General features: G+C 45.2%; 1 protein-coding gene across 1 annotated transcript; it reads right to left on the bottom strand.

Moving 5' to 3' along the window:
- Positions 1–9,692: 9,692 nt before the first annotated feature.
- On the bottom strand, positions 9,693–108,930 carry PARM1 (prostate androgen-regulated mucin-like protein 1). Its single transcript, XM_059385244.1, has 4 exons — positions 108,796–108,930; positions 45,365–46,156; positions 25,400–25,478; positions 9,693–13,569 (listed from the first exon to the last, which is right to left on the bottom strand). Exons 1-4 carry the CDS (start codon positions 108,836–108,838, stop codon positions 13,485–13,487), a joined length of 999 nt encoding a protein of 332 aa, XP_059241227.1. The 5' UTR covers positions 108,839–108,930; the 3' UTR covers positions 9,693–13,484.
- Between the last annotated feature and the right edge of the window lie 11,603 nt (positions 108,931–120,533).

Here is a 120,533-nt window from a genome sequence, read left to right as displayed (position 1 = left end):
TTTTTTTTTTTTTTTTTTTTTTTTTTTTTTTTTTTTTTTTTTTACGTGACTCATGGCAGAAGATTTTGAAGTATGCTGGTCTTGTTTACTATCAAATAAGATACTAGTCTGCCCTTCAATCTCCCAGATTCCTAGAAGGGCCAATTAATAAAACTGGGTTGGAAATGGGCTAGTTATAAATAGGTATTTTATTAGAGGACTGTAAACATGCTTCATGACTTCCCTTTGTTTGTTTAAGCTTTTCAAGCTTGTGACTTCAAATTTTCCAAGGCTGGGCTATTTTCTCTGGATGCAGGGGTACATATTTTGGGACAAAATGTGCAGACAGAGCACTTAGCATCCATGGCCATGAACTGGGATCACACTTCAGACTGACAAGAACTTCAGCTTTTATCTGACTTCATTAGGAAAGATTAAACACAGTGAAGGATATTTGGAAACCTTTTCAGAAACCAGAAATGCTTTAATAACACTCCAAACTGCTACTGACATTTAAAAACTTGATTATGCAAAGAACTTCATCTCTGGGACATGGAATTACCTACTGCCAAAAATAACTCATCTTTTTCCAGCTCAGAGAGAGGCAATGTTAGTAGGATTAGTTAACAGACCAGAATCCCCATTTTGAGCAAAGACATCATATGTACTTAACAGAATATTTGTAAACAGACACCACCTGACTTGGGATAGCTTAAGTTGAGATGTGCAATCTTTGTAGGCTTATCGTAAATAACACTTTAACCATGCTGAATAGGCTTTGTGTTTATGTGTACCCACCAGCTGAACCTGATGTGTTTTTAGAGTAGACTTTAGTCAATGCAGATTATTAGTATTGACCACGTGGTGTGCTGGTTTGAAAGGTGAAAAAAAAGCACTGAAAGGTGTGAATTCCTGGTTGGCTAAGGAGCAAGTTCCTCAACTAAGCTATGAATTCTTGGTTTATTAATAGGTACTGGTTGTCACCTTTTGAAACTCTTATGGACAGAGCTTGGGAAACCATCAAAAAAGATAATTAATGCTATAAAGAATGGTTTAATCTCAGGGCACCTGGGTGGCTCAGTGGTTAAGCCTCTGCCTTCGGCTCAGGTCACGATCTCAGGGTCCTGGGATCGAGCCCCGCATCAGGCTCTCTGCTCAGTGGGGAGCCTGTTTCCCCTCTCTCTCTGCCTGCCTCTCTGCCTACTTGTGATCTCTGTCTGTCAAATAAATAAATGAAATCTTAAAAAAAAAAAAAGAATGGTTTAATCATTAGGAAGAGGACAACTGGCTGGTAAATTAGAGATTTCAGGGGAAGCTGAAGGGGCTGGTCTAAAGACATGGATGGCTTTTCTGGAGAAGTTGGCTGATGTCTTCAATGATGAAGGTTACTGTTCAAGATCTGTGTTTCATGTTTTTGAAAAGGGAACAGGAGATATTGTAAGAGAGGCTACCTTTGATGCTCCTCCCTGAGAAGTGACCATTTACGCTCAGTAACTCATCCGTGGAAAATTTTTCCTGAGGTGAACCAAATATTGAACATATGTAGGGTCCCTAGAGCAATGACAACTGTTGATTCTGATTATAAAGAAACCTACTGGGAAAGGAGACCCTTTCAGTCCACATTTTGCTTGAATCAAATTTTCAGGAACAAAAGTTAGTTTATGCCAATCAAGATATTTTCAAATATAGATTTATACGTTGTGTTTGGTTGTATTTTAAATATATGTTTGTCAATGTGTGCATCTAAAGTGAGAGGTTTTTCTTTTCATGATTAGTATTTGGCATTTTATTATTATTTTTTGTTTTTAGTTTTTAGAGATAAAGAGAGAGCATGCAAGCCATGGGGGAGGGGCAGAGGGAGAGGGAGAGAAAGACTCTTAAGCAGGCTCCATGCTCAGTGTGCAGCCCAATGTGGGGTTCGATCTCACAACCCGGAAATCATGACCTGAGTGGAAACCAAGAGTCAGACACTTAACTGACTGAGCCACCCAGGTGCTCCTTGGTGAATAGTAGTTTTTTTTATTATGATTGGTCAGTTTGTATCACATTGTAGCTATGTGATCTTGAGTAAGTTACAGTTTCCCCATCCTTAAAATCTGTAAAAATAAATTATCTTACATGGTGGTTCTATTTAGCAAGCGTATGCTTTTATAATCTTTGATCTGTGCTCTGTGTTCTTCAGGTATTAATTCCTCAAACTTTTGTAATAGGCTAATGAAGCAGATACCATTCTGATCCCCATTTTATAGATAAAGTAACTGAGAGAATGAGAGATTAAATATTGTTTTCAAGGTGACACAACTGGTAAGTAGCTGAGGTGAGATTCAAATCCAGATCCTTGAGCTCCAGAGTCTGAGTGTGTAATGTCTATTCCATGCCACAAAGCACCCTTCCTGTTTGCGGTACACAGCAAAGGCCAAGTAGAAGTCAGTTCCTTTCCCATCTTCTCAAGAAATAGCTTTGGAAATTGTCGTGGGAGGCAAAATGTGAATTTATCAGTCGGCCAACATGCTTTACTAAAATGTCCATGTTTGGACATTTTTGGCACCCCTGTGGTCTTTGGGGGTGCCAAGAAATATATGAACATACCTCTCTCTGATGAGACTCCTCTTGGATCATCTTTTCTGTTGAAATGCTGGATTTCCAGGAAGCAAGACAACCACCTGCACTCGTGTGCAGTGATATGCTGTAGAGCAGCTGTCAGTGATGACAGTTTGGAGCTGAGCAGCTGGAGGGCAGAGCTGATGTTTCCAATGACCAAGAACAAGGTAAGGCAGCCAAAGGGATTGCATCTGACAGTAGTGTGCCCCTCTCCCCGGGCCAGCTGCTGCTCAGGGTTCCTTGATGATGATGCTTTAGGAATTTCAGGTGAGACAGTCTGTACTGTGTAAGACTGTCCCAAGAAAATCAACTCGGTATTATTTCATGCACTGAAGGATTTGAGGCATCTTTAACTCCCAGATATGAAACGCTGGTAACTCTGCCGGTCATAGCAACAACTAAGACCCCAAACCAAAATATGCCGCCACACCTTGCTGCCCTTGGGTAAGAGGTGTGTTATCAGTCTTACTGAGGAGGGCTCGCTAGGGCATACCTGGAGTTATGCGTAGAAAGCTCCCTTACTTCTCAAAATCAAGAGGGCAGCGGGGAACCCCTGGCATCAGCACCAGCTGGGAGCTTGTTACAAAGGCAGATTCTCATCCCTGATCCCCCATCTGTGAATCAGAACCTGCATTTTAATGAGATTCCCCAATGATTTGTGTGCGCATTAAAGTTTGCGAAGCATCATCATTCTAGATAGAATACGGGCTTTGGAGTAAGAGAGTCTAGTGTTGAAATCAAGACTTCGTCTCTTACTGGCTCTGTAGCAATGGGAAGGCCACCTAACTTTCCTGAGCCTGTTTTCTGGTCTCTAAAAAGACCTAACAATCTTCCTCCTGGGGTAGTGGGCACGGCACAAGCCTTCAACAAATGTCATTTCCTTTCTCCCTGTCTCTCTTCCATCAGAGGACACAGCGAGGAAAACCAGTTAAACTTCCTGGTGATCCTTAGGGAATTATGATCATAGAAAATGTGGCAAGATGAAGAGAGGATGATATTCTCTCTCCCTGGTCCCTCCTCACTCCTCCTTCCTTTCTGTGCTGAGAGACACAATACTTACCACGTTCCAGCTGAGGCATCCTGGGCCATGACAAACCCTGGGAGCAAGGGCTGACCTGGCTGTGACCAGGGTAGCGAGAAGCCAGGACCCTTGGCTCAAATGTCAGTCAGGAGGAACAAATTAAATTTCTAAGATAAAATCTGGGACTGATGGCAAAGGACAGATCTTCAAAGGCATAGCTAGCCTAGAGGGCAAGTTCAGTTCCAGGAAATTGATCAGGCAGGTGGTGGGGGAATGAGCATCAGCGAGACATCTGGGAATAAAGAAGATGAAACTCAGCTTGTCAGGACACTGTCCGCTCTTTTTACTACATCCTATCCTGTGCTCTCGGTGTCTCTACACATTACCTAGCGACCCGTGATTCTGTGCGGAGTCCCTGTTTTATTTTTAGACTGTTCTATTCTTAGACTGTAAGCATTTTGAGGATGAATATTCTCTTGAGGATTATGTTTTGTTTCACTTGTTTATATATCTAGAATACGTAAATCAGTACTGTTTGTTGAGTGGTGAATAAATGAAAATTTTGCTTCCAGTGGTACATTCCACCACAGTGTACTCCTGACTGGAATCCATGGGGCCTTTAATGGAGCAGTGAGCTCTCCAAGAACAAGTGCCTCCCAGTTGGCTCCTAGTCCTATAATGCCTCTGGCAGGTAGCACCCTGGCTTTCCCGCTGCCCCCTCCCTTCCTATAGCTAGTGCCCTAAGCATTGAGAAGACACAGAGAGGGAAGGATACGAAGCAGGACAGAATCCCTAGCCCACCACTTCTTCTCTGTCCATGGTTTTGACTATGGTTGGACTGAGAGCCCGTTACTCCCCTGGGGACCAGCTGCCTCAGTTTCCCGGAGATTGTGGGGGCTAGGAAAGAAGGACTTGCCTTTTTTTTTTTTTTAAAAAGATTTTATTTATTTATTTGACAGACAGAGATCACAAGTAGGCAGAGAGGCAGGCAGAGAGAGAGAGAGAGAGAGAAGCATGCTTCCTGCGGAGCAGAGAACCCGATGCGGGGCTCGATCCCAGGACCCTGAGATCATGACCTGAGCCGAAGGCAGCAGCCCAAACCACTGAGCCACCCAGGCGCCCCTGCCTTTTTTTTTTTTTTTTTTAAAGAGTATATTTGTTTGTTTATTTATTTATGAGTGAGAAAGAGCATAAGCAGGGAGAGCAACAGGCAGATGGAGAAGCAGGCTCCTTGTAGCCTGATGCAGGACTTGATCCCAGGACCCTGAGATAGTGACCTGAGCTGAGGACAGATGCTTAAGCTACTGTGCCACCCAGGTGTCCTTAATGACTTGCCTTTTTTTAAGCTGAAGAGTCACCTGTCAGCTCCCTGGATAGCTCAGGATGTCAGTCCCTGAGGCGCAAGTTCAGGCTTTACCTGAACTCATGGGTGCATTGAAATTGGCCTGCGGGAGACAGACGTGGAAGCCAGCCTCTCCACTCTAGAGGAGAAGAGTCCAGCAGCCAGGTATTGCCAGGAACCCTTGGCCGGGGCCAGGCAAAGGCTTCAATGCTGTGCCCCCATGGTTAGGGCTGCTTAGTGAGTTTGGCTGCTTTCCAGAAATGGCTGTTCAGAAGGACAGAGCACAGTCCCTCAAGCAGGCCTGGGGTCTCAGGACTTGAGATGAATTGCCATTGGGGGTCACTCATCCTGTAAGTTAAGAGTATTTCAATTCATTGCATATAAGCTCCAGAGCTTAGATCCTGAAAGGATCTAAACTTTGGCAAGTGTAGAAGAGACTCCATTTACTGCACTAAAGCAGCATTAGCAGGATTAGGGGTGCTGGAGGGCAGAGTGGCCATGGAACAACTATGTTGTAAGTGAATGCATGAAAGGAAACCTTCGCTGTTACTGCCCCCTGGCCCCCCCAACCCTTCCCAGCTGGCCTTTTATCAAGTTCTGGCTTTCTGAACCATGCACCATTGTCCTTAGAAGGCCCCAAGCAGAGATGAGGGGCCGGGAGGAGTGGGTGGGTGGGGGTGGGGCGTGGAATGACCCAGGGCTCTGCACGCAGCAAGGTAAGTGCTGAGAATGGTTTTGAACCTCTTCTCTACCCTATTTTTTTTTTTTTTTCCTGTTTCATGGGGCTGGATGAGGTGGGCTGGAGGGTTGGGGTGGAGAGAGGAAAGAGCAATGAAAGTGGGGAAGGAGAGTACTGGGCACTTGGGGACCATGTGGGCCTCTCTCTCTCTCTCTCTCATGTTCATTTGTTTGTAGTATCCAGTTCAGGAGCTCCTTTGCTTTTCCAGTCCCCAGGTTTTCCTCACATTTCAGCAGAAGGTCTGAGTCCCCCTGCCACGAAGAGAACCACGTCCAGATGAGATGTGGCTCCGGACAAAAGAACACGAAAAGGCTGTCGGAAGAAGGAAGTTCTCCATACCAGCGCTGTCTGTCTCGTGACCAGTTGCGCAAGGAAGTCCTTTTGTAGCTATGCATATTCTCTTCCTTGATTTTACACGTGTGTGTGTGTGTATTCATCAGTTCCTCTTCTCTTTCTTCATCCTCCCCACCTGTATCCAGTGTAAGGTGGCTAACCTTATAACTGGGCATTTAAGTTATTGGATATCAAAGGAAGATCGCATCTTGACTAGGAGTGAATGTTCCCAGAGCTCAAGTCACACATGGCATATTCTATGTCTTTCTCTTTCTTTTTGGGGGGCAGGTGAGTGTACCCTTAGTTGTATAAGTGACAATTGCATCACCTTTAGGATCAAATGATGTTGTTTAATTTTCCTTTTGGGGAAGTTCTAATCTTGGAGGAGAGAAGGTGGACTGTGCTCACCTATTCACTGCTCAGCATCCTTCCCACATTGTTTAAGGTCTCCTTGGCAGGCCAGGGGGAAAGCCAGAATTGCATTTCTTCCAATTCCCTTTCCTGTAGGGTTTGGCTGGAGGTTGTCCATGAGAGGTTCTCAGGGGAGATAAGAAAGATGGAAAAAAGGGAAAGCCGTTCCCTGGAAACCATCGCAGTCAGGTGTGGGGGCAGCTGGGGCTCCCCAGTTAGCTCTTGAGGACCCCATCTCTTCCCTACCCCCACTACCTCCCTGCTGGAGCCAGAGATGGGGGCAGCCTCCCAGACACCCAAGAATTTCAGCCACTACCCACTTCTCTTCCCGCTCTCGAAAAGTCTGGGTGAGACTGATTTCTATGTGAAATCCTTAGCTTTGTGTTAAGATTTTAATATTCCAGGAATCCATGGACGATTGTTTTTTGATTTTTCTGATGACTGCCTGTTCCCAGCCTCAGTGTCCTGGTGTGGGGGCACTCATCTGTCTCTCCTATCACCTGCCCACCCCTGCTTCTGACGGGCTTGAATTTCTCAGCACTTTGCCCAGCCGTGTTTGCTGTGGTGAATTCCATCCCCATGCCCAGGCAGGCACGGCGAGTGGGAAAACACGAGAGTGTTCTGTACTGTCTCACCACAGCCACCGTGTGGGTCTGGTGACAAGGGAAGGGTCAGCCTGGAGTCAGTCACCTGCTGTCGAGCTGGGGGTTGTCAGGTGGGCGACCTTGCCCAGAAGCACCAGAATCTGGACAGAGGCGGCCCAGAGTCTGTGAGGCCAGAGCCCTTCTGATGGAAGGGATCTCGCTTCTGCCGTAGGTGTCCAGCCTTGACCACACCAGGTCCAGACGCAGACAAGCATGTTGATGGTGAGTGACGCGGCTACGCGGGAACCCCTGGCACTGAGTGGGGGCTTCCGTGGAAGCGATGGAGAGCACGGACTCCAGAGTCCCACTGCTGGCAATTAGGAGCTGCGGGACCATGGTTAAGTTTCTACACCCTTGGCCCTTACTTTTCTCATCTGTACAGTGGGCGCACTGCATTTATGATATCTGCCTCCTAGGGATGTGAACCCAGGTAATGTACTTGGAACAGGATCTCTCTCATTGAGTGTTAGGTGAGAATAAGCTATTATTACGATACCAAGGAAAGACAAGTTCTGGAAATAACGGAACCTTAGGGCAAGGGGGGAGGAGAGTCTGAGGATGGAATCTCTAGTCCAGGCTGCTGTGGACTCATGCCAGTTTCTGTCGGGGAGCGGGGAGGCTGCAGGTAGAAACAGAGGGGGGGTTTCTCACTCAACTCTGGGAGGCAACGGGGCCTGTGGTGGCGCTCGAACAGAGTTGGGGCGGCGGAGGCAGCCTCTTCCTTAGCAGAGAACACAGCCCAGTAGGACAGCGTGAACCAGCAGGGAGGTGACAGAGCTGGCAGCTGACCGGGCTTGCTCTGGGCCACATGCCAGACCCCCCTTGAGATCACCTAAAATAGCTGAGGGGAGACTTGGCAAGAGGTGGAAGGTCCCATTTTAGTAGAAGGTGTGAGCGCTGGGTTATACTTAGATCAGAAACCAGTCCCTTGAGTGGAAAATAACCTCGGGCTTCGGTGACCGACCTGGTTGGAATCCCAGCCCTGCCATCGACTAAACTGTAAATATGTGGTGAGCAGGGGCCCTCTGACCCGATACAGAGTCCATAGAAGGAGTCAGTACTTGCAGGATTGCATGCTGTGTCCTGGAACCTCAGTTTCCCCATTTGTAACATGGAGAGTGCAGTGACCATGACCTTGATGCAGGATGGCATCAGACAATGCCCACAGGCACCCAAAGTTCCTACTGGAAACTGTTCCTTCTGTTTTATAGTTAATATTCAGTATCTTGCTTAAAATAGAAACACAATATGTTTCTTGAGTCAAACTGATAAATGCTGCTTTAGTGCAGTAAATGGAGTCAGTTCTACACTTGCCAAAGTTTAGACCCTTTCAGAGAAGAGATCATACCTCTTTCAGGCTTTTTTCCTCAATCTGATCGTTACTTTTCAAGCTCCATGCTTTCTGACGAAAATAAAAATATAGCCAGCTATTGGTAAGTACCGCTGACCTTTAGAAGAGTTATAGGTGGCAGACAGGTTACTAAATAGTCGAAGGGTACTATGATCTGACTTGGAAAAGCTATAATGTAGGAAAACATATCGTTTGGACTCAATAATTTGTAATAGGTCAACACTACACATTACCATTAGGCCTTTCCTTTCCATGCACATTTAAAGTGCTTTCTGAGCGACGGTGTTCAGGCAAGCTTGGAATAATGGAGTTGGTACTTGCTTTTGTGCTCACGCAGGGCCTCCAGAGATGGCTGATTTACCACCAGGAAAGGGTCTGTTTCGTGTTGGGTCCTCTCTCTTCCTCCTGACTCTATCCAGTCAATCCTCCATGCTATGCCACTGGACACCGGGCACCTAAACTTACTAAATCTGACCCCAAGTTTTCAAACCGTCAGATCACCTCGCTCTAGCTTGCAGGTGCTTCCATTCCTCTCTTATGTTGCAAAATGCATGGGTTTTATTGTTGCTCTTTTCTTCTGAGTCAGGAGAATCTTTGCTTAGCTCCCGAGGGTTGATACTATATTCTGAATGATTGAAATTACTTGCTATTTTAACTGTCAGGATGCGTAAGATGAACTTAATTTTTTTGAAGGAGGATGAAACAAGCAGGTATCAAATGTACTGCTAATGCCGATTTGCTTTAATCGGACTTGATTTTGTATCGCTGCCTACTTATTCAATCGACGTGTTTATTTTTACATCGATTTTAGAAGACATGGTGTATTGTTAAAAGCAAAATCACTGCTTGGAGAGTTTCTTCATTTCTGACACCCTTCAATTCTGTTTCAAGATCAGAGAGACCTTCCTGCTGTGCAGAAAATACTATTTATTGATGTGGGATAATTTTTTTTTAAGAACAAGTCAAGGCTACTTAATATGAGCATATCAGGGGCGCCTGGGTGGCTCAGTGGTTTAAGCCTCTGCCTTCAGCTCAGGTCATGATCTCAGGGTCCTGGGATCGAGCCTCACGTCGGGCTCTCTGCTCAGCGGGGAGCCTGCTTCCCCCTCTCTCTCTCTGCCTGCCTCTCTGCCTACTTGTGATCTCTCTCTGTCTATCAAATAAATAAATAAATAAAAATCTTTAATAAAATTAAAAAAAAAATATGAGCATATCAGCTGAATGGCCGGAATAACAAAACATATCAAAATGTGAATCACCACTGTCAGATGCAGGCTTTTAACAACTTTAATTGATATAATTATAATTAGTATGCAAGATGTCTTACAACAAATGTAGATACAATTACATCAAATATCAAAGAAGTTGCACATCCATCTTTAAATGATGTTGGCTAACTCACCCCAAGAAAGCAATCTGGCATTGGTCTCTTGGTTAGCACTATTACCAGTACCAACCAGCACTTTAAAAATCAAAGTTGAAATGGTACATTCATTTGCCAAAAAGAGGTTAAAGGCAAAGAAGGTGAATCAACGTGCAGATCAACATGGCCCAGTTGCAAAATTCATTTCCCACACACGAGGGATCGAACCATGCATCCTTGCAAGCAAGATGAAGGGCAAACGGAGGACATCAAACCAAAACCAACTCCACCAAGAACGCAGAAGGCTTCAGGATGGTGAAGGCCAGAGGCCCACTGCTCTCAGCACTCAGGTGTCCATCTTCTGTTCCCCTAACCTCCTGGATCCTAACTCAAGAGTCTGTGAGACCCAGTTCTGGGGCTGCCTTTCCATTTGGAGACAGGAACCATTCTCCTGGTCCCGGGCACAGTTCCCCCACAGTCAGCCGAACTGAGGGGTCGCTCAGAGCTGGGCCAGCTGCCTGCTGTGGCCAAGATACAGCTGTCATTTTATAGATTTAAGTCGAAACAATACACCAGTGTAACAGCAAATAAGAAACTGAAACTGAGATCACTTATATATCTAGGTAATACTTAAGATGCCTATAAATATTTTTCTCCAGAAACCGAAAACACTGTAGACGTCACTTCGTGAATCCTCACAACACATCTGTGAGGTAGCGTGGAGTGAGGTCAATAGGGAAGCATCCCCCTCATTTCAGAAATGAAGACAGACATCCAGGGAGGGCAGGAGACCTCACGGGGGCCAAAAGCAAAGAAAACAAAGTCGAATCCCACTCTTCATCATTTGCAGTCTACGGTCTAGAAGCATCCGCTTGCCTCCTTCCTGCTCTGACAGTCTATCACTTTATGACTAGTCCTATTCCTGGATGAAATATGATGGTTTTAGACCTCCTGGAGCAATTTCCTTTGGACAGACCTGGACAGAATCTCTCCCCGATGTAGAGGACATTAACTATCAGCGTGTATTTCTGGGGTGCGTGTGTGTGTGTTTCAAGCAACATGTGTTGAATACAGTTCAAATTCTTTGGCCAACTCAGAAAAAAAGGACTTGGCAAAAAAAGGTTCAACCTATAGGTATTTTATACTGACATAACAAGGAAAGTTAGAGTTTTTTATGGGGAGCTGTCACCTTGCTGAATATATTTGCTTTAGGTCCAGATCCCTCTCTTTGCCATAAGGATTTGGAAGTTAATAGGCACAACAAACCCATCAAATGCTCTTGCACAATAGAAGACTCTGGTAAGGGGAGATGCTTACTGAGTCTGTGGTCATAATCGGTCAGTGTACCCCGTGAAGACGCCGGTCCCTCTGACCCAGTACTTAGGACTAGAACAGCATCTAGGAGAGAACCACTCTGAAGGTGTTTCATGGACATTTTGTCAAAATGTTTGTGGCAGAGGGAGGAATAAAAGGGATGTCCTGTTTTTATTGAATTGTCCTTTGCTAAACTGAAGGCCTACAGGCTTTATAAAGGGAGTGAGGGTAGAGAAGAGAGACAATTATTCAGGCCCAGCATGGCCACAGGGGGCACAATGGGTCATCCCTGGGCATTTTTCTGGGAATGCCCTTTTTTTTTTTTTTTTTTTTTTTTAAATAATCAGAGCTAGCAGAATTCCTGGCGGCCTGCTTCTTATTATGTAGTCCTATTGTAAAATACCTCCGGGGCTTGCTCATTCTCCTCTGATATGTAAGGAATTGAGGGATAAATTCAGAGTGTGGGAAGGCAGACTGTGGAGAGTGGCACAGCTCTGGGCATCTCGGAATAGCGTGGCCACAGCGATTTTCCTGTTGGCACTTTGCTGGACCACAGTAAGTGACAGGTCGAGCTGAGGGTCAAATTTCTGGAAACAGCAAGGCAGCAGGTTCAAGTTTAGAAATAGAAATTGATCAGTTTTAAGTTCTTTATGGCACTAGGTCACTGTAGGACAATAGGACGCATTCTGAATCAGGACCTCATGGATGCTTCCTAATCCATGAAGTTTCCTCCCGCAGTCAGGACACAAGATGGCTGGTCACTGACATCAGGTGCTTCTGGAGGACAGAGTCCTCACCATGACATAAAGCTATCTAGAGAACACACGGAAATAAAAAGGCAACCACACATGCCAAAACAATCCATCTGCCCACAAACTGAATACTTTTTAGGGAACAATTTAACAAATCATTTCATTTAGTTAAAAGTAAAAAATGTTACTAATCTGGGAGTGTCTTGTTTTATCCACCACGGGCATTTCAGTAAACCAGGGTTTCTCGAACTCAGCACTCCCGACATTTTGGGCCGGGTGATTGTTGGCTGCGGCGGGCTGTCTTGTGCCTTGCATGGATGTTTAGAGCATCTGTGACATCTACCTCCTTGTGGCACCCCCAAGTCGAGACTCTCAAAAATGTCACGAGACATTTGTAAAAGGTTCACGCGGGGGGAGCAAAATTGTCTGCTTTTTGGTAACCACGGTTGTATCTGGACATCTGCAAACCATACCAGTTCTTCGAAATTTGAGGTTGAGGAGCGTAAGGCCATGTACCCAGGAGTGTTCATTAATTTGAGGGCAGAATTAGGAAGGTAAGTGTATGGGAAGAAGAAACGGATTAATCGGGGTGTCTGTTTCCTGTGGAAACGCCTCACTGAGCTACTGCAGATAGACGAATCCTTTACAGTTTTTTACAAAACGGTCTGCAGCCGTTTCCCAACAGACAGAAGGCAGTGAGCCAGCTGTTTTGTGCCTATAAAGCAAGGGTTCTTTCTAGAGGTTCCTTCGAGCAGTGGATGTCTCTGTGAGTTATTGGGGCCTGATTCCTTGTTCCCCCCAGGCGGTCGTCTGTGAGGGTCGCCCCTTCCCTCCTGACCCATCCCCCTCCACTGCCCACCGCAGGCTACCCCCCGCCCCCTTTCTCTTCTCTAACTCATCTCCTCTCCTGGGGACAGCCTGCTGCGGCCGACCACGATGGGCATCTCGGGCAGAGCTGGGCGGCCTGGAGGGCGGAGCAGGTAGAGGGCACGCTGCGATCTGACAGCAACATGCCACGCTGTCCCTCGGCCTGCTGGCCTCCTCCGGGGCACCTTCTAGTTTCCTCCTCCACTAATTAGGCCGTTAAGAAGCCGGGATCCAGCTCACAGAGCCAAGCAGGCAACCTGTCCGATACACCAGGTAGAAAGAGAGATTAAAAAGGAATCGGAGCAGCCCCCTGCTTCCTCACCTGCAGGGTAAAACACTCCCGGGGTGCATTTCCTTTCCCCGCACCGAGATCTCATGCAATTTCCTAACTCAAAAGTTTGAGAAGTACCACCAGCTAAAAGTTCCCCTAAAAGTAACCCCCGATGCAAGGACTCACTCCCTGGCCCTCGGTCCCTCTTAACAGTGGATCCCGCGGCAGGCACGGAGGCTTCCACCACAGCGGTCTGGCTCGGGGTCTGCCTCCCTCAGCTGCAGAGAAGCCTCCACTCACCTTTAAACAAGGATTCTTTTTGTACCAGAAAGGGGAAGTGATAGCAGCCAGAGGAGAGGGAGGAAAACAAAACAACCAAACCAACGAAACAGGGCTTAAGAGATTGTCGCTCGATGCGTGTCAGGAACTTGTATTAATTCTACTGGGAAAGCGCTTATAAATAAACAGTTCCTCCTCGTCCAGCCTCGCTCCTTCGTTAGGAGTCGTCGTACAGAGGGTTGTTGTAGTTTCCCCAGGATCCGTAGTCATGATCGTCCAGAAGCCTCCCGTAGGAGGAATGCCTGGTCGGGGGAGGAGAGAGCTGCGGTTATTTGGAGCAGTTGCCTGTCTTAGGGGAGCCGAATGCCCAGCAGCCTGCATGGAGGAGGCTTTCAGGGCCCACAGGAGGGGACACGTGTTTTCTCCACCCACCAGCTCTGGAGGCCTCAGTCTACAAACTCCTGGAAGTTAGGACTGCTCACGTGGGAGCCCGGCTGGCACCTCCCATTGAGATCACCCAGGTCCTGGTCTCTGTACACGATCTCTAGTGCTGGAGAAGGACGAGGACCCATTCCTCTGGCTCTGGCTACCGAGTAAGAAGTAGTAGCAAAGGGAAGGTTGCGTTCCTGGGATTTGACTTCGGTCCTGGACCGAATTTTCCCAGGAGTCATGAGGACGCCACCACAACCACTACTGCTCTCACCGTATCATGTTCTACAATTTACACCATGTTTCTGTGTGCCATTTTCACTTGATCCTCAAAATAAGGCCACAGGGCCAGTATTGCTTGTTTCTCTGAGAGGGCAAGATTTCTCTCTCCGAGCTCTTGATTGATGGGCACGAAGTTACCCAACTGAGCTATGAGTCAGATTCTCACCTCCTGGGTCTAGATCCCATGCTCTGAGCTTCCTCGAGTGTGATTAACATCATTAGTTCAATGGCACCTTGGGTTTAACAGGCTTTGATTGGTCATTTTGGGAAACTGTCTCACAATATTATTTCTGTAAGAAACTGAAATCAGATAGTTCTCACTCCTCTGTTTAAAACCTCAGAGTGGCCCCTTATCTCACAGAGTGAAAGCCAAAGTCATTAGCTTGGTTTGCAAAACCCTCTGGGATCCGGCCCCTGTTATTTTTCTGAGCGCATCAGCTGCCATTCCAGTCCCTCTTGTTCCCTCTGCTCCAACCATGCCTCCTTGCTCCTCCCTATCACGTCTGGCACACTCTTGCCTCGGGGTCTTTGCACACAGCGTTCCCTCCGCTTGCAGCAGCTGGCCTCCGGATCTCCTTCCTTCACCTCTGTCAAGTCTTTGCACAAGTGTCCCCTTCTCAGTGAGGCCTTTCTTAAGAACCCGAACTTGCAACTCCCACTCCCCTCTCCCAGCTTTCCTGGCTTAATTTCCTCAAAGTTCTCATCACCTCCTAACATACTATGTAATTTACTCATTTATTTAGTTATTGTCACCTTCCCTGACGAAACTGCATGTACGGATGATCTGCCCGCTTTGTTTGTGCTTGGCACTATCTCCAGTGCCCAGAAAAATATCCAGCGCATAGGAAGTCCTTAATGAATGTTTGCAGAAGAAACAGTGATTGGAAAAAAAAAAAAAAATCTCTGAAAGCCAATCTGTTCACAAGAAGGGAGCTTCCCAGTCATTGTATGGCTAAAAGTGCGGTCAGGATTAGAACATCACAAAATGAGCATAGACTGGCTCTCAGGTTCATGTTCGTGCGTGGATGATTACACCCGGCCACTGGAAATCACATTGGCTGTATAGAGTACCGACACACAGGCCGCTCCCCCTAATTTTTTTCTCAGCTCGACAGGAAAACTGAACAAAATGAAAATACAATCTGAAAGGCACAAGAGGCATTTGTTATACTTCTATCTGTTGCTAAAATCACTGCTGTCGCTCTTCTGAAGTTATTTACGTATGCCAGACATCTGAAAAGAGACGATCTGTTGCAAAGCACCAGGCCCCTGCAGACTTGGTTTCAGATTCTTAGTCCTCTGGATTCTGCAGACTTGCTCAGCTGACCCAGCCTGGGCACCTGCAAATTTGAGGATGTTCCACAAGACCCTTTCTTCACCCTAAAGGCCCACCCTAAAGGACAGAGACCGCAGATAACACACCAGTGATTTTCTGATCCCCGGGAAGAGGGGAGGCCAGTTTTGGTACACAAGGTCGCTGGCCACACATTGCCACCCCCTCCCCCACATTTAACACCTCCGGCCTCGACCAAATCCTTCAACAGGATGGGATGATTGAGAAATGGCAGCTCAGTGAACAAGTAAAAACCCGGGGATTGCTCGACTGCAGCCAAGCCTAAATTTTAGTATGACTTACTGTTGCAAGCCTGGCCAACATCTACCTAAGAAACCTGCTCCTTTATTGATAGGATACTCCTGCCTCACCTTTGTATGGTAATATAACTTCTCACAGCGTTTTATATCTATCATATAATTTTATTCCCACGAAGTATCAGTTAGGTCAACAGATGTATGTCCTCAGCTATTTTTTTAATCCCGTGTTTCTTCACCTATAAATTGGAGAAACTTAAAATGTGTTATTGCTGGCAGGAGGGTGGAATGAGGTAATGCATATAAAGCCCTGGCACATAGTAAATGCACAGTAAGTGTTGGCCAGTACCGCTTTGTGATGTTTATTATAATGAAACTTACAAAAGCACATGGCAAACCTGCAAACAGTGGAAAAGGGCACGGAGGGAAAAGCAAGCCTCCCTCCTGCCAGGAACTCCTAAAAGCACACTCTGGGCACAGTTATAAAACCGGTTTCTTATTTGATTATTGGAATTTTTTTAAAAAAAGCATTATGCTGGAGGGTCAGAGGATTAACAATCTCTTGGTCATCGGGTTTTCCTGCTTATAGTTAGTCCAGGCAAGACTATTTGATCAGAGTTCTGCCTGAATCTGCTATATTATAAGAAACATTCCCTACGCGAATATCAGAAAAATAAAAGCAAAGGATGGATCTTTACTTTCATTTTTCTTTGCCCTCTTGTTGGAATGAACAGGAAGTTAAGCAAAATACCGACAGCCAAGGAACGTGAAGCCAGAGATATAGATAAGCCGTATTGGGGAATGTACTGAAGCTGGGGGGCTTGTTTTAATATATGAATGTGTCTGAGCAAGAAGCACTGGGCGTGCTGGGACGCAAGCCAGGTTTGGATCAATCCTCTAATACTGTAGAGAGAGGAAGACAAACACGTTTGTACGTGTGTACGTGTGTGTGAGATATGACAAGAATAACTAATGATCCTTTTAAACTCTCTCTCTAGTCAGAACTTCTTCAATCATGCATGTCTTAGATGGCAAAGGAGAGGTTTTCATATTGGTCCTCGGGGAGCCCACGATGGGGAACAACCTTGCCTTCGAGTTAGGGAAGGTGAGGCTCGAGGAATCCAGATGCCATGTCCATGTGCCTTAGCGGCAGAGCTGGTGCTGAAATCCGGGTCTCCTGGCTCTCTTGTGCAGAACTCCTTCAGCTCTTCTCACCCAGAAGAGCAGTGGGTACCAACGGCATCTTCGCCAGGGCACAGCAGCTTGGTTTCCTCAATTTCTTCGTCGAGCCCGGTGCCGTCCCACACAGCCAGCGCAGCCTCGCCGTGCCTCGGCTCCCTCAGACGGTACACCTCTTGGGGGCAGAGCGCCTCTTACTTTTCTTTGACTTTTCTGCACATCTCACACGCTGCTCTCGAGGCAGCAGTACTTTCACGAATGCCCGATGCTGAGGGCTCCCACCAGGTACACATGAACAGTATAGACAGAGTTTGCTCCGTCAGCACCAGCAGGGACTTGTACAGTCCGGGGCAATTCCTAGTGTAATATAACCGGAGCAGAGGGGAAATACTATTAACCAAGCCAACGGGTCAGAGCCACCATTTTGACCTTAATTGTGAGAAGAGGAAAGAGAATTCTACCTAAATTTCTCTGAGGCAAGGATGTAGCTTTAAAACACTCAGCACAGAGCTCACGGTCCCTGTGAATCAATGGCCCTGTGCTGTGAGCCCCGTGTTGCTGCTACTGTGCGGCTTAGTGAGCTAAAAGCAGAACCCACGGGGGACAAAACAGGGCATGATTTATGTCAAGTCCTGGTCTCACAGCTTCCTTCTCAAATGGCTTGCTCTAACAGGAAGCAGCCCTTCCTTCTCCCCACGTCCTAATTGCTGATGCCCTGTGACAACTGGTACGTGCAGCGATGACATCTGCGGTTGGAGGCTTTCTCCGCAACTTCTCTGTGGTACCTATTTTTTTTAACTTTATTTATTTATTTATTTATTGGAGAGAAAGACAGAGAAAGAGAGAGAGAGAGACAGCATGAGCATGGCGGAGGGAGAAGCAAGCTCCCTGAGCAGGGAGCCTGAGGCGGGGCTCGATCCCAGAACCCTGGGATCATAACCTGAGCTGAAGGCAGATGCTTCATCAACTGAGCCACCCAGGCGTCCCTGTGGTACCTCTTTTAAGATAACTGCAGCGGCAATACTTAATGGAACCCAATTGTCTTTGAAAATGAAGTGTTTTCCTTCCCTTGTGTGGACACATAGTTGTTGGCGATAACGTCTTCTCCTTTCTTAGGGTCAAGCTCAGGGTTCCCTCCAGGGTCCAGCTTTGCTTACTATCACCCCCCCCGCCCCCCGCCAAGTTCTCTCCTCTCGAGTCAAGTGAGTTCTGTCATTCAAACCTGAGTGCTCATCATGTGCTAAGAAGGAAGGGTATAAAGATGGAAAAAATATGGCTTAGTGCTGGGAAAGCACAGCCTAACTTATAGCTCATTAGTTGCTGGTAATTAAGCCTCAGACTCTTACATCCACTTGCAAAGCCAGTCTGGTTTAGCTGCCACTGTCTCCTTTGCTTCCATTGGGGGCTTCTTGCTTTCTCTGATTGTCCTTTTTCTGCCTGGCTCCTTTCATTTAAAGATTCAGTAAAACCTTATGACCCATTAGGCCCTATTTAGGGGCCGGGAGATGCCTCAGTGAGCTAAACAGACCAAAACCCCTGTCCTAAGGAAACTTCCATTCTGGTGGGGGGAAGGCACAACAAATAAGTCATGAAAAATAATATGGTGGATGGTTAATATGTGCCGTGGAGGACAACAGAGCAACTGAGCGGAATGAGGAGTTCCAGTGCGAGGTGGGGATGGTCATTAGGAATATGGCGATTGGAAAACAGTCTCACTAAAATGACGGGTGAACAGCAGGTGAATGAGGTGTGGGGGGAGGCACGTGGATGCCTGAGGTAAACCCTGCAGAGAGGACAGAAAGTGCAGAGGCTCTGAGGAAGCGGCAAACAACATCTCTGTGTGGCTGCTACCAAACTATAATTGTTTCAAAATAAATTATTCAATTATTGGAATGATTTTAGATGTACAGAAACATCGCAAAGATGGTACAAAGAATTGGGGTATGCCCTTCCCCTGCTTCCCTTGTTAGTGACATGGTGTATAGCCATGTCACAACTGTCCAAAGTAGGAAAGGAACATGGCCATTGACGGTGTTGAGGCTAAGAAAGCTGTGACCATTAGGGGTGAATTTACAGCTACTATAGCAAGATAGTGGCAGGATGAGTATCATAATTTAGGAAACCTATCAGTGCTGTCTTTCTGCCCAAATCCCAATGTTGGAAAGCTTCCAATCACTCATTTTCAAGGTGTTCTGCCCACAGTCTGCGTTTCTTTTAAAGAGCAATTACGTTTTTTTTTTAAATTTTTTATTTTTTTATAAACATATATTTTTATCCCCAGGGGTACAGGTCTGTGAATCACCAGGTTTACACACTTCACAGCACTCACCATATACCCTCCCCAGTGTCCATAACCCCACCCCCCTCTCCCAAAAAGAGCAGTTACTTTTGAATTTATCTTTAAATAATCACGTTTCCTTTGAAGGAGTCGATAGAATTTGTTTGTTTTCTCTTTTTCAATTATCTGCTGGTATCGTCCTGGCAGACGCTCACCACAGAAAAGACCCATATATTGAAACACTTATTAGTAAAGAAATTCAGAGTCACGAGTAAGTAATGACGAGTATATGGTTTTAACGGATTCCCGCAAGCTTCCCCTTCTCTAGACCCTGTTTCGCCATATTTGGAATAAACGAAGACTGCTGCTGTACCCCAAATTTTGCTACCCAGAATCATTCACTCCTCCAGGAAGTGTAAGTGTAAAACAATTACTGTATGTCGGGTACGGCCAGGGGCTCGCTATCCTTCTGGTGGAGCAGACTGACAAAGGCGGCGGTGACTCCAGGATAAGGAACGGAGTCCTACAAAGGAGACACATGCGGTAGGGGTGTCCATGGAGATGGTGGGGAGGAGGCTTCCCAGAGAGCATCTCTTTCAAGCTAGACAATTTGGAATTAGCCAGGTAGAAAAAGAGATGACTCAAACACCTCCCGCTGGAGGATCCGCACGTGCAAAGTCACTAAGACACGGAACAGTGGGAGCACCGCATCTAGAACATGCGTGTGGAGTGTCGGGAAACGGGTAGATCAGGGTTACTCAAAGAGGGGGTTCTCCCAGACAGCAGCACTGGCCTCATCTGTGAGCCGCCACACTGCTTCAGCTCCTATGGGGGCCGGACCCAGGAAACGGTGCTGGTATGTTTTTGTTTTTGATTTTGGGGGGACTTTGGGGGGACATGTCTTGAAATGTATTTCTTCTAAAGACCCCCAATGATAGATATGGGAACAGGGACGATGGTTATAAGGAACGCACTAGACCCTTGAAGGAGACAGAGTGATGAAAGGGTTGTATGAGTGAGTTCAGATATAAATACAGATTTTTCAATCATAAACATTGTTATTGACCGGTATTTGCTAATCCCACGTTTTCATAGATTGGTATCGGCCTCTAAGTGGATAGGATTGCTTGCTAAGCATAGATATATTTAGTTGGAACATGACAATGAGCTGTCCAATACCCGTCGAAGCTGTTTTCCAATGTTAAGCAGAGAGGAGCACCTAACTTTGCTTGGATGAACCATGGGCACGTCCTGCAGCTACAATACAGGATACTAAATTAAACTTCATTTTCATTTAATTTCTTTTAAGACCTACTTCCTGAGGACTTTGTATAGTATCACCTCTAAGCATCTTCCTCTGTTTTTTGATTTTTGTCAAAATACGTTAAGACTTGACTCAACTGGGTTTAGGAGAACATTCAGGAAGAACTGCTAACATTGCCCAGTCATCACCTGGAAGGAAACTGTGTTTTTAATGAGCTCCCCTATCGATTCTTATGCACATTAACGTTTCAGAACTACTGAGCTGGAGAATCGAGTCAGCCGGACCCAGAGAACGCCGAAAGCAGATCTTAAAAAGCCAACCTGTCAGTAACAAATTCTAGACAATCTCGGACCTTACGGCTGCCTGGGCCAAATCTTGAAAGCCACAACCACCAAAAGGCATCCAGTTGTGTAACATATAATCGCTGGAAGACTGAAAGCAGAACAGGTGACTTCTGACAAAACGCCTTCCAAGCCAGGCCCTGTCGTGTCTATAAATCACGATCACATTTATTTTTGTGAAGGGAACAGCCCGTGTTGTCCGCCTGGGTTACTCGCCCCTAATTATGGCAGCGTCCTCCCTGAGGGCGACAGCAGGTACGGTCGCCTGAGCAGGGGATGATCTCGTGGCAGAAGAGTTTTGAGCCAATTTCCACAAAAACAAAACGACTTCCCTCGGTCTTCCATCAGCACTAACTAAAGGCAACTTTCTGCAAGAGGCACACGGGGCTCTTGCTTTCTTTTTGGCAGACAAGCCTTGGAATCAAGACTGCTTACAAGTAGGTTCTGCTGATGAACCTGTAACAGGGGTGCAACCTCCCAGGTGCGAGGAAAACAACACACCTGAAACCATCAAATGGGACCTGGACGGCTGCCCGTCAGTGCAGAAGGAGAAAACTGAGCTGCTGCGTCGTCTGCTCCCCTGCCCTCCTCCCCTTCTCTGAATCCCTGGTGCCTACTGAATGGCACTGTCGGCGGCGACCACCTAACTGAGCACCGCGGTGGTAAGCACCCTTGTAACAGCAATCACGATGACAGGACTCACCCTGTCCACCGGCACGGAATGTTTCTCGATATTATAATTTAATCCTTGTAACAATCCCGAGTTAGGTATTAGACCTTATATTAGTCATGTATAGTATTACCTGACCTGAGTTAGACACCAGTGCCATAATACTAACACAACCATGTATGGTCACGGAACTATAAAACTGATCATGGAGTGACTAAACAGTTTGCCTAGAGTACGTATTCTTAGCCACCAAGGGCTCCACATTTATTACTTGGTTTCATCTTCCGAACAACTTTGAGAGATGGGTGTTAGCCACTCTATTCTTACAGATGAAGACATGAGGGCTCAGGGAGATTATCATTCACCCAAGTCCACGTCCGCAGGAAGGGGAAGGGTCCGTGTTGAACCTGACCACAAAGCCACGCTCCTCCCTCCCCCCACCCCCAACTGCCAGCAAAGATGCCGCGTCGGTGATGGAGAACAGCCGCCAGGCTCAAGGGCAGTTCGTGTTTATAAGTCACTTCCACCAGCGGCTTAGTGACAGAAGGAGTCGGCCCTGTAGGCAGGGGACACTGTGACAGGACTAAGGGTCACGTGTCCCTGAAGAAGAGGAGCATGGAAAGAGAGGGTGGGCGGAGGTGGCCGACACCTTCTGAGGGAACCAGGGTTTGGGAAAAGGTGAGATTACTGAGCCGGCAGCAGAGCTTACAACATGCCCTTCTCCTGGCTGTGGGGCTGCCCTTGGAAGAAGATTCTTCTTTGGCGTTTGCAGGGACCCAGGCTGGGCCAGGCTCACGGCCCACTGGCTACAGGCCAGAGCGAATGGTTTCCCCGCCGGCTGGGCTTTCAGTCTCTTCCTGCTCCAGCCAAGTGAGCTGAAGGACCACAGGAGACAGACCTCTTGTCATGTGGCTCTCCTCAGAAACTGGGATCATAGGAAGGGAATAAACTTCCAGCCAAGGGGAAACGTCACCTCAGGTACAGACACCCGCGTGTGTGTCTCTGCATACGTACGCACACACACGCACTTGTCAACTGACCCGCGTGTACTTCTGGTGAATGAGACAAGTGGGGCTTTCCAAGAATCTGGCAAAGTAACACTTGAAAGGGCTGTGGCACAGCCTTAAAATCGTGAGGGCTCTTCACCTCCTTATGTTATCATTTTGCCAAAATAATTAACATAGCAGCAGAAAGGGGCTTTCCTTAGGGGCTTTCTAAACAGGGGTCTAATCTCTTGATCCGTCCTTAAATTTATAATCCCAAAGATAAATAACCATCTTAAACTCATCCCACTGGGGCCTTCCTGCACTGAAAGAGGAGGACCTACATGGGGGAGAGAAACAGTGACTGCTTCATTTTAATCATCCACTGAATTAATCTGGTGTTGAGAATGTCTGGAGAAAACACTCTTTAAATTTTTAAAATAAAACATTATGCAATTTTAATCAGCACTCATTAGAACCGATTTTAATGACCTGCTAACAAAACATTCCATGTGCAGTGCGTCCTGTGATGGCAGGATCGTGTCTCATCACTGGTGGGCCCCCAGTGCTTAGAGGGGGGCCTGGCACACTGCTATCGCTCAGGAACTGTCCAGCAACTGCTTTACTGGGGGCCCTTCCTTCCATTTGACCACTCTGGTGATGGTGATGACAGGGCTGTGTACTTGGGAAGCAGTGTCCATGAATTTGCCTAACAGTGTTACCACGTAATACCACGGCCCTCATCTTACAGGGGAAGGAGAAGTGAGGGTTAGTAAGGCTCCGAGACAGGCTCAGGTCCCTCCAGAACTCACTAAAAACTGGGAGAGCTTGGATTCCAACTGAGGTCTCCTTGCCTCCGCAGTCTGAGTTCTTAGTGTTCTAGACTGCCTGTCTATAGTTGGTGCTTTGAGATGGTGAACCTGAATTCTTGCCTGGAGTCAGGATAAAGATCATTTTTGGCAAGTGTGTGGCAAGAAGAAAGCATTTCTATTCCACTCCACACTCCAGGGGAGGTCATATTTTTTGTGACCTAGCCCTTCAGAACCTCACCACTGTGACTGCAAAGTGATTCTGAAGGCTATGGGTAAGTTCCGTTCTTGTCTTCTTGCACCTGACACGAAGAGACACCGCTGCAGGTGGGAACGAGGGTCCCAGACGAGCTCATAAAAGCCAATTGAACTCCTAATGAAAACAGCATATCTGCAGTGATAAACTAATAACAAAATGGACGGAAAAGTGTATCATTTAGTGAGATAAAATTCATAAAATTACGTTTACTGGTCAAGGAAATACAGACTTAGTGAAGAAAAGAGATTATTTTAAGCTATGAAGGAGCAAAGATGCTTCCGGAAAGGGTTTTAGACACAGGTAAGGCTGGCCCTTTAATTCCAACTTCTCTTAGAAATCTGGCTGTCCTGTTCTTTGTACCTTAGAGAGAGGTGATAATACGAGGCAATCTCATAATTGACACCATCACTCGGTTGATCTGGGCTACACGATTTAGAAAAAAAGGGAAAGAGGATGGGGGAGGTTCCTGGTGGGTCTTGGCTTGGGCCGGGCTGAGCAGAGGAAATGAGAGAGAGCAGCCAAGGGACTGTGTGAAGGGGATGATCGATTAGATATGTGGTTTACTTATTCAGTTTATTGAGTATCTTCTTTGCGCCCAGTGCTGTGCTCACCAAGTCTGGGTCCTCATGGAGCTTAACATTTTTTTGTGTATGGGGAAAAGGGACAATAAAGAAGTAAACAAAGATATAAAACAATGAATAAAATAATAAACAGTGGTCCTAGCCAGGACAAAAGTAATGAGGCACCAAACTGGAAGAGAAGTCTTCTGGAGGACGTGATGTGAAAACCTTGCATGAGCAAGAGGTACCAAAAAAGCCTTCAGAGAGGGTCGGGCAAGACACAAGAATGTGGAGAGAAAAGGAGCCTGGTGCGTTCTGAGAATCGGGCGGAAAGCCAGCGTGACTGCGGCTGGTGGTTGAGCGAGAGGGAGAAGTGACGAGTGAGAAGAGGAAGAGCAGGCTCCATGAGTGATCTTGAGGGCCAAGCTGCGGGGTTGGAATTTAGTTCTAAGCACAGAAGGAAGACACCAGGGCTTTTAAGGGACGGAGTGACAGGGTCTGCCCAGAGTCACCATGAAGATGCCCCCAGCAGTTGACAAGAGAACGGGTCGGAGGTCAGAGGGAGGCTGTGCTCATCATGGTGGCACGTGGGCTTCTGTCCCTTAGAGGCGCTCCACAGACTGGCACATAAGACTGCCACTTGCCATTAGGCATGTTCGGGGTAAGTAATGTGGTTTTGGAGACTTTGGGATTTCACAAAGCAGTAGACCACAAAGTTGGGGGCTCACAGACTGTGGCAACTTTCTATTTGGCTAAAGCAAATAAAAACTCAGCTGCCGTCCGTGATCACCTTCATTTCAAAGAGATGAGATATTTTAAAGCCAAAAATATAAGGACATAACCTCAGAGGGGGAAAAATCCAATTTTATAGAAAACACTACTCCTTCCTTTCTTTCCTTCTTTCTTCTTTTCAAGATTTTTTAAATTTGAGAAACAGAGAAAGAGAGCCCAAGCAGAGGGGAGAAGCAGAGGGAGAGGGAGAAGCCGGTTACCTGCTTCAGGCCAGGACCTGAGCTGAAGGCATCCGATTCACCACCTGAGCCACTCAGGCGCCCTGAAGACACAACACTTTCCTTTGTATTTTCAACATTTTGCTTTAGCATCAGTGAAAACCTCCTTACAGACTGGACACACTCCCACAGTGGAACTTCAAACATTGGTATTTGTAACCCACTGAGCTCCCGTCTCTACCCCATCTCCCAGATGAAGAACATGAGGTTCGGGAGGCATGTGGCTTTCCTGAGGTGAGGAGGGGCCTTATGGGCAGGGGGCCATCGTGCTGTGTACTTGTTCAGCGCGGCCAAGGTTCAAACACCGCACCGTGGGTTCCCGTCCAGTGCACACTACTGTGGCCCTCGTCGCGTCCCGACCAGCGTTTCCAAGAGCTAACACGCTTATCAGGACACCAGCACTCGGCACACCAGCTCTCCGCCTGGAACCTGAAAAATGGAATCTCTTCCCCATAAGGAAGAGTAGGGTGCGTCTCACCTGATCTTCAGATACGCTGCCACCCCGAACACCAACAACACCACGGCAATGACTGTCACCGTAATGGCGGCGATGCTACCTGCGGAGGAGGAGAGGCACAGGGAGAAGTTGAGCGAAGGGCATTCACTGCTGGTCAGTCTGCACACAAGTCAGAGCTAGGACGAAACCGGGCTCTTCATTCTGTTACTAGTACTCTTCTCAGCCTCTAAGAGTTTGGGTAAATGGCAAAATTATTAAGACCTTCGGGCCTGCCTGGAGTTCAGAAAACAGCCTCCAGTAACATTTATTGTTCTAGGAGAGAAAGCGATCTGTTGCTGCTGCTGCTGGTAGGGGGTTTCAAATCTCCTGACATCTTATTTTCTTCTGTTACAGGCCCTGGCTCCTCTCTCTACGACTCGTGAGATCTTGAGAGGCTTAGGATGTTTTATTCAAGGGTCACTGCAAAGCACTACAGCTGGTTTTTAAATAAACCAGAATCGCACAGCTGTATCAGTCGTGTCCACTTCAAAAGGACCATCCTGGCTGGAGATGCACTCATTTAAATGACGCCATCAAATCAAAGCACTTTTTAAAAAAACTCCTTTTTGGGGGAGTGTGTTGAGTTTCCACCCTTGAGAGGTGAGTTTGCTTTAGCAGAGAATAAAGTCAAGCATGCTGTACAACCAAGGGCTGCTCTGAGAGGTAACACTATTTTCTGTGAATGGAAATAACCAGGTGTAATTACAAAGTAACATGAATGTTTTATTGTGCAATCTGAAATCTGGCTCCAAAGGCAACTATTAACGGGCAGTTGAAAACCCATCGAGCACGTAGCCTTGTAAGAATAACCATACGGCTTCCAAAGATTACCACTTAGAAGCACAACACTCTTTTCTGTGTGAGTTTTGGGCTAATAATGTATATACTTTGGCTATATTTCACCTGAGAAATGCAAAGAATCAATTGGGCTCTTGTCTCCTAATGGTGGGAGTGACCTTCTTGGCACTAAGGCTGGTGTCGGGGACTCCATGTGCTCTCCTAGGCTACCGGGAAACCGTGTTACTACTTCAGCGAGTGGACGAGACTCAGCCACACTGGAAGGAACATCACGGGTCTGGAGTCCAGATATGTGAACCCATGTCATTAGCTGCGTGTGTGGTGTGGGTTACTTACGTAACGCTGACTCGCACACCAATCACCTGTGGCAACCGAGGAGGAAGAGCTGCCCCTCCCCCTGCCCTCATGACTTTAGGAGGGATTAAATGAGGTGCCATGCACACCAAGTGAAAGTCTTATCCAAAATATACCGTCCTGGACCAGTGCCCACCTGTCGTGTACTGGATCTCAAGGGTGATGGATCTCCCCCACATTTTTGGAGATTTATAGGTTATCTGGAGATCTGTAGGTTATTTGTCATTTCTCCTTTTCTTTCTTTCCCTCTCTTTGGAACCGCTTTTGTATATTGTTCCCCTTAGTGCTTCCACCAAGGGAATTAGAGCAGCGCTAAGAAGCAAATCAGTCTAGTTATTAACTCTGTAGTAACCCCCAAAAGTTCTGAGTGAAAGAAGGCTCTCTCTGCTGGTGAGAATGTCTAAAAGAGAGCCAAAAGGTCCACTGCTAACCAACACTGAGGGGAAGACCAGAGCCTGATGTGTCCACACGGACTGACCACGCTCCACCATTTCGGAAGGGCCACACACGTCGACGCTCACTGCTCACCTCCTCGGACCCGGAACCCCTTCAGAGCCAGATTCATATAATTACCAGGTTAATTGTCTTCCCCTTTATACCACGGTAAAGACAGAATTATGGCATGGAATGCTCCGATGTGCAGATCTGATCAAGTAGGAAAAATTCAAGGTCAGATCCCCTCGGGGAAAACATCCACCCCTGCTTGGAAAGGCTGCACTCGGCTTCACGGCCTCCAGCTGTACTGAAGTGAGAAAATTCCGTTCACTGAAGCCTCTTAAAAGCTCTTTTAGGAACTTGTGACATGAGGATTATGTCTGCAAGGGAAGATGACATGGTCTGTCGAGAGTCAGAGATACAGTGGTTGTAATTAGGAGCTGTTTAAAAATTGAGCTTTACATTTAATTTGCCCCCTCAAAAAAATTACAAAAAAAACAAACAAAAAACCCCCACAAAAACCGGGAGAAGAGACAGACTAGAGTTGATTTCTCTGTAAGACTCTTCTTTCTTGCTCCGGCAGAGTTTAATGCAGGAAACTGTAGGTTTGACCTTTTTCAAAGTTTCTTTCCTAACCCTAGGCAGTTGGATCGCCTCCAATTATGCTATTTACTGGATATATTTATACATCGCCTCTTCCTAAAGATAAATCCGGCAGTTCCCTAACTAAAGTGCTCCTCTTTTTCAAAGCATGGTAAGTGACGGAGTGACCCGCTGCCCCTCTCAGTGGCTGGTGGCTGTCTGTCTAGCTCTGGATGTAACCGGAGCCCTCCAATGGGGTTTTCCAGGCCATCCTTCCTGGTTCACATCGGGCAGCCTCCATCACCAGAGCTGAGATTAGCAGGTGATTTCCCCCTGATGGGCTCCTGAGGGCAACTGAGCAAAGGGGCACTTCTGAGGGTTGGTACTGCTTGATATGAGGCTAAGAGGTGTGGGGTAAAATAGGCTATGCTTAAATATTCAGGACATCTTAATTATTCTGCCAGCCACTGGCTCTTCTCATCCGGTGCCAACCAAGGGAGCCAGGGTCCCCTGGAGGCCGATCTCTATCAGGCCCTGAGCCTAGGAGGTCTTGTGGGCTGAGCCTGCTCTGACCCCCAGAGCACCTACTACTTACAGAGGCAGCCAGGAACCTCATCCTGGGAAGTTCCACACCTCAGGGCATTATGGTTCGAGCCTATGAGGGGGTTGCTGAGCCACATTAGCAGAATTTTTATGGTAACTGAAAAAGCGTGATTTCCTCCTTGTGAAAACAAATGTCATTTCCCCCTGAGTTCTGTTTGAACTCAACTAGAATTCCCCTTCTCCTCCTACTTACTCTTTTTTCAAGGAGGGCCAGGGAGACAGACAATGAGGAAGGTGCGGCTGGAGCAGGGAAGGCTCTGCCCTGTGAGGAAGGTAGGGATCCTTAGTGGGCAGGGGGCTGAGAGTGGGGAAGGGGAAGATGGCTGGCATTTCAGTTCCTCCTCAGTGGGATTTGCCCGTTACACACTGGGTGTGACTCACGCTGAAAAGCCCTGGAGCCAGAAGGAATTAGAGAGCATCGGAGGAAACCTATCTGTATATCGTATAAGCTGAGATGCAAGAAAATTCTACTGTGCTCGCACATTCCACCATGCCAACATGCTCTGCCTGACCAGAGGGCTGCCAAAGAGCCATGCAAAGCCTCCTGGAACACTGGGCCTCTCCAGAAGCTGGGGTTTCTCAGGGGGCCACTTTTCCAGCTTCACAACAATGCAGGACAAAAATAAGCAGACTAAAGAACAACCGTAGTTACCTCTACCTGTGGGTGCTTTGGGCTAGAACCACGCCAAGAGCCTTACAGCGATCACGTCACTTGACTCTCTTTACAAGATGAGTGGATTGATTCCCATTTTATGGATGAGAAAGCTAAGGCTCAGAGAAAAGAACTTGATTCAGGCTTTACAGTCTGATCAATGGCCGAACTGACGTTCAAACCCGAGACCACTTCATTCCAGGCTTGGCACTTGTAATCACGCACCAGCAGGTTACTTCCACTGGCCCTTTTCTCAGCTTGGCCAACTCCTACTCTTTCTTCTTGACCTAACTAAATACCAGCCCTTCTGATTAGCTTTCCTGACACCCCCATGCAAATGATCGCATTACTGTGGGTTCTCAGCTCTTTGTGATTGCTTCTTTCTGACGCTCCCTGCTGTGTTATGAGCACCCCCACCCCCGCAGGCTCTGACCACTTTCGTCCACTTCTCTTCTGCGCTCTAAACCCCAGGCACAGTCTCGAGCTCCTCGTGGGCACTTGACTCATTTATTTAATGTCAGAATAGTAAATGCGATACTGGCAAAAAGAAAGAAAAATAAGGAGAGAAAGAAAGAGAGCAAGAGAGAAAAGAAGAAAAGAAAGAAAGAAAGATAAGTGAGTACTGGCAATTTTTGAGCCCAGTCGCTGTGCTGAGAAATTTCCCGAGCAGCAGATCTCCCATCTTTCCATCTTGGAATCCCCTGGCCTAGTCTCACCCGAGCAGCTACTCCTATGACTCTACAGCGATGGTCCAACCCCTGCCCCACGTGCCTGCGAGTTCCCACCGATGATGGAACTGGAGGAGAGTTATTTGGGGAATAACTGTCCCAACGGAGTCAGCTAACAATCTTTGAGGTGCCACAGCCAACTCCGATAAGACTGCGCTCCCGGTCAGACCTGGCACCCCCAGGAGACAGGTGGCTGCCCTAGAGGTCATCCCTTACCCTGCTTTGAGTCTGTTCTGTGCCCTGAGCTGGCCCGGAATAAAGGATGGCATGCAGCTAAGGAGTCTCTTTCCCCACATCTGCCTCTCACACAACAGACACGTCTTGTTCTTTTCTTTCCTCTCCCTGCTCTAGAAAGGAGGTAAGAAAGGGAGAAGAGGAGCAGGAGACCACTTTAGAGTGTGGGGCTGCTCCTTCAGTCAAGGTTGCAGAAGGAAAAGGCACCTCTGTTTCAAAAGAATTCTTCCTAACAATATGGTCTGTGCATGTGCTGGGGGGTGGGGGTCTGGAGGTTAGACCTCCACGGGGGCCTGGATCTCTGCCTCTGACACTAGGAAAAGCCCCTCCCATCCTTACAGTCATAGTCTCAGATCACATCTCCGTCCTCCAAACAACAATGTTAATAATAGCATTAACAACGATGACAAAAATAATTGCAACCGACACTTTCTCGTTACTTACTCTGGACCTGGGTCTGTTCTGTGAGTTTCACTTCTTTGAATTTATGTCCTGCTCATGAGAACTTTGCAAGGTAGGGACTCTCAGTATCTCCATTTTACAGATGAAGACACCAAGGCACAGAGAAACTAAGGGCTGGGAAGCACAGAGTTGATGGCCGGAATTGCTGGGACCCCAGCACAGGTTCCTGGGTCCACGTGGGGTCTCCATAGGCTCTCCTGCCAACCTGGGCTGTAGGGGTCCATGCGAGTCTGCGCAGGGATGAACCCCGTGGCCCAGCCCCTCCCTTACCTGCTTTCTCTTTGTTGTCTGGGATGCACTGCCTAACTTGGGGCTGTGTGGTGGTTTGGGTCTTCTTGTAGGTCCTGGTGAAGGTTGGTTAAGACTCTATTAATTCAGAGTAACTGTAGGCAGGACTTGTTAGAGGTGGACAAGTCACAGAACAGTGCGCTAATCGGGCCCATGTCATTGGTTTCCAGCATGAGTTGTGGTCCAAAAGGACCACTGAGAACCCTGCCCAGTGTTATTCATTGCAGTGTATGAAGTGAGCTGGGGTAGACGCTAGCTGCAACTCGCTTTGGGGCATGTGTGTGTCCCTCCATGTAGGTAGGATGTGGTATGGGGAAGACAAAGTGAAAAAGGACATCTCAGCTTTTGGATGCTGTCACCTAGGTTGATCCTAATTTTACCATTATTTCAGTATACTTGGACTTCTTGCCTTGAATTCTGTTTGGATTTCACTCCTGGTTCTCCTCCTACTCTCCCCCACAACAAGGGAAGAAGCTGAGCTTCTCTCTCTCTGATCCCGAATTAATCCCATGAGTTTCTCCTGAATAAACTGCATGGGTTCCTTGAGCTAGGACAGTGCAGGGCGTGGGGAAGCAACTAGCGGGGCTCCCAGGTTTCACCACCCAGCTGCAGAGACAGTTGTCAGGTTCTGGAACCATTCAGCAGTGCAGGACTAGGTGGACAGATAAGCAGATAGTTAATGTGGGAGGTAGATGATACTAAACTCTGTATTTCTGCCTCTAACTTGGGGGGGTGTCCATAAAAGTTAGAATCTCGGGGATGCAGCTGTTCTTCGAAGGATGGGCAGGCCTTGGACAGCAATGAAGCTGTGAGGCTGGAGTGAGCGAGACGGAGAATAGATACCTCACATTTGCAGGACTGAATATTCAGCACTGGGTCTAGAGATAGAAGCACCCTCAACTGGTGTCCTTGTCCTTCTCTAAAAAGTGGGATAATCCTTATCTTCTCCATTTCACAGGAATATTGGGAGGACCAAATGAGACCAAGTGCTTTGTAAATTAGCACAGATTGAGGGGAATGTTGAGATCTCTGCATAACCCACTTTAGGATTCAAGAGACCTTAATACTGAGGGATTCGCTGAGCAACTTACCCAAGGTCACCCAATTCACGGAGCTGACAAAACCAAGGCCACAGTTTACATAAAAGAATGTGATGGAAATGAGTAGGGACCATGGGAGTAGTTTCCAAGCCAGACATGTGTTTGAGGACATTATGACAGTGTGGGGAATGAGGACCATGGAACGGTTTTGGGCAGAGGGCTGATATGCAACCTTCTCAAACCCAGTCTCCTCTTAGAACTCATCCACAATGATGCCTGTTCATCTTGAGCCTTCTTTTTCTAGAAGTTTGCCTTTTACTTAGCATGGCACAATTTAGTAAACTTATTCTAGTATATAGCTAATACTGACACATGTAGCTATAGATCGTTATACACATATGTACAAGATAAAGACAATATATGCTGTTACACTAATGGTTTTATGTGAGCCGTCTCATGACTTTATGTCAGTTCTCTCTCGATTGAGAGTCCCTTAAATCGAGGGACACAAACATACTTCTTCATCTATCTAGGCCCAAAGTAAAAATTCATAGGATATACAATTTCTTCTGAAAGTGTAGCTATTTTTAAAATTGGACTTTATTAGAAGTTATGATGCAAATATGGAGCTCCTTTATAAGGCATACAGCTTGCATGCAAATAAGCCACAGAAATGTTTTTAATTAGCAAAACCTAAATTTGTCTCAGTAAGTTAGTCTTTCTCTTTACTCTCCCACATCCCCAAATCTTTAAATCATTAAATGATTGCTTACTCATTCCTTTCCACAGAGTGGCAGAGGTCAACTTTATCAAATTTGGCCAAATATTATCACAACTGGGACCTTTTATTTCATGTTTATTTGCTGATTTAGATGCTCATTCACAGGCAGAATTGGTTAGTGGGCCCATCAGGGGTCCAATCTTTGGGGCGGGACAGCCAAAACCGAACCTTTGCCTCTTATAATAAGAAGACCTAGTATGGGGACTGGCTTCCCTTTTATCTAAGCATTTGACCTACTTAGGCAGCATATAGTTAAGAAAGTATACTGAAAATATGAATCTCTTTAAAGATGTGTCCTGGAAACATGAATATTAACTAATTTTAATATTAATCCAGCAAATGCTCCTTTCCTCTTCCTCACGGCCCTCTCATGTGGGCAAAGGGGCTATACTTTAGGGAGCCAGGGTTTGCCGTGAACATAACCCAGGCCACACCAATGGGCACTGTCCGTTAGTCATGGTTTTAAAGTTTCTTCATTTTATTCACAATTATAGTCTCTCCCAACACAAATGAAGCCTCCTTCCCAGCTGGAATTGTTGGAGCTACGTGTTCAGGTTCCCCCGATCCCAACTCTCCTTTGACACTTGCAATGTGAACTACTGGGCTTCTGGGAACAGCGAACGGCGCTCCCACAGCATTTCAAAGGTCCCAGGCAGGCTCCAGCCAATGTCATGGAGCATTCCTCTCGCTCAGCACTCCCCAGACCAAAGGAGCCTGCGGGGAATGAGAATCTCCTGAAATGTGGCTGAGCCTCCATCTGAATGCTAGTCACAGAGTCTCCTTAGAGACTGCCCTGAGTTCATTCTTGGCTCAACTGTTCTCAGGGGACATGTGTAGTATTGTGCCAAGAACAGTAAAGAAATCATAAAGGAAAGCAGCCCTGGTCATCCAAGTCAGAGCCGCCATTGTTTCCTCGAGCTTCCCTGGGCCGGGCCCTAGCCTGGCACGGATGTGTCAATCTCTGTTTGGGCATTTAGGAAATAGAGACTCCAAGAGGTTCCCCAAAACTCAAGTAATGTAGTAACTCGAGAAGTTACCAGCTCAATCGGTTAGTGGGCAGAAATGGGATACACCCTTTAAGGCTGGATCCCGCGAACACTTGCGTTTCTACTTCATATGATCCAGAAGATCTGGCACAGAGATTGGCCTCATAAGACACAAGCTCAATAGTCTTTTTTTTTTTTTTTTTTTAAGATTTTATTGAATTATCCTAGAGAGCAGGCAGAGGGGAAGGCAAAGGGGTAAGCAGACTCTGCCCTGAGCAAGGAGCCTGACGGGGGTCTCGATCTCACCACCCTGACAGTAAAACCTGGGCTGAAGCCAAGAGTTGGAGGCTCAACTGACTGAACCACCCAGGCGCTCCCATGAGTCGAATAGTCTTGGGCAAGTCACGTTACTGCTCCCCGCCTTCCTGGCCTCAGTTGTGTCTCTATCTCTGCTTGTAAAATAAAGATTCATTCCATCATTCCCACAGCTGATGTTAATTGTTTACGAGGTGTCAGACTTTGAGGAAACACACTCTTCCTCTCAGAGCATCTTTCCAAATTAAATAGTGTATTTAAAATGGTTTTTTTTTTTTTTTTTTTCATCAGGAAGTGCAAAACAAGGGTCTCACAGTCTCTGGGCACCTCTTATCCATAAAATCCTAAAACCCATAAGAAAGCTTGATGTGAGGAGATGTGAGCCAAGCTGGGTATCTCAGAAATGACTTTGGATCTCAAATTCAGGTTTTGTTTTACTTTGACATTATTTTACTTTGACATTTGTTTTACTTTGACATATCCAATGGGATAATGTCTTTATTGCTGAAAGGAAATTCTAAGAAGGCTCATTGAATCTAACGTCTTCATTTTACAGATGATAAAACGGAAGGTTATAGAAATTAAGGGATTTGGTTGAGATCAGACTCCATCAACTGCAGAGCTGGGACTCGTTAGCTTTTGATTTCTGGTTTGCAGTTTTTTTAAATTCTCTAGTTCTTGGACTGATCCCCAGTGAAGCTGGTAGCTAAGACAATAATGAGGATAATAAGATCCTGGCCTCTACCTCACGGCATATTTTTTCCAAAGTTCAAACATCTCCGTATCACTCTCATGGCTTTTCTTCTGCCACCTCCACACCACCCACACTCTAATTTTCTTAATATATGTCTTTAAATCAAGTCATTTTTTTTCTTTATATACTTACTACATATTGTTTAATGATAAAAGCTATGGAGTCATGAGTTCAGTGCTATTTTATTCTTTTTTTTTTTAATTCGCATGAAAACAAAGCAGGTTTTATTAGGATAAAAACATATTCAGCATCTTGCATGCTACCCATGTAGGGACCATACTTTGGGAACACGGCTCCCATGACCACCTCTTTCTCAAACGGGCTCAGGGAGGAGATGTCGGGCTGGGGGGAAAGCAGCTGCCCTCAGGCCCCTGGAAGAGGCCACAGAGAATGGACGGTTGAAAGTTGGGGCCAACAGCCCCTGTGTCAACTCCTGCCACGGCTCTAGGGAGTGCGGCAGCGGCAGCTTCATGAATACTGCTGCTCGGTGGTGGAGGCCGACGTTGGTGGAAATGTGACATAGGGGGACAGCAGTCCTGCCTCAGCCTCTCCCAGGAGCAGTGCAGACACGGAGGAAGGCCGGATTTTCTGGGTCCATGATGCTAACTAAGCCCAGGCATCTGTCCCCTCACATGCCCCATGTCCGTTCTGCTCTTCTCCGTCTCTCCTGTAGCACAGATTTACAGTGCCTGGCATCACAGCCCATCGTCACTGTTTTTTAAATTACTTTATACAGTGAACATAATTGAGCTTGGGCTGGGAGTCAGAACTTCTAAGGAGCTGAGAGCAGCACGACTTGCCATGGGTGGGAATCTCAGCTCAGATTCCTGGGGGGCATAAAGAAGGGGGGGGGCGGGTTGGAGTGATTTCTAACAGAGAATCCCTCCTATTGTTTGCCCTGGATGAGAAGAACTCTCTTTTGAAAATTCTGATCTGTCAGTGTGAGTGGGTCATCTGTGTCACGTTGGCTCACCAAATTCCTCCACTGGGGGACATAGGTATTTTGGTTTAGGAGTCAACCAGAAAGAGGAAAAGAAATCCCTAAACCTCTCTGCCACCAAAGCCTCCTTAATGTAATTAGCATTGAAATGATCCAAAAGAATTTCCTGGGGGTTCTTTTCTTCTGGGGACAACTAGCTGCATGGCAGGGGGCAGGAGGAGGAAAGTGTAGGCTGGCAGGTCCGCCTTTTGTAGCCTCGGACTTAAGACCTGAAGGACCTAAAGGTTGGGAATCATCCCTTTGTGAATGACTCAGAGGGGAAAAATAATGGATGGCGGGAAGCAAGCCACCGTCTTGCTTAAGAGCTCTCATTTATCTCCATGGACACCGAAGGAGAGATTTTTCGTTGTTATTTCTTTAGTATTTCAATGATGACAGTGAGGCGTGACCATGGATAAAACAATCCTGAGGGTAAAATAAACCAGAGAAGTTGGTATTGGTATTTGCCTTTTTGAGACTAAGCCAGGCAGATGAGGTTCAGGTTCCTTCAGGGTTCACCAGCCTTAGCAAGTAAGACTTTCCACAGGGCTATTTCTTCGGTTCCAAGGCCATGAGTGAGAAGGAAGGAACCTCAGAGCCAGAAACAGAGTCCTAACCCCGTGTGCCACGCAGTGTGCAAATTTATTATTTTTATCACGGAATACGGGTGGATGGAGTTATTTTTCCCTTTCATACACTGTTTTCTGTTTGGGGTTATAGACAGGTACTTAAATGGATCCTTATTCCCTAAGATTTACAGTAATAATCCTTTTGGGAGTCTGCAAGTGTTTTACAAACATTCTGATTTTCCAGGTTAAGAAGATTAAAGTCTAGAAGAGTCAAGCCTGTGTGGGTATCTGTGCGAAGAGCTGGCTAGCACTGTAATAATAATCGCTAATATGTACTTTAGTGCGGATTCTGCAAGACACACTGCATACCCTCGTCTCCGTTAATCCTAACGAGCAGCCTCTACGGCAAGGACAGCGACTCTATGGCCTTCGTTTTAGAGATGAGGAAGATGTGACACCCAGTGAAGAACACACTTGCCCACGCCTCCCATCCAGCAAGTGGTGTGGGGGAGATCTGAACCCGGCAGTCTGAGGCCAGAGTTTGTATATTAATTAAGTAATATAAGAATATTACTTCTAGTCCTTCTAGAGCCAGGCTTTAAAACGACCCCACCATCTCTCCAAACAGAAATATGACAAAGTGTTTTTGATGGCCTACTTCCATGGACTGACTGAGATTTTATGATCTTAATGTAAATTCACATTCATTTGTAAATTTACTTTATTTTTCTCCAGATTTTATTTATTTGTGGGTGAGAGAGAGCGCGCACAAGCAGGGGGGAGGGGCAAAGGGAGAGAGAGAGAATCTCCAGAAGACCTCGCTGAGTGTGGAGCCGGACAGGGGGCTCGGTCTCATCAGTCTAAGATCACAACCTGCGCCGTAACCAAGAGTCCCACACGTAACCGGCTGAGCCACCCAAGCTCGCCACACCTACATTTTTGAGACTGTGGTTCCCACCCGAAGACCAGGAGTCTGATGATAAAAGCAAGGTACTGTTCAATGAAATGTTGTCTCTTATCGGCCAATATTTTTCTTTCATAAGACCTGAGGCACAAGGCATGCCGAGGGCAGTATTAATTAAGCACCCATTATGTGTTCTCCTAGTACAATGCTCCCTGGTCAGTACTCTGGGTGGGGGGGGGGGGGGGCGATATTTAGGCTCTTATCTGATCAAGACGATGGCTGGTGCTGATCCATTTTCACTTCCCTGTTATCATTTGATAATGAAAAGACACGATCTTTAGAGTGAGAAGATTACGGTAAAGGGTCTGGATATAGAATTGAGTTTCCTCCAGTCAGTCTCCCCAGTGAGACAGCCAGCCATAGATTCATTAATGATATCAGCTGTGCTTATAAGCGAAATCCCACTCTCTCAGAGAAGCATTTCTAGAATCACTTTAGTCATATATGACTGGGGAAAGTATTTGAGACAGAAAATAAGAAAAGTGTTCCACCGAGACTGAAACTGTTCAAATGTAATGAAAGGTGATACCGAGACAATTAAAATATGGGATGGAGTTGAGCCGTTACCAGGTAACAACAGAAATGGTAACTAGCTCGTTTTATTACCTTGACATATATTTTTCAAAGGATAATTTGGAAATATTTCATCGTTAGATTTCAGATTAAGATTTAGGTAGTAAAAGTAAATCAAAGGAGAAATAAAAGTAGTAGAGACAAGAATTTAGAATAATTTTTACCTAAAATAAAATCTGATCATTGGAGCTTCTTAGTGGGAATTTACTTGGGATTCACAAGCTTTGAGGTTTAGGCTAAGTGTCAAAAAGTGGGTCCAAAATTTAAAAATTGTGAGTGAGGGTTTATAGCAATCCATAACGTCATCATCTCTGAAGTCCTTGGGAACCAAAAGCAGGAGGGGGTTAACAGGGTAGGAAGAGCGTTGTGGTGGGAAGGGGGATGCCCTGGAACCCACAGTGGCAGCAGAGCGAGCTTCAGACAGTCTATAACGATGGCTGTGTATTAGGGGGTATCTGTGTGCGCAGGTATTATGAACTGAATGTCTGCACCCAATCCCCAACTCATACGTTGGATCTTACCCCCAAGAAGGTAATATTAGGAGGCAGGATGCGGGGCCGTTGGGAGATGATTAGGCTGTGAAGGTGGAGTCTTCATGAGTGAGATTAGTGTCCTTATAAAAGAGACCCCAGAGAGCTCTCGTGCGCCTTCTGCCATGGGAGAACACAGTAAGAAGACCGTTGTGTGTGAACCAAGAAACAGGGGGTCTTGCCAGGCACTAAATCGGCAGGTGCCTTCATCTTGTGCTTTCTAGCCTCCAGAACTCTCAGAACCACCTGTAGTTTAGGCCACCCACCCCTAATGGGATTTTTGTCCTCATAGCCCAGACTGATTAAGACAATAGGGGAAAGTGTTTTCTTATTCTCCATCAAAAGTCATCATTTTTGAGGCTAAGAAAATATGTGAGTTTATTATCTGAAGTTTGATATTTAGTCATTAAACCAGACCTTCGGTGCTAGGAATATATCTGTGAGCCACACAGACAAGGCCACACTCTCATGTACCTGGAAACACAGCATAAACAGTGAATAAAAAAGCCACAGGAGTATATGTGAAGAAGAGATACAACTGAACTGTGACAGTGTGTACCCGAGGACAGAGCGGGGCTGGGGGCCAGGACATGTGTCCTGAGCAGGTGATGTTTGAGCTGGAATGAGTTAGAATTAACGGGTGAAGGGATGTGTTTGGGGTTCCCAGGAGAAGCATTCTAATGAGGAAAGGCCCTGTGTCGAGAGAGAGGAGAGAGAGAGAGAGAGAGAGAGAGAGAGATCAGCATATTCATGGACAGAGGGAGCACAGTGTGGAAGGTACAAAGACCTAAGGGTAGAGGGTAGGAAGAAAGGAAGAAGCAGGGACGGCAGGCACAGCCCCGCCCTACAGGGCTCTTTGGGCTGTGGGTGTCATCCTCAGGGCAGTGGGAGGCCCCGGAGGGGCTGGGATGCAGGTCGTTGTGAGGTGATGTGTGACCTGAGCAGATCTGTGCATAACCGTCCCTCTGCTGCCGTGTGGAGAATGGGCAGGACGAGGCTGGGGCAGGGGAGCATGTGGCAGAGGATCACATAAAGGGATTATGGGAGCCTGGACGCGAGAAGGAGAATGAAGAGAAGTGGATGCGTTTGGCAGCTGCTAAGACTTTGGTGATGGCGAGGACACAGGGAGTAAAGAAGGAGCGACGCGGAAAGGTGACGGCACCATCTAGGGTAAGAGGTCAGGCCTGGGCGTGTAAGACGATGGGATGTCTGTACCACCGAGCCTAAGATGGATAGAACGCATTTTAGGATTACTGCTTCCTGACACATTCTGGGCATTCTGAAAGAATCTGATCGGTAAATGTTTAACATTTTTTAAAAAAGATTTTCTTTATTTAATTGAGAGAAAGAGAGTGAGAGAGAGAGCATGAGAGGGGAGAGGGTGAGAAAGAGAAGCAGACTCCCCACTGAGCCGGGAGCCGGAGGCAGGACTCGACCTCGGGACTCTGGGATCATGCCCTGAGCTGCTTAAGCAACGGATCTACCCAGGCGCCCATGTTTAACATTCTTTTATTTTATTATTTATTTATTTATTTTAAAAATATTTTATTTATTTATTTGACAGAGAGACAGATCACAAGCATGCAGAGAGGCAGGCAGAGAGAGAGGGAAGCAGGCTCCCTACTGAGCAGAGAGCCCGATGTGGGACTCGATCCCAAGACCCTGGGATCATGACCTGAGCTGAAGGCAGAGGCTTTAACCCACTGAGCCACCCAGGCACCCTAACATTCTTTTAGATGATCTTCCCACCTCTGTGTTTTCAATAGGTCATATATATTTTTAACAATACATCATTTAAATATTGTGGTTATTAACAGTGTATTAACAATATACACATTTTTTTTCCCTTAAAGTTTTCCATGTGTACTTTAAAAAGTAGTCTTCCACTTTTTTAGGACTTCATTCTTTTTCAGATCTCTCCCAAGAGTTCATCATGGAATAAGGAAATGTCGTGTGGAGCTAAAAGTCCCTTGCAGGTATGGTGGCAGGGCTGTCTAGATGTCTCTGTCTGCCAAATGCCATTTATGGAAGGGGATTGATTAGTGAAGTTCCTACCAAATAAAGACTGGGGTTCAGACTAGTAATTTAAAGTTCAAAGACTTTCATCAATTTTCCCAATTATGTGGCCTTCCCTTTGTCCTGAGAAGTGTGAGTGGCACAGTAAGGCAGTGGACACTTGGATTTTACAGACAAAGGAGACTATTCACTCTGCAACAGCAAAGTGACTATAATTTTAAAGTTTGCATTTGCAGGAATTGAAGATATCTCCAATATAACTTGGTGTGCAATATCAGTCAACGAAACCTAATCCTAACCCTAACTCTGGCAGAACAGATACCATCAAGATCACCTAACTGGAATGTTCTGGGGATCACCCAGGGTCTTTCCTGTGCCCACTGCTAGCCGGACTCTCAGAACACGTATATTCTGAGACTCATATGAATATGAATCTCATTTCTTCAGCATAGGATAATAGTATTGCACAATTTCCTGGCATGATAAGCCAGGAAGACTGCCCTTCTTGTATTTGGTTTATAGTTAAGAGCCCTTAAAGCCAGAGTAATGAAGTGACATGGTCTATCAGTGACAATGGGAAACTGGAAACCAGGTAGAAACTGGTCCGTGTTTCTGATACCGAATACCTTGCAACTTACCATACCTATTCCTGCCACAGGAATATCTTTAAAATAAAATTCTCAGCATTTTCTTCTCTCTGTGGAAACTTTTGATGACTCTCAATGGTCTGGCAAGTAAAGTAAACCACCTCCTCCTGTTACTAAGGTCCTCTAACACTTGTCCTGAAACCTTGTTTCTTGCTTCTACAAGTCCCCCTTCAGTGCAGTCTGGGATTCGCTAACCTAGGCTACTTGCCATGCTGGGCACATGCTACCTTGTAGGCTCTGTGAGGACAGTGATGCCTTATTCATGGCCGAACGCCTCGTACCCAGCCTCACAGCCAAAGCTCAGTAGAAGTTTGTTGAAGACGCTGGGCATTCTTCGTTATGATAAATACAACAACAAAAATAACAGTAAAAATAGTAAAATGCAAATCGTGATGATGATGATGATGATGATGATGATGATGATAAATCATAGTGCAATAACAATCGTAGACACTGACTGAGCCATTGGTCAACAGCTGTTAAGCTGTAAATTTCTTAATTAAACCTTACAGTAATCCCGTCACGGGGATACTAGCCTTATCTCACCTTACCGACGAGATGACCAATGCTCAGAGAGGTTACAACCTCTGCTACTGGTTGACTGACTCTTTGATTCACATATTCAGCAAACATTAATGAGGGTCTCCCACGTATCAGGCTCTATTCTAGGGATCCGGGATGTAGCCTGCATCCTCCTCTTTGTGAACAAATTCCTTGCTTTCACGGCGCTGACAGTCTAGTGGCCGAAAACAGACACCCGCTTGCTAAAAAAATGAGATAAAGTCAGAAGGGGTAAGCACTCACAAGGAAAGTCAGTGAGGGTAACGGAAGCAGCAGTGACGGGAAGACGACCTTACAAAGACGTAAGGGGAAAGGCTCACTGTGGGGATGGACGTCAACAAAGTCTCGACAGGTGAAAAGGAGGGAGCGCCACTGAAGACCTAGAGGGAAAATACTTCAGGCAGAGGGAACAGCAAATACAAAGGACCAGAGGCATAATTTCCTCACCTTTGAATTGTCTTTAGAGTGTTCCGGAAATAGTAAGGCTTCCCTGTGCTTGCCGGTGAAAGTGGACAAGGAAAGGAGAGCAGACGCTGCATGGGTTAGACCGTGGGAGCCCTGCAGGGGTGGCGCAGACTCCGCTTTGGCTGTGCTTCTGGAGGGGAAGCGATGGAGCAACAGGGTCTGTCCTCCGTGTTGGAAGGATCTCTCTGGCAAGGGAGAGCTAGTGGGGACCCGTGATAGGACTACTAAAGCCCTACTGGTGAGGAGAGGGAGAGGGCTGAGGGGAGCCCGGGCTCGGACGGTCTGCACGGGGAGTCTGTGAGGAAAGGAGGAGCCCAGGACTAGCCCAGGGTTTCTGGAAGGCAAGGGAGGAGCAGTTCCAGGTGAGGAAATCAGGAACTCACCGTACACCTATTCAGTGCGAGATGACAATGAGCCACTGCAGATGACAACGAGCCATGTTGGTTGACAGCTGGGTACACACATCTTCAGTTACATTGAAACAAACGGCAGCTGAGGAGGGCACTGGGCCCCTCTGCGAGACCGGTTCTGGTGCCTGCAGTGCTGGGTGGGTTCTCAGCTACTTTGCCATCAGTTCCCTGAATCTCCCTGGCCCTGTCTCTCTTTAGGTCCAAATTCCCTTCCTCTCCTTGGACTCAGCTCATGGGCTCCCTCCATCCTGGAACCTTCCCTCGGACCCTAGTCACGTCGCCTTGCCATGACATTCACTTGGTTTTAGCATTATTCACTGGTGACCATGTCTGGGTATCTGCTGAGTGGACAAGTCCTTGGATGAATAAGAATATGCCATGTGAACTCCATCAAGAACAAGACAAAAACACTAATCAGAAGTGTGGTATAATTATCGACACTATGGAAGGCAGCTCAAGGATCTCTAAATGAGACCCCCGATTGGCAATCTGTCAGCATCGGCTCTGGGTGCTGCTGGCCGGAGGGGCTGGGGAAGGAGCAGCTCAACAATCCCCGCCCGGTCAAAGAAGGCTTGATTGTGGTTTCTGGGATCTGGGCTCTGGGCCCAGTTCTGCCACTGGGCGGTGTGACCTTGGGCGAGGTACTCCAAACTTGTGCGGCATAATTTCCTCACCTTTGAAATGAGCAGACTGTATCCCATCTGCTCAAAGATCCTTGCGTCCACTCCAGTTCCTTCTCAGATTAGAAACTAATGTGGTCATGCTAGTGGTATGAGGAGTGACTCGGGCCCTTTCTCTCTACTGAAGCTATGAACTCTCAAAGACTGGTCTTCTCCTTCTTTGCCTCGAGCACAGGGGACTGGCAGATGCAGAGTAAATATCTTTTGATTTACTAAGTCACAGGATGAATCCTTCTTGATCTATGAAATGTACCCTGGACGGATCTCTCTGTAGCCTACCCCCAGATCTCTTCTTGAGTCGGTCCCTCAATCCTTCCTTAGGTTCCCTGGGTGCGGTACCCCTAGAACTATCACGGCTCATGACCCAGGTCCGTCACTGATTTGGTGCTTCTTGACCCTGCTGGATCAGATTTAAGGAAATCAAGACACAGGTTCTACAATACAGGCCAGAATGCTGGGACGGGACGGCCTTCGCTAACCCAGCCTGTGAAAGGTAGTGTCAGATTATGGAGAATCTTGCTTCCAAGCTCAGAGTCTGTGCTCAGGAATATGCATCTACCATGTCTGGACTATCCTGGAGGGGCAGCAAGTGGAGAAAGGGAAATCAGCTGGAAAACTGAAGAAACAATGTCATGGTGGGGTGGCAGGGAGGGCCGCCCTGGGACACAGAGAGAAGAGATCTGGACAGAGATCTGGAGGAGATCTCTGGGACAGAGGGAAGAGATCAGGACCTCTTCGAGTCTGTATCTTGCTGGCCCCTTTGCTAGGGACAGTCCTTAAGATGCCTTAAGATGCCAGGTCCAGTCCACACCCACCCTGTTCCAGGAACCGTGTCCATGCTAAGATGGTCCCTGCACATTGGGGCCATGGTGAGTAGCAGGCAGCAAGTGGGGGCGTGGGCTTGGTGTGGAAAGTGCATCGAAATGCTGTGGGATGAGTGTTGGCTGGACGTGTAAGCAGGGTGCTAGTGGGTTCGGGGTCTGCACAGAGGAAATCAACATTCGAACTGGCTGTGCCCCTCTCCAACCTTCTGATGAGCCCTCCGGGGGGCTGAGCTGGATGGACAATGCTGTGGCTTTCCCTCTTCTTGGCTTCTGGCTGCATAGCAGAGGGGAGCTGGGGAGAGCGGAAGATTTACTTCCTTCACTCCCAGGAGATGAACCTTGGGTTAGCAGTGTCTCAGCCAAGAGTCACTGCTTCTGTCAAGGTCGTCTGTTCCATAAGACTCTTCTTCTGGGTCCTGGTGATCGTTCCCCCCTCCTAGGCCTGACTCATAACGGTTCTGCTATTATGTTCCCCTGTTATTCCCCCAGACCCCAGCCAAGACCTTTGTGATTAATTTCTTTATCTCAGTGTGACTGAATCTCTCTCTCTCTCTCTCTCTCTCTCTCGTTGGGATGGTCAGTGATATACTCGGCCTTTGAAATAAGAATGCCTGCTTCTTTGGGATTTTATCTACCAGTAAACTGTGAGCTCTTCCCAGAGGAATCAGGTCTTGCTCATCTCAGCCCTCTCTCTCCACTTCTACTGCCTATGGGAGCTTCTGTTCATGCGGGTTCCTTACTGATTGTTAAAAGATGTTCATTTCTCCTCAGTCACAGCCATGCTGTGCGTCCAACCCCAGCTGGTCATGTGGCTGTGTTCTGAGCGTTCCCCAGGGAAGGGGCCATAGCTCCATTTCCCCCTTCACCTTCTGGCTGTTCCCACCTCACTGTTTCTCACTAGAGAGTCCAAACACTCCCACTAAGGCCTTTTCCTTCTCGATACCCTGAAATTGACCATCTTTACGTCAATGCCAGAGGCATGTGACCTCAGAAGAGACCCTAAATCTCTCTCCACCATGATGTCCAAGATTGCAAAACCAAGATAAGAATCACACTGACTTCAGAGGACCACTGGGAGAATTCAAACAAATGCAATGGCCTGTAAAATTTATTGATTTATTGTCTTTCTCATGAAATATATCAGTGACTTTAAAGAATAAGCCAGTTCTCTACCCCCCCCCCCCTTATCCTACTTGGCTTGACTGGTTTCCATGAGGTAAGCACTCCGTTAATACACCAAGCAAAATTCTAATAACTGACCTTTCCTGAGTGCTCCCTCCCCTCTGGGAACTGTTCTAAGCACTTCACAGGTCCTCTCACTGAAGCCCCACAAGAATCATGTCCGACAGAACCCATTTCGTTCCCATTTTACAGATGAAGAACAGTAACGGTACAGAAAGATGAAGTCACTTGCCCAAGGGCAGGCGCCAGTTTTAAACCCAGGAAGCTGGGCCAAAAGCCACACAGATCGCCCCTCTGTGGATGCTGTCTCCCCTGCTGACATTGTCGGGGACATAGGTGAAGTGCAATCATAAGGACCCGAGCAATCAGTGAGGCAGCATGTGGGAATTAACCAAGGGACTGAAAGCCACGTTGGCCCCTCGCTGGAAGTTCTTGCGGATGGACCTCCGGCGTGGCCCCCCTGATTCAAGTCCAATGGCGCGGGGTTCACGGGGCTGCTTTCTTCGCACCTCGGGGTTCCGGGACCCAGACTCACCTGAACTGAGCGCGTGCTCCACTTCCTGCATGATCACGCCCGGGGAGGCGGTGGTCTCCATGTCCACCATCAGACAGGTCACTTTGGCCGGCGCCGTGGCTTGGGGCGTCGTGTCCGCGGGCCTCGGCTGGGCTGTGGCATGGGAAGTGGGTGTGTGCGCAGAGCTCGGCTCTTCCGTCGGGGACCCCGGTGGGGCTGGGGACCCCGGTGGGGCTGGGGATCGCGGTGGGGTTGGGGATCCCGGTGGCGTTGGGGACCCCGGTGGGGTCGGGGCCCCCGTGGGCTGGGTGCTGGTGTGGGCAGAGCTGTGATTGGCGCTGGTGGGGGAGGCGGACCAAACCTCCCCGGCTGGAGAGGTCGACAGGGGTGGGGGCGAGGAGGCCGGAGCCTGAGGGGAGGGGAGCGTGGGAGAGCCGGCGGGGGCCTCGGAGGGGGCCCGGGACCCCGTCGGGGGCGCGCTTGGCTCCTCGGTGGTGCTCGGGCCGCGCTCCGAGGGTGTGGGTGTTAAGGGCGCCCCGCCGCTGGCGGGGGAGGCCGCCGCGCTCGGGCCTCCCCAGGGAGAGGCTGGGCCGCTCGGGCCCGCTTCTCCGGGCTCTGCGGAAACGTTCCTGGGGCGTGTGGGCGCCGGGGCCGAGGCCGGAGCCGGGAGGACCGCGTGGCCGGGCGCGCCGCTGGTCGGGGAGGCAGGAGGGCTGCGGGGCGCGCTGGTCCAGCCGGCCGTGGACGGGAGGGCGTTGGCCGGAAGAGACCCGGGGAAGGGGGCCGACGGCGGCAGGCTGTGCACCCGCAGGCCTGTGGAAGAGCCAGCACAGACGCGGTTAGCGCGCACGCCTGGGGCCGGCGGCGCCCCGCGCTTCCACCGGCCTCTCGCGCTCTGCGCGGCGCCCTCCCAGCTGGGAAGGTGACCCGGGCCTCTCTTCTCCGCACTCCCTCTCCCTCCTCCCGCTCTGTCTCTCAGTGGGAACCAGCCTGAAGGCCCAGGGAGACACACGTGTAGCCAACACATGGAAGGAGCTGTCTTGTCCCCTGCTTGCTTGGAACTGCCCTTAACTGGGGAACTGACCTTCCCCGGGAACTTTCTGGATTGTTAGGGTGTGTGTGTGTGTGTGTGTGTGTGTGAACCCCAGTTCCTGCGCTGACAGTGTTGGATCTGGGGTTGGTGAGTGCAGAGCTGGAGGAGCTCCTCTGTCCGCTGTTCCCTGGCCCAGAGGTTGTGAGCTCTGCTGTGTGTGTGTGTGTGTGTCTGTGTGTGTGTGTGTGTGTGTGTGCTTTTTGTGTGTTTATGCACAGGGATACTAGGGCTGTGGGCTTGCTGCTGGGTCGAGCCAAGATGTGAACACATTCTCTGTGAAGGGGGAAAGGCAGGAGGTCCTGGAAGAAAACCTGACGGGAGGAATATGTTTTGGAACTATTATCTGGGACTGGAACGTAATTCTTTCAAATTCTAGCCTCGGGTCTTTACAATCATATCATTTTGCAAAATGGTTCCCCTTCACATTGCCTAACATTTAGAATTAGTTTCTGTTCTTCCTTCCTTCCCTCCTCCCTCCATTTACATATTCCGTTTAATTAACTAATTCTTTCATTTATTCAAGTACTTAATAAATGGCTTCTATCACTGAGTGCTATCACTCACCCAGTCTTGAATTTTTATTTCACTTTTTATGTAAACCACCTTCAGATTGAGTCCCCAGGCCCCTCCCCATCCCCCAACGAGCTTTTCCTCTAGTCATTTCCATTCAGTGGTTGACACCTTCTTTCGGTCAGTTGCTCAGTTAAAAATGGAGACATCACCCTTAATGCACCCCTTTCCCCCCACCCCATATCAAATCCACTGGTGAGTCAGGATGACTCTACCTCGAAAATACATCCCAACCCAACCACTTTTCTCCACCTCCTCCATCATCTCAAGATCACCTGAGCCACCAGTCCCTTGCCGAGACAACTGCCACAATCTCTTCATGGGTCGTCTGCCTTTTGGATTTTCTCCCTTTCAGTTTGTTTCCACAGAGCAGCTGGTATGATCTTTTATTGGTATGTCAGAGCATGTTCTTTAATTGGTCAAAACCCTCCAAAGCCATTCTGCTGCACTTAGAACAAAATTCCAAACTAATCCCCTGTGTCGCTCCGTGCTCTCCTCGTCATTCAGGTTGGTCTCTGCTCAGATGTCACCTCCTTCTCAGAGGAGCCCTCCCAGATGATCCCAACTGAAATCATCCCCACTCCAGCTCCTTGTTCCGTTTTTAAAAGATGAATTTTTTAATTGTTAAAGTGCATGTAACATTTACCATTGTAACCATTTTAAAACCAGCTTATTTCTTTGAAAGAGAGAGAGGAAGTGCAGGGCTTGGGGGAAGGGGTAGAGCAAGAGGGAGAGAGAGTCTCAAGCAGACTCCACACTGAGCATAGAGCCTGATGGTGGGCTTGGTCAGGGCTCCATCTCACAACCCTGAAATCATGACCTGAGCCCAAACCAAGAGTTGGAGGTCTAACTGACTGTGCCACCCAGGTGCCCCATTTTAACCATTTAAAAATGTATTTATTTATTTGACACAGAGAGATCACAAGTAGGCAGAGAGGCAGGCAGAGAGAGAGGGGGGGGATGCAGGCTCCCCGCTGAGCAGAGAGCCTGATGCGGGACTCGATCCCAGGACCCTGAGATCATGACCTGAGCCGAAGGCAGAGGCTTAACCCACTGAGCCACCCAGGTGCCCCATTTTAACCATTTTTAAGCTCAGTGGAATTCAGTGCCATCACCACTAACCCATCTCCAGAACTTTCTCATCTTTCCCAAACTGAAACTCTGTACAATTAAATAACAGTAACTCTCCTTTATTCGGTGGAGACCACTATTACACTTTTTGTCTCTGTGGATTTGACGACTTTAGATAATGCATGTAAGTAGAGTCATATTATAATTGTCCTTTTGTGAATGGGTTATTTCACTTAACCTAATGTCTTCAAGGTTCATCCATACTGTAACATATGTCAGAATTTCCTTCCTTTAAAGGCTGAATAATAGACTTTTATACACATAAGCCACATTGTATCCATCCATCCATTCACTGATGGACTTCTATGGGTTGTTGCCACCTTTTGGTGACTATGAATAATGCTATGAGTCTGAGTGTACAAGTATCCATTTGAGACCCTGCCTTCAGTTCTTTTGGGTATATATCCAGAAATAGAAGTAGTGGATCATATGGTAATTCTATTTTTGATTTCTTGATGAACCACCATATCCTTTGCTCATTTTTTTTTTCATAAAATAGAAGTTTCTTCCTGAAATCACATTACTATTTATTTACTTGTTATCTCTCTCTTCTATCAGAATGTAAGCTCCATGATGGCATAGGGACCCGGTCTTAATCATTAATGTTTTCCCCCAAGCCTAGGACAGTGCCTAGACCATGGTAAGTGCTCAGTAAATCCTTGTGGAGGGAAAGAATGAAGGAAGGAGGGAAGGAAAGGAGAAGGAGGGAGGATGGATTAACTTAAGAAGTTTATCCAAAAATACTCCAGAATCTCTCTGTTCTCTTCTACATCTCACGTAGTATGGCCATATCCACCAGAGCCACCTCGGGAATGGCTGCCTGCCTGGTGTTACATGAGCACGGGAACCTTGCTTCCAAAGCCAACCTCACTCTCTGTCTTTCTACCACAACACATACCTATGCCTGATGTCATGTTAGGTCTTCAACTCTTTAAGTCTCCATATTCTGAGGAGATTTCCTTGGAGATAGCATCCAAGAAATGGCCAACCATGACAAAATTCATAAGGAATGAAACATAGGTTAGATTCCAGCCCAGAGGACAGGGCAAGAGATGTATTTGGAGGCATTCAGGCATTCGGGGGGAAATTGCTTACTTCTTCATTCTGGCACACAGGAGACACCATAGCTGATGACAAGTTGTGCTACAGAATCTATCCTGAAGGCAGTTTTCTCATATTTAACTGAATTTAACATTTGAATTGTTATAGAAGTCCTTAGTTTTATCTTATTGAAAAGGAATCGGTCAAAGCCATAAACTATAAGAGAGTTACTCTCCTAGTAAATAGGAGGGCACACCTTCTAAATTAGGTCATATAACAGTCCATGTTGCGGTAGTGGAGTTCTGGCATCTCGGAAGTGCCAATGATTTCAGAACAAATACAGAGCAAGAGATCTTTAAAATATGGACAGAACAACATATTGGGACAATATTATTAAAATGCTGGATCTTCACACGCAACCTTTGGAGCTTATGGGCTCTGCATCCTAGTAACTCCCATGGCTCATTATTCTGTGGCTAAAACCCCAAAATGGCAATGTTGAACTACTATTGATAGTATCGGAGACAGAAGGGGGCAGAGACTATTGCAATCTGATAGCCAAGTCAGAGCCTTTAGGAACCAGGGATACCTGAGAAATGAGCTGTGCACAAAGGAGCATTCATTCGTTCATTCATTCATTCTTTTATTGAGTAGCTTCTACACCCGTGGCTTTGCCCTCAGAGACTTCACTATCCAGCAAGACAGAAAGGACCCCAACTTCCTGTCATATGATGTGGTAAGTGCCTCACTGAAGTAAAAGTGGGTTATAGTGGGAACCCTGAAGTACGAGGGATACATTCTGTATGGGGGCCATGAAATGCAAAAGTATACAAATGTCATTTTCAAATGACATTTAGAAAAGCTACAGAAGAGATGACATTTGAGTTGGTTCTGAAAGAATGAGAACACATATGATGCCACTTATGGTGTATGATGTTTAGAGTGACAGCTGCATTGTCATTTCCAGTGGAGCTAAAAGCTGGACCATGGAAATCATTACAGTGCTGAAAGGAACATGCCTGGTAATTGGTTTTGTTGCTAGAAATATCTATTTCCTTGTTTAACTCTGACTGATATACTTTTATAGCTTTTATCCTTCCTGCTTCCAAAGAAGACCGGAGGTGTCTTCTCCCATGGCTACCTTCTGAGTACTTATTTACAATACTTTAAAGTCTAGGGACACCTGGGTGGCTCAGTTGGTTAATTGACTGCCTTTGGCTCAGGTTATGACCCCAGGATCCGGGGATTGAGCCCTGCATCAGGCTCCCTGCTCAGTGGGGAGCCTACTTCTCCCTCTCTGGGTCTTCTCTCAGCAAGAAGACTTCCAAGGCCCATTAAGACTATCCTAGGGAATGCCTGCTGTCTTCATCTGCTCAGGCTGCCAGGTCAAAATACCATGCAGACCGGGTGGCTTTAACAACGCAAGTCTACTTCTCACAGTTTGGAGGCTAGGAAGTCCAAGCAAGGTGTGGGCACATTCAGTTTCGGTGGCCACCTTCTCTCTGTGTCCTCGCATGAACTTTCCTCACGTGTGCTCGTGGAGCGAGAGAGAGAGAGACGGCAAGCTCTCTGCTATCTCTTCTCAGAAAGGCACTAATCCCATCCTGAGGGCCCCACTCTCATGATCTCATCCAATACTAATCACTTCCCCAAAGCCCCATCTCCAAATACCATCCCACTAGGACCTCAACGTTCAGAATCACAGAGATGGTCTGAGGAAATATATTTCTACTTTCTCATGATGGATTTGTGTTTCCAGGGGAATACCAAACTAAATAAGTCAAACATATAAGGATGTATACTTTCTCAGGATTAAAAAAAATTGTTTTAGAGCTAGAAAGGGAGTATGCTGTGTGAGCACAGCTCCTCATTTGATACATGGAGGACAGACGTGGAAGCTGGAGTGGTATAAGTGAACTCATACTTCTAAGAGCAGGAGCTGGGCTATGTGGCCCAGAGAGAATCCTACAGGGTCAGAATCAGACTTAGAGCTTCCACCTCTGACCCTGCGCCCCCCTCCCCCAATACACATACAGTGTGTCCTTGACTTGAAAAGAGTGGTAAAATGTACTGTAGCAACTGCCATTATGGGATAAGCAGGGGAGGGGGAGGGTCCACGGGAGGCCAGGCAGCTGAATAAGCTGAAATAATTGAAATAATGCCCCGTATACCTTCCCATTCCAAATAGAGCCACTTTCCCTGGAAGAAAAGAATTAGCGTTCATATTTCCTTGAGGAAATGGCAGAAAAACGAGAATGAAGAAATCGAACCCATTACTTTCAATTTAGAGGTGAATGTGCTTTGTTCCAAAACAGTGACATTGCCAGATGTGGCATGCCCGGCCTCGGCAGTGACAGGCCTCTGTGCCTGGAAGAGGCTGACTCAAGGAAGGAAATCTCTTAGACTTGGCCCAGAGGAGAGTTCTAGAGGAATGATGGCCAACTTCACCTAAGCCGAAATTCCTCTGTGTAGGCTTACAGATGGCAGCCTTTCCTGAACTTTGGTCAGAAGTTTGGAGCTTTTCTGTTGCAAAAGGAGCTGAATGCTGCTCAGAAGAAGAGCGGGTTCTTAGTTGGAAAGAAAATCGTTCGTTTCCGTGTACATTGTCCATTATTATGGGAGAGACCAGTATCGGAGTTTCTATCTCTTTGGTGTATGAAAGAAAGGTGTCTGGCTTGATCCCCAGTTTCTTGCCTTGCCTTCCAGGGGGTTGCCCGGTTTGGGTAGGCGAGTTCTCCCCAGGCGGAGGTACTCCGGGGTAGAAAGCCTGCATTCTGCCCTCGTGCTCCACCTCTCGGCCTCACGGGGCGTCAGCGGCATCCGGCCAGGCTGGCCGCCAGTGGACAATGAACGCCCCAAACTGTCACCTTTTCCTGGGTTTCATGAACAGCAACATGGGCCGGTGCCAGCGTCCCAGGTTGTCTGGGTGTTGCTTACCCATCCCCCACCCCCCACCCCCCACATGTCCTTTCCTGTCCTTCGCTTGTCAAGTACCTGAGGGAACATGTGACAAAGCTTTGGCAAATTCAGTGAAACTCGATCAAAACGCAGTCGGGCCCTTTCCCGTTGCTGCCAAGTCAGGCTGAGTGTTGCCGTTGCCTGTGGTCTCGCGGCTCACGCCAGGCCTGCCTGACAGGGGCCCCCAGGGCTGCTGAAGGGCCGCACGCTAAATGACCGCTGAGGTCAGCCAGACGGCCACCACCGTGAGCTTCCTGAAAGGCCAGCCGGGCCACATCACACCCCCCGAGGCTTGAGAGGACGATGGGCAGCCGCGCTGGTTTTCCCCTGACCGAAGGCAAAAACTGCAAATTCCCCGCAACAATGTCGTTTTGGAATATGGGTGAAGTCCGGAGCCAATGGCCAAGGAAGAATTCTTGAGACGTCTTCGATGCAAAAAGGTGGTTTATTAAAGCCCAGGGACGGGACCCTTGGACAGAAAGAGCTGCTGCACTGGGAGGTTTCATATGCTTTTTTTTTTTTTTTTTTTTTAATAAAGATGTTATTTTTTTTATTTATTTGACACAGAAAGCGAGAGAGATCAAGCAGATGCGAGCACAAGCAGGGGGAGCGGCAGGCAGAGGGAGAAGCAGGCTCCCCACCGAGCAGGGAGCCCAATGACAGACCCGATCCCATGACCCTGGGATCCTGACCTGAGCCAAAGGCACCCGGTTAACCGACTGAGCCACCCAGGCATCCCCCAGATACCTACAAGATACCAGAGGCCTTGCCGTTGTGAAGTTAAGCTTGTTTTCCTCTCCAGCAAGGTATTAACACTAATGTAGTGGGAGACTCCTGGAAGAATGTCACATGTGTCCTACCCAGGACGGGTGTCAGCTTCTTTACGCTTTGTCTTCAGCTAGCCTTTGGCTCCCTCATCAGCAAGGCCTGGAAAGCTCTCCACGGTCCAGCCCAGTCCGTCCATCCAGCCTTGCTTCCCACCAGGTCCTCAAACACACCAGGCATTTCTGCCTAAACAGCGCGCTCTCTGGTCTCTGCCTGGGTTACTCCTACTCATCACGCCAGTGCTCACCAGTGTTCGCTGAAGGGCCTTTGCCGATTCTCTCCTTAAAGCCCTCCCTCCCCCGCCCCCAAGCCCTCCTGGGCTCAGGGCCTCCCCTACCTTAACCGCCTAGCACTGACGTCTGACATCTGAGTGTTACTATGTGATTGCTTCCAAGAAGCTTTGTTTAACGCACGCCTCCCTCTCCGTCCTCCAAGATGCACATGCGCCATGGGCCGTAGTGGATCTGCTCACCACGCTTCCTCCTTGCCTGGCTCATAATAGGAATTCAAGCAATCCCTAAAATAAACCTATTTGAACAAACTGAACGACGCCCGACTCTCTGCCTCCTTGCCTTTGCCTGTGCTGTTCTTTCCACCCCGAATCCCCCTCCCTGGCCCGATTCTGAGAGCCTTATCCCCTCTGTAAGGTATTCTCCAAACTGAGGGGGGTCACAGCACTTCGCACAGATTTTACTTGTAGCACACATTATCCCGAGCCATGCTTTCTCTCCATGCTTGTCTCCCATTAGTCTGGGAGCCTTACTCATAGGGAGTGCAGCTTGGTCTTTGTGTCTTAGTGCCTGGCACAGATAAGGGACTCAATAAATATTCATTGAGTGAAAACACGGATTCTCTACCCTTTGAAAGACAGAAATGTTCTCTGGCTTATAGGCTGGGCCCTGAGAGCACAAACGCATCTTCCCTTTGATCTGTCTGTAAGTTCCATAAAAACCATCAGCTAATACGAAACTGGAGATGGGTCTCCAAGCAGACGTTTGCTATTTTTGCGCGCTCGTTTCCACTCTGGAGACTGCAAGAATTTCCTTTCTCTGGGCGTGATACAGACCAGAGTCGCCAGCCCTGGAGGGGTTGGCCATCCATCAGTTGGTCCAAACACAGGCCGGCCTTACTTTTTCTTTACTCAACGGGCTACCCTTCTGTTCAAGGGACAGAAAAAGAGAGAGTAAAAATAATCTTACGGTGATAAATATTTTTTAATATCAAAACTGGGCTTCTGCGTTCTTTAGTTGAGTGAAGCCACTGATACGGACTCGCAAAAATGCCCAACTGAGGGCACCCACCGCTCCAGAAGATTCCTCTAACATCTGCAAAACCACCACTAATCAGAGGCTGGTCCGACCATATGGTATTCGACAGCTATCATATGCCTAGACAGAATGTGTATGTCCCAAAGCCATCAAACTGTGTTTAAGACACTTGTTTGAAGTAGAAAAGCCCTATTCTCCAGAGTGTTTTGTTTATGGAAATGAGATGCAATCCTAGTCCAAAAAGAGGAAAAACGCTTCTGTTTTTGAGCCACAAATGCGAACCTGAGTGGTGTGTGACTCAATTTCTCTCTCCATAAAGTCAGGGCTCACGGTATCACCGGCCTCTCCTGAGACTGCTGGGAAGGCTAATGACAGAATAACATTTGGGATGAAGGTTGGGTTTCCTGGAGGAAAAAAATGTAAGATTTTTCTTTCCTCCCTCCAGAAGCAACAACTGTTTTTTGTCCCAGGATGTTCTCCCACAACTCATGACCCTTGGTTGTGTGGGGACTGTGGTGCTTGGCTCAGGCAGCGGCTGTGCTGAGCTCGGATGCCCACTGGTACCTGAAATCCCACAGGTACCATATAGGGGTTCCGCAGGGGGGAGCACTGGAGAGAAAGACACAGCGGAGGGAGGGCGAGACCCTTCTTGATGGCTGCTCTGTGGTCGCGGGGAACACGGGTGTGTGCCGTGAGTAGCAGGCTGCAAGAAGAAGGCAACCCATCACCTCCGTGAGGTGTGGGGGGGGGATTTTCTGAACAAGCGTCAGGTTCTTCTGTTCTTCTCTTCCTCAGGTCCAGTCCCTACATCTGTGGGATCTGGGACGAGAGCACATGCAAAGGTCCGCACAGAGAATGTCTCAGTATGTACCTGCTGTACGTCACTTTGTGTCTGTGGCCCAGTCTGCGTTCCATCCAGGGCCCTGCAGCCTACAACGAGGGGATCCCTCCATGCCCTGGGAACACGTGTCCCACCCCCCGGGGATCTGCTGGGGCACTGCAGGCCAGCGCCAGGCCTGGGCCCACCCAAAGCCAGGATGGAGACGGCCCCAGACACATTCCACGGGCAGCCTTGGTGGGCAGGCTCCCCCTCCCTGGGCCTCACTCTCACGGCAGGATTTCCAGACATTCTCAAGCACAGGGGACGGACAGAGTGCAGGCAGCACTTTGGTTGACTTGTAGTGACCAAATTTAAGCAGAGGCCGCCACTCCTCCACTTACCCAGACCCGAGGCTTTGAATCTCTCTTCCCCTCACCCCTTGGAGTGCTTGCTGGTCACACTTTCCAGCCTGGGGGCGCAATTCAGCACCCCCATCCCTCTCCTGTTTGCTCTCCCAATTACTGAAATTCCAAAAGAAAAAGAAAATCTTCATGGGATTGAAGAGTAGAGAAGATCTTTGTGTTTGGGTGTTTGTAAGATGCTGCGTCTCTTGCGTGGTTGGGGGGCGGCATATCTTTCCTTCCCCTGATAAGCTCAAATCACAAACGAGCTCTTTCTCATCCCCTGTAGCCCTTGCAAACCATAAATGTAAGAGAGCCCCTAATACTGTCCTGGTCTGACCCTGAACCTCTTCCTTCAGAGGATCTCCCTTCAGGCTTCAAACTGCTCAAATGGCCGAGGCAGCCCAGGGCCGTGAGCACCACGGCCCGCTCAGCCTGCACGCCCTTGCCGTCTTCCCCCACATTGCTGCCAGGACAGCTGAGGGCACCATCCATGACCCCTTTTTCCACACAAAGAGCTGGAGCTCTTCAGGGGGTCAGCTCCGTGGCAGCCTACCTTTGGAAGGACAGTCCTTGGGGTCATCCCGGGCTGATGCGTCCGGGCATTCAGTCAGTTAGTAGGCAATCTGACTCATCACAGGATAATGCCGAGAAATGCAATCAGATGCTGCACTTCTGTTTGCCTCGCCACTGAAGGTCACCCCTGACCACCCAGGGGTCAGGCAAGAGGGCGAGGAGGGCTCCAGCGCAAACATATCTCCATGACTGGGCAAATGACTCAGAGGAAGCTTCCGCTGAAGGGAGGGGGGTGGGCAGGAGAGGCTTTCTGAAAGAAGACCCATAACCCTTCTTCCTCTTCCTGCCGCCATTTTCTTTCTAAGACTGTCCTCCAGAAGTGCCCGTCGGCGTAAACAGCGATGCATCATCATCTCTGTTTTCTTCTTTTTAACATTTTTTAATGTACTCTTAAAATAGAAATATAACATACGCATAGGATAAGGCACACATCTTGAAGTGTACAAATCAATGAATTTTCACCTGTGTGTATACTGGCATAATCACCACCCAGATCAAGATACAGAATCTCTCCGGCAGCCCGGAAAGTTCCCTCACCCCCTCTCGCAGGCAGAACTCTCCGAAGGTAACTCTTCTTCTGACTTTCATCACAGTAGATCAGTTTTGCCTGTTCTTGAACTTCATGTACATGGGAGTGAGTACTCTTTCATGTCCGCATTCTTTCACTCCCTGTAAGACTGTCTTGTGTTGTCATGGGTGTTAACGACCCATTCTTCTTCATTGCTGCATGGTATTCAACTGTGTGATTATACCACGACTCATGCGTCCCTTCTGCCAATGGCGGGCATTTGGTTCTTTCTAGTTTAGGGTTGTTATAAATGAGCCCGCTTCATAATTTCTTAGTTAACATGTTGCTAGTGCCCTTTTCCAAGCCAAATTTTCTGGGTACCTTATAAGGATTAAGTCACTTAATCTTCACCATAAGTGGGAGGTTACCCCTATTTTCCAGGCGAGCAATCCAAGGTGAAAAGAAGTTAAATAGCTGCTCAAGACACGTAACTAGAAGGAAGGAGAGTTTGGATTCAGAGTCTAGAAGGTAATCCATTTCAGCGACTTGCCTTCCTAACCGTCTTACTGGAGGTTTGACTGCGATGGTGAAAGTTATAAACCAGACAATCTATCAGCTGCTTGATCTCGGGAAAGTCTCTTAATTTCTGTCTTCTCGCCTGCACACTGGGGTAACAACAATACTCCTTTCACAGAGCTATTGTGAGGATGAATAAGGCAGACACTGTTGCTTGACTATGCTGACATCCACTCCCCAGTCCCTCTTGCCTGCCTCCCTATAAAGGCTATGGAAGTTCAATGCTCCCTTCCTGGCCTCCTTTGCAGCTAGAGATATCTGTGAGCCCCAGTTCTGCACAGTGAGATTGTTGGGAGGTAGGTTAAGGGGATTTTGGAAAAATTTTGTTTCCTTATAAAAGGGATATGTAAGAAAGGGGAATTCCCATGGTACCTACTCTTTCCCCCTTCCTTACTTTAATGAGATGTGATGTCTGGCCGAGGGACAGCATCTTCTGAAGCTAAGGATGAAAGTCAATCCAGTAGGGATGAGAGTGAAAGAAAGAGCCTTTTTCCTTGAAAACACTGTAGATCTTGCCAAGCCAAGACTGGTTTGCCTACCTCCAGACCTCCCGCCATATAAATCATAAATGCCTTTGGAGATTAAGGCACCATTGGTCAGGTTTTCCATTCTTTGCAATATAGATGACAGACCACGTCCAAAGGCCTGTCACAATGTGCTTCATACAGAGTAAGAGATCAATAAATATTAGGCTATTGTGCTGACCTCTGTTTAATTGGAAAGTGGGCCCTCATGACTTCACCTCCTTTAATCTGCTAATAATCTGCAAAAGGCACTTTGTAGGCACAATCCGAGGGAGACGATCACTCTTCATGGCATCGGCTGTGAGCCTCGGGGACAGAGAGCTCCCCACATCCTTCCAGGAAGCAACAGGCAGCGGGACCTGTCAGCGTTCCTGGAGGCATTTGCTAGGCTGATGCGTGTGAGACTGAGCTGCCTCCCACACCTAGAGAATGCTGCAGAAAGGGAACAATACCCAAACCAAAACCCAGCTAAAGGTGATGTGTGTTTTTCCACTTTATTGGAAAAAAAAATCAGAAACTTCCAGGGCAGCTGCACCATGAATCTTGATCTGACATGAAGGAGGCTGCTAGGCTTCGGTTGCTGAGAAAGCAGCGCCGAATGGCCACCAGGGACCTCCTCTCCTTATTCCCAGACCGGCTGGCCTGCCCTCCTCGGCGCCGGCAGAACGGCACTCTCCTGTTATTTTCAAATTGTAGACTTCGCTCAGCAGTTTGCTTTTTAAAAATGCAGTTAGACTTTTGTTTGTTTAGGTCCAACATGACAAGGCCCTGTCAAGTGCCTGCTCAGGAAGAGGACGTACTGCAAGCGATGGAAGTGGGTTTTGTGTCTCACACAGGCTTTCCACTGACCGTGGCAGGGTGGCTCTATTTTCCCTCAGGTATGTTGATGCTTAATGCCTTCTGCACCTGACCCTTCTGAACAAAGACCTCTGATACTGGTGCAGTCGTGATGGCCCCTTGACCGCCTTTTCTCCCCACAGATCATCTGTTTTGCCAAGTATGCCAAAAGCTTGACACTGTGGTCTGAATGTCTGCTTTCCCCCCCAAATTCACATGTGGAGTCCTAACCCTCAACCTGAAAGCTCTGGGGGGTGGGGCCTCTGGGAGGTGCTTGCGTCAGAGGGTGGGCCCTCACGAATGGGATCGGTGCTTTTATAAAACAGATCCCCAAAGAGCTTCCAGTCCCTTCCACCATGTGAGGACACAGAGAAGACACCTGCTGTGAACCAGGAAGAGGACTTTCAACAGAACGAGACAATGCCTGTGCCACAACCTTCGGCTTCCCAGCCTCCAGAATTGGGAGAAAGAAATTTCTGCTGTTTCTTAGTACCCAGTCTGTGGGATTTTGTGGCAACAGTCTGGACAGATGAAGACAGAAGCAGATAAACAACGAGCTGCAAGGGATCGGTAGCCTATTAAATGACACACCAAATTAATTAATTGTAATTTCTGTGCTTTAGCTTTCTCCTAAACAACAGGTTTAAGAAATTACAATGTCACCATGAGAAGATGCTCAATGTCACTCATCATTAGGGAAATGCAAATGAAGACCACGTTGAGGTATATCCCCCCACACCTGTTGGAATGGCTAAATTCAACTGTTGTTGAACTTATATAATGTTAATGTTATATAATGTTATATGAGAAACAATAGGTGTTCATGTGGACGCAGAGAGAGGGGAAGCTTTTGCTCTGTTGGTGGGCATGCAAACTGGTGGAGCCGCTCTAGAAAACAGTCTGGAGTTTCCTCCAAGACTGAGAAATAGAACTACCCCGTGACCCAGCAACTGCACTACCAGATATTTACCCAAAGAATACAAAACGACTCATTCAAAGGTATACATGGTCCCTGATGTTCATAGCAGCGTTATCTACAATAGAAAAACTGTGGCAACAGCCCAAGTGTCTATCGACAGATGAATGGATAAAGAAGATATATAGACATATATGTGCATATATATGTGTACACACACACACACACACACACAAACATATGCACAGTGGAATAGTACTCAGCCATAGAAAAGAGTAAAATCTTGCCATTTGCAATGACGTGGATGAAGCTAGAGTGTGTTGTGCTAAATGAAATAAATCAGAGAAAGACAAATACCATATGATTTCACTCCTGTGGAATTTAAGAAATGAAACAAATGAGCAACGGGGACAAAGAGAGGTCCACCATCCCAGGGGGAGAGAGAACCAAGTGCCCGCTCTTTCCGGGAGGAAAGAGAAGGGTCCGCGGTCAGGAGGAGTTGCAGTCACATGTGCGAGCTCATGGCTCACGTGAAGGTACGAAGACGGAAGCTAAGTGAGAACAGATCTTACTTCCAGTTCACATGCTGTTCCCTGTTCACTTTGCGGGAGTGACTCTTCTCTGCGGAAACGTTCTTTGCAAGGAACCAAATGAGCTGAAATCAGTATGAGGAACCATGCTCGATAGAAGAGGGTGATGAATGTTAATCAAATTCTTTAACTGATGCGGGGAAACTGGTGGTTTGAAGGAATTCCACGGTGAATCCTCATTTAATGTGATTAATTACCTCCTAATTTGTCGCTTGTGTAAAGAAAGCTTTCTGATTTTTAATTTGCCTAAAAATCCAGACTCTCTTAGGCTTTTGCTCCTGAACTACTCCAGAAAGAATTAGCTGACTGCCCTTAATCACAGAGTTTACGTCTCTGCTTAAAATACCATAAATCACTAGTTGGGAACACACAGCCACATAAACATGAGCTTCAGGCTTTCATTTGTTAACCGACTTGCAATGGCTGCTCCCTCAGTATCTCAGCAGCCAGGCCACCTCGGCTGGGAAGAGCATCAGCAACGCCAACGCGACCGGTGCCCTGGCCCTGTGAGCGGCGTCCGGCGAATTCCAAGGGAAGTCTTTGGGATCCGTTAAAATGCTGCCCTGTAGCCACTGGCTGACAGGTGCGAAAAAAAAAAAAAAAATCGCATCGATCTGGAAGGACAGCAGCTGGCGACATGAGCTAACATGGGTGAATTGCGGAAGATGATTCAAAATCGGTAGCTCAACCTGACGGGTCGTTCTGCTTTCGGTATACTTACTTAGAATGCATCTGTAAGTGCGGCGGCTCAGAAAAAGAGTTATTCAAATTCAGTAAGTCCAGCAACTGGTTTATCTTTCCCCATCAAACCAATTCCTCCAGGCTTCCCTTACTCCTGTCATCACCCTTCCCTTTATGCAAGTTCCTTTTATTTTATTCTTAAAAAATGTGGTATATATTTAAGGAGCATGATGATTAAGGAGTGATATGATTACTATAGTCAAGCTAATTTGCATATTATCTCTTCATGTATGTTACCATTTTTTGGGTGTAGGATGACAGCACCCGAAATCTACTCTTTTAGCAAATTTCCAATATTCAGTAAGTATTCTTTTCAAAGATTTATTTATTTGTCAGAGAGTGAGAGAGCACAAGAAGGGGGAAAGCAGGCACAGGGAGAAGCAAGCTCTGCACTAAGCAGGGAACCCCATGCAGGACTCCATCCCAGGACCCTGGGATACTGACTCGAGCCAAAGGCAGATGTGTAGCCAACTGGGCTAGTCACGGTGCCATCCATCAGATCTCTAGACTTATTTATCCTATGCATCTGCAACTTTGTATCATTTAAACCACATCTCCCATTTCCCCACTTCCAGCCCCCTTGGTAACCACACTTCTACTATTCTCTGCTTCTATATATTTAACATTTTTAGAATCCATATATAAGTGAGATCACTAAGTTGTTTTTTTCTTTCTTTGTTGGCTTATTTCATTTAGCATAATGTCCTCCAGGTTCATCCATGTCATTGCAAATGGCAGGAGCTCTTTTAATGATTAAAAATATAAATACATATGCTATAATTTCTTTAGCATTCATGCAAAGCCACACAGCCCACAGGAGGCAAAGCAGGGGTTTGGGTCCTCATGTGTCTAATTCTTTCAAGTAATCCTTCAGGTCTTTTTGTAAGGAAAATTGTATTTCTGTGGCTGTGGAGGCTAAAAGGGAAGCATTTTGTTTGCACTCTGGTGAAATATTAAGCTACACCTGACTGCACACACACGCACACACACGCTCACACACACACACACACACACACACACAGAGTCCAGCCAAACATAGAAATTCCTTGTCTATTTAACTAGAAGGAAATGTGTGGGTCATTCTTAGATTAGAGGACAGATGCACACATACACTTTGGCAGGGGTTGTCTGCCAGCCAGACTATCGACACGCCTTCTCTCCAGCTCAGAGACTACTTGGAACATAACAGATTCACATCTCATCCTAAAAGCACTTATCAGCTCTTAGCTGGGTTTCTGCAGGCAGAAGCAGAACCACTTCGGTTTGGTATGGCTACGGGCCTGGAATTGCAGTCACAAGTCTTCATCCAGAAAATCTACCTTTTACTAAGTCCTTCTCAAGTGATGATCTATAGAAAAGCCAAATTATTCTTTGCCAGATCAGGAATAGCCTTTCTATTTGCTGTGTAATTGAATCAAGAGCATTTCGGCTTTGGCGTCTCTCTCCGAAATCTGCCCTTTCATTTACGACCTAAGCAAAGAACAGCAGAAAGCAAACTTTGTGAACCGTGCATAGATAATTAATTCTCCTTCCTGTGTATGGTTGTACACATATTCCTCTCCAACCAAGAGAGGAATATGCTTGATATTGATACTTCAATGTCTGTTTCACTGTACTAAAGCCACAATCAGTCTAAGTAAAAAGTACCACGCAAAGACAGGGAAGGCAAGATTCTCTTCTTTAAAAAGGTGGGGAAATGTTCAGACGGTAACAGTAGCAAGCTTGGCTCTCCAGACTCACAAATGAGTCCCGGTTCCATCATTCCAGCTGCACACAGACCAGTTCTTCTGGGGATGACATTTTATTACCAGATTCAGCAGGCCCCAGTCTGCTGAAACAAAGTCTAACCTGAGCAATTCCCAAAACGATTTTCCTAAATAACCCCTTGGTGCTGCCAGTGGCACTGGTTAGGTCCGGCGTATTAGAAGAAAGTTTGATTTCTCTCTCAGTTTTGTTTTCTATATCCTGTGAAACTCAATCCTTGTTAATCCTCCAATTTAAAATGTTATTTGAGCCCACTATGTCCCAGGTCCCATGCTAAGTGCTGGGGATATAATAACGACCAAGGTCACTGCCCTCATAGAGCTTTTATTCAGGGGAGTGAGCCAATGACGAAGTGTGCGGTTAGACTGCCGTGTAATTAGTGAAGGCACGGGGCGCTGATCAGACACATCAGAGGAATGGCCTCGGGCACACGCGGCTCAGGGTGTTGGTATAAAATTTCCGAGGGAAATTCTGGCTCAGGTTGGATGTAAGGGATGGGTGGAAATTCATCCATGAAGAATGGTGAGGGTAGGAAGAAGAGGGAGCAGTATTTTGGATGGAAAGAGCATCATGTACCAAATCCCAGGAATGAGAGAACTTGAAGTCTCATGTCATATCTGGAACCCAGAACATCAAAGGATCTGGGACCAGATCGTGTAGGGCCTTAGAAGGCACGGATGAGCTTTGGACTTCATCCCCGTGATTTGAACCCGGGGGGTCGGGCGGGGGTGATCAGCGTATGGCTTCTGGAAGATCGCTCTGAGGTGGGCAGAGAATTGAATGGAGGCTGACAAGTCTGGAGCTGGGGAAGACAGCTGGAGGCTGTTTCAAGGAAAACAAAAACAAAAACAAAAAACACTGTCCTGGGCAAAGGCAGGGGCCATGGACATGGAGAGCAGGAAGTGCCCTCAGGGTCTTGTGGACTGGGTTCCTTTCATGTCATTCTTGGTACCATGATGGGGCCCATACACCCTGAACATCCGAGGGTCTGCAGAGCCAACATGGCACGGCAGGGCCAGACCACCCTCTTCAAATCTCAGCTCGGCTCCTCATTAGCTCTCTGACCATGAGGGGAGTTACTTCTTCTCATGGTGTCTTGGTTTTCTCAAATGTAAACTAGACATAATAACAGTATACACCCCGTAGTAAGTACACAATGTAGAGCTCATATAAATCAGCACTTAGAAGAGGGCCAGGCACATAAGAAGTGATTGATTTTAATTATTAGTATGACATGTCTTTGGTATTACGCTGCCACCTGCTTTATTCATGCTCGTCATCTACCCTGTGGTGACATCTCAGTCCTCCCGTCTCGCTCCTTCCTTGCCTAACTCTACTCTGCTCATGCCGTCTATGGGACCATCAGCACACCTGGCAGCTTGCCCCTCCTCTTTTCCAGACAGCAGAGGCCTCCCAATTAAGTCCCCAATTCTTAGTCTAACAATAAAACCCTTCCTTAACCTGGTCTTATTTGCTCTTCCTTAAGCTTATTTCCCATTATAGTTATATCCCAGAGTATGCCCTTCTGGCTTACAAGAATTTAAATTTGCAGGAGTTTCATGTAATATTGGCTTTTGGTTATGAGGATGCTTTTATTCATATTTATGAGAACTGCTTTGGATGGTGGGTACTTCCCAAGTTGCCGAGCACCAGGAAACAAGATCCCCTATGAGGTCATCTTCTGAGTGGCAAGAGTCCCAGTAATTTTGGTTTGCAAGTCTACAGTAGGACAATCTGATCCACTATTTACATTGCTTTTATTGATCGATTTTGTCTTTTGTTGGCTAAAATAGAATAGTAAACCTTTAAATGTATGGGACAACAATAGCCATAAATGGGCTGAACTAAAGCATTCAGCCTTATCACAGAGGAACTGATGAGAGGAAATTGCCTTGGAAGGCCACACCGTGATAACTAATGTCATTTACTTAAGTGACAGTGTCCGTTTCAAGGGGATTTGATATTGTTTTAGTATAAGCAGCTTAATTTCTGGGTTCAGGAAGTATCAGCATTTCTTGAAATTAATAGGATCTATCTATGTCTTAGACTTATAGGAATTTGCCCCATGGAGATATTCAGGAAGAAATAACCCTTGAAAGATTGAGGAAGGTGGTTTTCTGGCTAAATCTCCCGTCCGCACACCAATACCACTTCCTGTTTCTTGGTCTTGAGTACTCTACCTTCTGCCTCACTGCTTCCTTTCTTCCCTTCTACCACTCTACCAAGCCTGACTCTGTTGCTAGGCCTTCTGTCCTCTGTGACTTGTTTTTGGTAATAATTACAACCTACATGGACTTTTTCCTTCTCCAAACTTCTATTATTTGTTTTTTATTCTTTTATTCACATCTTTTTGAATATATAAATAATGCACAATGAACAGCACATACCTAAATCATACAAAATCAATGAGATTTAGCATATATGTACTCTTATGAAACCCTCACCACAATCTAGAGAATGAACATATCCTTCGCCTCCAAGTTTCCCTGTGGCCCCTTGAAATCCCATTCCTCTTTGACTCGTCTTGTTTCTAAACAACGCTGATCTATTTTCTGTCACAAAAATTAAAAAAAAAAATTGCCAACATTTCATTTCTTCATTTGTTATAAAATTATTTTGCCTTAAATACTCAATTATCTTATAAAGATATGTAAAAAAATAGGGCAAAATATTTTACATTTATCCCTGTATATATCCCGTTTCCCTTCTCCTGGCATATCACCCCAAAACTGAGTATCTTAAAACAACACGTATTATTTTACAGTTTCTGTGGGTCGGGAATTAATATGGGACTTGGTTGGGTCCCCTGTCTCCAGGTCTCTCACAAAGCTGTAAACAAAGTATCTAGAGCTTCAGTTAGCTCAAGATTCAACTGAGGAAGGAGCTGCTTCTAAATTCATTCATCTGGTGGTTGGCAGGATTCAGGTCCTGAAGAGTGTTTAGACTGAACACTTTAATTCTGTCATGGGCTTTGGCGAGAAGTCAAACCCTCAGTTCCCTGACACATGGGTTTCTCTATAGTGCAGCGCAACATGGTGGGTTGCTTCATCCAAGTGGGCAAGAAGGAAGAAACAGAGAGTGTCAGCAAAATGGAAGTGAGATCCCAGGACTCCTGTTCTATTCCATTCACCAGAAGCAAGTTTCCAAATCTATCTCACACACAGGGAAAGGGATTATACCAGGCATTGGGGATAAATGGGAGCCATTTTAGGACTGGACTACTAATTTTTGTTTTTGCTGTTGTTGTTTTGCTTTTTCAGTACCTATGTTGTAGAGAGCACAACATGCTGTTACCATGTTTGTTTTAGAAAGAGTTCCTAGAGTGGTTCATTCCTTTGGTTAGATCCAGATTTCTACATGACATCATTTTCCTTCTGGAGTTCCTTTAACATTTCTCACATTTCTTGTTTGCTGCTGCACACACAATCTTTTAGCTTTTACATGTCTGAAGGAATCTTTATTTCACTTTGTTTATTAAAGTTAGTTTATTTGTTTGTTTTTGCTAGGTACAGAATTCTAGATTGGCAGTATTTTTTTTTTCAAGTATTTTAATGTTGTTACTTCACTTTCTTCTGATTCGCACTGCTTCTGATGAGGAATCTGCTATGATTTTTATCTTTGTTTTTCATTGTATTTTTTTTCTGACTGCTTTAAAAGCTTTCTCTTTTTCACTGGTTTTAAACAATTCAATTAAGAGGTGGCCTAATGTGGTTTCCTTCATGTTTCTTTTGCTTGGAGTTTGATGGAATTTCTTGGATTTCTAAGTTTATAGTTTTTAATCAAGTTTGGACAAATTTCAGCCATAAGGTCCTCAAATATTTTTTCTTGAATTCCCCATTTCCCTCAAGAACATGTGGCCTTGAGGCCACACAGAAAGGCCTTACCACTTACTGCTGCCTTTTTCAATTATTATTTTTTAGCTCTTTTTCCTCACTATCTTATTTTGGAAAATTTCTATCATCTTGTCCTTAAATTTACTAATTTATCTTTTGCCAGGTCTAAGTTCTGTTAGTTCCCTTTAGTGCTATTTTGCTTTGCTTTTATTTTTTTGGTTTGGTTTGGTTTTTCAACATTGTAATTTTCTTCGCTATATATTTGATTTGGCTCTTTTAAAAATTCCCACATGTCTCCTTAAAATGCTATTCATTAATTTTCTCTTCCTTATAAGTTGTATTTTATTGCCTCTTTATGTGTCTGGTGATTTCTGATTAGGCGGCAGGCAGTCTATCTTATCATGTTGGGTGTTTATTTATATATCTATTTATTTTTGCATTATTGAAACTGTTTATGAACTTTGTTCTGTAACATGGTTATTTGGAATCATTTTGATCTTTTCACAGGTTACCTTTAAGCTTTGCTGAGTGGGACCACAGCTGGCTTTAGGCTAAGGTTAATTTGGCTCCTCTATTTAGGGAATATCCTTTTGAGTACTAAGTCTAATGCCCCATGTATTGTGGAGTTTCTCTCCTCTGGCTCCTGGGAACGTGAATTAATTCCAGTCTTGAATGAATGTCAGAAATTTTTCTGTCAAATCATGTTCTTGTGTGGTGATTCTTACCTCAACTTTAAGCAGTTTCCACGCAAGCATGTGGTTCTTAGTACTCAGCTCAGGACTTGAAAGGAAACTTCTTCAGGTTCTGGAGCTCTCTTTGTGTGTATTTCTGGTACACTGCCTTGGGAATTTTAGCTGCTTTGTCCTCCTCTAAGATTCTCAATTCTATCTCTTCAACTCAGGTAGATTGCTTGGTTCTCCCTAAGCTCTTTTTCTCTGTACCCCAGCCTCACACTCTGTCTAGGTATTAAACTGAGGCAATTGTGGGGCTCATCCTGTTTGCTTCCCTTCTCTTAGAGAGTCCTGCCTATTGTCTAATACTGGGAAACCATTGATTTATATAATTTGTCTGTTTGTTTTTGTTTTTTAGTTGTTTAAGGCAGAAAGTTAAATCTGGTCTCTGTTACTCCATTATGTTCAGAAGTAGAAATCTGGGGGCACCTGGGTGGCTCAGTGGGTTAAAGCCTCTGCCTTCGACTCAGGTTATGGTCCCAGGATCCTGGGATCAAGCCCCGCATCAGGCTCTCTGCTCAGCAGAGAGCCTGCTTCCCTTCTTTTCTCTCTGCCTGCCTCTCTGCCTACTCGTGATCTCTGTCTGTCAAATAAATAAAAAAAGTCTTTAAAAAAAAAAAGAAGTAGAAATCTGTTCCTTATACTTTATTTAGTAACCTATAACACAGTTTACCCTCCTTCCTTCAATTTTCATATATCCCTTATGCTCATGAAAAAATGCTCCCAGAGGACAGAACATGTATTGTTTTACTTCTTTTGCACCTAATACTGTGCTATGCAAATGTTGGAAAGGATGTTTCTTTTTACAGTTTCCTGGAAGGGCTGACTGAAGTATCTTCTGTTTGTTCTGTAATAGTGCATCCTTGTGGTCCTTCTCTTATCTCTGTTTTCTCCACATTTAGTTTTTCTCACCCCTACAAAGAGACAGGAGCTCCTCTGTATAATGCCATTGAATCTGATGGCTTCAACTATTATCTCTGTTAAATCCTAAGTGGCAGCTTTACAACACCAGAAGGCCCCAAATTTGAATTTATGTGCCAAACATCTTAAAGAGGAACACAGCCAAAAAATACCTGCCATCTGGAAAAAATTAGTCTGATTATCTTAATTACTACACTTGGTTGACTCCCATTATTTTGGCCATCTCCCTGCCTTCTGATCCTGAGCTCCAGCTCTCTGCTGTGATTTTCAATGTCTTCCCAACTAAGATGGTTGCAAACTGTGGCTTTCCAAGACTTTTCCTGGATGATCCTAAGTCTTTGTCCCTTGGAGCACAGACAGAGCCTAAGGTCCATTTGCTGTTTCTGGTACTGTTTTAAATTTCATCTTTGGCTAGATCTGTTTTGCGCTGAGGCCAACAATAGTCTGAAGGAGCTCAATAATCCCTGTTTATACTGCAGTTGCAAAATTCTTCCAGCCAGAAAAACTGGTTTTGTAGATGAAGATATCAATGAAATTACTATCTCATAGGTGAAAGTCATTCCCTTAAAGACCTACTGCAGTGACTCCCAGGCCTTGCTTACTTGATTTAGAAACTCTGTCAACCATGTGGAAACTCTGCCATCACCTCCAGCCCAGTCTGTCCACAATTCACTTTTTCATCTCTCTTGCCTTTCTGATCCCTCCCTGTGGTTCCTATTTTCATTAATGTTACCTTCAGTCTCCTAATTAGGTAAGCTTGAAGCTCAGGGCTCTGTTTTCATCTGATCTGTTTGCTAGTTCCAGCAGTTTCATATTTATGATGTCTTCTGTATGCCATAGATTCTCACCCTCCAGTGTTTCTCTTGTTCATTTTTTCTCTACACTGCCATCATCACTTCTTTCCTTCAAGGCCTCATCCCTGACACCCAGCCTCTCCATCACCAGTCCGTTCTACATCCTCCAGCACCAGAGGCTCTTTCCTCAGTGACTCTGGCTTATACCACTGTTATGATCTTAGCCATTGTGACTCACCCCATAGCTGCCATGTCCAAACTTCACTTGTTTCTTCTCTTGGAATTCTCTTGGCCCAGCTACACCTCTTTAAACATATGAGTCTGAACTTCAAAGTCCAGCATGTATGCCAACTCTTTCATGTCATTTTCTCAAAGTTTCTAGCCAGAAGTAATAGCCATGAGCTTATGCTTAGAACAGTGCCTGGCACACAGAAGGCACAAATGAAGTCTTTATCTGATGAATGAATGACTCTTTCTCTTCTATGCTTTTGTAACATTTTGTACTTGTCCAACAGCACTTTTATTATCCTGCCTTGATGCACCAATTAGTTTATCCTTTCAACAAGAAATGACTGAGCACCCATGAATGTGCAAGGTTCCATGCTAGAGAGTTCACTAACAATGGTCCATTTCTCTCAAAGCAGTGTGAATGTGTCTACTGTGTACATGGCTATCTCTCTCAGAGCAGTGTGAATATGTCCATTGTATACACAGTTATCTCTCCCACAGTGTGAATGTGTCCACTGTATACATGGTTATCTCTCCCACAGCAGTGTGAATGTGTGCACTGTACACACACATCCATTTCTCCATAGCAGTGTGAATGTCTGCTGTATATGTGGCTGTCTCTTCCACAATAGTGTGAATGTGTCCAGTGCATACCTGGCTATCTTTCCCACCACAGTATGGTCCTGTCAAAGTATATATGTCTGTCTCTCTCATAGCAATGTGAACTGGCCACTGCCCAAGTGGTATCTCTTTTCCATGACTCTGTGAATGTGTCCATTGCATACATGGCCATTTTTTCCCCCAACAAGGTTCCCAAAGGAAAAGACCACATCTTCTTCCTCCTGGCTTCTTTCATGGGACCTTTGAATGACCTCTGAATTAATGAAATAAATGTAGCTCAAACAAAAGTCAGGATACTGACAATCTGCTTATATCTTAAATAATTGAAAGGAGGACAAAGGTCATTTAATACCCTGGAAGGAGGTAGATGCTGACTTACGCCTTCTTTTTAAGATTTATTTATTTCAGAGAGAAAGAGAGAGAGAGAGAGAGCACACAAGCAGGAGGGGGAGAGGAGAGAGAATCTCAAGCAAACTCCCCGCTGAGCACGGAGTCTGACCCAGGGATCCCAGGACCCCAAGGTTGTGACCTGAGCCAAAACCAAGAGCCAGCCACTCAACTGACTGAGCTACCCAGTAGCTCCTTACTTACTTCTTTTTATTTGACGTTAATCCCTTTCAAATCAGAAAGGATCCTGTCCTTAGTGATCAACATAAGGGAATACCACGAGCAGCACAAAATCTGTCAAGTTTAGTTTCTTCAAAAGGAAATTAAGCTAATTGAATGGCAGACATTAAAACTTCAATTTCATCTGTTGACCTTGACAACATCTGGCTTAAATAACCTCAGATATTTTAAATTTTTAATATACAGAATAGATATTCAGTGAAGCTATTATTTCAAATTTAAAAGAAATCTTTACATAAAAATAATCTTATTTCATGGTCCTCTTACATACATTTTAAATAGGGTTTGCTTTACACACAGCTTTTCTTAATATAATTATGGTTTATAGATAGGGCTCTGAGAATATTCACTACCTCTAACTTTTAACTGTTAATATTAAAAGGAATACAAAGGTGTTATGAAAATGTTGTGTCTTCTCTTCTAAGAACGAACAATGGAATGGGCCCTGTAGTCACACCCAAACACTGGTCCTGTCCTCCAGCACAGCTGACCAGACCAGGGGTAAACATGTGACTCAAGTTGGACCAATCAACCCCTTCCTCCTGAAAATTAATTGTATTTGGGACTGAAACATTAGGCAGTTTGTCAGAATTAGTGTTTACATTGGGATGACATCATCCCATATGCATAAAGAAGAAGGAAAGGGAGATAGATTTTCAGATGGAACAGAAGGAAGCAAACATCAAAAAGAAACACAAATAATACTGAGCATTTAGTAGGTGACCAAGTACTATCTCATTTAATTCTCAGAGAACTCAATTAAACTCAAGCATTTATAGTCAAGGAAACTAAGGCAAAGAGAGGTTAATAGAAATGCCTGTGTTGTGATGTGACTCCAGCAGTCAGAATCCAGAACTGGGCTTGTTAGCGTGACCTTAGACTGCTCCCCAGCACCAGAGATGGGGCGGGGCCCCAAGACCCCAGGGAGCAGAGCCGCTGGCTCCTTCATCAGATTTCCTCCTCTTAACCTGAGACTTGTCTGAACTTTCTGCCTGTGGATATTATAAGGAAGACCAATTTCTTTATTCTCCTCTTTCTTTCTTTCTTCTTTCTTTCTTTCTTTCTTTCTTTCTTTCTTTCTTTCTTTCTTTCTTGAGGATTTTATTTATTTACTTGACAGAGAGAGAGCACATGCAGGGAGAGTGGCAAGCGGAAAGGGAGTAGTGGAGAAGCCGTCTCTCCACTGAGCAGGGAGCCCAACATGGGGCTCGGTCCCAGGACCCTGGACTCATGACCTGAGCTGAAGCCACCCAGGCACCCAAGACCAAATTCTTTTATTAAATTCTCCCACTTTTGATTAAACAACTGCAGAGGTTTCTGTTACCTGCTGTGTGAAAGTCATATACAACAGCCCCGCCCCCTTCATTGATACCCCATGTCAGACCTAGTTCTGTCATTGAATTTCACGTGCACGCATTCTCATCCCCACTTCCAGCAACCTCCCCTGCTGCTGTGTTATTTTCTGTGCATACTCAACACACGCATGCCATCTTTGCACCTGCTTCTACGCTATACATACAAATCGGTTACTTGTTTGTGGAAATGTAATGAGAATAATGCAAAGGGTTTTGGAAGAAGATGCCTGGGACTTTGCTTAATTGATGGGCCTGGATAAATTAGGAGAAAACATTTTATTGTGAGTTGCTGTCTGTAATATATCTGCAATTAATGTTTTTAGTGTAATTAGGCAGTTCCAACATTAGCTAGAGAAGGGTAATTAAATCCGTGTTTTGCTTTTCATAGTGCAAAGGAAACCTTTCAAAACAACTGAGAAAAGTAAAACCTAGCCAAATCCATTTTTTTTTTTTAAAACCAGGAAAGTTTGTGGCAAACTTTTGCTGGCATCTAAACACGTGTAAATCTTTAAGCGGTTATGCATGGCAGGCCCTATGCATTTAAAATGCCATCTCAGCAAGAAGACAAAACAATGAATTACTTTATCGGGTATAGAAAGTACGCCTAGTCCTTGTGGTCTTAAGTTTCCCGCTGAATTAAACGAGGCAAGTGTGCTCAGGGCTCTGCATTCAGACAGATCTCGGTTAAATCACCTCTGAGCTATGTAATCTGGAGCAAGTTACTTTTGACCTTGGGCAGGTTACTTTGTTGTTTTCCTTCCTTTGAGCCTGTGTCTTCATCTGTAAAATGGGAGATCTGCAGTATTTGTTTCTTTACAGGATTGTGGTGAGGACGAAACAGACGATCCACCTCTAGAAAAGACAGTGTGTCCCAGACCCAAGCATCTGGAAACTTCCCTACTGAGTGTGCCCAACTGCAAGGCCCAACCGCCCTCCGATGCTAAGCCATTTCTGTAGCTAGTCATGCAGCCAATTAAGTAAGTGAGGGTGACACAGAGTGACTGCCTTCAGACTATGAGCTCCGAGGGGGATTCTGGCTTGTTTGCTACTTGCTCTAAGAGGTGCTGAGCCCTTGGCCCTGGATTCCTCGGCTGGAGCACACCTGCCTGCAGAGGCACAATCTGGTTCCATCCTGTCGTGTGGGTCTTCATGGCACCTGTGCCGGCACCATCACGCGACGCCCCTACTGCTCATCACAGTATAAGGAAAAATTGTCTTGCTGGAATCTGTTGAGGCTCATTGTCTACTTTTGGCAACTATGGAGTTTTGGCAAGCCAGTCTTCCTGTTTGCTTACTCATGTCCTTTGGATTTTGGGGGCAGGGGAGGCTTTTTACCCCTTGCCATCCTCTGTGACGGGAGTCGACAAACGTTTTCGGTAGGGGCGGTCAGTACTTTAGGCTCTGGGGCCACATATGATTTACACGGCATTTTCTTCTTTGTGAATTTCTTTTAACGACCTTTCAAAATGTGAGAACCATTTTCAACTCACACGTTGAACAAAAATAGTGAGAGCTGGATAGGACCCCTGCTTTTATGAAGCTGGCGTTCTTCCCTAATACCCACCTAAAGCACTTAAAACAATCTGTACTGGATTAGTGAAAATGCAGAAAACATTAGTTCTTCCTACACTTCATGCTCTTCGCTTGTTCATCTCTAAACCCAAGGCAACCCTTTTAGTACTCAAAATAATGTTCCCAAATAATGGAGAACTTTCTGGTATACATGTAATGCACGGGGACCAGTTTTTTCCATTCCCGCAAGTGAGTTCTGCTTCTGGTTACAGGAAAATTCTTTATTATCAGGCTTCCTGATGCAGAGCCAGGAATAGATTACAGGTTAAAAAAAAAAAAAAGAGTAGATTACAAGTGTGGGTGTAGACATATACCCCCTCAGCTTTCAGGGCAGCTGGGCAACCAGGCTTGGACACTCTCTTCTGTTTACCCCATGGGCTGGGCAAACGTTATCATTTTTAACATGATCAGGGTTGTTAAGTTCTGTGTCAAGCCAGTAAGTTATTGTTTGATTAAAATACAGCTCTGGTCTACGGGGGTAGGGGGTTCACATTTTCAAATCACTATTTGTGACTAGAGTAGGGAGCCTGGGACTCAGAGGGGCTCACCGTTCTCTTTACTGACCCCAGGTGACTAGGGGACGGTTTTTCCCACAGGACAGGAGCTGAGGTAAGTCTCACTACCTGGTTAACTTAATGCTCCAGATGGCCTCTGAGGAGAAGGATGGCCTCAAACAGCCAGGAAGACATCAGGGACACAAAGACTGAAGACAAGGTAAGTCTTGGAAGATGGCTAGACAGGAAGGTGAAGGGTCGGTGGAGAGAGGATAGTCAGAGGGAAGCGATAGCTCAGTTTCCACGATTTTCCAGGCACTGGTTCGAAAGGCGAGCTCTCTGGAGCCTAAGGTATGAAAAGAAGAGAGGAAAAGTAGTGGGAGAGAAGAGTAAATGGGAAGGAGAGGGAAGCAGATGCGTGACAAGGGACACTAGCCCTCAGCTGTGGCATGGCCCCCGGCACACGGGAGGACACTCCCACTGGGGTCTCGTGGCTGGACACGCCCACATCCCACGGCATTGCTGCATCTCGGCACTCCTGTAACAATGACCTCGTGTCACCTGGGGATGCGAAAATGATGTACATACAGTCCGCTTTGTTTGCAGAGTCAGGAAACCATCTATTTCAGAACGATTTCCCCCATAAAAGAGTTAGGGGTCAAGATTTCAAACACATCCCTCCGGAAAAGGGTAGAGATATTCATCTTCTGAACTACCTTGTTCCAGACCATCACTAGTACAAAAGCCACGCTCTGCTATGACTCTCCCAGCATGTGAGAGGCCGTGCAGATCCCCCTCCAAAAACCGGTCCTGGTGCCTACCTGCCATTGGCTTCTCTGGTTTTCCTCCCATGGAGTATAAGATTCTGAGCTGTCATGGTATCTGGTCCCTGGAACAATTTTTTTAATGAGAGTGAGGTAGGGCAAGGGAGACCTGATTTTTTTTTTCCCTGTTAAAGTGTTAGTGGAAAAGTAGGAAAATATGCATGAGACTAGGAAGCACCCTTTATGGGGTCAGGGCCCGGACTCCTCTGAATAGTGAGCTGATTGACTCCAGAGGTGATAATGATTTTCTGTATAAAAAGAATTAGAACTAAACTCTACTCCTTGGAATAATGGCAACTTAATTCAGGCATATCATTGGGGAAATTGCTTTAGAATTTTTTTCTTTTAAAGCTCGACTGAACTTCTCTGAAAATATTCCTGAAAGAAGTTTTTCTGAAAGTCCCTGGAAATGGAGGGCCATTGCCTCTGGACTAAAGTTCACATTCACCAGTGGTGGCCAGGTTTGAAACCTTAATTCCAGGTCACAGTGACTTTATTTGAAAAATATACTCATGCATTAAAATTTAACAGGGGTGATCTATGGGTGATTGGAAGAGGAAGTTAACTTTTTTTTTAAAGTTTGTTGGTTTGAATTTTCTAATTTTTTTTTTTTTAAAATTTTATTTATTTGAGAGAGATTGAGGGAGAAAGAGAGCATGCATGAGCTGTGGGGAAGGGCAGAGGGAGAGGGAGAAGCAGGCTCCCCACTGAACAGGGTGCCCAATGTGAGACTTGATTCCAGGACCCCAAGATCATGACTTGAGCTAAAGGCAGATGCTTAACTGACTGAGCCACCCAGGCGCCCCTGAATTTTCTAATTTTCTATAAAACATATATACTGCAACTATAATAACGCAAAGCTCATTTTAAAAAAAAGAAAAGAAAAAAAAAAAAAAAACCTATGTCCAAGCCATTGTTGAAAGGTTGATTTTACAGGGTTTGGTAAACTACCAATTCATTTGCCTCTCCTAACTATACTAATCTAATCAACACAATGAATGGAGTCAAAGGTGACTTGATACCAGTGTTTCCCAAACTTTGGCACCTGGACGCCTATAAAATGTCTGGCAAGGGTCAAAACCTAGAGAGGCACATCCTTCCTTTGTATTCCCGGGCAGGCTTATGTCTTTCGATGTCCTCAAAACTCACAGACTAGGTCAAGGAAATTGAGATCAGTGAACTACTGCTCTTGGAGCTTTGTATCCCATATTTTTGTTTTATTTTATTTTCCAGAAACAAAAACAAAATCATAATCTAGCTTGATTGGGACGTGCCAAGCTCTCATTAACTACATTGTCTGGTCATGTCTAATTAGAGCTCACTGAACTCTAACGCTAGGCTAAAGATGCTTTTAAGAAAAATGATACACCCAAATTTAATGCTTCTGATAGAGGCTATAAAATCTTTCAAAAACTGGAAGCTATGGTTCACCTGTTCTGGCTTTTCAGAAGCTGTGCTGACAATCAAAGGGGGGGTGGGGACGGGAGAAATGTGCAAGTTGTTTCCTGAGGAACATGAGCTGGGACAGCAGCTTTCAGGGTAGTGCTGGACAGAGCCTTACTGACAAGCGCAGTGGGGTGAGAGAGTCGTTGCTGTGTCCGGTGCTGCCCCAAAATGCATCCCCTTCAGGGGACCAAATCGGGAGACTCTGCTGTGGATGCAGGCACCTCCACGGTGTCTGTTGATAAACCCAAACAGGAAGTGAAAAGCTTCTGACAGGCTGGTGTGGCCAATGAATGTCTTCTATGTCTCCACGTCTCCTGCAAGGGGACAGACAGAGCCCGACTGGCACGGATGTGGAAGTCCAGAAAGCTGGACATGACCTCTGTGGGATGCTATTCCACACTTCCCAGGGGTCTTTCTCCCAGCACTTCTTTGCTAGGTCAGGAGGGAGCTGAGGGTCTCAGGGTCCTGAAACCTGAGGGACGTGGCCTGGGCTCCCTTGCACCAGGACAGAGGACAGAGCCGGAATCCACAGTGTGTGGACACTATGGGTTTTCTACACCTGAAAAATGTATGCTCAACTCAATGTCCCTTATGCCACTTATGCCAGCTTATGCCACTGCAAGAAGGTCTGTGGGAGGATCTGAGGTGACCCAGACGCCACAGCAGGACTTTGTCTTCAACTCATCCTCCCTTCCAGGACTCAGATACAGACGAGGAGACCTGTCTCTCCTCCAGTGTCCTCCAGAAGAGATAGTGTCCCCAGCTCTACCCCTGCACTGTGGTTTAATGCCGGGAAATAACTTGACTGCTTTCAAGATGCTGAGAATTTTATGCGGGAAACAGAGATATTTTATATGCTGAGATCATTTACTCTTTTATACTCTTTAAAACTCTGTTCACATTTATTGGAAAAATATGTTATTTTCTTCCACATATATTCCCCAGCATCGCCTAAATGGCAGGTTTTGCTACTTATTCTCTTTCAAGGTTATGCTGCATACATGTGTACTGCTGTGAGAATACCCAGATTTTACACTCTGCCGACTGAAATACAAAGGCAAAACCAAAATTCAAACCAACAAAAATACTGACGAAAGCTTCTAAAAGCGTGTGGAAATGGGGAAGAAGGAGAAAATGTAACTACCTGCTGAGGGATGGATTGTGGCAGGTACGTTTGGAGGCTCTTTGCTTCACCTTAAGAATAACACTCTGAGGGGGCATGTGGGTGGCTCAGTCAGTTAAGCATCTGCCTTAACTGACTGCCAGTTCAGGCCATGATCCTGGAGTCCTGGAATGGAGACCTACAGGGGGGCTCCCTGCTCAGCGGGGAGCTTGCTTCTCCCTCTGCCTCTGCCTGTTTGTGTTCTCTCACTGCCAAATAAATAAATAAATAAATAAATAAAATCTTAAAAAAAAAAAAAAAAGGCTAACATTCTGAGAGGTTCACCTGGGTGCCTTAGTCTGTTAAGTCTCTGCCTTCGGCTCAGGTCACAATCTTGGCAGCGGGGTGGGGCGGGGGAATGCTGTTCTGCGGGGAGCCTGCTTCTCCCTCTCCCTCCGCCTGCCGCTCCCCAGGCTTATGCATTTTTTGTCAAATAAATAAATAGAATCTTAAAAAGAGAGAGAGTATAACACTCTGAAGCATTATTGTCTCATTTACAAATGAGGAAAATGAGGCTCAGAGAAACAAAGACCCTTTAGCCGATAAGGGCAGAGCCAGCGTTTTCAACCATCACCTGCCTGAAAGCAAAACCCATGTCTTCTCTGCGACTCTGGACCAGCTCCCAGACGCCCCTCAATTCTCCTAAGCCTAAACTGTACACTTTCATTTCATCTCTCTGCCTGGAAACACAGTGCGCATCATCAAAATTACATCATCAAGGACTTTACATTTAAAATGCAGGCATCCAGAGGTCACAGAGGACCAGTCGCGTGATGAGGCTCAGACTGAGTGCATCACTTTCTTAGAGTTTCTGCCGATCTGAAGACAGAATTATGGACAACGACTCTGGATGCTTCCCAGGAGAGTTTCCACAATGGTGTAAAACGGGAAGATAAGTTCCTCAAACATAACACTTGTTCCTGAGAAGCTACTTACAGCAGAACGTCAGAGCCCCAGTAACGCCAGTACGGAAGAGCCGCACTACGAATTCTGAGACCATTTGGATTCCACTGCGCTGTTTAAACAGGCAAAGATTTCAAAAAGGTTTTAACTTGGATTTGTGCTTCTTTCTGAAGGTATCTTATTTTATTTTTTTTTTTAAGATTTTATTTATTTATTTGACAGAGAAGACAGATCACAAGTAGGCAGAGAGGCAGACAGACAGAGAGAGAGGGAAGCAGGCCCCCCGCTGAGCAGAGAGCCCGAAGGCAGAGGCTTAACCTACTGAGCCACCCAGGCGCCCCAAAAGTATCTTATCAGGGTCAGACAGATAAACATACAACTCAGTGATACATAGACCAGCTCTGAAGGAAACCGTGTGGTCTGAAAACCAAGGGGATGAACACGGTGTTCCTCACACATGTTTTTGTTAACATTGTAAAAAACCAGAGCACACAAATCCGATATTGAGGACAAAGGGCAGGGATCCCTCACAGGGGCACAAGATGTGGATGGTCGGCAGAGTCCAGAGCCGAGGGAACAACCTTAGCTTATCCTTCCTCGGCGCTACGGTTCCTCAGGAAGGGGAGGCAGGCCGCAGGGCAGGACTCGGGAATTTCAACGTGTCCGCCCCCGACCTGCTCAGAGACAGGGGCGTGATTTCGTCCAGACCCCGTTCATGCTTGCTCACCCTTGCACACCCCAGCCCCGCCCCTACGACCTCTGATGTCAAGGAGCCGTAGGTCAATAAAGAAGGCTCTGTGACACGAAGCCATTCTGCTGGTGGCTGTCCTCGGGTCCTAGCGGGGAGGAGTGCCGCCCCGCCAACCTGTGCTGCAGGAAGAACGTGTTCTGCTATCTCTGGCTTCTGGGACTCCCTGAAGACTTTCTTCTGCAATGAAGAGGGCAATCCCAGATGGGAGAAAGTTAGGGTCACGTAGGTTATTAAAAGGTGAAGCCAGCCCCCCCCCCTTCGCCCCACCTGTGGAGGAAGGCAGGGGGCGGGCGGTGATGTATGATTCAGCGAAGCCGCACTCAGAGCCTCAGAGCTGGCCTCCCCAAGCTCTTCATTTTCAGGTACGAGGGCCAAGGCCACGTGGGGGGATGGCCCCCTCTTCAGTGCCTCTTCTGGGCAGGCTGGCTTCAAGGCACAAATTAGGCTTGGAAGAGAACGATCTGGAATGTCTCATCTGGCTGGTACCCAAGAACCTCTGTGTACCTCTTATCTACATACTGTCATTTCTAAGTTTAGCTCCGAGAGGCATGGCCTCTAATTCCTCATGGGGGGTGAGGTGGGGCGCAAGCCTCCTTGAACTTGGAGCATTCCAAGACCTGGACTGCAGGAGACTGTGCATAATGTCCCTCTCATCCCCTCGCCACGCCCCACCCCTGTGCCCAGGGCTGGTCATGTGGCCGTGAACCACCGTGCTTTCCTGAGTATGCCAATGCCTTAGACAAGAAAGAAAAAAAGGTCACCCAGATTCACTTGGCCCCTGGTTAGGAGCCCTGGGAGCTGAGCCCACAGATCTCCAGATGGGAGTGCGGTGCACCGTGATCTCAAAAGCACAGGAAACAAAACCCTGCTGGACCCTGGCCACTCTCTGGTTGCCTGGCCTGACAGAAAGGTGTCCGAGAGCACCGAAAAGAGACGGAGCGGCTAGGCGGCCTTTGCCAGGACAGGAACCGAGGCACTGCCTCCCCGCGGTATTGGCTCCCATCAAGCCGACCCCAGGCATTTTGGCCTTTGTCTTCTTGGTGCTCCCTGCCTAGGGAAGAAAGGAAACAGCCTCGGAGCCTTGCCTTCTACCCGTTGCTGGAGAACATGTATCATTCCTCTGGAGAAGCTGTTTTCACAAGCAAGACAGCCCCTTCAGCTCCCAGGATGGCATGGGAGGCCATCTGCCCCCGCCCCCGTCTTCTCTATAGGACTGCTGCGGGACTCGGGAAGGCAGGCCACGTGGGCCAACCTGGAGAAGGTGGGGTGGCAAGGGCATTCGGATCTGGTGTGTGCACGGCAGCAAGTTGGATAACACAGCATTCTGGAGGGCCTGGTTTAAGTGCCTTCTCGTGTGTTCCGTAGGAGCTCAGGTTTGTGCTTTCCTTCCTAATGCCGCTGACAGACCCTCTTTAAGCTACTTAATAGCCAGGAAGAGGCCCTGTATCCCCAACGTGACCACAAGGGGCCTGTGAGCTGGTCTCTCTCTGGGTAGTCCCGAAGGTGAGCCGGAGCAGTGGGAGGCTATGGGCCGCTCCTCCCCACCCTCCTCTTCATCACCAGCTGAAGCCCTATGTGCATCCCCTGAGGCCACCTTGACCACAGCCTCCTGTCCTGAGAGCCCGCAGCCACATGCCATTGACTTCCAGCCAGAATTCCATCTAGTCCGGTTCTCTGTCTGGAAGGTTATTTCTATTTTTGAACATGAACAGCTCAGGCAAACTAGCTCATAATCTACTCTTGTCTTTTGCAGCATTTCCTTCCTCTTCTTTTGCAAAGAAATATTTTTACAATTGTGGTTTTTCACTTGAGGTATGCATCAGAGGCACGTGGTGATGCTGTGAAAGTACCAGGATCCAAGCTCTCTAAGTTTGGCTTTCGGAAAGTACCAGTATCCAAACTCCCAGAGTTTCAGGCTGAAGTGTTCTGGCGTGGGGCAGGGAGGGCGGGAAGGCGTGAGCGTCACACCTCCAGACATTAATCGTGTCCTTGGAGACATTCTTGCTTCCTACGGGAACACACTGCTACTCTCAGAAGGAGCAGAAACCCAAATCCTGCAGATCTGCCTGTATGTCTAAGATACGATTTTGACACCCTCCCAAACTTCAGCTTTGGTTTAATTCAGCCTGCTGAAATTACGTCATGTATTTCACTACCTTTCAGTAATGGGAAGGCAGAAGTAAATGATCAAAAGGAAAAGTTACTTAAAAAATAAAAAGAAGAAAGAAACTGGATGCAAAACTGGTCAAAGAACACACAATGGATGACTGATCCTAAACTGCCTTTTCTCTCTGGAGTCAGTGGGACCATGTCAGGGGGAGAGAGTCTGATTTCACAATTAATTACTATTTCAGTTCATTTAAGTGCCAGCATTATTTTTCCCTCCTTTTCCTTCTTCTCTGCACACTGACAAATAATTAGAGTATGGCATATGAAAATTTCAAATCTCTTTTGAGGTTGAGATGGTATAGAATTCAGGAAGCACAAAAGTCTTATTACAGAATACAATACCCACATAAAGGGTGAGGCATAAAACCAGAATAAATCGACTTTCTTATTTCCTGACCTGTACAAACTTAATTATCTAGACCTGATGTTTCAGTAATCTGATTTCCAAATGATGCAATGTTCTTTTCCTTAATTTTTCTTGAGACAAATGCTCTAATTTTATTTGTAGTATTTGGGGGAAAGGAAAGTTCAATGTCTAATTTTTCTGATATATTTAGAGCTATTTTCCTCTGCTTTCTAGGAGACAAAATAGAGAAACCGAAATGGGACCACATTCTATAAATAATGGTTGGCTTCTCTTTAAATATCATAAACTGCTGAAGAGAAATGAAGTCATAGACATAGATGAGTTTTATTTTGAAAGCCAGCTAAGAGATGACGTTAAAAGTAAAGAGTTCTGCAAGAAGGAAAATAAAAAGCAGGAAGAAATCCTGGGAAGACTTCAGAAATAAGGAAACCGCTAGACATCCTCCCCGCCCTCTTCCAGGACATCAGAATCCTGTGTTTGCTGCCTTGGCCACTGTGCTGGTTCGGATACTTAAGTAACCCACCCAAGTGCTGGGGTTACTAGCAGAGGACCCATCACTGTGTTGCTTAATGATGGCTACATTTTGCCCAATAGTCTAGCCACTGGTTCACCCTCTTGGTATCTTAAAATATTCCCCAAGGAAAAACCACAAGTTAAATATGAGAACAAGAGGACTTTACAGGTAGGCATGGATTTGGCTGGATTTCATGACCGTCTTTCATGTCCTTTCAGAACTTATTTAAGGCGTTGGGAGAGTCAGAATGTGTTAGCTCATGAAATTATTTTTGGAACTGAAACAAACAAACAAACAAACAAAAGAAAACTTTGAACTTGAGTTTTCACCCGCGCGGCCCACGTGCCAAGGTCAACCTCTGCCGGCCCCCACGACAGGTTGTTCCGCCTCGAGCTCCCCATGACCCAGTCTGTCTCTCCGTAGGCTGGGCTCTCCAGTGTCCCCATCGCCAAAGTCAGCTGGAGAAATGGGACTATTGTGAAGATAATTTTAGGTCAGAGTGCAGGCCCAACCCAAAAACTGGTTCTGCTCGAAATGGCCTGGCTGTCCCCATTTCATCGCTTGGCTCTGTAGGGAGAGACACCACTCCGGGACTTACCAAATGACAAACAACCCTGACATTCTCCACCAAAAGCAACGCAAAGTGGAGACTGAGCTTATCAATTTTTGCAAAGCCTTGCACACCTGGGTATGCTTGTGCAAATGAATGTGTTAGACTGGCACAGAGGGAAATAAAAGCCTCCTATAGTTCATCTTCTTGACCTAAACTAGAAGATTTGTGGAATTCGTGTTTGCACTATATCCAAAGTTCTTACAACTGCATAAGGATTTTTGCTTGGAAAAAGGACTTCTGCCCTGGGAAAGAACTGCTGGGTGGAATCTGGGACCAAAGCATTTGCAAAATTGTGTTCCAAATCCTCAAAGCTTGCTGTTACCAAACCCCAAAGCCAATCAATCTGGGAGGAAACTGGCTCATAGAATATCAACCCAGTCATGCCAGTAGCCACGATTCAGCTGCTAGATGGGAAATTGCAGGGGACTCTGCTGCCAGTCTGTAATATGCCAAGAGGATGGGTGAAATGAAATCACCTGGGTAGGAGTCAAGCTGATAGTATAGGCGCCATTCAAATTGGAATCAGGTGGAAGAGCCCTGTGTGAACTGCAGGTCCACACTAATGCACCTGGCCCTCCCTCCCTAACTGACCACCCTGCTCCTTCTACACCCACACCCGCATCTCAGGAAGGACAGCAAGACAGCAAACCCGAAGGTCAGCTCCCTGACACCATTCCCAACCAGCATCTGATACAGTTAAAGGGAGACGTCTCCTTCTCCGAAGAAGGAAAGAGCTACATCTGTACCTGGCACCATACTGGTCCCCTGAGCATGCCTGCCTCTGAATTCAAGGATAACAAACCACAGTGGTTCTTGTAAAAGACCACTTGTAAAAGGAGAGGAAGGGCATCCTACATACAGCATGTGCAAAGGCCCCATGTCTACCCCTATCATCCCTCCTCAAGCCGTGACTCCGATGAACGGTTCAACAGCCTGCCTCAGTTTTCCAATGATAGTCCAGGCTCGTGTTTTGTAAATAGTATAATAAGGTCCATGTTTTTGTCCATGGTTTGATTAACAACCAGGCAAAGCCACAAAAAAATCATAATGGCATAACAACCACAACAACACATCACTAGTTATAAAGATAGAGGTGGTCAGCATTTTGTACCAAATGAGCTGCTGCTGATACCTAATGCCGCCATTACCGTTTGTCAAAACCAGGGACTAAATATCATATGTCAATGAGTTGGGGATTACTGGGGATCTACTGGACGCAGCATGTGTCTGAGAAACAAAAGGAGCAGAAATGTTTATGGTGAGGGAAGGAGAGGTAGCCCAAGGCTCTGATCCCACAAGGCTTATGCACCAGGAACTTTGTGGTGTGGAAAAGATAATCCAACCAAACTTTAGGATAATAAGAGCCTCGCCCAGGGAGCACGAAGACCTGCTGGGTTTTAACACTAAGTTTGTCATTAACGATCTGCATGACCCTGGGCAAGTCAATGTCCCTCTCTGAGCCTCCATCTCCACATTAGGTTAATGATGTGTGGAGGGGGAAGTCTGAAAAATGTTTACATCAATCTCTAGGGTCCCTAAAAACTTGAGTTTTCTATGATTCCATGATGCTGGACCTCCACCGTGTAATATAGTAGCTGCTACGCACGCGTGACCATTTGAATGAAATACAATTAAATGAAAATGCTGGTTTCCCAGTTGCACTAGTCACATTTCAAATGCTCAGCAGCCCATGCAGGTGATAGCTAGGGCAGAAAGACGTTTCCATCACTACAGAAAGCTTTTTTGGATGCACTGTTCTAGACCGTTTTCTTTGAAGGAGACTCTTGAGGAGTCTAATGTAAACACTATTCATGTTCCTAGTGATTGATTTTATTGTAAAATTAACAATGGCTACCACAAACTATTGCTACCAATGAAGAGATGATGTTTTTTGAGCACTCCTATTGCTAGAATTGTGCAATGAGCTATTTTGCTTTGATCCTCACAACAGCCCTTAGAGGTAGGGGCTGTTATTTTCCCTATTTATAAATGAGGAAAACAAGATTCAGAGTGACTATGTCAGTTGTTCAGAGCCACACCTGGAAGTGGCAGGGGGAGGTCTTGAGCCCACTGACTGTCACAGTCTAGAGCCCCCGATGATTTCACCCTGGCCCTAAGCTTGATTTCTCATCTCACTGTCTTACAACCAAGCCTCTTGGACTCCTCATAGTCTCTCCTGGGGTGGACACGGGGCCTTTGCACATGCTGTATGTACGATGCCCTTCCTCTCCTTTTCTCCTTTGCTTGGCAACTTCTTGTTTATCCTTCTTAGATATCACTTGTCCATCAGGCAAAACAGTCACTCTGTCAGCTTTCGGTTTCCGATACATTCCATTTATGCCTCAAGCACAGAGCCCACGAGGTTCTGTTAGGACATCTATTTGCAAGTCTGGTTTCCTACTAGACTGTCAGTGCATTCAAGATGAAGTCTGTGCCTCAATCATTTTTATGTCCTCAGTTCAGGAAAGGTGCTGAGTCAATGTTTTCTGAACAAAAATACCAAATATCTTTCTAGGATGACAAGAGTCACCACCTTTTCCAACTACTCCAGCTTATCGAGATGCTCTCCATTTCCCTGGAACTTGCAGGTTAGATGCATTTGGTTAGAGACAAGCAGGGGGTTCTGGGGCTTTCAAACAGGGCGCAAAGTTCAATACATGTATACATACATACATGATCATTATTTTGGAGACACAAATCTCTCTGCAAACAAGCTGTCATTTATAGGCAAGGAGATTTTCCTGCTTCCTACCAATGCTGGTGAGGTTCTATCCACATTTTCCACCAGGCTCCAGGCCTGGGCACTGTTCTGGACTAAGTGCCTACAGTGACCCAGGACATGCAGAAACCCTGCAGGCCTCTCAGGGTGCAGCGTGGCTGCTGTCTTGCTCCACACCCTCCCCAAAGCAACGGATGGCAGCGCTTTCTGAAGGATGTTAAAGTTATTCCCAGTGTACAGTTACAAAGTTACCTGGTAACCCCACACAATCTCTGCAGGAACAGGACAGCGTGACCCCACTCCCTGCCGTGGGTCTCCCTGCCCTGCAGCTCTTCCCCACTGAAGAAAGCAGGAGAACCAAAATTTAGCCCTGCTTTCCCTCCTTTTCTCTAAGGTCACCCACGCCCCTGCATTTGGAGTTACCATTTGCTTCTGCATTTTAAAAAGAACTGAGCTAGATCCAGATCTTCAAAACAAAATAAAACCCCTAACTGATTAACCTAACAAACAAAAACAAAACAGAGCTATGGACAAAACAAGGTGTAGGAAGAGAAATATTATCTACTGAAGACCTCCTGCATAGCAGCATTGTTTTGGGGTGAATCAATCTCTTGTAACCCAACAATGCCAAAAGGTCATGTCCAATGATCACATTTTACAGATGGAGATACTGAAGCCCAGGATATAGGCGCTGGGCTGTATAATTAAATAGTTAAATAATTAAAATAATTACAATTATTCATTACAAGAATGCTTAATTAAAGGAGGCAGGACTTCATGGCAGAGAGAAATGGGCTCAAATTTGGGTGTCACTAGCTCTTTGGTTTTGAACAAATTGTTGGATCTCCTTATGTCTCTGTTTTCTCATTTGGAAATAGAGACCAGTAGTACTAACCTTCCACGGCAGCTGTAGAGCTGGGCAAGAAAATCTCTGTAAAAGGCCTAATGTGGTATCTGGCACCTTATAGATTTAAGGTTAGTTCCCCCTTCCCTTGTCTGCTACATGGCTGAGTTGGAGTTCAAATGCAGGGTCATGGGCTCCAAACCCGAAGTTCTTTGCAGACCTGGAATAAGAACTCGACCGAGGTGCTTCTCTACCACTAGCTGAACTTGAGTGGTCTGGCAAACACTCTCTCCATTATTTGATATATCTATGCCCAGTTGTAAGTCTTCCAGAAGTCAAAATCAAAATACGTAAGTCATGCGTCTAACACTACATTTTAAGGTACCTTCAGCACAGCCTGCTCATAAAAATGTCTTTGCCAGCCACTTAATGTCATAAAACTACTTAGGAAAAAGGTTTAATGTCGGCAAAAGATAATAGAGTAATCATTGGGTTTCCGTTCCTACGGAATTTGCAAAAAGCCAGTAAGACATGCCGGGAGGACAAAAGCCTTTCTGCCCTAAATCTCTCTTGTAGTCCCCCTGCTTTGAAGTAAGCTATGTATTCTTCAGGAAAAAAAAAAAAAATTACTATTTTTTTGGTAAAAAGTTGTAGGCTGTGTTGAGGACTGGAGAGGGTTTCAGTTTCAGTAGTTTTCTTGCTGGCTGGAGATAAAATTGTTCTTTGCTTGGTGTGGTGGAAGATTCTAGACTTTTAGAAAAATTCTTCAAATCTAGACTTCGGGGAATGCACTGCTGATGCCGCCATGGAATTTCTTCCGCAGAAAGCTTCCTGTCCGATGCACGAGTCTCCGCAAATGTGGTCTCACATTTTCACAGATGCTGTCATGTGACATCGAATTACCCAGCCTGTCCACCCCTTCCCTATGCTCAGTGCTCTCAGATGCTGTAAAGACAGCTGCGGTACAATGAGAAGGTGCAGAGTTGGAGTCGTGAGATTGGCAATGAATTCTGGCTCAGTGACCTTCACTGGGACTTCAGACATGTCGCCTCATTTCTTTGAGTCTTGATTTATCTCATCCATATAATGGGGGTGTGAGCCAACTGCTGAGAACTTGTGAGGATGGACTGTCATTTTGCACCAGAAAGCTCTGTGGAAACCACAGGGGCTATTCGAACGTGTTTATCAGAAGTTAAGGATCAAAAGCCTGAAAGACCTATATGCTTAGGGTAGTATTTTCCATTTTTAAATTGAAATTCATACTTGCCACTACTCTGATTTATTTTGGATCAGGTATCTGGGAAGCTTAGAGTTTAAAGACTTCAACTAACGCAAGTGGTTTTCAAAATACTACACCGTGCATTAAAATGTGGCTTTTATGTCATTCTATAGAACAGACAACCATGGAAAGAGCCCAGAGCCGAGAAGTCAGAATACCCATGGCTTACTCCCAGGGCTCTCACCAACCCACCACTTCAGGGACACGTCTCTGAACTCTTCTGCCCCTACCCACCGTGACTTCCTTCTCTGTAATCAGAAAGGACAATCTCTGCCTTTGTGGGTGATCCGAGGGTGACATGGATACATACAACAGCAGTCTGCACATTGGAAGCCGTGTCAACACGAGGTAACACTAGCGTTAGGCTAGGGCCATCCTCTAGCACCAGACCATCCTAAGGAGGCCTAAGGATCTTCAAAGAAAGAGTAAATGACCAAAGTGTAAAATGAATCACAGAACGAACGGCAGATGTTCCTTCTCCTTGTTTGCGACCCAGAGTTCAAGTACTGGATGCAATCCATGGAGTTTCTTTCTCTCAAGAGAAAAAGACACATAAATCCCATGCAATGTTGGGTACAATTTTAGGCATTTCATGGACTTCCTGGTACTCATTCATGGATCATCTAGGCTTTGGTGGACCTCAGATTAAGTCTGTTGCAGATCGTAAAGAGCAGATGCCAAATGTCATTGCATTTAAGACTTATTTAACCGATGACACATGGACGCATGGAGCTGGGGACGCATCAGGGACCTGGCCCCCGATGTCAAATATAGTTTGAAAAACACTGTTCTTCCATTTTTAAAAACCGACAACCCGTATTGCAAAGAGAAAGCTCAGTTATTTGGAGTATTTTATTTACCCAAATATCAAATTCGTTATCCCTGTTAAGCAAGACAAGCTTATGCATATCTCATCCATTTTCCATACCATAAATTGAATTTATACCTTGAAAGGATGTTGTGTCTCAAGGAAGGATAGATTGAATTAATCCAATGTCCCATTTAAAGCCAAACTGGTAATGCTTTTAGAAGGATACTTTATCTACCAGGGCTTAAACCTAAATTCTTAGATGAATTTTGATCTAAGTATCAATCAGGCTTTCTGAATTTGCATAGCAACTAGCTAATTGCTTATGTTTTGCCTGATTCCTCATCAAAAAGAAAAATCGAGTGTTGCTTAAGTCTGATACTAAAAAAGCGTATTCTTATAAAATTAAATGAAGAAAATTTGTGAACAATATAATTTCCACATTAAGGAGTCCAGGTGATGAAGGCTAACATTTCACTCTCAGATGGGGATCTGGTGCTTGTTACTTGTTCACTGTCATCACAACCAACAGAAATTTCTCTCTTGGGGTACAGTGGGTTGGCTCATGTTTCCTGAACATGATGCCCGAATATACCATCAGTGTCACAAGTGAAAAGCAAATGAGCTGGTTTAGAACACTGAGTTTACAGCAAAGTCTGATCTACACATTGCTCACTGGGCCATTTCAAAATAGCAGCATTTTAAAAATTTTGTCAGTCATTATGGATCAAACACAGGCCAAATTTGGGTTATTAAAAACCTTGTAGTGTGTAAAAGACAACCTACTTGGGGAGTATAAGGAATAACATGGAGGACATGGGGAGATGGAGAGGAGAGTGAGTTGGGGGAAACTGGAGGGGGAGACAAACCGTGAGAGACTGTGGACTCTGAGAAACAAACTGAAGGTTTTAGAGGGTGGGCAGTGGGAGGTTGGGTAAACCTGGTGGTGGGTATTAAGGAGGGCACGTATTGCATGGAGCACTGGGTGTGGTGCATAAACAATGAATGCTGGAACACTGCAAAGAAAGAAAATAAAATAAAATGAAAAAAAATGAACGAAAGAAAGAAAAGACAACGTACTGAATGGGAGAAGGTTATTTGCAAATGACATATCTGATAAAGGGTCAGTATCCAAAATACAGAAAGAACACATACAACTTAACACCAAAAAATCCAAATAGTTTTTAATTAAAAAGGGGCAGAAGACACGAACAGACATTTCTCACCAGAAGATATACAGAAGATATACAGATGGCTGAAAGGTACATGAAAAGGTGCTCAACAGCACTCACCCTCAGGGAAATGCAAATTAAAACCACAATGAGATATCACATCTGTCAGAATGGCTAAAATCAAAATCACAAGAAACAAGTGTTGGCAAGGAGTGGAGGAAAAGCAACCCTTGTGCACTGCTGGTGAGAATGCAACCTGGTGCAGCCACTATGGAAACCACTCCCCGCCCACAAAGAAAATGAAAGCATGAATTCAAAAGTTACATGCACCCTTATTAGGTTTATTGCAGCAGTATTTACCATAGCCGAATTATGGAAGCAGCCCAAGGATCCATTGAGAGACGAATGGACAAAGAAGGTGTGGTGTATGTACACAGTGGAATATTACTCAGCCATAAAAAGAATGATATTCTGACATTTGCAAACCACATGGATGGATCTAGAGGGTGTAATGCTAAGTGAAATAAGCCAGCCAGAGAAAGACAAATACCATATGGTTTCACTCAAATGGGCAACTTAAGAAACAAAACAAACAGAAGATGACAAACCAAGAAATAGACTCTACAGAGAACAGATGGTCCCCAGAGAGGAGGTGAGTGAGGAGATGGGTGAGACAGGTGAAGGGGATTATGGGTACACGTACTGTGATGAGCTCTGAGTAATGTGTAGAATTGCTGAATCACTATATTGTATGCCTGAAACCAATATAGTACTGTATGTTAACCATATCAGGATTTTTAAAAATTGGAAGGAAAAACAAAACAAAACAAAACAAAACAAACCTTTGCAGTAAGCAAAAAACATAGGTGCCCTTTTGAATCCAAGTTGCCACTGTTAATAGTCTGACCAGACTAGGCACAACTGAAGAAAGAAGAGAAATGAGGTCACTCTAGCTAGCACCGACCTGGTGAAGTCCTACCTGGCACATGTCGTGGAGCCTGTGTCCCTAGTTCAAGTTTTCTGTGCCTTCCTAGAAACCCAACAACAATGCGGTCAAGGAGAAACTGGGTCTTTCCCCAAGAACTCCTGTCTCTTCATGCACCGTCTCTGAAGGCTTTTTAATTTTTCTGGGGTAGTTCCTGTAAAAATAGTGAATGATCTCGTCTCTCCCGAGAAGACTTTTTTGTGGGGACTGAGCCTGAGACCTTCAGAGTTTCCATTCCAGATCTGCTCTCAGTTTCTGCCTCAAGTGCCTCGTAGTCCATGCAGCTGCCACGTCCAGTTTGGAGAGGAGGTCATGGGGTGGCCAGGCCAGTCACGATGGGATTGGTAACCTCTAATGTGACCAGCTTGACTTGCCAAGGGAGACAAGCTGTTTCACCAGACCTGACCCACTTTCCTTCCTCTTCCTGTCAGGCCCTTGGGGGTTCGAGCCCCAGCTGGCTCATCCGCTTTCCTCGGTCAGATGTCTCTGGAGAGGCCAGGATGTTCTCAGATGTCAGCGGTGGGGATCGTTTTTCAGACTTTAATGTTTTTTGTCACTCCTTTCATTCTGGAAGAATTATCATAAAGAACAATCTTCCATGGAAAAGTTTGGTCATCCCAAGCATGTGCCCCAAACCAGATATATGAGCTGCTTGACTTGCTCAACCCTTATATAACCTCAGATTTCCTGATTAACTCCTTTAATCTTAATTGTTTTAGAAAAAAAATTCAAAGCTTCTAAAGCTCTTTACTCCTAGTCTCCTGGGCACCGATGTTGGGTCCCAGGCTGCTTTACCACATTGCTTTGGCAAAACAATGACTTTCCCTGGGATTTTAAAAATATAATGAGGCCGTTCTCTTGCTTTGTAACTTTTTATCTCAGCATGAACTCAGTTCTCATCAAGGAGCTTTGTTTATAGCTTTAAATTTTTTATTCCTTTGGGAATAACCCAAATCAGTAATGACTTTACACAGCACACCTCTCACTCTTCTTAGAATATTTCTCTTGCCTATATAAGCAAAACTATCTGAGTAATTAAATCTCCTATAAGAGAAATTGTATTTTTTCCAGGGAAAAGAATTTCGAGTGTTGATTTTTCACTCTGACTTGTAAGGAAATCTATAATTCCGAAACAAATGACTAGGTAGCTATAGAACCAAATAAATGACTAGGTAGCTATGGAGCCAAATAAATAGAACCAAATAAATAAACCAAATAGCTATAGAACCACATTCTACCTAATATCCTAGTTACTAATCAGAAGATGTGGATGCATATGATTATGGATAATTAAATATATATAGAATATTCAGTTTCTTATGCAGAGGCAGAGTTGAATTTCAGATACTATAGAAAATGTATGAATTCCTTGAGTATTAATTTTCCCTGAAAAAAAAAATTCTTCCCCTGTTACCTGGCCTCCTCCTCTTAAAATTCTTCTAATTACTTTGGTAAGGAATGATGTAGGTGAGAAAGGAGGAAACACACATGCTACCCACGCATATGCATATACATATGTTACATACACAAGCACACACACTTCACACTGGAAGACAATAATCCACTGTTCTGGAATGTCACAATTTCTCAAGTTTCCCATGAAAGATTTCTGTGACCTATGCCCCACATCCAATAACACATTACATAGAAAGAGGAAAAGAGGCTTTTTTTTTTTTCTTTTTTAGCTTTCCCTCCACATAGAGGAAAGGCATCATATCTACAGGCAACGAGCAACACTGAAAAAGAGCAGAGTCTATTTTTATCCCTTGCAACTTTTTGCTCGTTACTATTCTCTTTCTGACTCTACCTCAGGCAAAAAGTTAGAAAAAATACTGTATTAACCACGGCTGAGAAGAAGTGAAACAATGCCCTCAAATTTGCCCCATGCCTCCCCAAAGCACACATGTTACAAATCATGCCAGTATCAGAATGTTCCGGAAGCATCCAGAGGATTCTTGAAGTTATTCTGGCTACATAAGCAGAACTGCTATTGTTTAGTGCAACCTGCTCTGTGTCCTAAGGAGAGCCAATAAAAATCTCATTAATTTACACCATTGGTTTTCAATGAGGCTGATAACTTTAGAAATACGCCAAGGCATTTCCTTTTATTCCCCGCACCCCTCCATTTTTCTTCTATGTTGCTTGTCACAATGTCTGTAGGATACTACTGTTGCTTAGTGGTCAGGGACCAGGGACGCAGTCTCTGCATGCTTCATCCCCTCCAAATGCCCATAGCACTCTAGTTGAGAAATGCCGGATTTAAAGGGTATCAACCATTCTTCTATCATCGAGAGCAATAAAAAAGTAAAAAAGCAAACAAGTTAACCAAAAAAATACTTGAAATGATAGCAGCTGTTATCTTGAATAAAAGTAACTTATAATTGATCAAGTTATTAACTGCTTTTATCAGGTGGGTCTTTCATAAACATGGCTTAGATGTGAGAACAATATATCTGACTTGGGTTCAACTGTGTCCTCACAAAAATATATAATGAAGCCCCAACCTCTAGGTACCTGTGAACGGGACCTTAGTTGGAGATCTGGTCTTGGCAGAAAGAATCAATTTATGATGAGGTCACACTGACTATGGCGGGCCCTAATCCAGTATGACTGGATGGCTGGTGTCCTTACAGGAAGGGGATCTGGACAGAGACAGACTCGAAGGGAAGAAGGTCCTATGACGTCGGAGGCAGAGACTGAGATTAATGCTTCCACAAGCTGAGGAATGCCTGGGGCTACCAGGAACCAGAAGAAGCAAGAAAGGTCCTCCCCTCGAGGCTTCGGAGGGAGCATGGCCTTGCTGAAACCTCGACTTCAGACTTTCAGCTTCCAGAACAGTAAGAGAATAAATTTCTGTTTTTTAAAGCCATCCAAGTTTGTGCTAATTTGTTATGACAGCCCTAGGAAACTAAGACAATAGCTAATCTATATTTATCCCCAGCTTGGCAGTGGGGCAGAGTCCAAGGGAGCAAACAGTCTGCGGCAGAAGGAGGGAGTGGTGTTTGGGGGCAGGACACTTGCTGGCGTCCTCTGCTGCTGGGTAACAGAGAGGGCAGGGGCCTGTTCCCGCTTTTACCCAGGAGGGCACACTTTCTTTTGAATTCCTCTACTTGGGCCTTCTAAGATTTTTTTTTTTAAAGATTTTATTTATTTATTTGACAGAGATCACAAGTAGGCAGAGAGACAGGCAGAGAGAGAGGGGGAAGCAGGCTCCCTGATGAGCAGAGAGCCCGATGCGGGGCTCGATTCCAGGACCCTGGGATCATGACCTGAGCCGAAGGCAGAGGCTTTAACCCACTGAGCCACCCAGGCGCCCCTAGGCCTTCTAAGATTTAAAGGACAATCTTTTCTGGATTTCCTGGTCTAGAGTGAAATTCTATTTCATAAATACGTGTAGCTAAGTATGGTTGCCCAAAGACAGCAGGCTTGTTTGGAAAGTGGTTACAATTTCTTTCCAAATTTCATGAGCAGGCTACCCAGATCTCCTACCCTTTCTGTGCTTCCCCGGGGACCCGGGGACTCCTTCCCCACGTGGTATCCCAGCTCTCAGACCACTCTGCACTCTCCGCCCGTTTTGTCCGACATGCCAGCCCTTCAAGGCTCTTAATCACTTTCAGCTGCTCTAAGTGAACGTGAATCTTCTCTCAGAGATCACGCATCCTTCCCGCGTCGCGCTCAAGTGTTGGCATGCCAGCAAGCAATGTGGAAGGGGGTTTGGAGTCTTTGAACTCAGGGGACTCCTGTTCTTTTATACATGAGAAGTGTAATCTTCTTACACATGGGCCTGAGGGATACGAACCAAAGACTAAGATCCCTGCTCTCCAAGGGCCAGAAGTCTAAAGGGGCAACATATGCAAACAAGTGGAGGGGAACACTGAACATGCAGGACTTAGAGAATTTTGGCCGGCAGACAACGGAGTATGGCATTCTAGAACAAGGAACTGGCAAGGGCAAAGGCCTGAAGTTATGTGGCCTGGCAAAGACCTTCCAAACAAGAATGATCTATTTGCTTCTCTAGCCTCTCCCATGGTGACTACCTGCACCACCTTTCTTTCATTCTGCCCCTAACTCAGATCGTAAGCCCCTTGGTAAGGGGTTGAGACTTGTTTCTGGAGAAATGGGGGCTTCTAGAAGATTCTTTTTAAAAACTTTGAATAATGGAAAAATTTAATCATCTATAAATTTGGAGAGGAGAGCATAATGGATCTTTAGGTACCTTTGTTCAGTTTCAAGAATTATAAACTCATGACAATTTTTTTTCTGTAATACCCTCACCTATATATCACCCCCATATTATTTTGAAGCAAATCCCAGGCACAGTGGCGCTTCTTATATAAATATAACAGTGTGTAACTCTAAAAGATAAGGGCTACTGTTGAAAACATACAGGTTAAGTCATTAGCATACTGAAAATGATAATACATTAATATCACCAAATGTCTAGTCAATGATTAAATTCACAATCGTCTCATGAAGGTCACAATTTATTTCCACAGTTTTGGTTTGATCCAAACAAGGTCCCCAGTTGTGATTGGTTGCTATGGTTCTTGAAGTTTCTTTTTCATCAATAAATCCTGCCTTGTCATCTTTCTCTTTAATCTCTCTCTTCTCCTTGCAATCTATTTGTTGAAGAAGCTGGTCTGTTTGTCATGTAGAGTTTTCTGTGGTCTGGCGTTTGCTGAGTTCACTCCTGTGGTTTTATTCAATACCTTCTTTGGTCCTCTGTATTTCCTGTGCCTTGATAGTTGGATGTGGAGGCTTGGTCAGATCTGGGTTCCTTTCAATGTGGCAAGGCTTGTTTCACAGGGGGTATTGCACCCTTCCATCTGGAGATATGGTATCTGGATGTCACACTTCATAATGTTGGCAGTCACGGGAGGTCAACGCCAAGACCACTAACTCACTGGGTGATGCCGTATGGTGCTGTCCTGCTTCCACTGGGCCATCTTCACTTACTAGCTGGAAAACATGTATAAAGATGGTCCTCCCATCATCTAATATTTGGTTGCTCATGGATACACCTCGTAAAATAAAGGCAAAAATAAGATCAATCGATCGATCGATCAAGAATTTTAGTTCTTCCCATTTATCTATTATTTTTCAAAATAATGTGTCAGTTTATTAGTATCCTCCAATGGAGACAAATGAAGTTTCGTGTTATTATTGCTTTGTCTTGGTATGATAATTAACTCGTGAGTTGGAACAATGTGACTCAGCCCATTGCAGTTATTATCCTCACTGCTGCTCAGTTTGCTCCATCTTTGGCCACTGGGGGCCTCATTAAGGCGTTCTGAGTCCTTTCCACCAGAGCCACGGTTGTCTTTGACAGCTTCCTGGCTATCTGGTATGACAAGGTAGTTCAGACTCATCTTACATGGTTTCTAGCCCACCCCTGGAAGTAACCACTTCTCCCAGGAGTCTTCATTCTTTTTTTTTGGTGGAAATGGGATTTAGTAGCCATAGTCTAAGCACCTGGAAAACTCTGAAGCAGATTTAGGTTGGCTTCTGCTCCTTTGGGGGGGAGGGGAACGGGCAGTCTGGCTTGGCCTGAAGGACTTCCAAAAGAGTGGCGAGAGATTGTGAGAAGGGAAAGGGTGGCCAGTGACCATTTAGGAGTTACCGTGGCAGGCTAGGAAGAGATGACAAGATTCTCGATCAAGTCTGTAGCTGTGGGGATGGGAGAGAGGATCAGAGTTGAGAGAAACTTTGGCGACTAAGCTTGCATAGTCTGATTTGGTCATTCAAGACAGTAGGGATGAAGGAGGGTAAAAGATGATAGGCTTGGTTAAAGCCTAGCTTAGTCACTTACCAACTGTGTGATCTTCATCTCATTACTTCTGAGACTTGGTGACACCGTGGGATTGGTATGGTCCATCGCATGGGGTTGTTAGGGGCATTAAATGAAGTTGGAAATGGAATGAACATCATATAATGTGTGATACCTACAAAACGTTACAAATGTGGAATCTCCTTCCCACACCAGCATGTTGAGCTTTATCTAGAATATGAAGGGGTTGGCCTATCTGCTCATGGACTATTAGTAACGGATGCTCCAGCATTTGCCTAAACCACATTTTATTGATTATTTTATTAAAAAGATAACATAACAGATTTAATGTTGTCAAAGGAAAACAAATCATATATTCTTCTGAGGGCTATTTCTTCTTATTTGTTATCTAAGATGACAGATTTCATTATAGAAAAGCTTAGAATAATGTTTTAATTTAAAAATTGCTCCCGTAAATGACAACCAAAGTATTGAAACAAAGTATCTCAAATACTGATCAGTTAAGTCAGAGTTTCTTAAAATACTATCCAAAACGGTTGTTCTGATCAATGATTTATGTAGCACTCTGGTTTTATAAAATATAATATTAAAGTCAATTTCTTCCCAGAACCTCCCCCCACCCCGCCCATTACTTAGTGATATCCTATAAACCTTTCTGAAGTTATTTGCTTTTCTAAGATGTATTTTTTGAGGGATCCATCAGAAGGATTTCTGAATCACGATTTTGAGGTTAGAAGTAGCTATCCAGCAGTTATGATAGCAACATTAAGTGTGGATAAAGAGGGATTAAAATCTTTTTAAAAAAATTTTTTATTTTTCCAGCGTAACAGTATTCATTATTTTTGCACCACACCCAGTGCTCCATGCAATCCGTGCCCTCTCTAATACCCACCACCTGGATCCCATTTTTCTTTCCTTTTTTAATTGTGAAGGCAATACAAACTAGTTAAACAATTTCAGACAAAAGAGAAGGTCATAAAAAGTGAAACTAACCCAAAGCTCAGGTGCCAGAAATAACCACTGTATTCTTCTAAGTGATTTTCTCTACAGGCACACACATAAAAATGTTTTGAATATTTCATCACAATGTACATTTCTTCTATAGCTTGCTTTTCTGATATAATTGTGAAATATAAAGTCACACTTGTTAGTTCAATATATTGTAACCACTTAATGTGTTAGTACATAAATGAACCAACTGCCCCACACTTCTAAGCACCCGCTTGATGTTGCCCATTTGAATGAGCACTGAATGTATGCTAGTCTTTCTGACTAGCACTTTATAGTTAGACATTTATATGATTGCCACTATATTAATATTTTTAAAGTTCTTTATCAAAACAGACTCTGAAATCAGGTCTGGGTGGGTGAGAGATACATTCTTGCCAATTTCTGTGCCTGCTATAGTTTCCATAATGGTTAAAAAGAAGTGCTTGAGGGCAGCTTTGAAAAAGTGTTATAAGACATGACTTTCACTTAATGACATTTTATTTTTTTAATCAAAATTTGGTTGTAAATTTCCTCATTTCAAAAACCCCATCTTCCACTTGCTGATATCCCTCCTAACTCCAACGGTTCTCAGTGATGTAATAATTTCCCCTCCTTCAGCAGCCACACTTGTCTTTGAGATCTGGGAAGGCTTCTCTTGTCAGCGCATGTGGCTTTTCCTTTCTTCTCTTAAAAAAATGTATTTGAATCACTGTATTGAGATAGGGCACACAAATACAAAGCGGTGCAGCGACTTTGGAAAACCATCTGACAGTTCCTCAAAAATGAAACCTAGAGTTGCCATAAGCCGTGCTTTATATTTCCTTTAGGAACCCGGTCCTTCCCACAGAGGAGAAGTGGCAGAACGGTCCCCAGTCCTCTGGTGTCATGCTCATCTCACCCCATGCGGCCCCCCCCCCAGCACCAGGACGGGCTGACTGCCCTTGGCCACTCCCCGGTGTACAGCCCATACTCCTTCAAGCTGCCCAGCACCTGTAACCCTCAAAAAGGGGCAAGCAGACCTCACTGAACGAGCAAGGCAGATGTTTTTAATATAAATTGCCATATTTTCTTTTTTAAAAAAATTATTTATTTGAGAGAGTGAGAGAGAGGGCACGAGAGGGGGTCTAGTCAGAGGGAGAAGCAGACTCCCCACTGAGCAGCAAGCCCAGTGCAGGACTCGATCCCAGGACCCCAGGATCATGACTGAGCCTAAGGCAGTCACTTCACCAACTGAGTCACCCAGGCACCCAAGTGTCATCTTTTCTGTTCTTTGGTTTGTTTATAGGTTGCTCTGCAAGCATAATCTTCAATTATACCATTGTCCCGGAGGCTTCAATACAAGTATGTTGTTATTTCCTAAACCCATGTTCTTTTTGGCAGTTGCTAAATACTTAAATGTTTCTATTTGAGCCCGAAAGTACCATGAGTATTTGTTGGATGATGAAGCGGACAGGCCTGCCAGCCTCGGTGACTGTAACACCAGCCACGTGAGGGGGGCCGCCCTGCAGTGCTGATAACAAGCATTCACAGGAATGCGGGTCTGATACCAGTCAGCACTTCCACCACTTGGAACTACTGCTTGGACGACAACACCATCAGAATCATCCGTGCGGGCTCAGGGCAGTCTTTAAGGCCAAGAGAACGCCTTGTTCTTCTTACCATCTCAACATGCAGCACTGGAATCTACTTAACGTCCTCAAACATCACTGCGAAATGGCCCGTCATGCTTCATTTAGACTCAATTCACTTTTTATCATCAGGTTATTTTTATTCAGAAAATTCTCAAAAATGTTCAAATAGTGGAGATTTATCTTTATCGTTTCTAGCTGAGCTCAAAAGTGACATTTTCTTAATTGGCCAGAGAACTTAAAATGTTTCAGCTATTTCTTCTTCTTCTTCTTTCTTCTTCTTCTTTTCTCTACATTTCAGCTATTTCAAAGTGATATCCATGGGGTGGGGAAGGGGGCCAAAATCAACATTTTTAAAAGAAATGTTTTGTAAAGGCATGCTCAAAAAAAAAAAAAAAAAAAAGCTGATTTTAAAGTTTAGCTTTTGTAACCCTCAAAGAAAACTAAAGGCTGACTCATATTTTTTTAAAAAAGCTATTTGGAAACACTAGGCATAAGCACCTGATTATAGGCAGGTTGGGCAAATGTCTCATTTTGGGGTGATCTAAGGCAAAATTTGAATTGAGTCTTCATTTTGCCAACCTTCAAAAATGTATTTTTAAAAAGAGTTTATTTATTTATTTGAGAGAGCATGAGCAGGGAGAAGGGCAGAGGGGGAGGGAGAAGCAGATTCCTGCTGAGCAGAGAGCAGGTGGGGCTCGAGCCCAGGACGCAGGGATCATGACCTGAGCCAAAGGCAGCGGCTTAACCCACTGAGTCACATGTGCCTCTCAAAAATATGTTTTAGTCATTCGGTTCAACAAATATATTCTGAGTATACCCAAAGTGCCATGTAGTATTTAGCATTGGGGAAACCACAGAAAATAAGAGACAAAATCCCAGGGGGCAGGAATGGGTAGGGGATGGAGGAAAATTGACATTAAAGAAAAAGTAGAGGCAAAAGGCAGTGGAGGGGAGCTGGGAATGTGGTGTTGTCCGGTGGAACAGACTGCAATTTTAAAATGCTGGTCAGGAGGAATCTCACGGTAGGTGACAAATGAGCAAAGACTTTAGGGAGGTGAGGGAATTAGCTGTCTGAAAAATTATGTCCTAGACAGAGAAACCAGCTGCTGTATGCTCTAAGGAAGCCAGTGTGGCTGGTGTAGGGTGAGCAAAGAAGAGGTAGAATGTCCAAGAATGAATGGGGCAGGGTCTCATGTAAGGCTTGATGGTCACATGAAGGACTCGGGATTTTGCTTTGCATGCAACAGGAAGCCACTGCAAAGCCGTGAACTGAGCAATGACATCATCTACTGGATTCCCATTGGATCAATTGTTACCATGTGGAGAACAGACATTAGGAGAGTCAGGGTCCAGTTGGCAGATCTGAGAGGGGGCCGCGGCTGTATTCCAGGCGAAAGAGACATGGTTCACCTGGAGCAAGACAGTGGAAACGGCAAATAATGTTTGAATATATGTCTATTTTAAAGGTAGGGCAAAGAGATCTGAAAGGATTGGATGAGGGGTGTTGGTAGAAAGGGACTCAGGACTCAGGATTTTCAGCCTGAGCAATGAGAAAGTTGACTTGCCATTAATTGATATGCGGAAGGTTTCATGCCTAGCCTCCTGGCGGGGTGTGTGTGTGTGGGGGAAGTCCAGGGGTTCAGACTCAGACATACCGAGTTTAAGATGACTATTAGACAGTCAACCATTGATTTCCTTCTGACCAAGTCAAAATTCATCATCTTCAAAGAATGAAAATACTCTGAGGGTAGAGTTCTGTTTTCTTCATTGTTGTTTCTCCAGAATCTCGGATAATGTTTAGTACATGTAGGTTCTCGATTAAAAATTAATTTAACAAATTTTTGCTAAGCACTCGTTATGTATCTTGCTCTGTTCTACATGTTAGGGGCACAGTGGGGACAAAGTAGCTAAAATTTCTGCTCTCCCTGCACCTTACAATCTAGTAGTGGTATGCAGGCAAACAAATGAAGTAAAATAAATTAAATCTTCTATTTGTTGGTGTACCTACTTAATAAACATTTGTTGAATGCTTACTCACAGGGTAATCAATGTATATATCATAACTTAACAAGGCAGAAGACTGAGATCTTGGAGTTGGTATTCCATACCAGCCTGACTTAGCCAAATCCTGGTTCAGCCTTGTTGCTTCTCACAAATCTCATCCTCAGGCGCCTGGGTGGTTCAGTCTGTTAAGCATCTGCTTTTAGCTCAGGTCATGATCCCAGAATCCCAGGATGGAGACCCACTTGGGCTCCCTGTTCAGTGGGAAGCTGCTTTTCCCTCTGACCCTCCCATTTCTCATGCTCTCTCTCACATTCTCTCTCAAATAAAGAAATAAAATCTTAAAAAAGTCTCATCCTCACCTGATACACATCAGGGCTGCGTGCCTCATCCTATAAGCACGTGAGGGGGGCCTGCTCAAAATAGAACTCTTTGAAGTGGAGGTCTAAGATGGCTGCCTTGAAGTAAGCACCCCCAGGCCACTCAGCCCCCCTTAATGGATCTGAACTAAGCAGCATATTCCTTTTGACATCTCAAAGCATTTTCTCATTCTTTGTCCCCTTTTACAAGGCTGTGGATACCTTGCTTACCTGCCATTAAGGGCCACCACAGTTTCATCTGAAAGGCTCAATTTGCAACTTTTCACAAACCTAAAAAGGTGTACTAAAGTAGGCTCTATGTTCACATCAGTCTGAGGAGGAATCTCTTACCCCACTCCCCCAACCCCTCCACCTAAAACGAAACTTGATGCATTTTCCATTCCCAGCAGGAGCAGCAGGAAGGGGGTGGTTTGGTCTTTAGTAGCCCCCAATAATTTTACTTATTACCCCCCAATTATCCTTCCACAGCCACCACATTCAGCCATCTGACATACTCTCTGTCTCATGTAACAGACCACCCCCCAGCCTCTCCTATGGTACTATGCAGAATTTCTGGAACAGCCATGACTCCTTCCTACTAACCATTTCTTATCAGTTTCCACACAGAATTTGATATCATACTTACTTCCCCACCAACATTTCTTAGAAGGCAAATAATGAATGATCTTATGTCCTTGAAAACCATCATGTCCTTGCTCAGACCTGTCTGAATAGCCCTTCAAAGGGAGAATTCCAGGGCTCTTTCATCTTGAATGCTGTTCTTATCAAAGTTGTAATTTTTAAGACAAAACATCCAGGGTTCCTCATCAGTTGGGTGATGGCCATATTCATCTTGGTGTTGCCTCTCATGCAGCAGATCCACGGAGAGCAAGAATTTCCCATTGGCAGAGTGTGTGATTCACCAATGACTTGCCCCCTTTCCCAGGCCAACAAAGTGGTGTTCAGCCCCCCGGATTTCTTTACGTCCCTCTGATGAACAAACGGGCATCGAGACTCCCCTATATTGTAATTCTGGGATGTACTGAAGTCTTCCTGTAATTTGACATAATTTGATACCCTACAGGAGCTCAATAGAATGATGGCATCTTAACATTTCCCTAAACACCTACAGAAAAGGCATTGTAGCTTTTGTACAGTGAAGAAAGAGCGCAATTATCCTTAGATAATTGTTATCATTCTTCCTAAAGAATCTAAATGACAGTACAAAGCAAGAATCACATGGTGTGGAGTGTGTAACAATCAATGAAATGTTCAACACCAGTAGAAAGGTATCTGTCTGCTGTCCATCTGTAGGATCACAAAAGCTTTTCTAACAAACTGAAAAGATTTCCTAAGAAGCAGAAGCATCATCACAGGACATGATAGTAAGTGAACAAATTGTCCATAATGAAGTTATGCTTCTGGACAACACAATACCGGCTAGAATATCATCATTTAAAAGGTTACATGTTTTGATCACCTTCATTCAATCACAGCCAAAACACACACACAAAACCAAACAAAATTTTCTCTGCTCCAGTTCTTTTCATGGTCAGCACCTGTGTTCAAGTTCCTATGTCCTTATCTCCTCCCTGATAGAAAACAAAATCCAGTAGCAGAATGCGGACTGGAAGTGGAAGATATTATCATCAAAGTTGTGGTCTACCATGCATCTATGCATCTTATTTTGTATTGAACAGATGTGTTTTCCTAAATATCATGCTGCTAACTTGCCACAATCCCCTCCCCTTAACAGTTACCTATTCATAGACTTCACAGATTTTGTCATAGATACCATCATCCATCAAAAGTGCAAATTTCCACCTCAGTCTAATTGCTTAAGGGTTTTTTTTTTTTTTGTTCTTGCTGTTTTCCAATTTGCCTTGAAATTCTAATATGATGCTTCAGGCTTCATACCTACAGATTTCAAGTGTACCAATAGACCTATCCTGCAGGAATTATGTAAACCTTATAATAATTAATATTTGTGAGATGTATTAAGATCCTGGCACAGAAAAGAGCATTGAAATCCAAAGCTATTCTATAACTTCCTTTTTTAATCAGTTGCCAGCTGGATTGTAGAGGGCTTCTAGTTCCAGCTCCCAGGCAAGAACATTGCTACCATTTAAAATACGTATGCCTTTTTTTTTTTTTTTTTTTTAAGAGAAAAGTCAGAGTCGTTACCAGAGGCAAGGTAAGGAAGCTTCAGGAAGCCTATAGAAATCCCAGGTGTTCAGAAACACGTAACAATGTACAGTTAATGGAAATGCAATTAGAGGATTGCTTGGCTGGCTCAGTCGGTTAAGTGTCTGACTATTGATTTGGGGTCAGGTCATGATCTCAGTGTCCAGGGTTTGAGCCTTAACTCCAGCTCAGCTATGGCTCTAGCACTCAACAAGGAGTTGGCTTCCAGATTCTCTCCCTCTCCCTTGGTCCCTCCCCACGCCAACTCTCTTTAAAATGAACAAATAAATCTTGAAAAAAAAAAAAAAGAAATACAATCAGATTAAAAATATTTCATTGGAGAGCTGCCTCTGAACCCCATTCCTGGCAACTGCCATAGACTAGAGAGAGAGAGAGAGAGAGCTGCTCTGAAATTTCCCAGTTTTCCCATGAACAGACAGAAATGGAGCAGGCAACTTAACCTAGATTGGGGGCAGGGTTCAAAGTAAAGTGAATCCTATATCAAACCCATCGTATAGACAAACTGCAGATAAAAAGCCAAACATAGGGTTTCTAGATAAAATACGGGATGCCCAGTTAAATTTGGATTCAAGATGAACCATGAAGAATTACTTAGTTTAAATTTGTCCCGACTATTGTGTAGGACATGCTTAGAATTCACTCTTTATTTGAAATTCAAATTGGACTGGGCAATCTGTATTTTTATTTGCTAAATCTGGCAATACTAGCCAAAGGAAAATTAAAACAGCTTATTTTCAATTGACATTATACTGCCCTGTACCATTGGAAAACACGGATAAAAAGAATTACGTAATTGTCTATTTTGTTGTGAAGATTTCTGTTACTTAAAAGTGGCAAAGGTGTCAACGTTCATAAATGACATTAAAACAGGTAAAAGAAATGGGCTATGCTGGTAAAAGGATGATGATGAACCTTACATCAGAAAATCTGCTGTTACACAAATTCTGTCATTTGAATAATTTAAGCTATGACTAAAAGCAAAGTAATGCCGCACACAAATCAGTCTTATTTTATAGTCACCTCAACTGGACGATAACCCATTAGCCTTGCATTTCCAAGTAAAAAGCCAGTGTTGCCGAAGGCACACACTTACCACTTACCCACCTCTTCTCAGAACTGTCAATGTCCTCTAATGAAACATTAATTTTTCCAAACAACAGTTTTAGTCAGCGTCTTATTAGCAAAGCAAATATCTGATTCCTAAACTAACATGTCCCGTTTAAGGGACAGTTACTTCCGAAAGGAAGCAAATTAATAGAAATATTATGGCAGGATTCGGTTCATTTGGATGTTAAGACAGCCAATTTCAATATTTTGAAAATATTTCTAAAATGTACCTTTCCATTATTTCCAGTGGATGTGATAGCCATGTCCCTACCTTCCCACCCCCACAGGGAAAATTATTGCTTCAGAAAATCTGAACAAACAGGGTAAATAGTTGGCCAATATTTTCCTTATAAAAACACACGCACAATTAGACCTGGCCCAAATGCTCAAGGTAAATTAAAGATCTGGCCATTACTGATGCTTCTGGGTTTTCGAGAAAGCCATTCTGGATCATTCAGGTACCAGGAGCTGCCTTCTCCTAAGTCCTTTGATCGGAATCATCTAAAATTTGTGGCTCTGGAAACCTGACTTAAAGGTTTAGCTGAGTTGGGCTTCTGAAACACACCAGTTTACAAAAGACTTTGTGGAAGAAATAAAGTCCTTCGTGAGACTTGCCATCTATTTATTACAGAGCATTCTTTTGGACTGTTGTGCTAAATCTAATCTGGCACATTATTAACCTTTGCCAATTAGGCATTTAGTAGGCTAGGCTGAATTATTTTCTTAATTTGCACATTAAGGTTTGCCAAAACAACTGGCACTATGATGGTAAATTAGTTGAGATCTTTGATTTATATAGTTTAAGTGCAAACGTAGAAGCCCTGCTTCCGAGAGGATGACCTAATGGGTACCAAACACTAGTAAACATTATTAATAAGATTAATAGAAACAATGGCAGCTAATGCTTATTGAGTGCTTCCTATGTTCCAGGCACTGTAAGTACATTTAGTCATTTAAAACTTTCAATAATCTTATGAGGTTTTATTTCCCCAATGTTGTGGATGAGAAAACTGAGAATGGTTAAGTTACTTGCCCTAAAATACACTTTTAGTTAAGTAGTCAAACTCAGCTTTGTACCTAGGCGATCTAGCGGCAGAATGATCTAGAAGCAGAAACTACCCGCTTACCACTTTGCAACACTGCCTCAGCTCATGTATTAGATAACAATGAAGACCTTCCACCTTCTCAGGTCAGGTTTCATGGGAAGGAGGTGTCACTTCTTGGACTGAGATACAGATTTCCGAGGAATAGGAGTAACCCTTTACCCCCGCTCCCAAACAACCACAGGCAACCTTGCAATTCTCTTAAAGTGTGTGCATTTTTGGTTTATTTTTAATATGGTTATGATAGGATTCATGAAGAAGCTTTAATATGCTTATGATAAGGTGTTGACATATATCAGGATCTGCAGTGACAACAGAGCTGTAAATGTGTGAGGTGGGGTCTCCCATCAATGATAGGGACATTCTAGATGTTAGTCAGCCAGAGAAGAGCGATCTGACAAACCCAGAACCACAGATGGGATCTCTAGCTGGGTGGCGGGCTGGAGTCTAACTCTCCTGAGTTTGATCACCAGCGGCCAAGGTCATGGGGTGGGATGTGATGGTCTCTCTGTGGGAAGAGTAGGGACAGACATGGCAGAATCCAGGGTACCGGTAGAGTAGGATCATGGGGTTTGTGCCTCTTTTTACCTAAGCTTCTTTCCCTGTTGTCCCCCTTGAGTGCTGGAAAGGGCCTTTTGAAAGTTCCAGTATCTCTCCAATGTCTCAGTGAGGGCGTTTTTAAACAAATGGGGCCATAGGACACCAGAGGGGGGTGATGATGATGGTGGGAAAACAGAAGAGAATCCAGAGGGGACAGGGATGAAGACAGAAGCTTCCTGAAGCCTGCCATCCTCTCTCCCTCACCAGGTCCGTAGCCAAAGCTTGGGGGTGCTGCCTTATAACTTAATTTGGAGGCAGTGTTCCAATGTGCCTTATACACAGAGATGTTTGAGAACGGTCTATAAAACAGCCGTGATCGTTTGACACCACAATCAACTTTGAAAGGTCTGAAGACAGTCTAATCCTTCTCCTTTCCTTCTTTTTAAGATACAAGTGAAGAAATGTAGAGATGATTGTTGCTGATAGTGCCGACGTATTTGAAAGCGTCTGTTAGTCAGGAAGGAGCAAATGCTATGTACTTAATGAGTGGATTTATTAAGCTAAAAAAAAAAAAAAGCCCCCTGCCAAACCCCATTCCTGGCTCAAGAAAGTATCACCTTAAGAGTTTGACTCCTTTTTAAAAAGAAGGTGGAAAAGAAGGTGGAAAAGGAGGAGGGGTGGGTCCGAAAGTTGGAGGAGGAGGAGGACCAGGAGGACAAAGAGCAATTGCTGCATGAAAGTGGCCAGGGCTTGACAAGGGAGCTGGGGAATGGCACTTTCATTTCAGGAACCCTCACCCCTCTCTCCTTGACCAACACAGCAATTGTTTTTCCCTAGAAAAAACGTTATTTCGGTTTCTGAAAACAGCCAACTTTAGGATGCAGAGAGTCTCAGGAGGTATTTATGCCAATTTTTATATTATTTTCTCCCAGCTTATTGCAAGTAGCTCTAACACCACAAGGATCCTTACAGAGGGAAGGCTGAAGCTTCATCACTCTGTTTGTAAGATGCACCCAGAAACACAGCCAAGTCTTCCGGGGTCAGGAGAGCCCCAGAACTGGGAGGCTGTGAGCCTCTTGGTTCTGACCCAGTCCCCAACATGCGTGCACGGATGAGGCTGCTCAGTGGGCCCACCCGCCCGCTCACTCCAGCGATGCCCAAGGGCAATAGTCTCACCCCAGAACAGCCGGACTAAACTCTAAAATTGACCAAGGGGGAAAAAAAAAAATTGAGCTCCTTAGAAAAAATGCTACTACACTGCCTGGTAGGGTTAATCCGGGTATTGTCAGCTGCCAGAGCTGTCGATTAAAAAAAAAAAAAAAAAAAAAAAAAAAAAAAGACCAGCCGCAGGGTAAAATGAGGAAAAAAACCTACCCGCTGGCTCTACTGGCTCGCTCAAGTTCTGCGCCTCGGGCGTCAGGAAAAGAGGTCTAGTGAGGGGCAAAGTGAAGGCACCTGTCCTGTCGTTTCGCGAACACCCCTTGCTCGGAGCGTTGCTGGTTCTGCCTCACAGGACAGCCCCGTGCTCCGGGACGCGGCCGCTAACACCGGCTGGGATCCCGCCGGAGGCTGCGAGCCAAAGCCGGCGAGTGTCCGGGAACCGTCCGCGGCCGCGACTGCAAACGGTGCGGAGCCCAACACGCAAACGGTTTCTTTTTCTCAGTAAAGGAAGAAAACAAAAACGAAACAGAACACGCTCTAGTCTTGAGTTGGGAAACTTTTCCTCAAAATTGCGTTATCCTTTGTGAGCGGCCGGGAAACCCCTAGCTTCGTCTCACGGGACTGAGACGACCCGTGTCCACAAGAACACAAACCCAGGCAGTTCAGGAGGAAAAATAATAAAAATAAAAAATAAAAATAAATCACGGACCAGAAGCGTAAGTCAAGCCGGGTTGTGCTGTGCGGCTTTGGAACATTCGAATCGAAACACCCGTGTCCGCGCGCTCGGGGCTGCTCGTTCCACTGGCGCCTTATCCACAGCCGGCTGTCCTGGTGCGGCTGCATTTTCTGGAAAAACTGGGTCCCCAGCACCAGGCTGAGCGCGCTGTCTCCCGGCCCCCACTCTGCCAAGCTCCGTCCTCCTGCTCCTCTCTCCGCAGCCCCTGCCCGAGGCCGCCGCCGTCGGTCCCGAGACCAGCGAGGCGCGCGCGGGGAAGCCGCCCAGAATCAGGGTCGAGGCTGGGGGCACTTGGAGCCAACTTGGCCGTCTCCGCCACCGCACGCATTTCTGGGAGGCTGCGGGCCACACGGTAGAACTGCAAACCCAGGAGGCGAGCTTGAGCCGGGTGCCGCGGCCGGCGGGGCTGTTAGTGCCGCATCGCCCCCAGCGCGCAACCACGGAGGGACGCCGGGGACCCGAGACCGGGACACCGCCGAGCCCGGGCCGCGCGCGCAGCCACTGCTTGGCTAGAGCCTTCCAGACGCGGTTCCCCGCTCTTCTCCCGTCCCTCTCCGGGTCCGGCCGCCTCTAGAAGTGTGCTGCCCGACTCTGGCATGGTGGGCTCGGAGACCCGAGAAGCCTCGAGTCGCACGCAGTGTCGCCCACCCGGGGTTCGAACGCGTCGCGCAGCCACCTGTTCCACAACGCCCGGAGTTGGTGTGGGCGCGGGCTGCGGCAGGAAGGACCCTGCCATCCCCTGGGTCCCACACGGCCCAGGATCCCGACAGGCTGGCACCACCCCAAATCCAAGTGCGCACATACCTTCACGCAACTCCGGAGGCTCGCCCCACTCCGGCCACCCGCGCGCGGTGACTTACTTCCCGGTGTCGCCGCCGCAGCCCCAGCCCCAGCCCCGGCGCCGGCCACCGGGGCCCCGAGCGCGCCCGGCTCCTCCGGTAGGACGGCGCCCCGAAATACCTGCAGTGAAGATGCAGAGAGCGAAGAGAGCCTTGCAGACCATGGTACCCCGGTGTGCGGTGCCGAGCTCCGCGACTGACCGAGCGCTCGGAGCGCGTCCGGCTCCTCCTCTGCCGCGCTGGCGGCCGTGGGAGCCGGGAGGCGAGGGCGGCTCTGCGCGCTCGGGCTCGGGCTGCTCGGGCGAAGGGCGGAGAAGCGAGACGAGCGCGGCGCGGCTCCGTCAGCGGCGTGTCCTCCGGCGCCCGGCGCGCTTCTGCTCCATCCCCGCCGCCCGAGCCTGGGCCGCCTCTGCCGCCGCGCGGGCCCCAGCCAAACCCCTCCCACCCGGGCCCCGCGGCGCTGACGAGGCCACCCCCTGGCCTCCACTCTCCCGGCGCTCGGGTCCCCGGAGCCTCGGCCCAGGGCGGCCTCTGCTGGACAGAGGGGGGACGGGGTTCCGCGAGCGTCCCGGCGTCTAGCACCCTGCTGGGAACCGAGGGGACTCAAAGAAGTGTGAGCGGATCTCTGCCCCCGGGAATTTATCTCAGCTTGTCTTATGCGAGCTTACCACAGGGGACCATATGCCGTCTTAGGCGTCCCTTCCAAGAGCCAAGACCCCACTGCTGCAAAAGAGAATACACTTTACTTTCCAGGGAATTTCCTTTCATTTCTTCAAAATGTTCCTGCGTGTACTTCAAAACCTCCCCCACACTCAACCCCACTGCACTTCCTGGTGCCTGAGCCAGGATGCCTTTTATCCTTTTCAGCTTCTTACCAGAAGAAATGATACTAATGTCAGGTAATAGTGATCATGGGATAACTGAGCCAGGGAACCTCCCAGGTGTGGTATCATGACTCCTTCTCACAATCTGGTGACACAAGAATTACTATTATTCCATTGTATAGACGAGAAGACCGAGGCACAGAGAAGATACGTAATGCACTCTAGGTCCCATGGCTGCTAAGGACTGGACCCCGCAATCGAACAGTTTGTGCATCAGGGCCATAAAAACAAAGGCCGAGGTTTCCTGAGTGAGTGAGGTTTCCTGAGTGAGTGTGTTGTGCGCTGAGCGACTGTGCTGTACGGGTGTTAACCAAGTGAAGTTCTCACAGCAATCCTTTGAGCTGGGCACTATTCTATCTTCATTTTCGGTGGAAGCAGTGGAAGCACAGGAAGGTTTAACTGCTTGTCCGAGGTCGCGCAACTAGCCAGTGGTACAGACAGCATGCCTGCCCGGGCACCCTGGGTCATCCCTATAGGGTACTGGCTCTCCAAAGCCCAGGATTTCTGTATGTTCACGCAGATCAAAGCTGACCTTGCGCTAGGCCTTCCCACCAACTTACACTTGCTTATTTCTCACACTTCTGTCAGGCCAGATGCCAGATCCACATGCGCTCTCTCTGCTGGTAGGAGTCTGCTGGTCCCCTCGTCACCAGAGGTGGGAAGCGGCTGGAATTAACGATACTTCTTAAGGAATTAATTAGCTCATGACTGTTCGTAGACCTTGGGAACAGCTTTCTTTTTCCTGTGGCTTCTTTTTCCTGTACCAGAGCCTCGGGTTTCATTTTGTCACTTGTTTGGGTCTTATCACGGTACCTGTGACCACATGCATCCCTCTGCCTGACCCCACCATTACCACTTGTGAAGTTTGTCTCTCTTCCACAACCAGATTAAACTGGACTCATAGTTTCTTCTCTTTTTCCTTTTAAAAAATTAACATATAATATATTATTTACTTCAGGGGTTCAGGTCTGTGAATCTTCAGTCTTACACAATTCACAGCACTCACCATAGCACAGACCCTCCCCAGTGTCCATAACACAGCCACCCTATCCCTTCCCCTCACCCCACTCCCCTCCAACAACCCTCAGTTTGTTTCATGAGATTAAGAGTCTCTTATGATTTGTCTCCCTCCCCGGTCCCCTCTTGTTTCATTTTTCCCTCCCTGTCCCTCACGACCCCCTGCCCTGCCTCTCAAATTCCTCATATCAGAGAGATCATATGATAATTGTCTTCCTCTGATTGACTTATTTCGCTTAGCATAATACCCCTTGGGTTCCATTCACATGGTTGCAAATGGCAAGATTCTGGTTTTTTGTTGACTCCATAGTATTCCATTGTGTGTATATATATATATATATATATATATATATATACCACATCTTCTTTATGCATTCATCTGTTGATGGACATCTAGGTTCTTTCCATAGTTTGGCTATTGTGGACGTTGCTGCTATAAACATTTGGGTGCAGGTGCCCCTTCAGATCACTACATTTGTATCTTTAGGGTAAATACCCAGTAGTGCAATTGCTGGGTCATAGGGTCACTCTATTTTCAACTTTTTGAGGAACCTTTGTGCTGTTTTCCAGAGTGGCTGCACCAGCTTGCATTCCCACCAACAGCGCAGGAGGGTTCCCCTTTCTCCACATCCTCACCAGCATCTGTCATTTCCTGGCTTGTTAATTTTAGCCATTCTGACTGGTGTGAGGTGGTATCTCATTGTGCTTTTGATTTGTATTTCCCTGATGCCGAGTGATGTGGAGCACTTTTTCATGTGTCTTTTGGCCATCTGGATGTCTTCTTTGCAGAAATGTCTGTTCATGTCCTCTGCCCATTTCTTGATTGGATTATTTGTTCTTTGGGTGTTGAGTTTGATAAGTTCTTTATAGATTTTGGGTACTAGCCCTTTATCTGATATGTCATTTGCAAATATCTTCTACCATTTTGCCATTTTGTCAGTTGTCTTTTAGTTTTGTTGACTGTTTCCTTTTGATCTTGAATGAGCTTTTGATCTTGATGAAGTCCCAATAGTTCATTTGTGCCTGTGCTTCCTTTACCTTTGTTTCTAGGGAGAAGTTGCTGCAGCTGAGGTCAAAGAGGTTGCTGCTTGTGTTCTCCTCAAGGATTTTGATAGATTCCTGTCTCACATTGAGGTCTTTCATTCATTTTGTGTCTATTTTTGTGTGTCATGTAAGAAAATGGTCTAGTTTCATTCCTCTGCATGTGGCTGTCCAATTTCCCAACACCATTTGTTGAAGAGACTGTCCTTTTTCCATTGGGCATTCTTTCCTGCTTTGTCAAAGATTGGTTGGCCATAGAGTTGAGGGTCAATTTCTGGGCTCTCTATTCTGTTCTATTGATCTATGTGTTTGTTTTTGTGCCAGCACCATACTGTCTTGATGATTACAGCTTTGTAATAGAGCTTGAAGCCTGGACTTGTGATGCCACCAACTTTGGTTTTCTTTTTCAACATTGCTGTAGCTAATTAGGGTCTTTTCTGGTTCCATATAAGTTTTAGGGTTATTTGTTACATTTCTTTGAGAAAAGTTGATGATATTTTGATGGGATTACATTAAATGTATAGATTGCTCTAGGTAGCATAGACATTTTCACCATATTTGTTCTCTCAATCCATGAGCATGGAATGTTTTTCCATTTCTTTGTGTCTTCCTTAGTTTCTTTTATGAATACTTTACAGTTTTCTGAGTACAGATTCTTTGCCTCTTTGGTTAGGTTTATTCCTAGGTATTTCATGGTTTTGGGTACAGTTGTAAATGGGATTGACTCCTTAATTTTCTCTTTCTTCTATCTTGTTGTTAGTGTATAGAAATGAAACTGATTTCTGTGCATTGATTTTATATCCTGACACTTTACTGAGCTCCTATATTAGTTCCAGCAGTTTTGGAGTGGAGTCCTTGGGTTTTCCACATAAAGTATTATATCATCCGCAAAGAGTAAGAATTTGACTTCTTTGCCAATTTGGATGTCTTTTATTTCTTTTTGGTGTCTGATTCCTGAGGAAAGGACTTCTGGTACTATGTTGAATAGCAGTGGTGATAGCAGACAGCCTTGCCATGTTCCTGACTTTAGGGGAAAAGCTCTCAGTTTTTCCCCATTGAGAATGATAATCTTTGTGGGTTTTTCATAGATGGCTTTCATGGTATTGAGGTATGTACCCTCATCCCTACACAGTGAAGAATTTTGATCAAGAAAGGATGTTGTACTTTGTCAAATGCTTTTTTCTGCATCTATTGAGAGTATCATATGGTTCTTGTTCTTCCTTTTATTAATGTATTGTATCACATTGATTGATTTGAGGATGTTGAACCAATCTTGCAGTCCAGGAATAATTCCCACTTGGTCATGGTAAATAATCCTTTTAATGTACTGTTAGATCTTATTGGTTAGGATTTTGGTGAGAATTTTTGCATCTGTGTTCACCAAGGATATTGGTCTGTAATTCTCCTTTTTGGTGGGGTCTTTGGTTTTCAAATCAAGGTAATGCTGGACTCATAAAATGAGTTTGGAAGTTTTCCTTTCATTTCTATTTTTTGGAGCAGTTTCAGGAGAATAGATATTAATTCTTCTTTAAATGTTTGGTAGAATTCCCTTGGGAAGCTGTCTGGCCCTGGGTTCTTATTTGTTGGGAGATTTTCGATTACTGGGTCAGTCTCCTTACGGCTATAGGTCTGTTCAGATTTTCTATTTCTTCCTGGTTCAGTTTTGGTAGTTTATATGTCTCTTGGAATGCATCTATTTCTTCCAGATTATCAAATCTGTTGGTATATAGTTGCTCATAATATGTTCTTATAATTGTACTTCTTTGGTGTTGGTTGTGATCACTCCTCTTTTATTCATGATTTTATTAATTTGAGTCCTTTCTCTTTTCTTTTGATAAGTCTGGCCAGGGGTTTATCAAACTTATTAATTCTTTCTAAGAATCAGCTCCTAGTTTTGTTGATTTGTTCTACTGTTCTTTTGGTTTCTATTTCATTGATTTCTGCTCTGATCTTTATTGTTTCTCTTCTCCTGCTGGTTTTAGGCTTTCTGTGCTGTTCTTCCTCTGGCCCCTTTAAGTGTAGGGTTAGGTTGTATACTTGAGGCCTTTCTTGTTTCTTGAGAAAGGCTTGTATTGCTATACACTTTCATCTCAGGACTGCCTTTGCTGTGTCCCAAAGATTTTGAATAGTTGTGTTTTCATTTTCACTTGTTTCCATGAATTTTAAAATTCTTCTTTAATTTCCTGGCTCACCCATTCATTCTTTAGTATGATGCTCTTTAGCCTCCATGTATTTGAGTTCCTTCCAACTTTCCTCTTGGGGCTGGTTTCTATTTTCAAAGCATTGTGGTCTAAAAATATGCAGGGAATGATCCCAATCTTTTGGTACTAGTTGAGACAAGATTTGTGACCCATGGGTTCATAGTTTTGATGGTTTGTTTGTTGTTGTTGTTGTTTGGTTTGGGTTCATTTGTTGATCATTGTTGGAATGAAAAGTAAAAGATGTCACAACCAAATACCTATTCCCTTTTCCTCCTCCTTGGTCAGAGAAACTGCAAATTTAATTGCTAAACATGTTTAACGTGTTTAACATGCTTTTGACCTTGAGGTTTTTCCAGTTTCTAGTATAATCTATATGATTATGAAGAATTTCTGTATCTAGGTTTTGGTTGTCATGGGGGCAAGGTCCACACACAGATGAATTTTATATATAAACTGAAATTTGTATATTTCTATGTGAAATTTATATAAGGTAATGGTGCCTTTAAAGAAGGGCCATTTAAGTAAGTAAGTCTATGACAGAAATAAAGATTTTTCAAAACCCCTGCAAAGAAAAAAAAATATTCAATTGAAATTCAGCAAAACTTTAATGGAACCTCCCTGGAGTGCAAAGCATATGTGACTCTGACTTTAATACCTAAGATTATGGTTTGGTACCCAAAGGGTGGTGATCTCCACTTCTGAATCAGTTAAAATTTCCAAAGCTTTTCACTGTACACAGAATAGAGTTGAAAATGATTGATTTCTTTAACTGAAATAATTCAATTTTACTAATGATTAAAACTTTCATTTTATTTGTTTATTTTTAAAAATATTTTATTTATTTATTTGACAGAGAGAGATCACAAGTAGGCAGAGAGGCAAGCAGAGAGAGAGAGAGAGGAGGAAGCAAGTTCCCTGTCAAGCAGAAAGCCCGATGCGGAACTCAATCCCAGGACCCTGAGATCATGACCTGAGCTGAAGACAGAGACTTAACCCACTGAGCCACCCAGGTGCTCCTAAAACTTTCAATTTATTAATGTAATAAAAACATATTTGATAAGCTACTAAATGCCAGACCTTATGCTAGGCTGGGGGAGTGTCACAGGTTGGAATAATCAGAGTAGGCGAGGTTATGCTGCAGTCATAAAACACCCAAAAGTCTCAGAGACTTAAGCAATAATGATTTATTCCTTGCTCACCAACATCTGCTGTGGGTCCAGGTCATTTCCTAGAGTAGCTATTCTCTGTGTTGAGGTACTCAATGTTGTACCTCCATATCCAAACCCACTTCCACACTCACTGAGACAGGGAAAGAGAAGTGGAGAGTTCCATGCAGGCTTTATGTCTCTTCCTTGGAAGTGGCACTTATATTTCATTGGTTAAAGCAAGTCAGTGGCCATGTGCAACTCCAAGAAAGCAAGGAAGCACAATCTTTTTCTCTGCCCAGATAGAGAGGAGAGCTAGAGAGCAAGGAATATTTGTGATGTACACAACAGTGGTTCATTGTTTCTGCCATCAGGAAGCTTATATTCGAGTAGTGGAGAGTCAAATATTGAATGAACAATCAGAAAAAAATGCAATAATTTATGAGGTTAAACATGGAGGATGGGAGTAATAAGTGAACTCTTTTTGCATTTCAAATAAATTGAATTTGTAAAGAGTTTTAAAATATATGCAATAAATTATTATATTAAATACTTGAAATAATAATACCCACTAACATTTATTGGGCTTCTGCTATGTATCAGGCATCGTTTCAAACATTTTATGTAATCTGTTTAAACTTTATACCCCGTAAGGTCATACTAATTTTAAAAATAAATAAATAAATTAAAAAAAATAATAAAGAGCTGAGATATACTTAAAGAGACTGTAAGTGTGAAGGAAACCAAAAGATGCTCTAGATATTACACCAGGGGGATTCACAGTCCTGAGTGGGGCCAGGGATGGAATTTGCATGCTACTCTTTAGTTGCGCCTTATAGCAAAAACAGTTTCTTCATAGAATTCTCTTAGTTCCTTTATGATACTCCACTGGGATAAAATCTGAGATAAATCTGCCTTTTTCTGACTCCCACTCTTTTTTGATCACTGTTAAAATGAATTTCTAAGGTTGTAGACTTTCACCAGCTTCTAAAAAATTGCCCTTGGTTGACTTCGTTTTCAAAATCCTGAATTTATTATAATTTACAGATAATGTCAAATAATGTATGTTAGAGAATAGAGAAGCATTACCTTTGGGTTCCGGAACTCTTCCTAGCCTAGGAGAGACAGAATAACTTAGTGGAGAGAGCTGGGTGAAGCAGTATTGTGAACTGGTTAGAGGCTGGTTCTAATGTCTCACCCATGGCCCCTGAAGGCTGGATTTGAATCTGCTTTCTACCATCTACTCACTGAATGATTCTAATTACTTGGCACTGCTGTATCTCCCTTTCCTCCTGGCATTATTGGGAAGATTAAATGGATTAGATATGTATGTTCCCTGTGCCAATCAATGCTATCTGTTATTCGAGGGGAAACTTTGGGGATATATTTAAAACAAACAAACAAACAAACAAACAAACAAACATTTTTGTATCTAAAGTACAGGAGCAAAACATTCCTGCTGCTGCAGCTGTTTCTTCACACATTGGGTTATGTGACTCAGGCTCTGCCCTTCTGTAATTCCACCCCTGCTACAGCTGAGGTGCAGGGGAAGGCTTGAAACTGGCTCTCACAGCTCCTTCCCCACCTTGCTCTCCTCCCCAAAGGCAGGAATGCAGCAGCCTGAAGCCACTGATCCATTTTGTCTTCGTTTTATTTCTTTTCTCACATTGCACTGGAAAAACGTCTCCGTGGGTTCTGCTACATTTCCTCCCATCATTTTGCATTTCTCTTCTTAACTCTGATTCCTTCTTTTTAACTATTAATGGCGAAAAAAAGATTAAAAGCAGTTATGCGATAGGTGTAAAAGCGTAAATTTGGAATTTAGCCAAGGAGTATTTGCTTGAACAAGAGCAATTTTAAAAGGGCATGATGAAATGTGATTACTTCCCTGATTTAAATAAAATTGTTTGAAGCTACATGGGCTCTTTGAGGGCACAAAACCACATGTCACTAATTTTTATTTTAATTAAGAAGGAAGCCCTTAAAATATGTCAGGAAGGAAGAAACTGGCTTCTTGGAGGTGATGCACATAATGAAAACTCTTATTAAAACAAGTCTGAAATGTGGTTGCATGGATGCTGCAGACCTGTGTTGTTCAAAAGAAGTAAAATACAAGTCGCATATGTAATTTTAAAATTTCTGGAACTCACATTGTAAAAAAGGAGAAAGAGGTGAAATCAATTAAAGTGTATTTAATAATATGGTTTTTTAACCCAATATCTCTAAAATACTTACCATTTCACGTTTAATGAATACAAACATGTTGATGAGATATTTTACATTCTTTTTCTCATTCTAAGCCTTCAAAACCCAGTGTATATTTTGTACTTACATAACATCTCAATTCAGACTGGGTGCATTTTCAAAACGGGCTAGCAGCTATCTCAATGAAGCACATCTTTTGCATTGTCTCATGATACGTCCTATGAAAGTACAGAGCTGGGCTTGTGGGACTTTCTTAACCAACAGTGGAGGAGTTAGAAGTCTAGGATTTGCTGACTGCATGGCCTCTGACCCTCACTAACCCTCCACTAACTCACTAACCTCTCTAACCCTCAGTTTCCCCTCCTATGAAAAGGAGGGGATGATAAATAATGATACCTTGCTGCAAAGGATTACTGTAAGGATTAAATGCACAGAAAGCATTTAGAACAGAGGCCAGACAGAGCAGAGTCTGTCTATTTGGTAGGAATGGTTATAATGATGATGAAAAATGATTATTAATAGTAAAATCTTTCCAATTGGCATTATAGCATTAGAAGTTCCTTACTATTCAGAGGCATTGACAAGATCGCTTGTCTCTAGATGTCTATGTATGCCAGTGGATTTTAGGGAAGTATTTCTCAAACATTTTGGTTTCAGGACCCCCCTTGCATTTTAAAAATGGGCCAAGGATTCCAAAAACCATTTGTTTATGTGGGAGGGGCATTTTAAGGACACTTTCAGATAATTATGGCTTTTCTGCACCAAAACCCAACAAGCAATATATTCTTATAAATGAGCAGCAATGTAGAATCTGAAAACATCTCAATGAAATTTTCATATTCAAATACATCAAAATCCATTGGTCTGTCTTGCACTTTTTATCTTTTACTCATATGATTTTATAACATTGTGCATTGGTCATATAGAAAATACTGGGTTATGAAGACCTTCCAAATTTTAACACATTTTATTATATACAACATCAGAAAGTTACATTTGTTAGTATCTCCACCTCTGTCATCAGAAAAGACTTTAAATATTAGGAAGCTATTAAGTTAATGGTGGAGGATACAAGTTTGGCCAAATTCTAATTTCCTTTCCTTTCCCTTTCTCTCTTTCATTCATTCATTCATTCATTCTTTCTTTCCTTCTTTCCTTCTCTCTCTCTTTCTGTCTTTCTTTCAAGAGAAAAAGAGAGATCAGGGGAAGGGCAGAGGGAGAAGGAGAGAGAGAATATTAAGCAGGCTCCACACCCAGTGGGAGCTCCACAAGGGGCTCCATTATATGACCCTGAGATCATCACCTGAGCCAAAATCAAGAGTCAGATATTGAACTGACTGGACCACCCAAGTATCTCCAAATTCTAATTTTCACTTGACAGCTTGAATCTTACCATTGGCACCAAATACTGTCAACTGTTTTCCTTGAGGTCACAAGCTAACATCATGGAGAAAATGTCATGTAAATATCCAAGTCTGAATAACGATTGCCTATCTTAGCAATTTTTTCAAATAAAATTTGTGCCCCCCCAAAAAGTGGTTTGTTCATCTTGCAACTTAAGTCATCACATAAGTGCGTTTCCTTGGGATAGTCATCTCATTTTGGGATGCAACAAGCATGCTTTATGCATACATCCCATTTAATTACATGGGCTATAAAAAGATGTGGGCTTAAGATGGAAATTTGATCAAGTTGATGATTTTTACTACTTCTTTAAGGACATTACTAAGTGAAACTTGTTTTTTTTGACACCTTTAAACTGAACAGGCACAGTGTAAGGAATGTAATGGTTAGCCGTATAATGCAGTGCTGCTGCCTTCAGTTACGTTAAGATGCCAAAGTTTGCTTTTTTTTTTTTGAAGATTTTATTTATTTATGTCAGAGAGAGAGCACACAAGCAAGGGGAGTGGCAGGCAGAGGGAGAAGCAGGCTCCCTGCTGAGCAGGGAGCCCAATGCAGGACTCAATCCCAGGACCCTGGGGTCATGACTTGAAACGAAGGCAGATACTTTTTTTTTTTTTTAAATTAACATATAATGTATTATTTGTTTCAGGAGTACAGGTCTGTGATTCATCAGTCTTACACACTTCACAGCACTCACCATCGCACATACCCTCCCCAATATCCATAACCCAGCCACTCCATCCTTCCCACCCCCTCTGTGCCAGCAATCCTCAATTTGTTTCATGAGATTAAGAGTCTTTTATGGTTTTTCTCCCTCTCTGGTCTTGGGTTTTTTTTTTTTTTTTTTTCATTTTCCCTTCCCTTTCCCTATTATCCTCTGTCTGTCTTGTTTCTCAAATTCTTCATATCAGTGAGGTCATATGATAATTGTCTTTCTCTGGTTGACTTATGTCACTTAGCATAGTATTGTCTAGCTCCATCCACATCATTGCAAATGGCAAGATTTCATTTTTTGATGGCTGCATCGTATATGTATATATATATATACATATATATATATATATATATATATATGTATATATATATATACACACCACATCTTTATCCATTTGTCCGTTGATGAGCATCTAGGCTCTTTCCATAATTTGGCTATTGTGGGCATTGCTGCTATAAACATTTGGGTGCACATGCCCCTTCAAATTACTACATTTTTTGTAGTACAAATTACTACTCTATTTTCAACTTTTTGAGGAATCTCCATACTGTTTTCCAGAGTGGCTGTACCAGCTTGCATTCCCACCAAGATTGTAGGAGGGTTCCCCTTTTTCTGTATCCTTGCCAACACCTGTCATTTCCTAACTTATTAACTTTAGCCATTCTAACTGGTGTGAGGCAGTATCTCACTGTGGTTTTGATTTGTATCCAAGGCAGACAACTGACTGAGCCACCTAGGCATCCCAAAACACCAAAGTTTGACCTACAACTGCTTTTGTAGCACCAATGCAGAAGTCAACATCCACCAATAAATAAGTAAATAAATAAATAAAATTAAAAAGGTAACTATCATCTTAGGGTTACTATGAGAATAGTTTTGACTTTGCAGATCTGACAGGATCTTGGGACTCCTAGGAGTTAGTGGACCACTCGTTGAGAACTGCTGGTGTAGTCAGACATCTTTGAAGTTTGCTAAGAATGTGAAGTGTTTCGTCTGTCCCAAGAAGACCTTTTTTTTCTTTCTTTTTAAAGGAGATGCTTATTCCCCTTGACTACATCTTCCTATGTACACTGCTTGTTTTGCCACAGTAACTGGTATATGGTGGATCAGACTCTGTTTGCTTTACTGAGTGTACTTCCCAGAATTTTAAAACTTGGGGCCAGGGAATGCCATTAAGAGCTGCTCTCTGAAGATGAAATGATGGGGTTCTTGTATTCTGGTGGACCACTCTAGCATGTGAAAAGAAG

The sequence above is a fragment of the Mustela nigripes genome, chromosome 1 (assembly GCF_022355385.1).
Source record: "Mustela nigripes isolate SB6536 chromosome 1, MUSNIG.SB6536, whole genome shotgun sequence".
In the NCBI taxonomy this organism is placed as follows: domain Eukaryota; kingdom Metazoa; phylum Chordata; class Mammalia; order Carnivora; family Mustelidae; genus Mustela; species Mustela nigripes.
This window is presented reverse-complemented; position numbering and strand designations above follow the sequence as displayed.

Bases quoted from the DNA above. Each gene is read 5' to 3' on its own strand.
- PARM1 (XM_059385244.1), bottom strand. From the start codon at position 108,838: ATGGTCTGCAAGGCTCTCTTCGCTCTCTGCATCTTCACTGCAG. The intron at 25,479-45,364 runs GTGAGTCTGGGT...CCTCCTCCGCAG, and splicing joins GGAGCACGCGCTCAGTTCAG to GTAGCATCGCCGCCATTACG. The intron at 13,570-25,399 runs GTGAGACGCACC...TCCCCCGACCAG, and splicing joins GCAGCGTATCTGAAGATCAG to GCATTCCTCCTACGGGAGGC.